This window comes from Myotis daubentonii, chromosome 1 (assembly GCF_963259705.1).
Source record: "Myotis daubentonii chromosome 1, mMyoDau2.1, whole genome shotgun sequence".
In the NCBI taxonomy this organism is placed as follows: domain Eukaryota; kingdom Metazoa; phylum Chordata; class Mammalia; order Chiroptera; family Vespertilionidae; genus Myotis; species Myotis daubentonii.
In genome coordinates this window covers 179390183-179497631 of record NC_081840.1, presented here as the reverse complement: position 1 = coordinate 179497631, position 107449 = coordinate 179390183, and the positions used below count along the sequence as shown (strand labels likewise).

General features: G+C 42.3%; 1 protein-coding gene and 1 pseudogene across 4 annotated transcripts; both read right to left on the bottom strand.

Annotated features, from left to right (window-relative positions):
* Positions 1-13156: 13156 nt before the first annotated feature.
* TMEM150C (transmembrane protein 150C) lies at positions 13157-103439 on the bottom strand. Of its 4 annotated transcripts, XM_059667251.1 has the most exons (9): positions 62870-62969; positions 35467-35556; positions 32351-32404; positions 32192-32224; positions 31696-31763; positions 23024-23151; positions 19702-19879; positions 15160-15389; positions 13157-14879 (listed from the first exon to the last, which is right to left on the bottom strand). In XM_059667251.1, exons 1-8 carry the CDS (start codon positions 62950-62952, stop codon positions 15181-15183), a joined length of 843 nt encoding a protein of 280 aa, XP_059523234.1. In that variant the 5' UTR covers positions 62953-62969; the 3' UTR covers positions 13157-14879; positions 15160-15180. The 4 variants fall into 4 exon arrangements, with proteins under 4 accessions (XP_059523234.1, XP_059523243.1, XP_059523248.1 ...); XM_059667260.1 differs by lacking the exon at positions 62870-62969 and adding an exon at positions 103165-103439 and having other exon boundaries at positions 13157-15389; XM_059667265.1 differs by lacking the exon at positions 62870-62969 and adding an exon at positions 102939-103073 and having other exon boundaries at positions 13157-15389.
* Positions 62953-63272, bottom strand: LOC132217169 (cytochrome c oxidase subunit NDUFA4-like; annotated as a pseudogene).
* Positions 103440-107449: the final 4010 nt, after the last annotated feature.

The following is a 107449-nucleotide window of genomic DNA, read 5'->3' as shown; positions in this document are numbered from 1 at the left end:
TATCAAGTGTGAGGCCACCAGATACAGGGATGGAGCTAACGTAGCTTAAAGAGAAAAATAAGTCTAGTTCATTTATCCTTAAAGGCAATAGCATGGTATTTTAGGAGTCAGAGTAATTTGGAAAATTGGGCAGTAATACGGAGTAAAATTCACCCACTAATATTCCTCTTCTCCTTCCTCCCCTAAGTCAAATTTTCTTAAAAACTGATTTTTGGCTGGTTTGACTCAGTGGTTAGAGGGTCAGCCTGCAGACTAAAGGGCCATGGGTTTGATTCCTGGTCAAGGGCACATACCTTGGTTGCAGGTTCAATCCCTGGCCCCAGTCAGGGTGTGTGCGGGAGGCAAGCAATCAATGGGTCTCTCTCACACTGATGTTTTTCTCTCTTGCTCCTCTCTTTCCTTCCCTCTACTCTCTAAAAGCATCAATAGAAAAAGTATCCTCAGGTGAGAACGTAAAAAAAAAAAAAGATTTTTGGAAAGCCAGTTTTTCTAGCTGAAGTGTAAAAAGGACTTGTTTTCAGGTGTTTAAACTTCCCACCAGAGCACAAAGTTGAATTAATATATGCCAAAACAATTTATTATCCCACCACTCATGCCCTGATGTCAGATGCTATTATCTTGCCCTAGCGGGTTTGGCTCAGTGGATAGCATCAGCCTGCGGACTGAAAGGTCCCAGGTTCGATTCCGGTCAAGGGCATGTACCTTGGTTGTGGGCACATCCCCAGTAGGAGGTGTGCAGGAAGCAGCTGATCAATGTTTCTCATTGATGCTTCTAACTTTCTATCCCTCTCCCTTCCTCTCTGTAAAAAAATCAATTTTATATATATATATTTTTAAAAAGCCTTTAAAAAATGCTATTATCTTAAACCTAATTTAAGAGTAATTTGTAGTTTTTGCTAACACATTGGAGTAACTCTATCTAATAGAAGTAGAATTCACCTTCCTTACAGATTTAATCCAAATTGTTCATTCAGATTTTTTTTAATTAAATCTTTATTGTTCAGATTATTACATTTGTTCCTCTTTCCCCCCCATAACTCCCCTCCTCCCAGTTCCCGCCCCACCCTCCGCCCTCACTCCCCACCCACTGTCCTCATCCATAGGTGCACGATTTCTGTCCAGTCTCTTCCCGCATCTCCCACACCTCTTTCCCCCCAAGAATAGTCAGTCCATTCCCTTTCTATGTCCCTGATTCTATTATGATCACCAGATTATTTATTCACTTGATTCTTAGATTCACTTGTTGATAGATGCATGTTTGTTGTTCATAATTTGTATCTTTACCTTTTTCTTCTTCTTCCTCTTCTTAAAGGATGCCTTTCAGCATTTCATATAATACTGGTTTGGTGGTGATGAACTCCTTTAGCTTTTCCTTATCTGTGAAGCTCTTTATCTGACCTTCAGTTCTGAATGATAGCTTTGCTGGATAAAGTAATCTTGGTTGTAGGTTCCTGCTATTCATCACTTTGAATATTTCTTGCCATTCCCTTCTGGCCTGCAAAGTTTCTGTTGAGAAATCAGCTGACAGTCGTATGGGTACGCCCTTGTAGGTAACTGAGTTTTTTTCTCTTGCTGCTTTTAAGATTCTCTCTTTGTCTTTTGCTCTTGGCATTTTAATTATGATGTGTCTTGGTGTGGTCCTCTTTGGATTCCTTTTGTTTGGGGTTCTCTGCGCTTCCTGGACCTGTAGGTCTATTTCTTTCACCAGGTGGGGGAAGTTTTCTGTCATTATTTCTTCAAATAGGTTTTCAATATCTTGCTCTCTCTCTTCTTCTGGCACCCCTATAATTCTGATGTTGGTACGCTTGAAGCTGTCCCAGAGGCTCCTTACACTATCTTCATATTTTCGGATTCTTTTTTCATTTTGCTTTTCTGGTTGGGTGTTTTTTGCTTCTTCGCATTTCAAATCTTTGCCTTGATTCTTGCGCTCCTCTGGTCTGCTCTTGGGAGTCTGTATAGTATTCGTTATTTCAGTCCGTGTATGCTTAATTTCTAGTTGGTTCTTTATCATAACATCAAGGGTCTCATTAGTTTTCTTGAGGATCTCACTACATTTATCGGCGGCTTCTAGACAGTTCTTAAGAGACCTTAAAAGTGTGGTTCTGAACTCTATTTCTTCCATTGACAATTTTGTCCTGTTTCTTTGTCTCCGCATTTTTTATGCTTTCTTGGTGCACCCCCTAGTGGTCTTTGTGCGCAGCCTTGTTGTAGTTAAGCCTTGATTGATGTGGGCAATACCGGGGGTGATTTGACCTCCAGGCTAACTGGCTATGAGAGTCTGCTGTGTCTGCAGTGGGAGAGTTTGTGTGCTGGATCTCTAGGGTGGTGCTAATCTAGGGTTTGCCTGAGGCTATCTGGCAAATGGCTCTGCGCAGGGCTTGGGCGGGGCGGGTCCCCGGGGATCTACAGGGCTGGCCGGAGCAAGCAGTTATGGCTGCTCTCAGTTCCGTCCCTAGGGACTCTGCCTCACAGAGTCCCAGCAACCGCTGCAAACCTTCGGAGAGAAAGCTGCCTTCGAGTTCTGACCGAAGCCAGACAGTCCCGCTTCTCCCGTTTGAGTCTTGGTCTCTAGAGACTCGCCCGGATCTGGAGCTCAGAGTCTGAAACTCCCTCCTGATTGAAAACAACAACTGCGCCCTCCTTTGCCAGCCCGCTCGTGCGCACTCTGCACCTGAGTATTTCACTTCAGCACTGCGCCTCCTCTGAGTCTGGGTATGACATTCTCTTTCCTCCTAGTTGTAGAATTTCCACTCAGCCAGCCTTCCTGTGGTTCTGGATGATGTCCGTTCCGTCTTTAGTTGTTTTTCTGAAGTGGTTGTTCGAGGCAGCAATCTCCGGCGTTAACCTATGCCGCCATCTTGGTTTCTCTTCATTCAGATATTGACGAAGCATCTATAATGTGCCCTGGATCTGCTGGGAAAATAGGATAGAGTGGCTTTTTATAGAGGGTTGCTAAGAAGGCAACATGTAATCTAAACGACATGAAAATGTAAGAAACTAAAAGGAAGAGCATTCCATGAAGATGGAAAGGCATATAGTAAACATCTAGGTCCATGTTCGGCCTATTCCGTAATTGAGAGAAGGCCAGTGGCTGGATGCCATCAAAAAAGTGGGCAGAGCCGGATTGTTAGGGCTTGACCGCGATAAAGTTTGAGTTGTATTGTAAATGTGGTGGGAAGCCACTGGAGAATTTTAAACAGAAGCGGACAATGTGATTTACGTAAGGGAATTCTCCATTGGATGGAGAATGGGTTATAGGCAAATAAGAATAGATGCAGGAAAATCAGTTAGGTATAACAGGGTTTGAGTGCCAAGCCAGAAACCACTTTAGGTATCAAAGAAATTTAAAACAAGGAGTGAGGTGTTGACAAAATCAATGAGAAGGACTAGAGTAGTAGTAGTAAGGGAGGCCGCCATTGGACTGTGGAGTTGAAGGACACCCTATCTCCACTTTAATCTTCATTATTTCCTTCTATTTGCTTTGGGTTTAGTTTGTCCTTTTTGTAGTTCTTTAAGGTGGAAGGTTATTGCTTTGAGATATTTTATTTTAAATATGTTTTTATTGATTTTTAGGGAAAGAGAAAGGAAGAGAGAGAGAGAGAGAGGAGATGAAAACATCAATCGGCTGCCTCCTGCACAACCCCTACAAGGGATCAAGGTTGCAACCTGGGCATGTGCCCTGACCAGGAATCAAACCAGTGACCTCTTGGTGCATGGGTCAGGTCTCAGCCATGCAGCCACACTAGCTGGAAAACTTTGAACTCTTTTAATGTAGTCATTTATACTTCCAAATTTCCCTCTAAGCACTGCTTTTACTGCATCCCAGAGATTTTGGTATTTTGTGTTTTGTTTTCATTCATCTCAAAGTATTTTCTAATTTGCCCTGTGATTACTTTTTTGACCCATTGGTTGAGGAGTACTTTGTTCAGTTTCCACATATTTGTGAATTTCTAAATTTCCTTCTGTTACTGATTTCTAATTTTATTCTATTGTACTTGGAAAACATACTTTATATGATTTTCATCTTTTGAAATTTATTGAGATTTGTTTTGTGGCCTAACATATGGTCTATGCTATAGAATGTTCTTTGTGCACTGGAAAGAATATGTATTCTGAAGTTCTTGGGTAGAGCGTTCTATGCACATTTGCCAGGTCTAATTTATAGTGTTGTCTTCTATTTCCTTGTTGATATCTGTCTAGTTGTTTTATCCATTATTGAATGTGGAGTATTGAATATTCCATCTATTATTTGTTAAACTATTTCTCCCTTCAATTCTGGTTTGTTTGTTTTTTTTTGCTTTATTTATTTGTTTGTTTTGGTACTCTGTTTTAGGCATATATAGGGATAGGCAAATGTAGGTTTACAGTTGTGCAAAACAGTTTATTCTTGTATTATTTTTTGTTGTTTTCCTTTATTTAAATCATTTTTATTTTTCAATTACATTTGACATACAATATTATGTTAGTTTCAGGTGTACACCTACTCCAGTGATTAGACATTATATAATAAATCTAGTACTCATCTGACACCATACATTGTTATTAGAATATTATTAACTATATTCCCTATGCTGTATTTTACATCCCTATCACTATTCTTCCCAATAAATCTAGTACTCATCTGACACCATACGTTGTTATTAGAAATATTATTAACTATATTCCCTATGCTGTATTTTACATCCCCATGACTATTTAACAACCAATTTGTACTTCTTTTTTTCCCCCCTTAATATATTTTTATTGGTTTCAGCGAGGAAGGGAGCGAGAGATAGAAACATCAGTGATGAGAGAGAATCATCAATCGGCTGCCTCCTGCATGCCCCCCACTGGGGATTGAGCCTGCAACCCAGGTATGTGCCCTGACCAGGAATCAAACCGCGACCTAGTTCATAGGTCAACGCTCAACCACTGAGCCATGCCTGTCAGGCTCTTGCTGCTTTTAAGATTCTCTCTTTTTCTTTATTTTGGGACTTTATGAGGTGTCTTCGTGTGGGCCTCTTTGGGTTCACCTTGTTTGGGACTCTGATTCCTGACCTTGCATGTCTATTTCCTTCACCAGGTTAGGGAAGTTTTTTGTCATTTTTTTCAAATAGGTTTTCAATTTCCTGCTCTCTTCTCCTTCCGGCATCCCCATGATGCAAATGTTGTTATGCTTGATGTTGTCCCAGAGGCTCCTTACACTATTCTCTTTTTTTTTTTTTTTTTTCTGTTCTGATTGGGTGTTTTTGGGGTTGTTTGTTTGTTTGTTTTTACTTCCTTATATTCCAAATTGCTGATTTGATGCTGGGCTTCATCTACTCTACTGTTGATTCCCTGTAAATTATTCTTCATTTCAGTTACTGTATTCTTCATTTCTGACTGGTTCTTTTTTATGGTGTTGAAGTTCTCACTAAGTTCATTGAGCATCCTTATAACCAGTGTTTTGAACTCTGCATCAGGTAGACTGCTTGTCTCCTTTTTCTGGAATTTTGTTCTGTTCTTTCATTTGGGACATGTTTCTTAGTTTCTTCATTTTGGCAGTCTCTCTGTTTGTTTCTATGTATTAGGTAGAGCTGCTGCGACTCCCAGGCTTGGTAGAATAGCCTAATGTAGCAGGTGTCCTGTAGGGTCCAGTGGCATGGCCTCCCTGTTCATCCGAGCTGGGCACTCCAGGTGCAACCCCCTGTGTGGGCTGTGTACACTCTCCTGTGTAGTTTAGACTTGATTGCTGTTGGTACGTCAGTGAGAGGGATGTAGCCCCAGGCCGATGGGCTACAAGGACTGGCTGTCCTTCTGTCAATTGCTGTTGGCTACAGTTTGCAACTAGAAGATGGATAAGTTCTGGAGATCTCATGCACAGCATAGTGAATATAGTCAACACTATGTATTACATACTTTAAACCTGATTTCTATATTTCTTTCTTTCTTTTTTTTTTTTTTTTACAGAGAGGAAGGGTGAGGGATAGAGGGTCAGAAACATCAATGAGAGAGAAACATCGATCAGCTGCCTCCTGCACACCTCCTACTGGGGATGTGCCCGCAACCAAGGTACATGCCCCTGACCGGGATCGAACCTGGAATCTTTCAGTCCACAGGCCGACGCTCTATCCACTGAGCCAAACCGGCGAGGGATCTATATTTCTTTTTATCTTTTTTTGTTACTTAGTTCCCCTATTACTGCCTTCTGTTGTGTTAGACATTTCTTGTATATAATTTTAATTCTTTTATTGCTTATTTCACTATATATTTTTGTTATTTTCCTAGTGGTTTCTCTGGGGATTATAATTAACATCTTAATTTCTTATAGGCCAGTTCTAATTAATACTGCCTTTGTCTTAATAGGATGTAAAACTTTGCTCCCCTGCTTATGTTTTTGTCACAAATAACATCTTTATACATTGTGTTCCCATAAACATAGATTAATAGTTATTGTTTTATGCAATTGTTTTATGTCTTTTAATTCAGATGGAAGAAACAAAAGGAGCTGCAAACAAGTACATTTATACTTTCTTTTAATATTTCCCTATTGTATTAGTTTCCTAGAACTGTGGAGTACCACAAACTGGACGGCTCATAGCAATGGAAATGTATTCTTTCATAGTTCTGGATGCCAAAGGTCTGAAATCCAGGCATAAGCAGAGTTGGTTCCATTGGAGGCCATGAAGGAGAATCATTCCCAAGCCTCCTGGCTTCTGGTGACGGCTGCATCGTTAGTGTTACTTGGCTTGTAGAGGCATTACTCCAATTTCTGCCTCCATCTTCATGTGCATCTTCCCTGTATGTGTGTCTTCACATGGCTGTCTTCTTAGAAGCATACTGGTAGTATTGTAGTAGGGGCCTTATCTTCTCCTGCGAATGAATCACATCTGTGATGATTCCATTGCCAAATAAAGCCTTACTCTGAGGTGCTGAGTGGGAGCTTAGGACTGCTCCAACTAGAGGAGGACAACAGAGGTAATGGTTTGTGACTTTCCAGGCACGGTTATGAAAGGATACAGCATCTGTGTTCCTCTTTCAGGAGCTGAGGGTTAGAGAGCACAAACTAGCCCAGGTGGAGAGGAAGCAAGGCCCCAAACTGACCGCCAGCCTCAGTGTCCAGACCTATGAGTAAACTTGCCTTTAGATACTGCCAGCTCCCAGCCCTCAAATCCTGTACCTGAGACCTCTGACATCAAGGAGCAGAAATAAACTGTCTGAATTCCTGACCCATAGCATCTGCACATAGTAAATAGTCCTATGCCGCTACATTTTGTGGTAATTTGTTAGGCAGCCACAACAACTGGAACAGTCACCAAGTGAATCAAATGCTACCAAGCAGTGGCTCGACCTTCTAATCCCTTTCAGCACAGCTAGGCTTTCAAAAGGCCTGTGCCAGAGTGTGCAGTTAGGAGCAACAGATTGTCTCATTCTCTGTTCCTCCAAACAGTGACATCTGTCTTCCTAGACTTTGCAAGAGTCCCCATCTTCCCAATCATCGAGGCTTAAAGCCTCAGAGCATCTGATTTTCCCTCCCCTTTGCCCTCTACGGACACCCCTTGCCTCACAAATTTGTGCTTTTCTTCCCATTTCTAACAACCTGTGCTTGAAACTCAGGAGTTCATTATTAGCTACAAAATAAAAGGCAATGGAATAGAAAATGACTACCAATAATGGGCTTAGTGTTTCTAGATGTCATACTAGAAAAGGGTAGTACGTAAAGCTTTCCAAGGGCAAGTAATGATAATGTTTATGGATAAGATGTGGAAGGCCACTGTATTTTGAGAAAGCTGTCTGCCCCCTCTTAGGGCAATGCAAACAGCAAATCACTGGCTAGTCTCTGGAGTACTTCGAGTTCATGAATTGCCTTTGTTCTGTGTTTAGTCATAACCCTTGTCCTCCATTTCCTCTTAACTATCCTGGCTCCAAATCTAAATTTGGTTTACAAAAATCTACAGGTATTAGATGTTATCTTAATACTGACTGTTGAATAAATCTAGTTCCTCTTGCTACAGAAGTATTTATGCAACTGATTACATCTTTTTCTGTATCCTGACCCAAACAGCATTTACTGTAGGTAGAGTTTTTGATGAGTTAAATTTAAAAATCTGAGTTTTACCTACAGTGTCAGCTCAGCTTCTTAAAAACAAAATATATGCAGTTTTCCTCAGGATAAGGACCCAGTTATCCCCACTATTTTATTTTTGAAGCTACATTGGAGGAAATCAGGCACTGACACAGTTTGCACAAGGATTATTTCAGGTCCTAGGTAGACCTTGGGTACTTAACTTATACTAGTTGCTGCCAGTACTGTAAGAAATAACTCTTTTTATAATCTAGAACTTCCTCCTAAGACACAGAGGGCTGTTTGCTATGAGAGCAACATGACAATGGCATCATCTGAAATCTGACATTACCATCATTTCCGAAATGCCTTTTTTGAGCAGCTCATATTTAAGAGACCAGACCTTGAAAGAAAGAAGGAAAGAAAAGGGGGATAGCTACTTGCTATTTATTTATTTTTTAAATATTAAACATTTAACTGTGGGAACCCTAATCAGTCAGCGTATGCCAGATGTTCAAGGCCACTCTGAGTGTGGGACTCCTAATCAGGATGTTCCAGGCCAAGTTGCCATAGGCACGTGCAAGGATGCAGCAAGCTAAACACTGCACAAACATGCCGTTCTATAACCCAAAGGTTGAGGTCATTATTTGGCAAGAAGCCTCTTTTGTCTAAGTTACTATAAAGTATGTTACGGACCAGCTAGTGAGAAGCTGCTGTTATGTGAGGCTACTTGGTGAGGCTGGCCCCTGTATAGCTCCTATGTTGGGGGCTGCATTATAGGAAAGATGTATTACTGACCAGCTGGTGCATGGCTTCTTGGTCAGTCTGTTTTGTTAGAAATGGCTCCTGTGTTTGCTATTGTATTAGCAAGGGCTACTTTGTGTTTACTATTGTGTTAGCAAGGACTACTCTGTGGACTTCCTTATTAGCAATGGCTACTTGGACCACAGTAAAGACTCTCTTATGTACCCATGACTTCTCATATCTTCTCCATTTGAATACGCAGCGTTCAAGGAGGTCCAGTCCCTGGCAGAGGGACTCGGTCCCAAAAGTTGGCATAGTAGGCAGGATAAAGGACCTGTACTCCACAATTGGTGCAGCCAGTAGATGATAAAGGAGAAACTCACTCCCCAACAACTGCATGACATGCTAAACGAAAACCCCTGTTCTCAAGGAATGTGCGTTTTAGGGATGAAGAGAGAGAGATACGAAAGTAAAATGTGTTAGACTGTTACGGATGTTAGAATTTTAACTCATCACAGGACCATGTTTTTAAAACACTATAGAGCAAAATAAAGCTGGAAAGAGCCATAGTGGTAGGGTGGGCTTTGGGGGCGTTACATTTTAAGGTGAGGGAGGTCTCAGTGAGAAGGTAACATCTGAGTATGTGAAGAAGGTGAGCAATTAAAATACCTGGGGGAAGATGGTCCAGGCCAGAGGTTTCAGCAAGTGCTGAGGTCCTGAGGCTAGAGTATGCCTGTCAGGGGAACACAAGGAAGCGGGGGGACTGGAACAGAGAATGAACCGAGGAGAGGCATGTCTGGTTGGGCCTTGCAGGGCGTTTCAGTGATTGGGGTTTTTCATCTGAGTATAAGAGTAGCCTTTGGAGGGTTTTAAGCAGAGAGGTGATCTAATTTAGCTTTAAACAAGATCATTTTGACTGCTGTGTTGAGGGCAGCCTGAAGGGAGCCAAGAATGGAAGCAGATCAGTATTTGTGGGCTATTGTAAAAGTCCAGGAGAGAGAAGTGACTGGGATAAGATGGTAGCAGTAGACAAATTTTAGTATTATTTTTTTAAATCTTTTATTGATTTTTAGAGAGGGAAGAAGGGAGAAAGAGAAATATTGATGTGAGAGAGAGACATCAATTGGTTGCCTCCCATATGCGCCCCCGAACTGTAACCTAGGTATGTGCCCTGACCAGGAATCAAACCCGCCCCCTTTTTGGTGCACAGGATGACACTTCAGCCAACTGAGCAACCTACTTAAGGCAGGTGTAATTTAAGATAGAGCAAACTACATTTGCTAACAAATGTGGGATATGTGAGAAATTAAAAAAAAGGAGAGAAGGATTATTTCAAAGTTTTTGTCTGAGCAACTGAGATGAGTTGTCCTTAACTTAGATGGGAAGACTCAGGAAAAAATATTTTAAAGGTATAAGATCAGGATGTGTTAAATTTGAGGTGCCCTTCAAGTGGAGATGGTACAAAGGTAGTTGAATGTACAGGTCTGGCATTCAGGTGGAGAGGTCAGCATACGGCAGTATTTAAAGCTAGAAGTCTGATTGAGGCTCCCAAAAGAGTGAGTGTAGAGAGGAAGGAAGGACTCTGAGGATTGAGTCTCGGGCACTCCAATATTAGGATATCGGGGAGACAGCCCAGCCAAGGTGGTTGAGGAGGCAAATTAAGAGGGCACAGCGCTCTGGAAGACAAGTGAAGAAAATGTTTTAAGCAAGGTGATCGAATTGTGAAGTGCTTATGGATCTGGATAAGGTACTGAAAAAACTAACCACTGCATATAACATTACAAGGTCTTTGGAGAACTTGAGTAAAGTAGTTCCAGTTAAGTGGTAGGAGCAAGAGCATGCTTGGAGTGTGGTCAAGAGGGAATAGGAGAGAGTGATGAGAGGCAGAAAATAGGGACTTTTTCTTTTTTAAAGATGGAAGAAATAAAAGCATGCTCTATGCTGATAAAAGGATCTTTGCTTTTCCAGCGATGGACCTAGCCCAGTAGTCCCCAACCTTTTTTTGGCCATGCCCCACCTAAGGATCTCTAAAATCCTGATGCCCCCTGCCCGCTCCCCATGACATATAATTCTTATTATTCAAAAATTGAACTCCTATTCTCGTGGAGGAAGCCTAAAAGGCCATGAACTTGGTCCAAAGAACCTTCCAAAGATGAAGTTTCCAAAGAACATGGCGTCCATGAAAGAGAGAAAAGAATGAAAGGCAGATGAAGTACTGAGGAAGAAACCACTAAGAAATTGTTGAAAAAATAATGATATAAAGTGACATGAAAAAGTAGCAAGTTAAGTTTCAAAACACATAATAGAGAACTGAAATGCATGTCACAATATATATTTATTTACTGTATATGAGGCCCCTAGAGCCATACGAAATGCAAAAAATTCACTGTTAATAACTCATTCTCGAAATGTCCTCCTTAAATATCAAATTGCCCCCATGTGGGGCATGTGCCCCACATTGGGAACCACTCACCTAGCTAGCCTTTTCTCCCTAACTCCCTTTTTTGGACTTCACATTTGGATATTTGCTATTTCTTGGAACCTCAGCTTTGAGGAGTGTTAATGGGACATTTTAACTCACATGGTGCTGAGGATTGTGAAAATAAACATTTCATGTGGAATTCTCTTTCTCCCCAACTGTTGGTTCCCACTACTTCGGGGAATACAACACATTTTAGATGTGGCCAAGAGTCCTTAGACTGAGTGGAATTCCATTTCTCTAATTACTACTTGGATGGCTCTTCATACTTGTAATTTGGTGCCCTATCCCAACTCCTTAGATGGCTGCCTTCCTCAGTTTCTGCATGATGATGGGTTCTTTACCGATCTTCAAAGAATGACAATGACCAAGAAGCCTGAAAAACACACCATGAAGCCTATGGTGGGCACTAGGCTGTTGACAAATATTTCTCCTCTTCAGGGCAGATGGCAAGAGGGCCACTCTCAGATACGGCCATGTGATCTGCCCTGGCCAAGGAAATGTGAGCCAAGTGATGTGCCATTTCCCAAACCTTTAAGAGCCAGTGAGCAGCCTGCCACGTTTTCTAGGCTGTCAGCAGGGATGGAAGCATGTGTGAAATGAAGCCTCTATCAGCCAGGGCCTGAGCCATAGCCATGAGCAGAGCGCCTTGCGAAACCTGGGAAGACTTCTAGTATGAGAAATGAACTTTAATTTTAATAGCTTTATCTTGGGATGGCAAAACCCAACCTATCCTGACACAATGCCTAAGGACAGAAATAAAATAAACAGTGGTGTTCCAGCTCCATTACAACCAATAGATGACTCATTTCAGGATATAAAGGTTTTACTTTCCCATACCAGGAGCAAAGAAAATTCAATAAATAACACAGGTAATAAAACTTCACCTCGCTGTCAGTTCTCCATTAAATAAAAAAAACGATTGAACCTTTAAAATGTTAACATTAAAAAAATATATTTCTCTCTTAACCAGGAGGGGAACGTTTTTCCTTTAGGAGGTTTTCCTAGACTACCAAAAACATAGTCTAATGTACTTCAAACTTTGTTCTCTGGAGGCCATCTGTTAGATCCTCCAGGACTGCTCATTCCAAAGGCAGACTCTCTGGTCTTGGCTTCTTAGAAGAAAGCTTTGGCTCTTAACTCCCAGGAGGTAATTTTCATCTTTGTTTATATGTGTGGTATAATACAAAAATATATTTGGTCTTTGTCCTCAGTTCCTGGTGCAGAGCGGCTAAGACTCTTGGAATTTCCTGATAGGAGAGTGTTTTGTTATTCATAATGAGCCCTTGAGTTTATGCTAATGAGTGAGGCCACTTAGGGTGGGGCTCCGAGATAGCCTTAGAACGGAGCTGGTAAACTGAAAGCCCAAGTGATTAGACCTCCGGACCAACCTCCAGGAACACTGAGATCTATAAACTCTTGAACTGTGAGATTCGGAGAGCTTTTGGGTTGGTGAGCACATTGAAATGCTGTGAGGTTGGCATGCCCACAAATTCCTCCTTCCCTCTCCCAGGCCCAATGGAAGTTAAGTGTTTTCTTGAGTCTGTGAGCCATTCTAGCAAATTATCGAACTTAAGTGAAGGGAGTGGTGGGAACTACCCAACTTTATAACCAAGTTGGATGGAGTATGTGTAACCTGGGGCCCAATACTAGCAGCTGGCGTCTGAAGTGAGGGCAGTCTTGTGAATGCCCTTAAACCATGGGGGTCTAACAGTAACCTTGGGAGTTAGTGTCAGAAATAAAGTGAATTATAGGACATCCAGTTGGTGTCCAGAAAATTAGAGAATTGGTTGTGGCTGTAGGAAAACACCCTAAAAATATGTTACCAATATAACATGGAAGTTCATTTCCACATACTGTCTTATTGAGTTTACACGTGCTTCAATATTAGAGATGGTGTAAGAAACAAATCACAATTCCGCATAAAAATTTTATTTAGTGGTCAGATCCCAACAAATAATGTCAGTCATTGCTTGATTCTGCTAAAATGTGCTATATAAGATATGCTCATAAGAAAGTGTACAGTGCATCACCAAAAGCTGTTTAATTTGGATTGTATAGAGTAACAGAGAACTTCATAAATCTTTGTTCTCTGATAAAATTTTTAAAATATAAAAATGAAAACAAAAAAACTCAAAAGCAGTATTCCAAAATGATAAATGTCACCTTGAACTATTTACAGTAAGATGCCTTTATAATAGAATATTCTCTGCTTGATTATTTTCCTCACAAATTTTAAGTATTCTCACTCCTCCTACCATTCGCGTTTTCCTTGGAACAGTCACCTTCCATTCTCTCGCTTGTCTTTGAGTCTTTCTCTGATACTCCTTTTTCCTACTCTTAAATGACCAATAATTCTGTTCAACAGACATTTGTTGAGCACCTATGATGTGCCAGGCCCTGTGTAGGAGGTGGAGATAAACACAGAGATGAAAAGTCATTGACACCCCCGCTCCTCAAGAAGCTGAGTTTGGGTTGAATTAAAAATAAAAATGTTTTCACATTATATTCCACGAAATCCCAAGCCCCTATAAAGTAAATTTGGGGATTTCTTAAAACAAAGTGCACTCGGGGAGGGACTGTCAGCGTGGCCAACCTCCAACACATGTTGAACTTATAATTCTATTCTTTTCTATGAAGCACAGCCTCAAGAGCCCAGGCCTACAGTTTGAGTTCCCCACTCTTAGCAGGTGGGGCTGCACGTTAGGCATTAGGGGCTGCGGTGCCAATTTGTAGGGGGAGGGGGTAATCTTCTAATTGGCTTCTACAAGTTCCGAATCTGAAAAGCCCTTCACCACCACCCCCAATACAAAATTTGACCTATAGACACATAGGAAGAAACTCTCCCCTGACTTGGACTTGTGACAAGATGCTGGGAAACTCCTGTCTTTAATAAATGGCCAGCAGGAGCTCCTTCATGACCTCCACACGTTTCTTTGTGCTTTTCTGTGAACATAGTCTTAACCTCAAACATAAAAGCAGCACAGTAAGCCTGCAGGTCACCTTTTTGTCTTTTTCTTTTATCATGATTGAAACCAAAACAAGCTCATCTCTTGCTTCTGGCCTACATCTTTGTCCATGAAGCCTTGAGAGACCCTTGGTAGTTATTTTTAAAAAAAGAAGGCAAGCCATGAACTAGAAAACAAAAATGATAGATAGCATACTCTAGAAGCAACAGTGAAAGCACACCCTCGCTGTCCCATCCTGTTCCATGCTGAGCAGACCACACACGTTCACATTTGGAAGTATTTCTTGGTCACAGTCAAGTCCGAATCACGGCGGTGGGCTTCACTCTCACAGTTCATAGCGTGTTCCTCTTTCAGTGAATCCCCACAGCCAACCACTGGGTAGTGATGGAGTTTTTGTGGGGAAGTTCTATCCTCGAACACATGTGTTCCCACAGGTCACCCAGGGTCAACCTCTGTGCAGCTTCCATCCAATTAGACGACACACTGTACATTCAAGAGTATTAGTGCCAGGTTCAGAACTTCCTCAGCAGCTGGTTCCAAGCCCTTGGGATCTGAAGGCAACTTCGGGAGTTGGCATTATTCCCATAATACATTTGGCCTGCTCTACCCTATGGTAGGGTGATCGCAATGTGTGAAACGTGAAGAGAATGAAGAGCAGGGAGTACTGGGGGAGAGGGGAAAAAACTGGTGATCATACACAAACTTCTTGCTCTGTCGTGCATACATTTTCAGTGTAACAGCGTGTGTTTTGACATGTAAGGGCTTGTGCTTTTTTGTTACAGAAATAACTCGCCCTGGAAAAACTCATTTGGCAAATGTGGCCACGAACATGTGTGTGTGTGTGTGTGTGTGTGTGTGTGTGTGTGTAAAATTTGTCATGAGGTTACGTGTCAAGTCCAGTGGGTGTGCCCTCCTGGCCCCTCCCACTGTCACACCCAGCTCACCAGCAAGGAAAAACTGATAGGTTACACCTGGTCAGTTTGATATTCAGAAGCTTCAGACAGGCTTTCTGAGAAGCTTAGGAAATTCTCTTGGTACTCAGAACAAACAATCTCGTAACGGTAATGCCGGAACTCCACAGCGAAGGTGCCAAAGTAGGACAGGAAGCACATGACCAGGCCCCACTGGACCCTGGCTGCGTACATGTGGATGCCTTGGGCCATGAGGATGAAGTCTGGGGAGGAGCAGTTAAGGAAAGTACTTCTAACAGCCACGTGAAAACTGGGCTCTTTTCTGGGCAGGGACAGGTTACAGGAAAAGCTTGGCTCTGCCCCTCGCTAGCAAGAGCTAGCTTGACAGAGCTTGCTGAACACGAACATACAGGAACAGCACTTGATCACATTATCGAGCTCTTACTTTGTGCCAGACATGCTTCTAGGTGCTTTCATGGAAAATCTAACTTATAATCCTCCTAACAACCCTAATAACATCATTAGTTCATTGGTGTGCCTCAGGTGGTTGAGTGTACTTCTGTGCACCGGACGGTTGCCGGTTCAATTCCCTATCAGAGCACATGCCCAGGTGCATAGGGGAGGCAGACAATTGATGTTTCTCTCTCACATCGATGTTTCTTTCCCTCTCCCTTGCTCTCTAAGATCAATAAAAACATTAAAAAAAAATAGGGAAACTAAAAATAAATAATAGGGAAACTGAAGCCAAATGGGTAATTTGCCCAAGGTCACACAGGTTGTAACTGGTGGACCCAGGATTCAAACACAAGCACTTCGACTCCCAGGCCTTGCATTCAACCACTATACTCCACGGCTGCCTAATAAGCTGTGAGGTTAGCAAGAGTCACAATACCAAAGTAAGTAGTTGGCCAGAAAAATAAAGTTATCTTTTTAAAAATCACTGCAAATGACTGGATGCATAGTCATCATTCTATCTGCAGAAACAATTTTGAACCTCCATACAAGCTACATTTTTCTCTGCAGTGCTACTAATAATGTTTAAGTGGTCCCTCTTCCTTTTCTGTCTAGTTTTCACTATCGTATTTCAGACAATACTGTATAGGTTAGTTTCATTCATTCATGGTGTCATATTTAAAAATTGTACCTAAATGAAAATATTTAATTTAAAAAAACACATAAGATTCCTGCACCTGAATATACATGGAGTATGTGTGTTGAGAAAGACTTAGTGAAAGAACAAGAGATCAAGGACTAAATAACTGTATTTAGAAAAGGCAGAAATACCCCCTTAGAATTAGTTCTATTGTAAGAACTTAGACTTAAGATCTTGGGAAATTTTCACCCAAACTTTGCTCTCCAGATTAGACCTGGATCCATTCATCTGGGAACCAAGAAGTGGCTCCAAGTGTTCAGAAATAACATGGAGCAGAATCACTTGGTATAAGCTCACACACTCAGAATAATTTAAAGTCTGTACAGGGTTCAAAATATTGCCAAAGCAATAGTATTACTTAGGTTAATGGGGAAGGAATGAATCTTCAAATCTCATACTGGCAGAGTTCTGACCTTTTCACTCAAAATATTTTATTAGGTTGCTAACAAAGTTTTTTGGCTTGATTTTCAAATTCTTAAATGTTCTTTAATGCAACAGCAGAACTTCAAAAGAAAAACCAACCAAACAATAAATGACTTAATGGCAATTTGTGAAGGAAGAAGAAATAAAAGACTTCAAATACTCCACTACCTAAAGAACATCACTAAACACGAAATCTTTTTATATTTTAAAGCCACATTCTCTAAGGTGAGATCATGTATTGAACTGAGACTGACTTTAAATCAAGATCACCACATACTGTGTGATCTTGGGTAAACTGACCTCAGTGCTTCACTACTCTTACCTGTGAAGATTAAGGAAGTTGACACATCTAAAGCAAGCATGTCAAACTCGAGGCCCATGGGCCTCATGTGGCCCACAACGAATATTTTTGCGGCCCAACAATATAACGGTATGTAAGAAACGTTTTAATAAAAATTTCATAACTTAATTTTTACAATATCCTGTTATACATTATATATATATATAAAGAGGTAATATGCAAATTAGCCAGACACCATAACAGTCACGATTGGTCAGGAGGAGGCTGCGCATGCAGGTGAGGCCTAGAGCAGAGATGGAGACAGAGAGCGGCTGATCAGGCAGCCTCGGAGCAGACACAGGGGGCCTGGGGCTGCCCCAGCAGCCGCGGCAGCTGGAGCAGTCCCAGAACAGACACAGACGGGGGGGCTGCTCCAGCTGCAGCACACTGGCAGTCCCACCTCTGCGTGTGAGCTGCAGAGGAAACACCTTTTTTGACCACTCATTGGCTAAGCTCCTGGAACGCCACTCGCAGTGTTCTTGGTAACTTGGGTAATAGAATCCAAGAAGGTGATCTAGGGTTTTTCCACCTCACTCCTGGAGGAAAAACTAAGGTCTGCTGCTGGAGGGGCTAAGAAATGTCATATTCTGCCCTTGCCGGTTTGGCCCAATGGATAGAGCCTCAGCCTGCGGACCGCAGGGTCCAGGTTCGATTCTGATCAAGGGCATGTACCTAGGTTGCAGGCTCCTCCCTGGCAGGGGCCCAGGTCAGGGCTCAAGCAGGAGGCAATCAATCAAAGTATCCCTCTCACATTGATGTTTCTCTCTGTCTTTCCCTCTCTCTTCCATGCTCCCTAAAAATCAATGGAAAAATATCCTCAGGTGAGGATAAAAAAAAGAGAAAGAAATGTCATATCCTATGAAAGAGATATCTTGAAAATGCCTAAAGAGAGTTGTCATTTTTTTCGTGGTGAAGGAACTGGAGTCCATGTTAATGAAAACACCTTGGTGGCTGCAGTGGCTGGCAGTGGCAGCAGCAGTGGGGTGATGGGACTGGCGCCTTCCCCTGATCAGCCAGTCACCTCCCGCAGAGGAGTGAGCCTAAGCTGTCAGTAGGACATCCCCTGAGGGCTCCTGGACTGTGAGAGGGGCAGGCACGAATTTCATGCCCAGGCCTCTAGTTATTAATAACGAACTACAACGTTCACTAATGACTGATTACTATAATCGTGTTGCATTCATTTCCCTTACGCGCAGGTGCACCATTTCTCCCTACTAATACTAGCAGTGAATATTTTTGCAGCCAATCGCCACGTCATTAGTCTTGTACTGACTTGTTTGGTGTGCGCAACAGAAAATATTTTGCTTTCGGAGACGAAGAAAAATAGGTTTATTTGCATTATGCTTATTAATTTGTGCAGTTTATTCAGTGTCTGGTAAGTTAATGTTCAAGAAAAATATTAATTTTTATTAAAATGTTCTATTATTTTAGGTTGACGATTACTCATTTATTTCAGCCCTTTGTATTCAGCATGTCTCTATCAAAATAAACCTACGTTTCTATGAAAATTGAAGCTTTTGTTTTTTTGCAGCCTACATAATCTTAAACCTTGTTTAGTTGGCCCGTGTTAGCCTTTGAGTTTGACATGCTTGATCTAAAGTATTTAGGATAACCCTGGGCACATTATTAGTGCCCAGTAAATATTGGCTGCTGTGTGACTGAAGATGTGTAATTGTGTTACCCATACAGTCTACCATCTACCTTGTTCCCTTCTTTGGTTTCCTATGGGAGTGAACATTCATGATCACTCCACCCCATGGAATGAGTAAGCAATCTGATTGGTGGGATTGAAATTGGCTGGCCCATTGGGCCATGCCACCAGTAGGTGAAGTCACTGTGCTCCATCCTAGACTAGTCTCTCTCTCTCTCTCTCTCTCTCTCTCTCTCTCTCTCTCTCTCTCTCAACCCTCTTTTTTCTCTCTGATCTGTTTGAGGTTAAACTGAGTGAAGCACCCTTCTCTTCCTTTCCCTGGTTTCTCTACTTGTTACTGGGTGAATAAATTGAATGCCAGGGTGTGAGATGAAGGCCTGCGGCATTTTCATTTCCAAATTTACCAGGAATAAAGGCTGATTTCTCCCCATTTGGATCCTTGTGTCTGTTCACCATTGGTTTAATCTCTGAGGGAGGAAGGGAAATAAACAGCACGTCAAAACCTCAAAAATATGTTTTAGGACAACTATACCTGCAGTGGTAATCTAATTCTTGAATTTGTTTCCTAAAAAAGCTTATTTCCCTGAAAGACATAAATCTATTTCTCCCTTGAAATTCATGTTAGCATGAATAAATTAAATCGTAGGGCCATTAATAAAGTTAAATGAAATTTTTTCAAGATTGAGGGGGGAAAATCACAATTCTCTTTTGGTTGATCATTCTGTATTTCTCACAGAGGGAAACTTTTACGTCATTAGTAATTAGGAGAGTGCATGACACCATGTCCACAGAGTGACACAATCTTGAGAAGGCAGAGCTTATTTTTATTTTCAGTTCTCCTCTTGGGCGTGAGAGTTTTTATTTTTAAACCCGTTTTCTTTTCTGTTTTATCTACCGTAAGATTCTGAAATGATCTATCTATATCCTAACCAACCTGGAATGGCAATTTTCCCAGTTACCTGTATTTTAATCTCAGTGGCAAAGAGCCTTTTCGCATTCAAAGGATACAGAGGACCACACAGAGAGTGATCAATGCTGAGAGAATAACTCGTGGGATTCCAACTTTGCGTCCTTCATTCTTGATGTTGACTTTGAGTGTCAGTGCAGCCTGGATCCAGCACGTCAGTGTGCCAAATCCAAAGGTCAAGGAGGTGCCAACATTATGGATTTCTTCATCGTTTGTGAGCTAAGGGATGAACAGATAAGAACGCGCGGAGGCCCATTTAGACACAACATAAAAGCCAATGGAGTAAGCTAGGGGGGAACAGTGACAGCCCAACAATGAAACGATGAGTTTTAGAAAGATTCGCGTCCTTCATCTCCACTGTCTCCTTGGGTCAGTTCTCGGTTGGTGTGAACTCGGAGGGGAAGAAATAAACAGTACCTACAACCCCCAAAACTTGTGTTTGAAAAACATACAAGGCAGTGCTAATCTAGTCCTTGGATTTATTTTCCAGAAAAGCTTTTTAGAAAAGTGAAAGAAAAAGGCAGTAAAGTTATACCCCCAAAATACAGAAATGTCAAAGTTTCTACAAACATACACCCCAAACTTTGTTTTTTAGACTAAGAAATGAGCCCTGGGATCTGTCTGTGTGTTTACTGACTGAGGAGGACCAAATCTAAAGAGGTCATTATTGCACTGGCATAGACAACTAGTAACACGCAGACTGTCCATTACTCCTGCAAAACTGGCCTGTCCATATAGTGTGACTAAACAGTGAAGTGGTCACACTATATGGACAGGCCAGTTTTGCAGGAGTAATGGACAGTCTGCGTGTTACTAGGTTTGTTTTGTTTTCCTGTTATAATAAAACTGCCTCTGAGCTTTTGCCATATCTGTAGACCCATTAAAGGACAACAGTGTTTGAAGATTTGTGACCACAGCATTTATAGAGCTAACGGGTTAAAGGAGACCCATTTGAGTTATTTCCATTGGGTGTTAGAGATGTAAACTCCCTAAATCATCACCCACTGATTTAAAACAGTCATTTTTATGGGATGGGAAACAAACTTCAATCTATACTTTTTGTAATTTTTAAAAGTTTGAACCATGTAACTATATTATCTATTTTTTAAATTAGGTTAAAATAATAAATGAATAAGGAGGGATATCATTTGTCACTTAAGGCACCTTTAGTAAATACATATATTTTAAAACACATATTTAGGAAAATAAAAATCTATTTTGAAGAGGTAGTTTTTAAAACATGGTGAAAGCCCTGGCCAGTAGCTCAATTGGTTAGAGCAGTGGTCGGCAAACTGCAGCTTGCGAGCCACATGCGGCTCTTTGGCCCCTTGAGTGTGGCTCTTCCACAAAATACCGACTTCTGCGCATGGGTCACGAAGTTTCAATCACACTGTACGTGCCCGCCTGCACGTGGTATTTTGTGGAAGAGTCACACTCAAGGGGCCAAAGAGCCGCATGTGGCTCGTGAGCCGCAGTTTGCCGACCACTGGATTAGAGCATCATACTGATATGCCAAGGTTATGGGTTCAATTTCTGGTCAGGGCACATACAAGAGGCAACCAATGAATGCATAAATAAGTGGAACAACAAATCAATGTTTCTCTCTCCCCCTTCCATTCTCCCTCTCCTGCCCCATCCAAAATAAAACAGTTTTTTTTTAAGTTTGAAAAAAATGTTGAAAACATGGTAAAACATGGTGAAAATCTTTTTTTGATTTGCCAATGCCTTCAGATGTTTTATTATTTGATACTGCTGTGAATAATGGTCGTATCAAATCAATATTACTTTCCTTTTACAAATTTTTCTTTCTTTTTTTTTCTGTATGATTTCCTCCCCTCTTCTTTGGAAGAGGACACTTTTTTTTCTCATAGTTAAAAAGACATGTTTTCAAAACTTATGTCAAAAAATGATTCTTCAAGTCAATTTTTACTTCTAGGAAATTGGTTTTCTAAACTCTATTCATTTATTATTTTAACCTAATTTAAAAATAGATAATATAGTTACATGGTTCAAACTTTTAAAAATTATAAAATGTATAGACTGAAGTCTGTTTCCCATTCCATACACTAGCCACCTGGTTTTTCCACAGGCAACTAATCTGTTATTTGTTTCCTGTGTATTCTGTGTAGATATTCCAGAAAGTGTTTTTCATATGTAGCATCATCATTCATGGCTTTGACCAAAACAACCTAATCCCTGGGTTTCTCCTAGGACTTTAGTAAAGAGCAAAACGTTTACTCATTAACTTCCATCCAAGTCCTGGTTGAGAAAAATGAAAGTTATTGGGCCCTTTACAACATGCCAGCACCTGCAGCCCAGACAGGTGAGGGAAAGACCACCAAAATCTCAATAAAAATGCTCCGTGCCCTAACATTTTGGAGTTTGATAGGATAAACTCCCCAAAATATCCTGATAATTCACTGTCCTATGGATACGGCTTCTTGGGGTCCAGCTTGACATGGGATGAGACCTAGAATAGTTAGAGGAATTGGTGGGATTGCCTATCTGTCAAAAAATTCTGGTTTAATGAATTATCAGGACTGAGGGTCAGGATAAGAGACACTCTGAGAATCTACTGCCATATTTTCTTGGATGTCTATGCCATTTGGACTTCACTCAATAGAAGGGGGAGATATGTCCTGGATCAGGTGTTTGACAAGAGCTAAGTGTCCGGCAGCAGTACACAGCACAGGCGGGAGGATGCTGGGAGGGAGTGGAGGCAGGGAAATCAGACAACTACCATAACACCGCAGCGGTCTCCTTGTCTATTCTGCAAATGAAGCCATGCAGGTCAAGAGTTGGGTGATGGCATTGGCAAAGGAAATTATTCTTAAACGTGGTGACCTTAGGCGTCTACGTTTCTGGGAAGAAGAGTTAGTGTATCTTTATACAAGTCATAGGTGTTCTAGAGAAATTCTGGGTTTTCAACTTGAGTTTGCTCATCTGAAATGCGAGCTTTCATCCTAAAAGGAGCTCAGTGTTTAATAATAGGCAAGGATCCTGTTAGTTTTCTAGAAAGGTACATCAGGATACAATTTGTGATGAAAGACAGTATAAAGCATTTTGAAACCTTTTGTAGAAAATATACAGCGATGTTTGTAGTTACTTTTCCCAGCAGCTGTGCTGTGTTTCCAACGCATAGTGGGCACCTTCCAGTGTGTAATGCAGAGTTAGGCAGGCCAGGCTGAGAGACCACACAGGCTGACTGCTGGAGAAGCTGTGCATGTCAGGAACCACTATTAGCAATGTTTTGAAAGATTCATGCAGAATGATATGGGCCACATAGGGACTGTCCCTCAGCGGCTGTGATTATCATGTAGGAGAAGTGTGAGACAGAGGTGGAAAAAGGCCAAAATGAAGTACCTGAAAATTACCAAGTAAGGTCATTCCAAAGGAAGACAGACACAGGGCCACCAATCCACTAATATTCAGCCACGGGTTTAAAACCTTTGGTTTCAGTTGTATGAAGCGCAGAACAGCTACCACAAGAGCTAGGGAATAAAAGAAAGTGTTAAAATAGAAAAACCGAAATCAGATACTCAGACGATGAGGCAGAGTTCCAAAGCAAAGTTAAACTTTTCACCACAGTACGTTTTTAAATCTCCGAGATGACAGTTTTTAAAAGAAATGTTTCATGCGGTGCTTACCATTGTTTAGCTGCTTTATTGTACTGAACCTGGGGGAAGCAGAGAGGACCTGAAGCAGCAAGCAGCGCTATATGTTTGTCATTTGGGTGATGCAAGGATGATAGAACCATTCATAGTGTTCTCAGGGTTTTCAGAAATGAGGCCAGCACAGGACAGACTGGCTTAGGAGGCACTGCAGAAGCTTGACAGCCCCTGGCAGGGAAATTCAGACTGAATCATCCTTTAGCTTAGAACAGTGTCAGAGCAGACAGGGCAGAAACACACGGGATAGAAGACAGGTCTATACAAACCTGCTGGTTCCTGTCCCAGAAATCATTTCTGCGGATGGAAGGAAGGTAAGGCAAGTGCACAAATCCCTTTACTGCTGGTTTACTCCTGCTTCCCTCTGACTCCACCTGGAGGTGTTCATGGACGAAGGAGAGCAGCTACAGCAGTGGTTCTCAACCTTGGCTGCACATTAGAATCACCTGGGAATCTTTTTAAATTCCTGATTTCTGGGCCTCATCCTCTGGAAATTCTGTTTCTTTGTTACTAATTTTGTGGCCCCACCCCATAACAACGAAACAGAATTTCTGGAGGATGAGGCCCAGAAATCAGGATTTTAAAAAGATTCCCAGGTGATTCTAATGTGCAGCCAAGGTTGAGAACCACTGAGCTACAGCAACCAAGTGATGAACTATGAATTTTAATATAGCGGGTTTGGGGGTCTGGTATGTATTTAAAATCACACTGATTATATTAAGAACGCTCAATTATTCCAAATGAGGTTAATTACTTATTTTAAAACACCACTCTATCTTTTTGCAGTAAATTGTCATTTCAGACCCCGAAGAAAGAGTGAAGTAAATTACTTAGATTTCAAATCTGACTTCTAACAGTAACCTGGAGGATGGTCCATACTTAAGCCACGAATCTAAGAATCCCCTTTATACTGCTTGTGCAAGGATATTTCCATATTTATACAAAAAGCTGAGACAGATTAGTTTATGAACGATAAAAAGACACTTGCAATTAATGTAAATTATCTATACATATAAAAGCCTAAGAGACCGGATGACCAGCCAGTAGCTATGACATGCACTGACCATCGGGGGCAGACACTCAACACAGGAGCTGTCCCCTGGTGGTCAGTGTGCTCCCACAGCAGGAGCACTGCTCAGCTGACAGACAGGCGCCAGACGCTGGCTCATGGCTGGCGAGTGCAGCTGTGGTGCCGCAAGCCTCTTCCATGGACACTCTCCCTACACACCATGGGGCCAGGATGAGTGGGAGTGGCATGGTGCCCACCCTGGGCTCAGCTCCTCCCTTGCTGCCTGCTGCTTCCCACACTACTCTGTGCTGTGTGGGATCGATGCGGACAGTGGGCTAGCAGGTAAGGCCAGGCTACAGCGGTGCAGAGGTCCACTGATCTGTGCACTTGGCCTCTAGTATCTACATAAAAGGAAATGCACTTATCATTTCCTAAAACAATTTATTTTGACATTAAGGTTTAGCAGGGAAGACAATTAGAAATTCAAGAATTACCCTACTTATACAGCAATTAAGTAGGTAATTGCATGCTAAAGGTTTTACAGCAATCACAGGCCATTACTAGTAGCCATTAAGAAAGAAAACCCATCCATAAATTTGCATTTCCAAGTATGCTAAATTTCATAGTTTCAAGCTACAAAGTTAAGCTCAGTGAGTTGACATTCACTTTCAAGTACCTCTGATCAAAGAGTGGTCTACAACTTGGACAATATTTGGATTTGGGAAACAAAATAGAAATAAACCATAACTTATGCAATCTCAAATTTCTGTTCTGATTTACCTTTTAGTATATTCATGCTTTAGCTAATGCCCACTATTGATTATAATATTAATAAATTACACTTAATTTATTAAACAACCTCCTTGTTTGAGGAACCTAGTTAGGAGTTATATTATAAGTCCATTTTTTAAAAAAAATATATTTTTATATGTATGTCAGAGAGGAAGGGAGAGGGAGAGAGAAAGAAACATCAATGATAAAAAAGAATTATTGATCAGCTGCCTTCTGCACACCACCTACTGGGGATCGAGCCTGCAACCCAGGCATGTGCCCCGACTGAGACACACTGGCTGGGCAGAAGTCTATTAATAATGACAATAACTACCCTAGAGGATGAAAAAATTAGTGCAACTTATTGCTTTTTAGGATGGGAAATAGGAGGAGGAAATGGGGAGAGAAGAAATTCAACATAAGCACTCTGACACAAAGTGGCCATCAGATAAAGAAGATTCAATCCAGAAACCCAAACACAGGGCACCATGGGAGACACATGCTAAGTAATCACGTGTAGACCCTGGTCAGGGAATAAGGACAAAATACCTAGACAGCACATTTCGTTTCTTTTGAAGATGACTAGTGGGAAGTATCACTCTGGGAGCTCTCTGGTTGCCATGTAGTTTGGAAGAGGATCGTGCTGGAACTTCGGCCTACGCGCTAAACTGCTGCTGACGTCAACCCATCCGGTCTGTCCCACTATGTCCAGAAGAAGAGTTGAGGGCCATTCTCTGACTTTCCCGTTTCTCTCCAATAAAAATGGGACATGTATCTGTCTCTTGGTCTCAGCATTGCCAGCCTTCCCACAGGGATGATAAAAATCATCTTATCATGAACAGACGATGAAACTGAGCAGGAAACAGAAACCTACTTGAAGACAGGAACTCAACCCAACACTCTGAACTTCCAGAATTGCATTCTCAACCCACACTTTGCTCTTTTAACCTATCGATTCCACTATTAACCCTCTCAGATGAGGTATAACTTCCTTTTAGAGCAGACTCTAGGTGAATTTTAGGTGGAAATAATTAGGCTTAAAGGGAAACAGACTCAACCCATCTGTTACAAAGTTCATTTCCAACCAAGCAGTGGTTTAATTATACCTTCTTAAAAAAGGCTTCTGGGCAGGTGGGCAATTTCAAAGCCATCTTGATATATGCTCACCAATTTTTAGTTTCATTAAAAATTTTAGATTTTAACAGTTTTAGACAAAATTTTTAAAACCCACCCTCCTGTTGTTTTTGGTGTTTAGAATAATCCTTTGCCCTACAGGTGTCTCCCATTTAATTTCTCTAGTGCAGTGGTTCTCAACCCTTGGCTGCACATTAGAATCACCTGGGAATCTTTTTAAAATCCTGATTTCTGGGCCCCATCCTCTGGAAATTCTGTTTCTTTGTTACTAATGTTGTGGCTCCACCCCATAACATTAGGTGATTCTAGTGTGCAGCCAAGGTTGAGATCCACTGCCCTAGTGTAAAAGAACACAAATATTTTTTACATTGCTTATGTTCTTCACTAATTTTTTTTAAATTTGAGGCTGATTGGGTTCTTAAAATTTAATTCAAAAGAACAACTCTTCACTGCCGTGCTAAACTGGGACCTAGCCAAGTTCTTTTTGTTTGGCTTAGTTCTACTGTTTATGCATCAATGATTCCTCTTTGTGATCATGGTATCTCCCCTGCCAGGTAAGTATCAATGATTCCTCTTTATGACTGCAGTAGAATGTGGAAATCAAGATGCTTTGGCTGAAGGAGGGAGAGTGGCTGCTTTTAGGTGACTGAAGTCATTCAGTGATTAGCTTTATCCTGGAAACCTCTCCAGGGCAGAAAATAATATTCCCTTTAAGAAATTGGTCTTAGCCTTAGCTGGTTTGGCATAGTGGATAGAGCATTAGCCCATGGACTGAAGAGTCCTGGGTTCAATTCAGGTCAAGGGTACATACCTAGGTTGCAGGCTCAATCCCTGGCCCTGGTTGGGGTGCATGTGTGAGGCAACCAATTGATGTGTCTCTTTCACATCGATGCTTCTCTCGCTCTCTTTCTCTCTCTGTCTCCCTTCCCACTTCCACTCTCTCTAAAAGTCAAAGGAAAAATATCCTTGGGTGAGGATTAACAACAACAACAACAAAAACACGCCAAAGAAAAGAACTTTGCCTTAGATATCTCCCCCTTCCCCAGGAGAAATAAAGTGTTGACTGAGGACAAAGAGTGTAACTAATTCGGTAAAGAAAATAATTGAGCATTTGATCTTCGATTAGTCCATCAAAAAGATAAAAGATATTTGGTAACTAGTTTTAATTAATGCTACACCAGCTCATTTGTAGATTGTAAATTATAATCTACTAGAGGCCCAGTGCACAAAATTTGTGCACTGGGGGGGGGGGATTGGTCCCTCAGCCCAGGCTGCACCCTCTCGCAGTCCAGGAGCCATTGGGGGATGTCTGACTGACATCTTTAGCGCTGCTGCGGAGGCAGGAGAGGCTCCCGCCACCGCTGCTGTGCTCGCCAGCCGTGAGCCAGGCTTCTGGCTGAGCAGCACTCTCCCTGTGGGAATGCACTGACCACTAGAGGGCAGCTCCTGCATTGAGCATCTGCCCCCTGGTGGTCAGTGAGTGCCATAGCAACCGGTCATTCCGCCGTTCGGTTGATTTGCATTTTAGCCTTTTATTATATAGGATGCAGCTGACAAAAAGCAGTTACTTATAGGCAGTGCAGGTTGTTTCTTAAAGTCATGTATGTCATCTAAGGTAATAGTCTGAGGTTGAACAGGATGAGCCTGGGGAGATGGACGCGCCCATGGTTCCAAGCAAGAATCAACAGTAAACGAACTTTCACCCCCAGCGTTGATAAATAAATAATTGTTGGTTTACTCCCACTGAACACTAACCATAATCAGTCTTGTGTCTACCAGATGGCCCTAAAAATGATGAAAGACAATAAAGAATAAACACCGGATGCTGCAATACTTTAGGGCAGGAAAGCTAGTAAAAACTTCATTGCTCCTTGGTGGAGTGGGGAAGGACGGGTAGTGACGAGTGTCATCTGGAAGAGAGGAACTGGTTTTCATTACTTTGTTTTTGGAAATGCTTTTATAACTAGTTAATCATAGCTTTATAACGGGATACATTTGTGAGCTGTTCAAACTGGTATTTTTTAGATGATACACTAAGGACTACTGGGAAATAACTGATTTTTCCTTAAGGATATGAAGGAAACAGTATGTGCCTTCCAACGTGCTCATTTGTTTCTTTAAAGCCCAATGGAGGACAGACAGATGTGACAGCTTTTTCTATAAGGGCACCCTCCTCTGCATCGTGACTGGATGAGGTAGCATTTAAAGAGCTCGCAGCATTGTGCCTGGAATCTAAATGAAGGTCATTAATTATTGTTATTATCGTGCCTGTGGGGATACTCATATGAGTAGGTACCCACCTGCAGGCCTACATGGTGTGCTTGCAGAGGGGTTGGGAAAGGTCCCTAACACTGCGATGGAAGATGCACGCTCGGGGCTTTGTGCCCTATTAAATGCAAATATCTCCTTAGCAGTCCTGTATGCCATGGTACGACTAAGTTGATTAGATCTTTTCAGAAGAGTAGTGTCAAGAGTAGAAAAAAAGGGCAAGTATAAAGCTCCTGGCAACTCCGAGTGAAGGCACTGAAGACAAAACCCAAAGGACAAGGACGGGCCCAGGAGCTTCATTAAAGATCAGCAACTCAGTCTAACCTTCTCCTTAGAGCTGGCAGAGCAGTTCCTGTCCTCAGACCCTGCCTGCTCGGGGAATGGGACGTGCCTTGGGAAGCCTGCACAGGGAAAGGCTGGCTCCAGGGGCAATCTCACTAACCGTAGACAAGCCCCTCACAGGTTCAAGAGAGGCCTCTTGGGCCTCACAGGCACGTTCTCTGTGTTTCTCACTTTTTGAACCCTCTGAGCTAACATTCTGCCTGGGTTGCATGTTGGAGCAACCCTCTACCTTGATTTTCCAATAAGGCCTACAAGTTTTCCCTTTTCTTATAGCAAACATTAAAAAAGAACACGTTAAGCCCAGCCAGCATGGCTCAGTGGTTGAGCGTTGACCTATGAACCAGGAGGTCATGGTTCGATTCCCAGTCAGGGCACGGCCCCAGTGTGGGGCATGCAGGTGGCAGCCAATCAATGATTCTCTCTCATCATTGATGTTTCTATCTCTCTCTTTCCCTCTCTCTTTGTCTCTGAAATCAATTAAAATATATTTAGAAAAAAAAAAGAAAAGAACATGTTAAGATTGAATTGAGCTAAGAACCATATGATTTCACTCATATGTGGGATATAAAACTAAAACTCATGGACACAAACAGCAGTATGGTGGTTGCCAGAGGGAAAGGGGTAGGGGATGTTAGAGGTTCTAATATATGGTGATGGGAGAAGAATTGACTTTGAGTGGTGGGCACACAGTGCAATATACAGATCTTGTAACATAGAAACCTACACCTGAAACCTGTACGACCATATTAACCAATGTCACCCCAATAAATTTAATATAAATAAAAATTAAAAATAAAAAGCCAAACCAACAGAGGTGAGTAGAAATATTTTGAGTGGAGTGTGTGTGTGTGTGTGTGTGTGTGTTGGGGGGGGGGGGTTGTACTTAGATGAAATAACAGGTCACCTCTTAGGAAGACAGATGCCAAAAAGGCTGAATACTTCCTCAGTAATGACATAACCTTCATCTCTCACATAGAGTGAAAAATCTCACCTTCCAAAAGAACCCTTTCCAGAAAACCACTGCTGGAATATTCAGTTGTCACTGGCCTGTCCCCCACAGCATGCTAATGATGACAGTTGGTTGACCCTCTGAAAGACACTAGGAAGGCCTGGCTTTGAGGAGAAGGCTGGTTGGAAAAGAACAGGGAGCATGGCTGGTTCCCACGATCCCCAGAGGACCACCAGGTCATAGAAGCTCTCTGAGAACAAAGGAGACCAGATATTAAATGAGGGTCTTGTGCCCCAAAGAAAAAGTGAGGATTTGGGGCCAGACATGAGTATAACAGTTTTCTTTCTTTCTTCTTTATTTTTAAACTAGAGGCCTGGTACACAAAATTCATGCACTAGGGGTGGGTGTCCCTCATGCAGCCTGCAGCTTCTCCAATCTGGGACCCCTCGGGGAATGTCTGACTGTCGGTTTAGGCCCAATCCCACAATCTGGGACTGCTGGCTCCTAACCACTCACCTGCCTGCCAGCCTGATCGCCCCGAGCTGCCCTCCCCTGTTGGCCTGATCTCGCCTCCAACTGCCCTCCCCTGCTGGCCTGATCTCACCCCCAACTGCCCTCCCCGATGGCCCCTAACTGCCCTCCCTGCTGGCCGAATGGCCCCCAACTGCCCTTCCCTGCCAGCCTAATTGCCCCTAACTGCCTCTGCCTGCCTGATCACCTCTAACTGCCCTCCCCTGCCAGCCTGATCTCACCCCCAACTGCCCTCCCCTGCAGGCCTGATCTGCCCCCAACTGCCTTCCTCTGCTGGCCAATTTGGTTCTGATTGGTAGGTTTCTATGCCAGTCAGCGTCAAAAGCTCTGCCTCTTAGGCAGCTATTGGCTCCTCACACTTCACCCAGATTTGGTTCTGATTTTTCTATGCCAGACAGTGTCTCTGGGCCTATCAACAGGGACTGACCAGAAAAGTGGGGCTGATCAGCAGCCCTAGTGGAGGCCTGGAGAGAAATGGAGGCAGGGCTGCTGGAGAGAAAGAGAGAGGCAAGTGCTGATCAACAGTTGCCACAGAGGCTATGGATCAGACCCTGCTTCTCTCTTCAGGCCTCTCTCCAGGCCTGATTCACAGTCCTCTCAGCAGTCAGTGCTGGGTCACCGCGACTGCAGGACTAACTTCCGGCTGGTCGAGCCTCAGGTAGTGACAGACCCAGGGTTTTTATATATTAGGATATGTTTTTATTAATCTCAGAGAGAGAGAAAGGGAGAAGGAGAGATAGAAACATCGATTGGCTGCCTCCTGCACGCTCCCTACTGGGGATTTTGCCTAAAACCCAGGCCCTGATCATGAATCAAACTGTGGCCTCCTGGTTCAGGGTCAATGCTCAACCAGTGAGCCACACTAGCCAGGCTTTTTTTTTTTTTTTTAACTATGTATCCATGTGCCAGCTTGATATAGGATAGACACAGGGGAGAGCATCACCTCTAAATTTAAAAAACAGTATCTACACACATCAATATTTATCACAGAGCCTAGGCTTTTTTCATTTTTGCCAGTGAAGAAATAAATAAAGCATTTTTTTAAAGCAAACATATTGCACAATATTACATTCTCATGCAAGATTTTGTGATATGTGAAATATATTATTTCATGCAGCAAAAGAAATAAAGCCAAGAAATACACTGAAATGATAAAGATGATAAAGAGATGAGAAAACGAAAGATAAACAGGGTGAGCATAAAAGGATTTATGAGAAAAGATACCCTCAAACCAAAAAGCTTCCCCATGATATGATCCCAAATTATCAACTAAGCCTGCCATGCTTTTGATATGGGCCTGGGAGAACTGAAGATAAATAGAAATGTACCAAAGCACATAAAGCATCCTTTATTATCTTCTTACCTAGGAAAGCTGCCATGTTCATGACTTGACTAAACACACAGCTTGCAGGAGGTTGATCACCTGCAATACTTGAAAAATATGAAAATTTTTTTATTACTGTGTTAAAGTCTATAACCCTCTACAAAGGACTAAAATTCATATGCTGAAATCCTAATTCCCAATAAAATAGTATTAGGAGGTAGGACCATTGGGGGTAATTAGGTCATGAGGGTGGAGCCCTCACGAATGGGAGTAGTGCCCTTACAAAAGGGACCTCTCTTGTCCTCTTTCCATCCTGTGAGGATAGAGTGAGAAGATGCTAGTCTGTAACCCAGAAGAGGGCTCTCATCACGGCCTGACCATGCTGGCACTCTCTTCTTGGACTACTAGCCTCCATACTATGTGAAATAAATTTGTTACTTATAAGCCACCCATTCTATGCTACTTTGGTAAGTAGCCCAAATTAAGACACTCCTCCTGTAACTTTTCATAGATCAGAAGAGAATTATCAAATTACCTTATATATGGTGCATGCTTCACACCAGGTTTTCTGGAAAACAGAAAACATAGGTATTCAGGTTAAGTACAGTCATCTGTGCACAGTTTAACCTCACCAATTGCAAAGTTTTTGTTAGGTCTATTGGTGAACAATGAATTACCCAGAGATAAACCTTACCTCTCAGCTGAATTTAATGGGTAAATTTTGTCATCTTCCACAGCTATAAAGTATCTATGAAGGAAAAACAATAAAAGTTTATAAAACAAAGACTTTTTTTTTAAAAAAAAAAACAAGAATAATTTGTTTCCCAGTTTTATTAGACAAACCACGTTAGATCCTATTTATCTTTCCCTAACCACAAAAATGCTCTTTTACTCTAATGCTTTTTACCTTTAGATCATACAGTTCTTCAAAGCTCAAATGTCATTCTTAATAATATTTCTTTAATTTTCAAAACATCCCCAAAATTAATGGAAATAATTATAATCTGAAAACAAAGAAATGAGACCTTACAGCTTTGGGGAAACTAAAATTCGAATTCAAATTTTCTAATTTCCTAATTTCTCACTCCACCTTTCTTAATGAACTGCAAGGAACTAAAATAATTCTTTTTCTTTTTCTAAAAATATATTTTATTGATTTTTTACAGAGAGGAAGGGAGAGGGATAGCGAATTAGAAACATCAAAGAGAGAGAAACATCGATCAGCTGCCTCCTGCACACCTCCTACTGGGGATGTGCCCGCAACCAAGGTACATGCCTTGGCCGGAATCGAACCTGGGACCTTTCAGTCCACAGACCGACGCTCTATCCACTGAGCCAAACTGGTTAGGGCTAAAATAATTTTCTACAAGTGAACAGTAATTGAAATAAACAAGAGTGGGGATGTTTTGTGATAAGACAAGATTTCCAATGTAATGATACCCATTTTATAAACATACCAGACCCAATCACACAAAAAACCACCCTGACTATGAACTGGACTGTCATAAAATCTTTAGGATGTTAGTGTCAAATTAGCAAATCTTGCAAATAATGAATCCATATCACCAGTGTTTAGGATGTTCATTACTGGAAGGACATGGGAACACAAGAGTCTAGTATTCTTCACTACCTGCTTTACATAATTTATTACTCTTGTTACTTTGGATAACAGAAGAAAGGAAGAGAAATGGGGACTTTAGCAAGGCTGAATTTTTTTTTAATTAAACCTTTATTGTTCAGATTATTATATTTGTTCCTCTTTTTTCCCCCCACAACTCCCCTCCACCCAGTTCCCACCCCACCCTCTGCCCTTACCCCTCCTACTGTCCTCATCCATAGGTGTACGATTTTTGTCCAGTCTCTTCCTGCATCCCCCACACCCTTTCCTTCCAAGAATTGTCAGTCCACTCCCTTTCTATGCCCCTGATTCTATTATATTCACCAGTTTACTCTGTTCATCAGATTTTTTATTCACTTGATTTTTAGATTCACTTGTTGATAGATATGTATTTGCTGTTCATAATTTGTATCTTTACCTTTTTCTTCTTCTTCCTCTTCTTAAAGGATACCTTTCAGCATTTCATATAACACTGGTTTGGTGGTGATGAACTCCTTTAGCTTTTTCTTATCTGTGAAGCTCTTTATCTGACCTTCAATTCTGAATGATAGCTTTGCTGGATAAAGTAATCTTGGTTGTAGGTTCCTGCTATTCATCACTTTGAATATTTCTTGCCACTCCCTTCTGGCCTGCATAGTTTCTGTTGAGAAATCAGCTGACAGTCGTATGGGTACTCCCTTGTAGGTAACTGACTGTCTTTCTCTTGCTGCTTTTAAGATTCTCTCTTTGTCTTTTGCTCTTGGCATTTTGATTATGATGTGTCTAGGTGTGGTCCTCTTTGGATTCCTTTTGTTTGGGGTTCTCTGCACTTCCTCGACCTGTAAGTCTATTTCTTTCACCAGGTGGGGGAAGTTTTCTGTCGTTATTTCTTCAAATAGGTTTTCAATATCTTGCTCTCTCTCTTCTTCTGGCACCCCTATACTTTGGATGTTGGCATGCTTGAAGCTGTCCCAGAGGCTCTTTACACTATCTTCGTATTTCTGGGTTCTACTTTCATTTTGCTTTTCCGGTTGGGTGTTTTTTGCATCTTCGTATTTCAAATCTTTGACTTGATTCTTGCGATCCTCTGGTCTGCTGTTGGGAATCTGTATAGTATTCATTTCAGTCAGTGTATGCTTAATTTCTAGTTGGTCCTTTATCACAACATCGAGGGTCTCACTAGATTTCTTGAGGATCTCACTACATTTATCGGAGGTCTCACCAGTCTTTTCCAGGATCTTACTAAATTTATCAGCGGCTTCTAGACAGTTCTTGAAACACCTTAAAAGTGTGGTTTTGAACTCTATATCCAGCAGTTTGCTTTTTTCCATTTCTGTCATTTTTATCCTGTTTCTTTGTATCCACATTTTTTATGCTTTCTTGGTGCACCCCCTTGTGGTCTTTGTGCACAGTCTTGTTGTAGTTAAGCCTTGATTGTTGTAGGTAATACTGGTGGGGATTTGACCTCCAGGCCAATTGGCTGTGAGAATCAGCTGTGTCTGCAGTGGGAGAACTTCTGTCCTGATCTCTAGGTATGTGCTAATCTAGCCTCTGCCTGAGGCTACCCAGCAAATGCCTCTGAACAAGGCTTGGGCGGGGAGGGTCCCAGGGGATTGACAGGGCGAGCAGAGCAAGCAGTTATTCCTGCTCTCAGTCCTGCCTTCAGAGGCTCTGCTTCTCAGTGTCCCAGCAATTGCTGCAAGTACCTCGGAGAGAAAGCTGCCCACGAGTTCTGACTGATGCCAGACAGTCCTGCTTCTCCCATTTGAGTCTGGGTCCCCAGAGACTCGCCCGGAACTGGAGCTCAGAGCCTGAGACTCCCTCCCGATTGAAAAAGACAATCGTGCCCTCAGCCGCGAGCCTGCTCCGCATGCACCTCTGCATCTTAGTATTCCACACCACACCTCCTCTGAGTCTCGGTATGCTTTTCTCTTTCCTTCTAGTTGTAGAATTTCCACTCAGCCAGCCTTCCTGTGGTTCTGGGTGATGTCCGTTCCATATTTTAGTTGTATTTTTGAAGTGGTTGTGCGAGGCAGCAATCTCCGGTGTTTACCTATGCCGCCATCTTGGTTTCTCTCCGCAAGGTTGAATTTGTAAACATTTTTTTAAAGCCTTTATAAACACATTGCTCTAGATATGCCATATGCTATCAAAACCACATTGTTATCTACATTGCACTCCAATTCTTAAATAATAAATCAGAGGATACTCACACTATCCACAATCCAGCCGAAGTAAATAAAGTAAATACAAGAGGTAAAAACATCCATACGCTGAATTTCTTCCCATCCATTCCTGTTCCACTGAAAGAAAATGAACAGGTATTAATAACAAAGACAAAAACGTACCTGATTCAGGACAGGCAGGAAGTTTACTTTAGTTGAAAAAGAGTGCATCTTATGAAACCATGGTTCAACATTACGACCACATACATGGGAAATCCATGCAAGGTAACATGGATGATTGTTATCCTGCATTAGCTCAGATATTCCAGAGTCTTCATTGAGAACTGGTGGAAAGTTTCTAATTATGACACTTATCCTTATACAAGTATCAATGTATTTAAGAAACGACAAAAGAGTTTGGGTTAGGACTTGGAGGAGGAGGTTTTGTGTTAGAACTAGATTCCAAAGACAAAGTCAAACCTACTTTTAGTGCTATTAACATGTATGGATTTATGGATCTATGGGTCCAGCATGTACATATGTCTACAGCTTAGGTAACAAGAATGTTAGAAATAAATGGCTACAAAATAAATTAGCAACTCAGGAGGAAATGACAAATGCTTTGCAAATCTGAATTTTTCTCAAAATGTTACATTCTCAGAAGACACTCAAATGAATGATTTGGAAAATGTGTGTAACAATCTCAGAAGACACTCAAATGAATGATTTGGAAAATGTGTGTAACTTTAAATTCGTTCCTACCAACACAATGCAGGAGGGGAGGAAAGCCATATGCTAGGCATTTTGGATGGTATATTTTAAAGCAAAAATATATAAATAAAAAATCCCCCACCAAAATAAAGTGGAAAGCAGAGCTTCAGAAGTGCCTATGAAAAATGATTGGTGGAAAACAGAAAGAAACAACTATCACTTTACTTCTTTGCCCAAAACCATCCCAGAAAATCTATTTGAGACACTGGATGCTAACAATGCTTAAGGCAAAAAGTACCGGTTCCTGGAAAATAAAATACCCCCGTGATTTCCACAGGTGATCTGACAGGAGAAGGATATGGGATTACATAGAACCTCTAGGGAGAAACTGCTGCTCATTGTTTTGGATTTTATAATTAACTGGGAAAAGTCATTTACTGGGGTTTGAACCAGTACTTGTAGGTTAAGCCAAGTTCAGTAGCATATCTTTGCAGTAACAGAATGCTCCAATACGCCCAAAATTATCAGCCCCAGAACTCATGCGTATAAACCATTTTAAAAACAGACTGGTGAATAAACCATAATGCCAACTTATTTATGTACACCGAGAAACACAACTGCCAAATGGACAAATACATTGGCTCCTCTTTTAGGAACACCTATATGGGAAATCAGAATTTGGAATCAGGAGAATAGAGTGAAGAGAGTTGAGATAATTCTAAGACCATGGCATCAAGTTACGTGTGCTAATTTACTTTAAAGAAAGCAGCATGGTGTAATGGAAATGGTATGGCAATGCGCAGGACCGAAACCCAGTTCTGCCGTGCATCTGATCTCTAACAAGTTACTTCATTTCTTCTTCTTTTTTTTTATTGTTTAAAGTATTAAAAATAGTAGTACATATGTCTCCTTTTTTCCCCATTGACCTTGCCCCGGAAGTTATTTCATTTCTTAAGCCTCAGTTTAATTATGGAGATAACTGCTACTTAGCTTTTATTTATTGCATAGACTGTTACATAAAAAATAGTTGTATTAGGAGGGGAATAGAAGGGGGGAAATGGGAGATATCTGTAATCCTCAGTGTGTTGTGCTGAGGATTAATGTGAACTGGTAACTCTGCACACATGATACAAGTTCCATAAGTGGCAGCTCTGCCAACTCTAACTCTAAGATCAATGTTAGGACGAGGTCCTCTCCCTCCAAAGCACGGCTCCGGATAGCCAAACACTTTCTTCTTCTCTGGGCTCCTGCTTCGATAGGATGCAGACACCTTTCCTGATAAGTAAGTTTCTTTCTTCAGATGGCTCTCCCCCAAAATGAGTTAATACCTTAACTGTACACACATATTGAAGGCCTACCTTCCTCAGATTCTCCTCTGTGGTTACTTTTCACCATGCATTGCTTTCCTCATTTTGTTGTGGAAGCATCTATGGTGGCTAATGGCTACTCTCCTTAATTATTTTATTCTTGTTAGTTTAATTCTCATCTCCAAATTCTGGGAAAATCATACTATACCCCCTAATGATAGCTGAAATTGTCCTTTTTTTTTTTTTTTTTTAAACTCAAAGGGATGCCTTGAGAGGTAAAAAGAATAAGTCTATGGATAGTTATATTATTAGTTTCCACTACTTGGGGACTTCTTTGGGACTTTTACATTGGTTATGCACCTCCCTTTTTTTAATTTTGGAAATAATTGCAAATTCACATATGAGACATAGTAGAGAGAAATCCTGTATATCCTTCACTCTCTCCCCCCAATAGTAACATCTGTATAACCATAGTACAACTTCAATATCCAAGATATTGACATTGATACATGGTTTTATTTCATCAGTTTTACACGCACTCCTTGCTGTATTTAGTTTTAAACAAATTTTACCATGTGTGCACATGTGTATGATCACCAACACATACAGGTGTTCCTAAAAGGGGAGCCAAAGTCCTTGTGTGTTGCCATGTTATATAACCATACTACTTCCTTCCCCCAAACCCTCCTTCCCAATCTCTGACAACCACTAATCCTTTCTCCACGTCTATAATTTTGATCATTTCAAGAATGTTATACAGATGAAATTATAGAGCATGTAACCTTTGGGATTGACTTTTTTTTACTGAGCCTTCGTCTGAGAATTCCTTGGAGATTCATGTAAGATTTGTGCTCATCAATGGTCTGGTACCTTTCATTCTTTGGTAATTTTTCATGCTATGGATGTACCCAGTTTGTTTATGCACTGATCACAGCATACCTGGGTAGCTTTAACTTTCTATGGCAAATAAAGAAGTTATGTAAAGGAGATGTAAAGTACAGCATAGGGAATGTAATAATATTTAATAACTATGTATGGTGGCAGGTGAGAACTAGGAGTATCGGGAGGAACACTTAGTAAACATGTGATTGTCTAACCACTATGCTGTATACCTGAAACTAATACAAAATAATATTGAATGTAAACTGTAATTGAAAAATAAAAATTTTAAAATAAAATAAAGCACACAATTAAAAAAAAAACAGCTATGAAGCATGAACATAAGTTTTTATTTCTCTGCAATAAAAGCCCAAGACTGCAATTGTTGGGCAGTATGATAATTTCATGAATAGTCTTCAAAGAATCAGTTTCCTGAGTAGTTATACCATTTTATTTTACTAACAGCAAGGTAGGATTGAAGGTGTCTTCACATCCTTATCACTATTAGTGCTATCACTATTTGGTGTTAGCACTAAATAATTGGTGTTAATTGGTGATAATCCATGTTGTCACTATTTGTTATCTTAGCTATTCTGACAAGCATACACTGATATCTCACTGTGGTTTTAATTTGCATTTCCCTGCTGGCTAGCGATGTGGAGTATCTTTTTATGTACTTATTTGCCACCTGTATATCCTCTTCAGTGAAATGTCTATACCTGGCTTTTACCCATTTACAAATGGACTATTTTTTATGCTTGAGAATGAAAAACAGTTTGAAGTGCTTTGTAAATTTTAGACACAAGTCCTTTTTCAGATAGCAGTTTGCAAATATTCTTCCAAGTCTGTAGCTTATCTCTTCATCCACTCAACAGGGTCTTTATGTAAAAAAATTATTTATTTACTAGTAGCCCTGTGGATGAATCCATGAGCCAGTAGGTCACTGCTGCCCTCCTGTAGCTCTCTGCTCGCTGCCGCCCTCCTGCAGCTCCCCCCCCCCCCCCCCCGTCTCCCTCATAGCTTGTTGCCCTGCTCTTTCCTGTAGCTCTCTGCAGCCCACTTGTACCTTGTTGGCCCACCCCCTGCTGATCCGTGATCTGGTCGTCATGTGCTTGGTTGTTATGCCTAAGGGTGTAACGGCTAATTAGCATATTCCTCTCTTGTTATATAGGATTTATTGTTGTGCGTGAGTTAAAAAAAAAATAAAAAAAAATATATATATATATATATATATATATATATATATATATATATATATATGATAGATAGATAGATAGATAGATATAGATAGATAGATATAGTCCGAGATGCCATAACATCACAACCGCTCAGGAGGAGGCTGTGCATGCAGGTGGGCGGGAGGAGACTGCGTGGGAGGTGAGGCAAGCCACAGATGCCGCGGTGGCTTGAGCAGGTCCAGAGCGGAGACAGGGGGGCCTGCCAGTGTCGGCCACAGTGGCTTGAGCAGACCCGGAGTGGAGAGAGACAGGGGGGCCTGCCAGCCGCTGTGCACCAGCAGTCCCACCTTTGTGTGTGAGCTGCAGAGGAAACACCTTTTCTGACTGCTCATTGGCTAAGCTCCCCGTACACCACTTGCAGTGTTCTTGGTAACTTGGGTAATAAGAATCCAAGAAGGTGATCTAGGGTTTTTCCACCTCAATCCTGGAGGAAAAAACAAAGGTCTGCGGCTAGAGGGGCTAAGAAATGTCATATTCTGTCCTAGCCAGTTTGGCTCAGTGGATAGAGTGTCGGCCTATGGACTGCAGGGTCCAGGTTTGATTCTGATCAAAGACATGTACCTAGGTTGCAGGCTCCTCCCTGTCCGGGGCCCAGGTCAGTGCTCACACAGGAGGCAACCAATCGAAGTGTCCCTCTCACATTGATGTTTCTCTCTGTCTTTCCCTCTCTCTTCCATGCTCTCTAAAAATCAATGGAATGAGTAACCAAGATGGCGGCATAGGTAAACACCGGAAATTGCTGCCTCGCACAACCACTTCAAAAATACAACTAAAAGACAAAACGGACATTATCCAGAACCACAGGAAGGCTGGCTGAGTAGAAATTCTACAACTAGAAGGAAAGAGAAAAGCACACTGAGACTCAGAGGAGGTGTGGAAGTAAAGTGCAGAGATACGGAAGCGCACGTGGAAAGGGCTGGCAACTGAGGACGTGGCTGTCTTGTTCAATCGGGAGGGAGACACAAGCTCCTGACTGCTCTGAACTCCAGTTCCGGGTGAGTATCTGGGGACCCAGACTCATACGGGGAAAAACTGGACTGTCTGGCATTGGTCGGAACTTGAGGGCGGCTTTCTCAGAGGTGCTTGCAGCGATTACCGGGACACTGAGACGCGGGGCCTCTTAGGGCAGGACTGAGGAGCAGCCATAGCTGTTTGCTCCACCCTGTTGATTCCCTGAGACCCCGCCCCACCCAAGCTGTGCACAGAGGCTTTTGCATATGAAAGACTTGTCCCTTTGCAATCTGAAAATTATCTAACAAACTGCAGCTGGGTCAGAGAGACCCAGAACATCCAAAAGAAGGCCCAAGCCCCCACAGCAGCTTGCATTGCTTCACAGCTGGGTCTCATCTGGGAACCTCCAAACCTCAAACAAAGAAGAAAAATATGCAGATTTCTCCATAGCTCCTGCTGAGTAGCCTCAGGCAGAGGCTAAATTAGCACCTCCTTAGAGATCCAAGAGCCAGTGTACCCAGTGGTCAGAGTGGGACCATCCAGATTACAACTCCTCAGATCCATAAGGAACACACTCAGGGGCAGACTCAGTGAGCACCAAAGCCCCACTGAAGCAAGTCTTGCCCCAGAAAGGTGTCTCCAGCACAGAAGTTCTCCTACTGTAGACACAGCTGATTCTCACAGCCAATTGGCCTGGAGGTCAATTCCTCCCAGTGATACCAACAACAAGCAAGGCTTAATTACAATAAGACTGTGCACACAGCCCACAAAGGGGTGCATCAAGAGTGTCCACCTCAGGAAACTGGGGAGGCTGAGCCACTGTGCCCTATAGGACACCTAGCACAGAAAGCCACTCTATCAACACAGGGAAGCATAAAAAATGCAGAGACAAAGAAACAGAACACAAATGACAGAAACGGAGGAAAGCAAACTACTGGATATAGAGTTCAAAACCACACTTTTAAGGTTTTTCAAGAACTTTTTAGAAACCACCGATAAATTTAGTAAGACCCTCAAAAAGTCTGGTGAGACTGCCGATAAATGTAGTGAGACTCTCAAGAAATCTAGTGAGGCCCTCGAGGTTATGAAAAAGGACCAACTAGAAATTAAGCATACACTGACTGAAATAAAAAATATTATACAGAGCTCCAATAGCAAACTAGAGGATCACAAGAATCAAGTCAAAGATTTGAAATACGAAGAAGCAAAAAACACCCAACCGGGAAAACAAAAAGAAAAAAGAATCCAAAAATATGAAGATAGTGTAAGGAGCCTCTGGGACAGCTTCAAGTGTACCAACATCTGAAGTATAGGGGTGCCAGAAGAAGAGAGAGAGCAAGATATTGAAAACCTATTTGAAGAAATAATGACAGAAAACTTCCCCTACCTGGTGAAAGAAATAGACTTACAAGTCCAGGAAGCGCAGAGAACCACAAACAAAAGGAATCCAGAGAGGACCACACCAAGACACATCATCATTAAAATGCCAAGAGCAAAAGACAAAGAGAGAATCCTAAAAGCAGCAAGAGAAAGACAGTCAGTTACCTACAAGGGAGTACTCATATGACTGTCAGCTGATTTCTCAACAGAAACTATGCAGGCCAGAAGGGAGTGGCAAGAAATATTCAAAGTGATGAATACCAAGAACCTACAACCAAGATTACTTTATCCAGTAAAGCTATCATTCAGAATTGAAGGTCAAATAAAGAACTTCACAGATAAGAAAAAGCTAAAGGAGTTCATCACCACCAAACCAGTATTATATGAAATGCTGAAAGGTATCCTTTTAGAAGAGGAAGAAGAAGAAAAAGGTAAAGATACAAATTATGAATAACAAATCCACATTTATCAACAAGTGAATCTAAAAATCAAGTGAATAAATAATCTGATTAACAGAATAAACTGGTGAATATAATAGAATCAGGGGCATAGAAAGGGAAGTGGACTGACTATTCTTGTGGGGGAAAGGGGTGTGAGGGGTGCGGGAAGAGACTGGACAAAAATCGTACACCTATGGTGGTAAGGGCAGAGGGTGGGGTGGGAACCCGGTGGAGTGGGCTATGGGGGAAAAAAGAGGTACAACTGTAATAATCTGAACAATAAAGATTTAGTTTAAAAAAATCAATGGAAAAATATCTTCAGGTGAGTATAAAAAAAAGAAAGAAAGAAATGTCATTTCCTATGAAAGAGACATCTTGAAAATGCCTAAAGAAAGTTGTCATTTTTCCGTGGTGAAAGGACGAGTCCATGTTGATGAAAACACCTTGGTGGCTGCGGTGGCTGGCAGTGGCAGCAGCAGCAGGGTGATGGGGGTGGTGCCTTCCCCTGATCAGCCAGTTGCCTCCCACAGAGGGAGGCCAGACCTAAGTGAGCGGGCCTAAGCTGTCAGTAAGAAATCCCCTGAGGGCTCCTGGACTGTGAGAGGGGGCCAGCTGGGCTGAGGAACTCTCTCCAACTGCAAGAATTTTGTGCACTGGGCCTCTAGTACATAACATAAAAATCTTATCATTTTAAGTGTACAATAGAATGGTATTAAGTACATTCACATTGTTGTGCAACCATCACTACTATCCATCTCCAGAACTTTTCATCATCCCAAACTAAAACTGTACTCATCCTATATAATAAAAGCCCAGTGCCCAAAATGGCAGAATGACCAGAATGACCAGAGACCAGAACCACCGCAGCCCCGCCCCCCCAGCAGGGACCCCCACCCCGATCAGGGGCATGGCCAGCCTGAAAACTCATCACGGCATCTCACCCCGGCCTGCCCTGCTCCCCCAGCGGTGTCCACCAGGTCAGCCGACTCCCACCGGTGCACCAGGCCTCTATCCTATATAATAAAAGGGAAATATGCAAATTGACCCTAACAGTGGAACAACCAGATGACCGCTCAACCAGTCACTATGAGGTGCACTGACCACCTCTTGGTCCCTTTTCCTGGCCAGCAGGCTCTGATCGCCCAATGGCAAATGGGGAACTGGGGGAGGGTGGTGGGGGATACGGGTAGTGCCAGGCCAAGGCCCCTACTTCACCAGTCGCCTCACACACAGAGGGCAACACGTTGTGGGTTGGGGCCGGCAAGTGGGCGGGAATGGCCAACCTCTCGGGCCCATCCCCTGGCCATCAGGCTCCAATCACCCAATGGCAAATGGGGAACTGAGGGTGGGTGATGGTGGGGGGAGGGGCCAGGTGCGGGCAGACAAGGAAGATGGCCCTCATTGTAGGCCAGGCCTAGGGACCGTACCTGCGCACAAATTTCTTGCGCCGGGCCTCTAGTTTATATATATAAAACCGATGCGACTGTCCGAACAGTAGCTATAACGTGCACTGACCACCAGGGGGCAGATGCGCAACACAGGAGAGAAAACCACAGGCATGGAAACATGGAACAGACTGATGAATCTCAGAGGGAAGGGGGGAGGGCAGGAAGAGATTAAGCAAAGACCTTATATGCATACTAGAGGCTTGGCTCATGGATTTGAGCACTGGTGGGGTCCCTCGGCCTGGTCTGCATCCTCTCGCAATCCGGGACCCCTCGGAGGATGTCGGAGAGCTGGTTTGGCCCGATCCCCGCAGACCCTACCGGTGCACGAGTCCATGCACCTGGCCTCTAGTTAAATAATAACTCTTCATTCCCTCCACTCCCAGCCTCTGGCAACAACCATTCTACTTTTTATCTCTATAAATTTGACTATTCTAGGTACTTTATATAAGTGAAGGTATTTGTCTTTTTGTGTCTGGCTTATTTCACTTAGCATAATGTTCTCACAGTTCATCCATCATGTATCATGTATCATAATTTCATTCCATTTTAAAGGCTGAATAACATGTCATTTTATATATATATATATATATATATATATATATATATATATATCAACACTAATAAAAGAGAAAAATGGTAATTGGCGTACGACGATACCCTTTTCATTGGCTAATCAGGGCTATATGCAAATTAACTGCCAACTATGATTGGCAGTTAACTGCCAACAAGATGGCGGTTAATTTGCATATGTAGGCACAATGCAGGGAGGCGAAAGGGAAAGCAGGAATAAGCCCCCTGCCACTGACAGTGATCAGAAACCCAGGGGGGTGCTAAGAGCTGGGGGGCAGGGCAGTCGGCCCTGGGGCCACCTTTGCCCTGCCCCCCAGCCATGATCAGAGAATCAGGCGCCTTTGCCACCCTGGCCAGTGATCGCAGGAAGTAGGGATGGAGCCAGCGATGGGAGCTGGGCACGGTCGAAGCTGGCAGTCCCGGGAGCTAGGGGTCCCTTGCCTGGGCCTAAAGCGAAGCCCACGATCGCGGGGCCGCTGCAGCTGCGGGTCCCCGCTGCCCGAGCTGGACGCCTAGGCCAGAGGCGTTAGGCCTGGGCAGGGGCGGAGCCTGCAACCGCGGGGAGCTGGGGGTCCCCTACCCAGGCCTGACACCTCTGGCGGAGGCGTCAGGCCTGGGCAAGGGGCTGATCAGGCGATTGGAGGGTGATGGGGGTCTACGCCTCTGGCCGAGGCATCAGGCCTGGGCTGGGGGCAGAACCAGCAATCGGAGGGGTCTGGGGGTCCCCTGCCCAGGCCTGATGCCTGGGCCAGAGGCATCAGGCCTGGGCTGGGGGCAGAACCAGTGATGGGGGGAAATGAGGGTCCCCTGCCCAGGCCTGACGCCTCTGTCAGAGGCGTCAGGCCTGGGCAAGGGTCCGATCCTGCAATTGGAGGGTGATGGGGGTCAACGCCTGAAGGCACCCAGTATGTGAGAGGGGGCAGGCTGGGCTGAGGGACACTCCCGCCCCCCACACCCAGTGCACGAATTTCGTGCACCGGGCCCCTAGTATATATATAATGCTTTTTTATCCCTTCATCCGTGGGTAGATGAGAATTGGGAAGTTTCACCTTTGGGCTGCTGTGAATAATGCTATGAATATAGATGTATAAATATCTGTTCAAGTGTCTGCTTTCAGTTATTTGGGGTATATACCTAGGAGAGGAACTGGTGGTCAGATGGTAATGCTATTTTTAATTTTTTGAAGAAACATCATGGCAGCCTTACCATCTTACATGCCCACCAGCAAGGGTTTCAATTTCTCTACATCCTCACAAACCCTTGCGGGTTTTAGTTTTTTACCCTAATAGGTACAAAGTGGTATCTTATAGTGGGTTTGTTTTGTATGTCCCTAATGATTAGTGATGTTGAGTATCTTTTCACGTACTTATTGGCCATTTAAAAAAACTTCTTTATTGTTTAAAGTATTACATACGTCTCCTTTTGCCCCCATTGATCTCTCCCTAGCTGCTCCCACCCCTCAGCACATGACCTCACCACCCTACTATCTGTGTACATTGGTTATGCTTATATGCATGCATACAAGTCCTTTGATTGACCTCTTATCCCACTTCACCCTCTCCCCTGCCTTCCCTCTGAGGTTGGATGGTCTCTTCGATGCTTCTATGTCTCTGGATCTATTTTTGTTTCAGCAGTTTATGTTGTTCATTATATTCCACAAATGAGTGAGATCATGTGATATATATCTTTCTCCAACTGGATTATTTAGCTTAGCATAATGTTTTCCAGGTCCATCGATGCTGTTGCAAATGGTAAGAGTTCTTTCTTTTTTACAGCAGCGTAGTATTCCATTGTGTAGATGTACCACAGTTTTTTAATTGATTCATCTGCTGATGGGCACATAGGCTGTTTACAAATCTTAGCTATTGTAAATTGTGCTGCTATGAACATAGGGTGCATATATCCTTTCTGATTGGTGTTTCTAATTTGTTTGGTTATATTCCTAGAAGTGGGATTACTGGATCAAATGGGAGTTCCATTTTTAATTTTTTGAGGAAACTCTATACTATTTTCCACAGTGGCTACACCAGTCTGCATTCCCACCAGAAGTGCACAAGGGTTCCTTTTTCTCCACATCGTCACCAAATCACTTGTGATTTGTTGATGATAGTCATTCTGACAGGTGTGAGATGGCATCTTACTATCATTTCGATTTGCATCTCTTGGATGATTAGTGACTTTGAGCATGTTTTCATATGTCTCTTGGCCTTCTGTATGTCCCTGAACAGGAGTGGTGAAAGTAGGAATTCCTATCTTATTCCTGTTCTTAGGGGAAATGTTTTAGTTTTTTCCCATTGGGTATGATGTTGGCTGTAGGTTGTCATATAAGGCTTTTATTATGTTGAGGTATGATCCCTCTATTCCCACTTTGCTGAGAGTTTTTGTCAAGAAAGGGTGTTGGATTTTGTCAAATGCTTTTTCTGGATAGATTGATATGATTACATGATTTGTGTCTCTCAATTTATTTATGTGATGTATCACGTTTATTGATTTTTGGATATTGTACCAGCTTTGCATCCCTGGAATAAATCCCATTATTCATGGTTTATGATCTTTCTGATGTATTGCTGGATCTGATTTGCTAGAATTTTGTTGAGGATTTTGGCATCTATGTTCATCAGGGATATTGGCCTGTAAATCTCTTTCTTTGAAGTGTCTTTATCTGGTTTTGAGATTAGGGTAATGCTGGCTTCATAGAAAGACCTTGGAAATGTGCCTTCCTCTTGAATTTTTTTGGAGTAGTCTGAGGAGGATAGGTTTTAGTTCTTTGAATGTTTGATAAAACTCCTCTGTGAAGCTATCTGGACCAGGACTTTTGTTTGCTGAAAGTTTTTTGATTATTGCTTCAATTTCATGAGTAGTTATCAGCCCATTCAGGTTTTTTTTATTCTTCCTGATCAAGTTTTGGAAGATTGTATTTTTCTAGGAGTATGTCCATTTTGTCTAGGTTGTCCAGTTTATTGGAGTAGAGTTGTTCATAGTATTTTTTCATAATCGTTTGTATTTCTGTGGGATCGGTTGTTATTTTACTTCTTTAATTTCTGATTTTATTTATTTGGGTCCTCTCTCTTTGCTTGTCGGTGAGCCTGGCTAGAGATTCACAAATCTTGTTTATCCTTTCAAAGAACTAGCTCTTGGTTTTATTGATCTTTTGTATTGTTTTTTTGTCTCTATGTCATTTATTTCTGCTCTGATCTTTATTATTTCCTTCCTTTTGCTTACTCTGGGCTTTTCTTGCTGCTCTCTTTCTAATTCTTTAAGTTGTAGGGTTAGATAATTTATTACCAGTTTTTCTTCTTTTATGAGGTAGGCCTGTAAAGCTATGAACTTTTCTCTCAGGACTGCTTTCACTGTATCCCATAGATTTTGGATTGTTGTGTTTTCATTATCATTTGTTTCCAGGATGCTTTTTATTTCTTCTTTGATGTCATTGGCAACCCAATCATTGTTTAATAGCATGCTATTCAGCCTCCAAGTGTTTGATTGTTTTTCATTGTTTTTATTGTAGTTCGTTTCTAATTTTATGCCATTGTGATCTGAGAGGATGCTTGTTATGATTTCTATTTTCTTGAATTTGAAGAGAGTTTTTCTGTTTCCCAATATATGGTCTATCTTTGAAAATGGCCAATGTGCACTTGAGAAGAATGTATATTCTGTAGCTTTAGGGTGAAATGTTCTGAAGGTGTCAATTAGTTCCATCTGATCTAGTGAGTCATTTAACATTGCTGTGTCTTTGCTGATTTTTTGTTTAGAGGATTTATCCAGTGGTGTCAATGGGGTATTAAAGTTTCCTACTATGATTTTATTGCTGTTGATCTCTCCTTTGATATCTTCCAGAAGTTTTTTTTATGTATTTGGGTGCTCCTGTATTGGGTGTATATATGTTAACCAGAGTAATATCCTCTTGTTGAATTGCTCCCTTTAGTATTATGAAGTGGCCCTCCTTATCTCTTGTTATGGCTTTCACTTTGAGGTCTATTTTGTCCGATATAAGTATTGCTACCCCAGCTTTTTTTATTTTTCATTTTCATTTACTTGAAAATTTTTTTTCCATCCCTTCACTATCAGTCTGTGTGAGTCCTTTGTTATGAGGTGGGTCTCTTGTAGACAGCAAATATATGGTTCATGTTTCCTTATCCATTCAGTTACCCTATGTCTTTTGATTGGAGCATTTAATCCATTTACATTTAAGGTTATTATTGATAGGTACTTGTTTGTTGCCATTTTTATTCTTTATGCCCGTGTTCCTTCTTCCCTATTTCTTCTTTGTACAGCAGCCCCTTGAGCATTTCTTGCATTGCTCTTGGTGATAAACTCTCTTAGCCTTTTTTTTTTCTGTGAAGCTCCTGATTCCACCTTCAATTTTGAATGATAACCTTGCTGGGTACAGTATTTTTGGTTTAAGTCCCTTGCTTTGCATCACTTTGTATATTTCATTCCATTCCCTTCTGGCCTGATGTGTTTGTGTTGAGTAATCAGTTGATAGTCTAATGGGAGATCCCTTGTAGGTAACTTTCTGTCCCTCTCCAGCAGCCTTTAAGATCTTACTTTCTTGTTGATGTTTGCCAATTTAATTACAATGTGTCTTGTGTTGCTCCTTTTGGGTTCATCTTATTTGGGACTCTGTGTGCTTCCTGGACTTGAGTGACTTTTTTCTTCCCGAGATCAGGGAAGTTTTCTCTCATTATTTCTTTAAATAGATTTTCTATTCCTTGCTGGCTTCCTCTCTTTCTGGCATCCCTATTATGTGGATGTTGTTTCATTTTGTGTTGTCCCAAAGCTCCCTTAGCCTCTCCTCCTGCTCCTGCTTTTTAAGTTTTTTTTCCCCAGTAGCTGCTCTGCTTGGGTGTTTTTTCTATCCTGTCTTCTAACTCACCAATGCTTCTTCTAGTCTACTGTTGAACCCTTCCAGTGTGTTCTTTATTGCAGCTATGTCATTTTTCATTTCTGCTTTATTCTTACACATGTTGAATTTGTCTTCCATCCTTTTCAGCATCCTTATAACCATTGCTCTGAATTCTTTATCTGACAAATTACTTGCCTCCATTTTGTTTATTTCTTTTCTGGTGATTCCTCCTTTTCTTTTGTCTGGGGATTGTTTCTTTGTCTCCCCATTTTTGCTATTCTTTTTTTCTCTGTATTAGATCAAATTGCTATGCCACCCAGCTTTTTTTAGTTTGTCTTATATAGTAGATCTTTTGTGGGACCCAGTCGTTCAGTCTCTCAGGTATTCTGGGCTGGGTATTTTAGGGATGCCCCCTACTTAGGATATTTGGGTTCTCTTGGTATGGTTGGGTCTTGAGTGTTATTATCTCATTTGCGGATGGAATCTCCTCTCATGGTGTCTGGTTATGTGGCTCACTCTCTGCCATGTTGACTGAACAGCACAACATACAACTTGATGAGACACGACACAAAGGGAACAAAACACGAATGTACTCATGACACCAGTAACCCCAATAAAAGTGACCACCAGAGAAGAGAGAATTAAGAGAAAAGAGAGCAAAAATGATATTGAGAATAAAAAAGGTAAGAAGGAAAAAATAGGGGAGAAAACACCACAAAACAAACAAATAAACCAAAAAAATGCCAACAATAAACACCCAGAAAAAGGGGGAGACAGAATCTATAGAGGCAGAGGTTATATACAGAAAGTAAGGTTAAGGAATTGGATGAATAGAGGAAGGACCACAGTTCAGTATGGAGAAGGTAGAGAGAGAACGAGTGGATAAGAATAAAATAAATAAATAAATAAAATAAAACAAAAAAAATTTTAATTAATTTATCCATTTATTTTTGGAAAGGGAGAATAGAGGAGAGAGCAGATAGGCTTGAGTTTAATGAGTGGAACTAATTAAACAATTAAGAGAAGAAGAAAGCATGAGGGGAGAGGAAAAACAAAAGCATAAAAAATTGACTAGTGAAGAAAGAAAAAAGAGAAGCATTCATGGACTTCGAGTAGGGGAGAGGAAATTAGATATATGAGTAAGTCAACAGAGACTACAATAATAATAACACATCAATAAAGCAGATAAAGAAGATCAATTTTTAACAAGGGATAAAGAGAAAGGAAAGAGAAGAACTAAAGTGGGGACAGGAGAAGAGAAAACAGGATGAAAAAGAGAGAAGTGAGGAAGAAAAAGGTGGAAAAAAGACAAAATAAAATAACAATAAAAAATAAAAATAGAATAAAGAAAAAAATGAAAAAACAAACAAAAATATAGAAAAAAATTGTTTTTAAAATAAAAGTTAAAAAATTAAAAACTGAAGTGTTGTTCACTTCAGCTGAGTTTTAATGTTCCACGGGGGCTGGGTTAAGACCACACTCTTCTGTTCTGTCTGCCTCTTCTCAGTTTCCTGTTAGGTAGTTTGCACTGTGTTGAAGCTCCAAGCGATCCACCACTCCTCTGTGTCTATCTCCACAGCCTTGGCTGCAAGCAGGCGGGACCAATCTGCCCTCTTTGCCTGTCTGCCTGCTGTCAATCTTAATCACTCAAGCGTCTGTTTCTGACAGGATGTTAGATGGGAGTAGTGCTGTCTCGCTTTCCAGGACTGAACCACCCCTCTTCAACCCAGTCCCTGAGGGCTCTTTGGGGCTATTCAGAGTCTTTGTTTCCTTTGTAAAGCTCAAGGTGTGGGCTGGGTGTGGCTGTATTAGTTGTTGGGAGGGGCTGGCTCTTCAGGAGAAAAATGGCTGCTTAGGTTTGGAGGATCACAAATGCCTCAGTGCCAGATTCCTGGTCACTTCTTCCTGACCCACTCTCCTCCACAGCCTCTCCCCTGACTCCACAAATCTGCACCTCTATCTGCACCACAGCCTCAGGTGAGTGTTTGTAATTGAAAGGTCCTGTGAACTGGGCGTAGGGAATAAAAGCAAAGACAAACCAGAGGCAAAACCACCACACAACTGCGAGTTTCTCCCCCACCTCTACTCCGGCTCCACACTGCTCAGGCAGCTCTTCAGGCCACCTTTCTGGGTGCAGCCTCTTATGACTGTGGACTTAGGTCTAGATTCCCCAGCTGCCAGCAGCCCTGTGGACTTCCTTTCCACAGTTGGATGTTACGCCTGTTCCCAAGGGACGCAGCCTTGGTGCAGTGCAGCTTCCTCTTGGTCCAGTGGTCTCGCATCTCTCTCTCCAGCCCAGATCCCTGATCCTACCATTTTCCAGGTGTTCTCTGCCCTTCCCGGCTGCAAACTATCTCACCAACTGTGTCTAATTTGCCAATTCTGAGCGGATGTTCTCTGATTTAGTTGCTCCTTCTATCTGCTCCAGACAAGGCGCAGGACATGTCTGCCTATATAGCCACCATTTTTCCAGACTTATATCTTCTTTGGAGGTATGTCTACTCATGTCTTCTGCACATTTGAAAATTGGGTTGTTTTCTGTTGTAGGAGTAGGAGTTCTTTATATATTCTGAATATAAATCCCTTATCATATTCGTGATCTACAAAATTTTCTCCCATTAGGCGAGTTGCCTTTTTATTCTGCTGAGAGTGTCCTTTGATGCACAAAAATTTTAAATGTGGATGAAGGCCAATTTATCTATTTTTTTTTTGTTGCCCATATTTTTGTGTTCTATCCAGAAATATCACTGCCAAATCCAATGTCATGATACTTATAGTTTTCACTTCTCCCATTTAGGTCTTTGATCCATTTTGAGTTCATTTTTATATATGGTACAAAGTAGATTTGCTGGCACATGAATATGCAGAACCATTTGTTTAAAAGACTATCTTTTCCCCCACTGAATGATCTTGGCACTTAACAGGCTCTTTTGCAGAGCAAAAGGTTTTTAATTTTGATAAGATGCAACCTACCATTTTTTCCTTTTATAAATTGTGTTTTTTGATGTCAGGCCTAAAAAGTCTTTGCCTAGACTTTGATCTTGAAGATTTTTTCCTATAGTCTTTCTAAAAGTGTTACAGCATTACATTTTACATTTGAATTTATGACCTGGTTATGTCTTTTTAAACTATAGGTCTCTATTGTCTTTTTGAATTGGGTTAGACCCTAGACAATTTATAACTCATTTTCACAAGGATCAGGAAATATGTGACACTAAGTCAATCTTCTGAAGTAGTAAAGAAATATTCTTATAATGAAGAAAATATGCTTTAGCCATAATATATCCTAGCACGCCAGGTTCTTTTGGCATCTGACCATTATGAGCCTAAGAACCGAACAGTGTGTGTGTGTGTGTGTGTGTGTGTGTGTGTGTGTGTGTGTGTGTGTAGATGGGGAAAAGAGCTCCCTTACCTACTTCACCTCCCACCCACCTAAGAGTTAGTATGAAGACTAGAAGATCCAAGTAAAAATTTCTTTCAGGACCAGTTTCTGGTTTGTTAACCTACCAACGCCCCATCTGACATAACTTGGTCTTTTTAACTTCTTTCTCCTTCCCTAGTAGGACTGTGTTAACCAAATAAGGGGATTCTGTTACATATACTTTTCTTGTCTAAAACATTCTATGTATCCTTCTTTTGCCCACACTCATCTAATAATGTGACCCAAGAACCCGCAGTAGAGAAATGACACTGATGTGCTTTCTGCTCTCTGTGCTGGAAGAGGATTCCTGGAGGGGTCAGGAGATGACCATTTGATTAAGTTTGGTTTCATAAGACTCTGACTTGTCTGGCTTGATGAGTTGAGATATTTGATTGGAGTACCTCGGCAAAGAATAAATTAATAGATCTATTTATTTAACTCTCTTCACTGCCTCAGTATTACCTGAGAATTAAAACTGAGAAATGGTTCTTTCTCCTCTATCCTTCCAGGCACCATTAAAATAAACTTGTCCATTGCTTCCAGTCACATTAGAAAGTGTCACCCAAACTTTACCTACATTTCCTAGCAAGGACAAGTTCCGCTCTTTCCCTGAGCAACATCAGCATGGTACCTACCAGCTAACAGTACCTTTTTCCTTCCCTTTTTAAGGAAAGATGGGCAGAAGGAAAAAAACACTCTACTTTTAGGATAGTTTTTTTTTTTTAATTTATTTCTTTTTAAAATATATTTTATTGATTTTTTACAGAGAGGAAGAGAGAGGGATAGAGAGTTAGAAACATCGATGAGAGAGAAACATCGATCAGCTGCCTCTTGCACACCTCCCTACTGGGGATGTGCCCGCAAGCAAGGTACATGCCCTTGGCCGGAATTGAACCTGGGACCTTTCAGTCCACAGGCCGATGCTCTATCCACCGAGCTAAACTGGTCAGGGCTTTTAGGATAGTTTTATCTTTGCATTCTGAGTTATACTTTTTTTTTTAAAAAAAAATATATTTTATTGATTTTCCACAGAGAAGAAGGGAGAGGGATAGAGAGTTAGAAACATTGATGAGAGAGATCGATCAGCTGCCTCCTGCACACCCCCTACTGGGATGTGCCCGCAACCAAGGTACATGCCCTTGACTGGAATCGAACCTGGGATCCTTGAGTCCACAGGCCGACACTCTATCCACTGAGCCAAACCAGTTCGGTATACTTCTTTTTTATTCTGTGTAATACTTACTCCATTGATGTTAATCTCCCATTAATATCTCACAGTAAAATACTTAGGATAATTGTTCCCATGTCCCAAATGGTAAACTACATCTGGAACAATGTCACCTAATGAGTTCCTGGCAAAAGGAGGGAAAGAGCCAGAATTGCATAAACCTTCTTGAAAGGATTCTGGCATGTAGCTGCAGTTTGGAAGACTCTTCTCCAAATGGCATCATTTATCCAAATGATTTGCAAAGCTGTTACCCAGATGGTCAAATCCTCCCAGAGAGCCAATACTGCTAACCCTTTGTATATTCCTATCGTGTGTTCTTTTCTCCCAATAGATATCAAAGTTCGAGTGATTTCACTCTCTGACACCCAGTCTGTGGCAGGAGTGTGACTGCACAGTGTGAACTCCCCAACACAGAGGCAGAGGCTAGAAATCCCCGTCTGCTCCCACTCCCTTTGTGACCTGCGTCCTCCAGGCTCTCATCCTTCTTCGGAGACAAAATGAACTGCATCAAAGGCTTGTGGTGGGTCCCACTGCTGACGGTTTGTTCCCCTGGAAGTCTCCTAGCTGCAAAAGCCCAAGAGAATACCTGGCCATTTAAAACTTACAATCGCATGGAAGCAAACAAAGTATTACTATAACCCACATTAGTTCAACACCTAAGACTCCAATTACTGTAATTGATTTGAAAAGGGGGTCATGATAAAGTTGAGGTCATATAATTATTCCTAATTTTATCATCAACTTACAAACAGATGGTTCTTACAGTATCCTATCTAATAATAGACAAACATGGTAATTAACCATACCTCCACTACGCTTCCCATGGGCTACAGCAAGATATGCAAATTAACTGCCAACAAAGATGGCGGCCAGCAGCCATGCAGCTGAAGCGAACAGGAGGCTTGCTTGCTCCAGTGATGGAAGAAGCCAAGGTTCCCCGCCTGCTGTGGCCTGGCTCTGAGCTCAAAAGCAACAATGTTGCAATTATAGAAGCTAAACAAACCCCAGATACCTGCTTTCATCCAGCCATGGCCTCAGAGCTGGAGCTGGCTCTCACCTCCAGTGACAGCTATAGAAGGTAAATAAATCCCAGAATAAAAAAAAAAAAAGGCTGGGAGCTTCAGTCGCCCACCAGCCTGAAAATGGCCCTCAGCCCCTCACCCAGACTGGCCAGGCACCCCAGTGGGGACCCCCACCCTGAAGGGGGTGTGACCAGCTGCAAACAGCCATCAGCCCCTCACCCAGGCTGGCCAGGCACCCAAGTGGGACCCCCACCCTGATCCGGGACACCCTTCAGAGCAAACCAGCCAGCCCCCTCCCATGCACCAGGCCTCTATCCTATATAGTAAAAGGGTAATATGCAAACTGACCCTAACAGCAGAAAGACTGGGAATGACTGGTCACTATGACACACACTGACCACCAGGGGGCAGACGCTCAATGCAGGAGCTGCCCTCTGGTGGTCAGTCACTCTCACAGGGGGGAGCTCTGCTCAGCCACAAGCCAGGCTGATGGCTGCCACTACAGCAGTGGTGGTGGGAGCCTCTCCTGCCTCCTCAGCAGCGCTAAGGATGTCTGACTGCAGCTTAGGTCTGCTCCCCACTGGCAAGTGGACATCCCCCGAGGGCTGCCGGGCTGCCAGAGGGATGTCTGATTGCCATCTTAGGCCCAATCCCCCGGGGAGCAGGCCTAAGTCAGCAAGTGGTCACCCCCGAGGGGTCCCAGACTGCAAAAGGGCACAGGCCGGGCTGAGGGACCCCCTACCCCCGAGTGCACAAATTTTTGTGCACCGGGCCTCTAGTAAGCTAATAAATCTACTGAAGTCAAAGGATACAAGCATACTGTTACCAATGATAATCCTTAAAGACAAACTTTCTAATCTGCCAGGCAATGATAAAACTCCAATTTACAAATGGAAAAGTAAAGCTTATTGATCATCTTCATTTACAGCTTTCAAAACTTTATTAGTGAGAAACCACTTACAATAATAACTGAAATGTCACAAAAGTTAAGAACATTTTCTGGGGCTGGAAAGAATTTGCTTGTTCGGAATTAGGAGTTTGTAACCCCCAGGGTGATGGTGAGAGACAGCAACTGTTCATTGACTCTGGAGCCAGAATACCAGGGCTTGGATGCCAGCTCTGCCACTTACTAGCTATGTGACCTTGGTTAAGTCTTCTCTGTGCCTCAGTTTCTTTATCAGTAAAATGGAAATAATAACAGTACCTATCTCATAGGATTTTTATGATGGTTAACAATACATTGAAAGTGCTGATGGTACCTAGCATTTTGCGGCTTTTCAATAAATGTTAACTATATTCCACTGCAAGTGATGTTTGGGGTCTTCATTTTGTAATTTGTCAGAAAATGAGCTCTCTACCACAGCAATTTTTTATTCTGTTGGCAGAGCCAGCTGGAATAGAGCAGGAGAGATTAATGAGTCACACACTAGTGGTTAGGATTGTCCCAGTGTCTGTAAACAAACAGCATCCTTGATTTTTTTTTAACTTTCTGGGAATCATAAGTTATTTTCCATGTGTGTCATGGGCAAATAAATGTGAAGGGCTTATATTATTTTGTAATTCATTTACAATTATAAGTAGTAATGCAAGGACTATGTGTTTTGTTTTGTTTTGTTCCTAAAATATTTACAGGCTCTCAGCTATAAAACAAGAGATCTGCAACACAACCAGCTCATTATGCTGACAATTAAATTTTTGCTTTCACTGAACCCTAAGTTTGGGAAACACGATAGTTTGAGTGACCTGGTGTCACCCTAAGACTATATGACTTTCTCTAACCAGACAGGTAGGAATAATATTATTTAATCTATGAGGTCAATTTTGCTTCAAAATAATTTTCATGAACACTGGCAAGAAACAATAAATTAATAAAGGATTTCTGTAAAATATTACCATTTCCAAAAGAATATGATGGTTTCTAAGTAGAACCAATAGTGACTGGTTTTCCCCCAATGCTTTCTTGATTTATAAAATCAATCACCTTCATTCAATTGACAGATGATTTGTAGGGATACTTTCAAACTGCCCAAAGGATTATTTTTCTCAGAAACAGATGGAATACACTGTCCTCACACCATTCATGGAGTAATCCCAGAAGAAGTCCCTTCTACCAGTACTTGAATTTTATAATATCTTCTTAGAGTTTCTATGCCAAGATCCTCCTCAGAATCCATTTATATCTTCAATAATATTAAAAAATATTCCCATACGTGGCAAATATAATTGCCAATCCAACAGCCTTTTTTCTCTTCTTAGCTAACAGAATCTAGTTTTATTCAGGACAGCTATGTTTTTAGCCCAAGGGTATATGTCATAGCTGGTCTAAGCCAATCATAAGTATCTCATTTTCCTTTGTTGAGTATCTTTCCAGACTCCTTTGCACTTGCCTATGAGATGCAAGGGGATATCTATTGAGTAGCAAGGGAAGGGTTTACATCCCTGATTATGAAAAACCTCTTTTCTTCCCACTCTCCTCCTTTTCTACTTGGGATGCTGTTGTGAAAATATTGTACCTAGTATTATGGCAGCTATCATATCACCATAAGACAGCAAACATGCGGACCCACAGCCAACACACTGAGAATGGCAGAGTAGGAGGGAAGAGCTGCCTCCTTGATAACACCATTGAGAAACAATACCAAACTCCCGATGTTGTGAGCCCCAAACTTCTTGTAATGTGAGTCAATTAAGTCGTTATTGCTTTACTACTGTAGGTGAGTATAGCACCAAAATCCGTTCTCTCTTCTTCCATTACAGCTGAGCAAATAGCTACTCAACTACACTATGATTAGCAGTCTCCCTTTCAAATAAATGTGGCTCTGTGAATAAGTTCTCTCCAATCAAATGTGAGTGAAGGCCCATATGATAATAGTATTATATATTATATCGGAAAAGGTCTCTATTTTCTAGAGATGCATACTGAAGTATTTAGGGGTCAATTGCCTCAATGTCTAAAATTCACTTTTAAAAACTTCATTAATGGGGTGATGAAAAAGTTAGCAATAGAGTGGCAATGATTACCCAACATGATAAATATAATTAATGCTAGTGAATTGTACACTTAAAATGGTTAAAATAGCAAATTTTATTATATATATTTCACCACAAATAAAAAAAGTAAACACATAATCAACAAAGAAGTTCTACATCACACCATTAGGATATCTATTATCAAAGACAATAAAATCTAGAAATTAACAAGTGCTGGTGAGGATGTAGAGAAATTAGAACCCTTGTGCTCTGTGGCTGGGAATGTACAATGGTACAGTTGCTATGGAAAAAAAGTATGGTGTTTCCTCAAAAAATTAAACAAAGAGTTACCACATAATTCAGTAATTCTATTTCTGGATATACACCCGTAACGATTGACAACAGAGACTCATAGAGATATTTGCACATCCATGTTCATAGCAGCATTTTTCAAAATAGCCAAAAGCTGGAAGCAACCCAAGTGTCCATGGACAGAAGAATGGATAAACCAAATGTGGTATCTACATACAATTTAAAACAATAATAGCCCTGATCAGTGTGGCTCGGTTGAGCATTGTCCCAATCACCAAGATGTTGTTGGTCTGATTTCTTGTCAGGGCACATGCCCAGGTTGTGGGCTTGATCCCCAGAGGGGGTCATGTAGGAGGCAACTGATTGATGTTTCTCTCTACCTCTCTCTCTCCCTTCCTCTTTCTCTAAAATAAATAAATAAAAATAATAAACACAAAGAAAATGTCTTACAAAAATCTGGTTTGTGCCAAGAAAGTACCTTGATTCTTTCAAAGAGATGAAAAAACAAAATAGTCACCTGATTTTTCTGACTTGGAAGACCACATTCCTATTGAACCTATCCTATATAATAAAAGGCTAATATGCAAATCGACTGAATGGTGGAACGACCAGTTGCTATGATGTGCACTGACCACCAGGGGGCAGATACTCAATGCAGGAGCTGCCCCCTGGTGGTCAGTGCGCTGCCTCAGGGGGAGCGCAGTAGCGGTGACGGTAGCCTCTCCCGCCTTTGCAGCAGTGCTAAGGATGTCTGACTGCCAGCTTAGGACATCCCCTGAGGGCTCCTGGAATGAGAGAGGGTGCAGGCTGGGCTGAGGAATTCCCCCTGAGTGCACAAATTTTCGTGCACCAGGCCTCTAGTCTTATATAATAAAAGGCTAATATGCAAATTGACTGAATGGCAGAACGACCAGACTCTATGATGCACACTGACCACTAGAGGGCAGATGCTCAATGCTGGAGCTGCCTCCTAGTGGTCAGTGTGCTCCCACAGGGGGAGCACCACTCAGCCAGAACCTGGGCTCACAGCTGGTGAGTGCAGTGGTGGTGGTTGGAGCCTCTCCCACCTCCACAGCAGTGCTAAGGACCCCTCAGGGGATGTCTGACTGCCAGCTTAGGCCCGCTCCCTGGCAGTCGGACATCCTCCAAGGGGTCCTGGACTGCGAGAGGGTGCAGGCCAGGCTGAGGGACCCCCCCCCTCCCACCACCACCACCAGTGCATGAATGTTGTGCACTAGGCCTCTGGTAACTTCATAAAAAGAATTGAAAAGGACCTGTATATTAGTATGAATTGGCTGTTCTTTGTTGTTTTTACCAAGGAGTTATAAGAAAGAGACTAGCCCAGGTCAGAATAGACTACTTTGCAAAGAGAGATGTAAAAGTAGAAGAGTTTAGAAATTTTGGGCTCTTAGCTTCTCCACCTCAAACAGCATGGGATTAGAGATGAGAAAAAGCATGTTGCCTTTCTTCCAAAGTCTGTGGTTTCAGAGGCCTCAATACAGCTGCCATTACATTGAGAGAGAAGCATGGAGGGCATGGAAGCAAAGAAACAGAGCAGGCTCGAGATCCATGTCTTGGAAAGAATTTTGGGAGAGATTGCTGGCATGTGACCTGTTTGCATGTTGAAAGATGAGAAGCCAGCTGAGTTTCTGAGGAAATTATATTAGCAAAGCCAATAAAACTTGTGACTGCTGTACTCTCAGACTTCCAGTCTGCACGAATAGGCAGTGGGCTGTAAAACCTGGATAGCTACCAAGGGAGGGCCCCCACTTCAGATTTAGCTAAAGAGGAAACTGAACAGAACAACCATTCCCCAAGGGCAAGTTCAAGGGGCAGACAGAAGCATTGACACGGGGCCCCCCTAAAGGGCAGAACCAGGGTCTAATCAGGGAACCTCCTCCTCTGCCAGGGCAGGTGGCCTTCCCGCTCCCCTAGGACCCCAGCATCGCTGTGGGCCAGGAGCTGCTGTGTGCATGTCTTTCTCCTCTTTTTTGAATGGGAGTTTTAAATGTGGTTTTCTACTTCCTGCTCCACCATTGAATATGGAGTGTGTGTATGAGTATAGAAATAGAGATAATTTCCTTTTTAGTTCAGCGATTGCCAGACCATTAGGCCACATCCAAATCGGATGGAGAGGACTGTGCATTACCCAGAGACCATGGCTTTCAGGTGGTGCATTTACTGGATGGGCTTGTCTGTCTCCCTTGGGATGAAGTGTGTTTCATGTGTTAGAAAGAGGGTGTTCACTGACTCCTGGTAGCCAGAAGGACTGACTGTGCAAGACTGTTACCAGTCTATGAAAATCCATTCTCCTCTTCTCCCACTGTGTTAGAAGGATAACAGTTAGCTTGGCTGGCATAGCTCAATGGTTGAGCATCTACCTATGAACCAGGAGGTTGCTGGTTTGATTCTTGGTCAGGGCCCATGCTTGGTTGGGGTTCAATCCCCAGTAGGGGGCATGCAGAGGCGGCCGATCAATGATTCTCTCTCATCATTGATGTTTCTATCTCTCTCTCCCTCTCCCTTCATCTCTGAAATCAATTTAAAAAAATATTTAAAAAGAGAAAGAAGTATAATAGTTAGACATTTGGCTGCCCAGCCTCCTCTGCACTGTGAAGTAGCCATAAGTTCCTGCCAATGGAATGTGAGCAGAAGAGACGTGTGCCACTTCCTGGCCTGGTACACACACCTCTCAAACACAAATTTCCTATGGGCGGCAACGCCAGTGACCAGAAGAAAGAATCTGTGCTGAGCTCGGGCTGGCTGTCATGAACCCCTCCTCCTCCACTGATATGGGTCCCCCACGTGGACTGCTACATGAGGGAAAAAATAAACTGCATCTTTAAGCCACATAGTTGCTTAAACGTTTACTCTAGAGATTCAGATGCTCTGTTAGCTACAGCCCAAACATCTGATCTGATACCTCACATTAGTCCCTATAAAAATGACAAAGTTGCTCTGCTCCCGAGCTACTTGAGAGGTAAAAGGATTTTTAAAAATTTTCCATTACAGTTGACATTTAATATTATTTTATGATAGTTTCAGGTGTACAGCAGAGTGTTTAGACATTTATATAATTTATGAAGTGATTCCCCCTCCCTCCCCATAAGTCTAGAAACATCTGGCACCATACACAGTTACTGCAATATTATTGACTACATTCCCTATACTGTCCTTTACTATTTTGTAAATACCAACTTGTACTTCTTAATCCCTTCACCTTTTTCACCCAGTCGCCAACCCCTCTCCCATCTGGCAATCATCAGTCTGTTCTCTGAGTTTATAGGTGATAATAATTTACAGAATCAGATGATACCAAAAAGTGCCAAGTGATGAGGAGGTTTCTCCAAGCGCGTGGAAGTACTAACCAAGAAATGGTTTCCTCACTTAGCAGTGACCAATCTTTGACATATAATTTCTACATATAATATTTACAAAGGTTTTATAACTATACAAACATAGCTTTTCCCTAAAGAGCTAGCTATATTTTACAGATCTGAAATAAAATGAATACTCACAGCTATCCCTTCCCCCCTCCTCCCAAAAAACCCCCAAAAAACAAAAAACACAACTCACAGCATCCTGGGAGGTATATAAAAGCTGGGTAGTGGACTGATTTTATTTTATAGATGACAATGATGTGATTACTCCCAACATGCCTGATTCAGCAGTTCTAAAGAATCTTTTCTAGACCCTTTGCTGTATGCAATTATTTCATGTGATTTCCTATCCCCAAGGCAAAAAACAAATACATAAAAAAACCTGTAAAGCAGTCAGACCAGGAGCTCACCGAAAATGAAACCCTTGTGCCTGGAAGTCCCTTGTCCTCAGCTTTGAAATCACAGCACAGCGACCTTTTTTGGCCCACAGTCCCAGCATTAAGTGCCAAAACAAACAATGACTCATCATGACGCTTGCTGGCTGTCTCTCGCTAGACTCTGACACCAACACCTCAAGCCTGGTTCCATGAAGAGAAACAACCAAACCTGAAACCAAGTAGAGCAAACAAGAAATCCCCCATGGACTGGTAAATCCACTAAGTTCAAGAGATGGGGATCTGAGAAGGAAATTCAGGCAGAGTCCGATGTGGCTATGAAATGCTGGGCTAATGCACATCAAACACCAAACACTGAACTTGGATCTCCTCACCCAACAAGCTGGCAGCTGCTGAGTGGATGTGTTTCACCAGAGGTGATGGCCCAAATAGTAACTTTTTCACTCTCGTTATTGTGGGTTCATGAGCACATGCCCTGGATCCAGAGTCTCTGGTTTCAAATCCAGGCTGTGCCACTTAGTTGCTGGACGATGCTGTGCAAATTGCTCAACCTCTCCAAGCCTCCGTTTTCTCATCTATAACTCGGAGATCATCACAGTACCTACTTCATAGGGCTTCCATGATGATTAAGTGAATTAACACAAAAGGCTCTTCGACAAGCATATGGCACGTGCTATTATCATTCATTGTCTTTACAGTTTCAGACACACACTACTCAGTGTAAATCCCAGCACAATACACCAACATGATTTTGTACATTGAGAGGGGAAATATTTCCTGATTAAGTGGAAAATTAAGCTGACGGCTTCTGGAAGACCTTCATTCTAAGCAGCTTTATTTTACTTCTTTCTAAAAATATTTTTATTGTTATTTAGAGGGAGAGGAAGGGAGAGGGAGAGAAATATTGATGCAAAAACGAAGCATCCAAAGGCTGCCTCCCGCACACTCCTTACCGGGAATCAAACCAGCAATCTTCTGACGCCCACCTGAGCCACACCAGCCAGGGCTGACGCAGCTTTTCAGGAAAACATTTCATTTAAAAATCTGGACCTTCTCTCTTCAGTTTGCTGTAATCTACATTCACTGGGTGGAAGTTGGATTGATCATTGGGAACTAGTTTGTTCCAGGGTTCTGGGTTAGTTTTTCCATCCCAGCAAACATCTGGATTGAATAATGCCAGGCGTAAGATATGCAGCGCTGCCCCAGAACCTTCGGCTCCAAAAATACAAAGAGGGGGGTGGAGCTTGGATGCTTCCCGGCCTGAGCCAGGATCTGGCAGATGATGGCTGTGACTGAGGGCTGGGGCCTGGAGGCAGAGAGAAACAAAACGGTAAGGCCCGGAAGCAGGTAGTCTGTTCAACGAGCATAAATGGCCGTCTTCATATCGCTGATGCCCATCCCATCTGCGGTCCCGAAAAAGACTGCAGATTTATCCTAGCTTAACGGTGCCTGCTTAGGAATTCAGTGAGGAACCCGGGTATGACCTTGTCCAAAGACATTATGCTGATGACTTCTTTGGAAGGACAAACACAATACAGGAAATATACCAGACCAGAGGTTGCTTTGCGGGGTCCAGACTGGTGCTGAAGAAGGTCGTATGTCACTGTATCCTCCCCATGCCCAGAAGAACTAAACAACACCTGACCCCGAACTGCCCCCAACACTCAGAACCATTACATCGCCCAAGTGAAAGCCCCGAAACCGGGCACTCCAGGCACTCGTAAATGTAGTTAACTGCCTTCCACACAGCTGGTGAAAGGTGACCTAAGGCAGTTCCCCATCTCCTACAGTTCCCTACAAAACACCACCTGGAACAGACCTACTATGTGTCCATCTTCTCTATCTTCCTCCATCCCTACTCCCCACAGATGATGTCACTAGGTGTTCATGTGAAGCACTCAGAAGGCTACAGGATACAACTAAGGATGTGCCTGCAGAATTGGGAACAAAATTAGGGAAATCAGTGAAGGTGGCTCTAGTTAAGCAGTAACAGCATGTAATGCATCTGAACGACTTCCAGGTCTGCTGCTAAGAGGGTGGGCACGTGTCGCATGTCTCAGCAGGGACTGGTGTGAAACCGGACTTGTAAACAGCCCAGTGTGCTGGCCCACATTGTGCCCACAGGTGGCTCCAAAGGCTCCAGGGTCTTTCCCAGACCAAGGATGCACTGGCTCTGTTCCTGGGTTCCCTCTTCCGGACACTGCCATCCCCATCCATGTTCTGAACACACTTCTCTCCCAGAGGAGTTCTCTGATTGGGACTTGTGACCCAGCCTGGTGTGCCCTGTTCTTATCTCACCAAAATCCACAACCGACCAAGGCCAAACAATGCGGAGAGATCGCAATGTTAGAGATCCTTAAAATGGCTGACGTGATGGGGTAAGCTCCAGTAAAACATCACAGAACACATTCTGGAAATCAGCTACGGGTCAGCAGTATCCTCAATTTTATTTCCTGATGAGTCCAATGACAGATTGACAAAGATAAAGAGATGCTTCTAGGTTTCTCTGAGGCACAAAAAAAGTTTGGCATCTTAATATGTGAAATCAAAATGTGTACTGTTCTGAGAGGTATCAGATAGACAATTGTGTGACCCTCAGCATTATACATAATGTTCAAAGAATGAAAGGAAAGAGTGGGTTGGGTCAAAATTACTTACTTTATCAAAACACAGCTAAACCATAACCATAATTCAAAATTAGGTTGCAGAAGATAAAGTTATCTCAGAAGTACCATTTTCTCCTTTGATTTTAAAAAAAACAAAACACACACACACAGAAAAACTAAAATCTATTTTTTTTCCTCCTCCAAAGACATTCATTTAGGTACACACAGTACATTTCTAAAAAAGAGAAGTGTGTCCAGGGAGCTCTGCATTTCACCCTTTTGCTGTGAATGAATAGCCCATTTCTTTTAAATTGCACACAAGTTACTTGCAGCTTTCTCTAGTGTTCCTGAAAACTACCCAAGTAATTGTCTTCATTATTATGTTTTTCCTTATTTATATACCCACTAAAAAAACCGTGCTTATATTCATCAACAAGTATGGACCAAGTGCCTTCCCTGGTCAGGTATTGTACTGGGTAGGGGGGAAGATACAGTTATAAAGAGACAAGGATTCTGCCCTCAGGTGCCTAGAGGAAGGGACAGACACAATGAAATAATTACCAATACCAATGTAATAACCTTCACAATACAAACAAGCTCTATCCAGGCCAAAGCAAGGTATGCATAACCCCACCCGAGGAAGCTGAGAAGAGATTTCTAGAGGAGGTGACATTTAACACAGTCTTGAAGGAATTCACCAGACAAAGGCAAAAGGGCATTCTGGGCAGAGGAACAGCTTGAACAAAACCATGGAAACCCGACTGGATGGTGAACCCGTTTACCAGTGAAGAGGATTTCAGTATGGCAGTGGTACTGGGGGAGCAGGAAGCCAGGCAACATCCCTGGAGACACTTGTATCCTGTACCAAAGAATAGGGACATACTAAAACAGATGAACTCAAGAAATATGTATGGGGGTGCGAGGTGAAAGCAGAAAGAATTCTTGATACATTTCATTTTTCCCCCCCTCCGTCCTCCTCCCGGCCCCCTCCCTCTTAATCAGATACATTTCATTCTTGAAAACATAGCTGAGGTGGTGCTCGCAGTACGCACCTATCCATGAATAGAAACCCTTGCATTTATTTGGACGAAGGGATTTTTGTATTTGGAGTAATGTCAGTTTGGTAATGGAGGAAAATGATTACATTGATAGGATACATGGATTTTGTTTTAAAAGAGGGGTATGTCAATGAAAGTACATTCTGGGGATCCAATCAATACTGAAATTGGGTAATAAAACCAGAAGGGACTGTATTATTTCCAAATTCTACGACAGTGATTTTTCTTCAGTTAAAGTGGCCACAAACCAGAAAACTCAAAGATGGCGAGAGAGAGAAAATGAGACTCAAGATTTACAGGAGATAGAGTCATGAAAACCCAATGATAATCAGGATAAAGAAAGAGATTAGAAGGGCTCTTCAATGAGAGGATAACTTTCTATTCTTGGTTTTTTATTGTTTAACAAACATAAAGAGATATTCATCCAGTTCTTTTTCTTGGGCAGTAAAATGCTTAACAGCTTCTGATTATGGTTACAAAATGGTACCAATGGCTGTGGGTGGACATCAATCTGTCTTTTCATGGCCCCATAAAAGAAGCCCCTAAACTCTGCTACAAGAAAGCCATGCGTTCACTTTAACCTCATCTCATTCCTTCCTGCTAGGACCTGAGTGGGTCAGGTAGCTGGGGCTCCAGCCATTGCACCCTGGGCTTTAAAACGATCTTGCTCAAGGTCTAGTAGAGTAGGTAGTGGAAAAAAAGCTGCAGAGCCCATTACTAGTCTTAGACAAATGAAAGAACTTTTACAGGAAAGTGCAGGAATGCATTTGGAGTTGGGGCTGAGAAGACAAGGGCAACTACAGTTTAATCCAAAGAAAGCATAAAAGTAAGTAGAGCAAAGTTCTTCTGTCAATCAAAGCTGCATCCTATATGATAAATTGGCCTGCTACTTATTTGGAGTGGGCAAAGGTATTATTGAGCCTTTGTAATCAATCTGTCTGGAAAGTATTTCCTAGGGAAATAACAATACCAGTAACAACAATAACGATGATGAGCTATTGGCAGCGGTTAATACACTATGTGCCTAATAGTCAGCCAAGTACTTCACATGAATTCTCTTAGTAAGTCCTTACAACAACTCTATGAGATAAAGACTTTTATTATTGCCAATTTATAAATGAGAATACAAAGGCTTACAGAAGTTTAATAATCTTGCTCAGAGTCACACAGCTCGTAAGTAGTTGAGTCCAAGCTCTTGCCCACTACATTATACTAAACTATTATTATCCTTTATTGCACTCACTACTTACCAAAAACCCCAATTAATTATAATGGATGGATGGTGTTCTAATTAATTAAATATAGATGGCTTTGTTCCTAATTCTTACAAATAATCTTTCTGAAATCAGTAAAGACAATATACTCGACATAATTATCCCTTTCACTGATGACGCGGGTCTTCTGTTGAGAATCATGATTTTGTCTCCCCTGGGATGTCCTAGTCTCCCACACAGAATTCTTTTAAAAAATATATTTTGTTGATTTTTTTTAAGAGAGAGAGGAAGGGAGAGGGATAGAGAGATATAAACATTGATGGGAGAGAAACATCATTGATTAGCTGCCTCCTGCACACCCCCGACAGAGGATCGAGCCTGCAACCCAGGCATGTGCCCTGACCGGGAACTGAACCGGTAGCCTCTTAGTTCCTGGCTCAATTTTCAGCCACTGAGCTACACTGGGTGGGCATCCCCACAGATTCCTATGCATCTTTCTGAAACAATTCCATTGCCAGCCAACCCAGGAAGGGTTTTCCTTTATGTTTTGTAGCTCCAACACATGGTTATCTATCTGCTGGCTCCCTCCTCAATGTGGGACAGTCACAGGGCCTGTAGCTGCTCCCTTCTCCAACATCCTCCTTCCACTGCCCTAACGGCTGAGTCATGATGGAGGCACCTGCTTCTCTGGTGGAGCATCTATCTCATCAGGGTTGGAGACAGAACTGACTCGGTTCTATTCTGTCCCCATGCATTCCAGTTCATGCTTGTGAGTTCTGTGTGCGTGTGGATCCAGTTTTCCTTTGGTCGCCCTTCACACCCTCTTTGCTCTATCACTCCCTTCCCAAATGTCTGTCCACTGGAGTTCAAGCTCCAGCATAAAAGTGAAACAACAGCTTTGCACAGACACTTTAATAGTCTACAACTATATAAGTTCAAATCCCTTAAATATATATATATATATATATATATATATATATATATATATATATATATATCCCATTTGTGGCTCCACTTCTCTCTTTGAACCCTGAGTGACAAATATGAATAGGTGAAAACTTGAATCCAATATGAAAACACTGCTTTGGGATGGTAAAATCTCATTCTGATGATTTATTCATACTTAGAAACCAGGTTTGAGGAAGAAAAACAAAGGGTAAGTAGGGAGTGAAAGGGGTCACCGGAGCAGAAAAATAAAAGTAATTTGTGATAATGTAACATACGTCCACTTCATGCCAGGCACTGGAAATATAAAGATCAATAATAAGCCTAGGCCTTCTAATCTATGGGGGAGGAAGGACTCCAAAAAGCAACTATAATAGAGTAAGTGCTATATAATTGGCATGAATAAAGTACTATGGGAAAACAGAGGAGGAAGTCATTAATTTTGTCTGAGGGGATTGGGGAGGACTCTGCAGATGAGGTAACATTGACCTGGGCCATAAAGGAGGAACAGGAAATCCACCAGTGCAGGCATTCTCAAACTTTAGCAGGCGTACATCACCCAGAGGGCTAATTAAAACACAGATTGCTGGGCCCTATCTCTGTGTTTCTGATTCAGTCGGCCTGAGAATTTGTATTTCTAACAAGTTCCCAGGTGATGTTGATGCTACTGGCCTGGGGACCACACTCTGAGAACCACAGCTCTAGTGAAGAAAAGAGAGGCTGGAGGTGGTCAATGTCCTAGACACAGCTGGGCCAAAGCGAGAGAGGCATAAAAAATCATTTACAGCCCTAACCGGTTTGGCTCAGTGGATAGAGTGTCGGCCTACGGACTGAAGGGTCCCGGGTTCGTTTCTGGTCAAGGGCGTGTGCCTTGGTTGCGGGCGCATCCCCAGTGGGTGGTGTGAAGGGGGCAGCTGATCAATGTTTCTCTCTCATTGATGTTTCTAGCTCTCTATCCTTCTCCCTTCCTCTCTGTAAGGAATCAATAAAATATATATTTTTTAAAAATCATTTACAACTTTTCTTTTTCCCTTCCCACAGCCCTCCCTCTTGTTCCACTTTCTCTCTTACTATTTCTACTTCCTTTGCCCTCTTTGCTCACCATCTTGAATGAATCAAGTTTTATGGTGTCTTGGATGGAGGTACCAAAGTGGTGATGTTCAGAAGGAAGGGGACAACCTAGGGCTGGAGTTCAGGAAAACAGTGAGGCTGGATATATTGATGTGGGGGTCTAGGCAAACTGGTGGTAGAGGGAGCCATGGACATGCAGAGGAGACCTCACTTAAGGAGACTGTGCAAAGGGAGGAGATGAGCAAGTAGGGGGGAAAGGGAAGAGAGCAGAACAGAAAAGAGCTCAGCAGGACAGAGGACGAGGAGCACCAGGAGTAGGAGGATAAAGGGAATGCTGCAAAAGAAAACGAGTGGGAATAATCAGCCAGACAGGAGAACAAGAGAGTCTCATTATGGAGACCAGGAAAGGGTTTGAGAAAAACAGAGTGGTCAACCATCTCAAAGGCTGCAGGAAGGTCAAGTTGGGGGCTGAAGAGAGGCTGAGGAATTTTCCAATTAGTAGATCAGTGGTGGCCTTTATCGAGCCATTTCAGTGGAGTTGTGGAGAGACCTCACTGCAGCGATGTAGAATGAAAAGGTGGTGAGGACGTAGATGAAGTGAATGTAGACCACTTTCAAGTAGGTTGGCTATGAAAGAAAGGAAATATATGCAGTCATAAGTGAAGAGAAATCTAGATAAAGATTCAAGAGAGAAGTTTTGTTTGTTTTTTCAAATGGAGATTCGAGCATACATTATAGTCAATGGGAAAGAGGTGAAAGGTTGAAAACACGGATAGAGGGAGGGAGTACACAGTGGTCCCAGATCCTGCAGGAGGCAGGGGAACTGGCTCCAAAGTGGAGTGAGGGTTATCCACCACAGGAGGGAAGAAGCAAAGTCAAGAGAGTGAGTCTCAGTCAGTTCATTCCTGATAATCTCCATTTCTTCTGTGAAAGGAAGCAAGGGCAAAGAGAGAGATATAGAGATAGAGATAGAGATAGAGATAGAGATAGAGATACAGATACAGATACAGATACAGATACAGACAGAGAGATGAGAGACAGAGAAAGGATGGAGCCAGGAGAATACTCATATTTAGGGGGCAAGGGAAGGAGGGAGGTTGAAAAAGTGGTCATGGAGGCTAATAGAGGAAAGAATATTGTCATGAAAGCCAAGAAAAGGGAAAGTTTCAAGATGAAAGAGATGGTCAACAACATAAAGTGCTCTGAGAACTCAACAAAGACCAGAAATGAGATGAGATCATTACATCTGGCAATTCAGAGGTCATTATCTATGCTGGTATGAACACTGGTTTTCATAAAGTCCTGGGTGAGAAGCAAGAGTTCAATTGGGTTGAGAAGGAATGGGAGGTACTATTTCAAGAGCTTTGGCTGTAAACAGACAGATGGAGCAATAATTGGAAGAGTGAGGGAAAAAAAAGACCTTTTTGGTTAGAAACAACAACAAAATTGAGCATAATGATTTGTACCAGCTGATGATAAGAAGCCAGTGGAGTATCTTTAAAAGAGTATGAATAAAGCAACAACATGTTTGTTTATCAAGTCAGCAAAAATATTTACTAAAAGTGACATAATTCAGTGCAAGTCATAATGCATATTGATATAATCTTTCTGGATTTGTCAAATATGTAGGAAGGTGTAGCCTAGGCTATAAATTGGTGGTCTTAAAATTTTTCATTATAATCAAAAAAGGAAGAAAGAAAAAAAAATCAGCATTCTCTTCATGAATTTAGGGGGGGGGGGAGGCAAATGTAAAGAAACGAAGAGGGAAGAAATAAGCAAGTTAAAAGTAACAATCAATGAATATAAAAAAGGGAAATTAACATAAAGAAATTGAAGAGCTGGTTTTCAAACTACTTCTACTACAGAAAATTTGACAATTCAAATATTTTAAAAATAAAAATACTGTTAGAAAATATCTATAATATGTATTTACACTAATTGGTGTATGTATATACATATGTGTGTGTACATATAGAGAGATACACACATAAAATAATATGCTGGTATATGACTATTTATATATACACACACATCTAACTAAAACAAAAAGTAGATACTTGTTGAGAGAAGTAAGAATTTGGCAGATGAGGAAAAACAGGAGATATAAATTTTAATAAATAAATTTTATAATTTTTGATATTTGAGTCATAGGAATTCAAAAATAATCCAAAAGAAAGTTCTAGAAAATAAGAGATGAAAAAAATCACATTATAAGCAATTGAATGTTAATACATTTGAAAAGCAATACACAGATTTAATGCAATCCCTATCAAAATCCTAATGTCATTTGGGTTTTTTATGGAACCACAAAAGACACTGAATAGCCAAAGCAATCCTGAGAAAAAAGAACAAAAGCAGAGGTATCACATTACCTGACTTCAAATTATACTACAGAGCTGCAATAATCAAAACAGTATGGTATTGGCAGAAAAACAGATACACAGACCAATGGAACATAACTGAGAGCCCAGAAATAAAATCACATGTATATGGGAAAATAATCTTGTTGTTGTTGTTAATCTTCACCTGAGGATATTTTCCCCATAGCTTTTTATAGAGAGTGGAAGGGAGGGAGAGGAGAGTGAGGGAAAGAGAAACATCGATGTGAGAGAGACACATCCATTGGTTGCCTCCTGTACACCCCTTGATGATGCAGGGAATGGAACCAAGGGCAAATAATTTTTGACAAAGGAGCCAAAACACACAACGAAGAAAAGAAAGCCTCTTCAATAAATGATACTGAGAAAACTGGAAAGCCACATGCAAATGAATGAAACTAGATTACAGTTTGTCGCCACGTACAAAAATTAATTCAAAATGGATCAGACCTAAATATAAGATCTGACAAAATAAATCACATAGAAAAAAACATAGGCACTAAACTTATGGACTTTGGTCTTAGAGAACAGTTTCTGAATTTGATCCCAAAGGCAAGGGATGTAAAGGCAAAAATAAACGAGTGGGACTATAGCAAACTAAAAAGCTCTGCACAGCAAAAGAAACTGACAACAAAACAAAGGCAACCAACCAAATAGGAGATGATATTCACAAACAACAGCTCTGAGGAGGGGTTAATGCCCAAACTATATAATGAACTCATACAACTTAACACCAAACAAGCTATCCAATTAAAAAACGGGCAGGGGACCTGAACAGACACCTCTCCCAGGAAGATATACAAACGGCCAACGGATATATGAAGAGGTTCAATGCAACTAGCTATCAGGGAAATGCAAATCAAAACTACAACGAGGCCCTGCCGGTGTGATTCAGTGGTTGAGCATCAGCCCAGGAACCAGGAGGTCCCTGGTTTGATTTCCAGGTTGCGGGCTCAATCCTCCATAGGGGGGCGTGCAGGAGGCAGCTGATGCATGTTATGCGCCCACATCAATGTTTCTCCCTCTCCCTTCCTCTCTCTCTCTCAAAGTCAATTAATATCTTAAAAAACAAACAAAACACCAAAAAACCTTGATTTTGACACCTGTTAGTTTGGGCAGGTAAGCAACTTTTTAGAAGTAAACCTCTCACAATTGGTGAGGGATTGCTATCATAGGAAATAAAACTCATAATATATGAAAAGAATAATCCATAACTAAGTACATAAAAGTTATTTCAGAAAGGTGAGGATGAGTTTGAAATTTCATTAATATACATTTTTTTTATTTTAAAATAGGAAAATATTACCACTTCAATAGACACTGCAAAGCTACTGAGTAAGATTTGAAGTGGATAAGGATATGTCTCCTCCTGACCCCGAAATATGCCTCTTTGATATAAGAATTATTTTGTGGCGAAGGCCCTGGAGTTCTGAAATCCCTTATCTGCCTAAAAGAAGAGCTTCCCCCCAAAAACTCAATTGCCCCTCCTCAGAGCAACTCTAATTAAACTCTTCTCAGAGAAGAAGAGTCGGCACCCACTAGGCAGACATTGCCACACACTAGCATACCTCCTCTCTATTTTCCAAGGGCCCATCCATCTTTCCAAAAAGTCATTTGCTTTTCCATTAGTGCCCTTCTCCCCTTCCTAGGAAGTTAGGTATACAGACTCCAAATTCTTTCTTTTTAAAATTGAGGTATAATTGACATACAACATTGTATAAGACCCCAAATTCAAACCACCTCTTTGAGTTACTCATCTCTGAATGCTCGCATGTGTAAGTAGGATGCACATGTTAATAAACTTGTTTTCTCTAGTTCATCTGTCTCTTGTCCGTCCAGCTTACAGGGCCCCAGTGGAGAACATAGGAGGGGAGAAGGGAAAAGAATTTTCCCCCATATAGGTCCCATATCCATTCCTTATTTATTTATTTTTTTTAACAAGCAGCTTTAAGAGTAGGAATAGGAAACTATTTTCTTAACATAATTTTTAAAGGGTCTATGTAAACTCAATAGCCTCACCATTCCTAACCAATGAAAGCGTAATAAAGGCATTCCCTTTAAAAACAGGAACAAATGAAAGGTGGATCCTATGAGTGTTTATTTAGCAGTGTCCTGGAAGGCTTGCACAATGCAGCGACACATACACTAGATATAAACATGTAAGAGGTATAATGTAAAGGAGGAGGCAAAAATCAAGTGTTCCCATGGCTGGGCTGGTTTATCAGTCTCCCGCCTACCTCACCCTTGGGAAAAGTTTAACTGAAAAACTATTAGATTTAACAAGGGAACTCGGCAAAGTGGCTGGATACAAAAACAAACATCTAAAAATCAATAGCTTTCCTGTGTACTAGCAATAACAATTACGATATAATAGAAATAAAACGCATTCACAATGTGCAAGATGTACCATCTGGAGGGAAAACTTTGCTAGGAGATAAACAGAAGACCTAAATAAATGGAGAGACAGTAATAAGTTGTCAGTTCCGTGCAAATTACTCACAGCGTGAATCTCTAAATGGGGTCTAGGGATTACTGCCTTAAAATCCCTTGGATGCTTATTAAAATGCAGATTCCTGGTTGAGCCCTGACTTAACAGCATCACAAGAGGGGGAAGGATAGGTTTTCAAGAAAATTGTCTTCTTACTGAGCTCCCCAAGTGATTGTAATAAATACACACTAAAGGTTGGCAACCACAGCTTTATGTAGGTTTCATAAAACTTTTTTTTTTTTCCACTGAATTCTTTTTTTTTTTTTAATCTTTATTGTTCAGATTATTACATTTGTTCCTCTTCCCCCCCCCCCATAACTCCCCTCCTCTCAGTTCCCGCCCCACCCTCCGCCCTCACTCCCCACCCACTGTCCTCATCCATAGGTGCACGATTTTTGTCCAGTCTCTTCCCGAATCTACCACACCCCTTTCCCCCCCAAGAATAGTCAGTCCATTCCCTTTCTATGTTCCTGATTCTATTATAATCACCAGTTCATTCTGTTCATCAGATTATTTATTCACTTGATTCTTAGATTCACTTGTTGATAGATGCATATTTGTTGTTCATAATTTGTATCTTTACCTTTTTCTTCCTCTTCCTCTTCTTAAAGGATACCTTTCAGCATTTCATATAATCCTGGTTTGGTGGTGATGAACTCCTTTAGCTTTTCCTTATCTGTGAAGCTCTTTATCTGACCTTCAATTCTGAATGATAGCTTTGCTGGATAAAGTAATCGTGGTTGTAGGTTCTTGGTATTCATCACTTTGAATATTTCTTGCCATTCCCTTCTGGCCTGCAAAGTTTCTGTTGAGAAATCAGCTGACAGTCGTATGGGTATTCCCTTGTAGGTAACTGGGTTTCTTTCTCTTGCTGCTTTTAAGATTCTCTCTTTGTCTTTTGCTCTTGGCATTTTAATTATGATGTGTCTTGGTGTGGTCCTCTTTGGATTCCTTTTGTTTGGGGTTCTCCGCGCTTCTTGGACCTGTAAGTCCATTTCTTTCACCAGGTGGGGGAAGTTTTCTGTCATTATTTCTTCAAATAGGTTTTCAATATCTTGGTCTCTCTCATCTTCTGGCACCCCTATAATTCTGATGTTGGTACGCTTGAAGCTGTCCCAGAGGCTCCTTACACTATTCTCGCATTTTTGGATTCTTTTTTCATTTTGCTTTTCCCATTGGGTGTTTTTTGCTTCCTCGCATTTCAAATCATTGACTTGATTCTTGCGCTCCTCTGGTCTGCTGTCGGGAGTCTGTATAATATTCGTTATTTCAGTCCGTGTATGCTTAATTTCTAGTTGGTTCCCCAATATAACATCGAGGGTCTCATTAGATTTCTTGAGGATCTCACAGCATTTATCGGCGGTCTCACCAGTCTTTTCGAGGGCCTTACTAAGTTTATCGGCAGCTTCTAGACAGTTCTTAAGAGACCTTAAAAGTGTGGTTCTGAACTCAATATCCTCCATTGACAGTTTTGTCCTGTTTCTTTGTCTCCGCATTTTTTATGCTTTCTTGGTACACCCCCTAGTGGTCTTTGTGTGCAGTCTTGTTGCCTTTAAGCCTTGATTGATGTCGGCAATACCGGGGGTGAGTTGACCTCCAGGCTAACTGGCTATGAGAGTCGCTGGGTCTGCAGTGGGAGGGCTTCTGTGCTGGATCTCTAAGGCGGTGCTAATCTAGCCTTTGCCTGAGGCTATCCGGCAAATGGTTCTGCGCAGGGCTTGGGCGGGGCAGGTCCCAGGGGATCTACAGGGCTGGCCGGAGCGAGCAGTTATGGCTGCTCTCAGTTCCTTCCCCAGGGGCTCTGCCTCTCAGAATCCCAGCAATGGCTGCAAACCTCGGAGAGAAAGCTGCCTTCGAGTTCCGACTGAAGCCAGACAGTCCCGCTTCTCCCGTTTGAGTCTTGCTCCCCAGAGACTTGCCCGGATCTGGAGCTCAGAGTCTGAAACTCCCTCCCGATTGAAAATAACAACTGCGCCCTCCGCCACCAGCCCGCTCCGCGCGCACTCCGCACCTGAGATTTCACTTCAGCACTGCGCCTCCTCTGAGTCTGGGTATGATATTCTCTTTCCTCCTAGTTGTAGAATTTCCACTCAGCCAGCCTTCCTGTGGTTTTGGATGATGTCCGTTCTGTCCTTTAGTTATATCTCTGAAGTGGTTGTTCGAGGCAGCGATCTCCTGCGTTAACCTACGCCGCCATCTTGGTTTTCGGTTTCATAAAACTTGAGTAAGATTCCAAGTTCATCTGGAATGAGAGCCAAGAAGGTGGCTGCCCTGACATATGTTAAAGAATATCATAAACTTAAAGTATATGCATAAGATACATCATAAACTTCAGTAATAAAAATAATGTGGTCCTTTGCAAAGACCAACAAACTAATCATCTGAACGGAATAGTCCCAAGACAAAAATCCCACATTAAGTTACAGAAGTAAAATTGGTTTTGTGTGTTCATTATTGCATCACCAGAAAACCACTGCCTCTTTCTTTACCCAACTTGGAGAGTTGGTTTGGAAAGACCTGATGTTACATGTAACCGAAGCAGTTTGGTTAGGGAGGCCACAGGCGCATGTGTTGGAAGGAATAATTCTGCTTCTTAAAAACAATTTGTTTTGGATGGTCTGTCTGGTAAGAACGTGGACTAATACCACAGAGAGATATGAAAGTGAGACACTGATCTCACTCCCAGGTCCTAGAAGAGGGAGGGATGGCACACCACTCAGGGATTCACAGGGGAGGATGCCCAGAGGGTGGGCTCAACCAAGAAGGTGGGAAGAGAGAGAGAACCCATAAGCAAATGACTTTATTGGGGGACAGAAGGAGGACAAGCAATAGGTGCAAGGGGATTTCAGGGTGCTCACAGCCTGTTTGGGGGGATATTGAAGCAGCAGGAAAATAGGAAGTTTTTAAAAGTTATAATGCAATCAACTCTGTGATGCTTCAACATCAGTAACTCTATTAATTCAGACCTTGCCACCTGGGTTGTGGAGATGTTAAAGGTGAGTGGGACAGCTTGATGTAGCCACTGGAAGGCAAACTTTGACAGAGATGACAGCTAGGAAGAGTCCTAGTAGGACTATGACAAAAATACGCACAACCAGGCCTTCTACTTTGTGAGCAATAGCCAAGAGAACAGGCCAGGCATCTCTGATTGTAAGGGAATCTGTTGGTTACATTATGAGAGATCTTTACCTCTTGGTTCATCCCTCATAGTCTGGCCTATTACTCATGGTTTGGCCTGTTCTAGTCCAGAGTTAATAATGTCATACAGCATGGACAAACCCCTCCCGCCCTGGCTTGTAAGCAGTCAAAAGTCAGTCTGTTATCTATTACGATTTGGGCTAGAGACTCATGGGCTTCTTGCATAATGGACAGTGTTTTGCGAAGCTTCTAAATGATCTCTAAGGGCCATCAAAAGGTGCTGGTTGGCAGTTATAACTTGATTTTGTTCAAAAAAGGACACTATGTTGGTGCCAATGCTGGCTGCTCCTTTGGTATGGCAAGTCCTATTACAATAGGTATAAATATTGTCTGTTTTGCCTGGCATCATTGGGTTGATGGAAACGGGGAAGTACCCAGCGCATAAAGAACGATGGGAATTCCCAGTATAACCATTGCACATTGAGTTACTGCTTCATTAGGGAAAACATGTTGGGGAGTCAAGCAAGGAGAACTAAACAAGGTACTGTGCCCAGGACCGCTATTTAGGGCATAATGAACCCGTGAGAATGTGGTTTGTGTTTAGGGCAGGGGAAAGAGTAGTTGTGGTGGTCCTAGTAATAGACACAAAGCAAGAGACGGTGGTGGAAGACTGGGGAGGAGGGTTTAGGAAAAGGCACCAGAGAGTAGGTGGTCCTCTCTCATAGGGGTTGACTGATAGAAGGCAGACCCTTCAGAGAAAAGCAATAATCTCCATTACTTTTAGTTACCTCTACCAGATTTCCCCATAGGCATGGAAGTGTAGGGTATACATTTTAGCAGGGAACAAGGAGTAAACGTGAATCATGGGCTGAGCAGATAGCAAACTCAGGAATAAAAGCAAAAATGTCCTGTGTACACTTTGTGCCACGGGACAGGTGGTCCATGGGTGTGCCTGGGGCAGAGATTTTAGTGTAAGAGGTGGTTATCTCTAATGGCAAGGTCTTGGGTTGAAGTGCTGTGTCATCTCCAGCCCTGAGACTGTGGGTCAGGGCAATGTTGTCTGGGATGTGGGATTGGAGCATCCTTTCCAAAGGGTACTTACTTGCTGTGAGCTTCCAGACTGTAAGCCAATAAAAGCACCCAGGAGTAATAAGAGCAATAGTCAACGGAATGGTGTGCAGTTTTTGTTTTAGGTTTTTGTGGAAGTTGAGGTTCAAATGGATCCCATATCAGATGAACAGCTTCCTGGCCTGTGGGACAACTTAAGTTTAATGAGTCCTAAGAGAGTACATACAGTACGTGCCCTTGACCTGGCCTCCAGCCCTATGGCATGGGGGATATGATTGAAAATTCATAAAAATAAACTAAGAGGAACCAAGATGGCGGCATAGATACACACTGGAACTTGCTGCCTCGCACAACCCCATCAAAACTACAACTAAAAGACAAAACAGGTATCATCCAGAACCATGGGAAGGCTGGCTGAGTGGAACTTCTACAACTAGAAGGAAAGAGAAAAGCACACTGAAATTGGTAGGAGGTGCAGAGGTGCGGAAGTGCGGAGGTATGGAGGTGCGCATGGAAACGGGCTGGCAACTGGGTACGCTGTTGTCTTTTTCAATCGGGAAGGAGATATAAGCTCCCAATTGCTCTGAACTCCAATTCCTGGTGAGTCTCTGGGGACCCAGACTCATACGGGGAGAAACTGGACTGTCTGGCATCGGGACAGGAACTCGAGGGCGGCTTTCTCTCAGAGGTGCTTGCAGAGATCATTGTTCCTGCACAGGGCCATGGGACACACAGACCCTGGGACCTCTCTGAGGCAGAGCAAACTGGCAGCCATTGCGGTTTGCTCTGCCCTGATGATTCCCTGAGACCCCGTCCCACCCAATTTACAACCCCACCCAAGCTGTGCACAGAGGTTTTTGCATATGAATGGCCTGGCCTTTTGCAATCTAAAAGCTAACAAACTGCAGCTGGGTCAAAGAACCCCAGAACTTCCAAAAGAAGGCCTAGACAGCAGCCTGCATTGCTTCACAGCTGGGCCGCATCTAGGCACCTCCAAACCCCAAACAAAGAGGAGGAATCTGCAGATCTCTCTGTAGCTCCTGCTGGTTGGCCTCAGGCAGTGGCTGACTTTGCACCTCCTTGGAGATCCAAGAGCCAGTGCACCCAGTGGTCAGAGTGAGACCATCCAGATTACAACTCTTAACATCCATAAGCGATACACTCAAGGGGCAGACTCAGTGAGCACCAAAGCCCCACTGAAGCAAGTCCTGCTCCATAAGAGTGTCTCCAGCACAGCAGTTCTCCCATTGTAGACACAGCTGGTCCTCACAGCCAATTGGCCTGGTGGTCAATTCCTTCCAGTGACACCAATAGCAATCAAGACTTAACTACAACAAGACTGTGCACACAGCCCACAAAGGCGTGCACCAAGAGTGTCCACCTCAGGTAAGGAGGAAATGTCAGTGCTGCGTTTGAATGTCACCAGGTCACAGTCAGGGGAGGGCAAAGGGGGCTTGTGGCAGGAACCAGCCTTATCACACCAACCTGGTTGGCTGGGCAAGGTGCTAATAGCCTGTTTGTGGGGATATTGCGGAAGCAGGGAAGCATGAAGATGTGCAATTTTACAATGCAGTACACCTCAAGGTACCATGAAAACCAGAACAAGGGGAGGCCGTGCAATTCCCAGTCAGGAGATGTATTCCAGACGTAAAAACATGTAACAAAACATCAAAAAGAGCCTCCAACTTGGGGGAGGGGCCAGGAAGGCCCAAAGACATGCAGGCACTGCCGAAACCGGTTTGGCTCAGTGGATAGAGCGTCGGCCTGCGGACTGAAAGGTCCCGGGTTCAATTCCGGTCAAGGGCATGTACCTGGGTTGCGGGCACATCCCCAGTAAGAGATGTGCAGGAGGCAGCTGATCGATGTTTCTCTCTCATCGATGTTTCTAACTATCTCTCTCCTTTCCTCTCTGTAAAAAATCAATAAAATATAATAAATAAAAGAAAAAGGAATGCAGGCACTGACCTGGGCTGTTTCTCACAGGCACAGTTCTAGGCAGTAGGTTCTAGAGGGGGGAGCAGCAGCGGCTTATATTTGACATCTATTATCTAATATGGGGAAGGCCTGCTAGTCTAAGATACATTTGAAAATAGGGTTTCTCCATAGCAGCATTAATGATATTCTGAGCTGGATCATTTTTGTTGTGGGGGCTGACCAATGCACTGTAAGATGTTCAGCATCACCCCTACCTCTAAATTAAAAGGTAAATGCCCGGGCCTCTAGAGTGCTGACTAAGCATTGAAGGGTCCTGGGCTCAGTACCCTGGCCCTGATCAGGGTGTGTGTGGGGTGGGGTGGGGGGGTTACCAGTTGATGTGTCTCTCTCACATTGAAGTTTCTCTTCTCTTTTTTCTCTCTCTCCTTCCCTCCTTCCCTTTGCCCCTCCCTCCCTTTCTGCTCTCTCTAAAAAAATTAATGGGGAAAATATCCTGGGGTGAGGATTAACAAAAATAAATAAATAAATAAATAAATAAATAAATAAATAAATACATGAAAAGGCAAGTGACAAATTGGGAAAATATTTACAAGCATTATGACAAAGAGCTACTATTCTTCATATAGAATGACAGCAGCAATAAGAAAATGACTAATGCGTCAAAAAGAAAAATGGGCCGAAACCGGTTTGGCTCAGTGGATAGAGTGTCAGCCTGCGGACTGAGAGGTCCTGGGTTCGATTCCGGTCAAGGGCATGTACCTGGGTTGCGGGCACATCACCGGTGGGGGATGTGCAAGAGGCAGCTGATCGATGTTTCTCTCTCATCAATGTTTCTAACTCTATCTCTCTCCCTTCCTCTCTGTGAAAAATCAATAAAATATATTTTAAAAAAAAGAAAAGAAAAATGGGCAAAAGGCATGAACAAAGTATTTTACAGAATAATTACAAACATCCATATTAAGTACATGAAATTATTAAATTCACCAACAATGAGTGAAATTAAATTTTAAAAATGATGTTTCCATTTTTGCCCTGTTTAAGAAGCAAACATTTATTTTGGTAATACGTAATGCAGGTGAAGATGTGGATAAATGAGCCAGGCCCTCTTACAAATGTTGGAAAACAACTTAGTATTAAGCATCAAGAGGCTTAAGAAGGTTCCTATCCTTTGATTTTGTATTTTAATCACAGAACATGTAGTGAGTTGAATTGTGTCCCCCTTCAAAAAAGATATGTTCAAGTCCTAACCCTCGTTACCTGTGAAGGTGACTTTATTTGGAAGTTGGCCTTTGCAGATGTAATTACTTAAGTATCTTGAGAAGATACCATCATGGATTTAAGGTGGGCCCTAAGACCAAAGATTGGTGCCCTCAGAAGAAAAGGAGGGGACACAGAAAGACACACATAGAGAAGAGGGCCATGTGAAGACGGCGGCAGAGAGTAGAATTATGCTGTCACAAGCCACGGAATGCCAGGAGCCACCAGAATCTAGAAGAGGCAAGGAAAGATCTGGATTTCTGACCTTCAGAACAGTGAGAGAATAAATTTCTGCTGTTCTGAGCCATTAAGTTTGTGGTAATTCATGGTATTAAGGTTGTTGTGGCCCTTGGAAACTAAGACACTATGGAAACAATCAGTGATATGAATAAAAAAATATAAAGATGTTCACCTTCGCATTAGCTGTGATGGCAAAAAAAAATTAGGGAAAACTTAAAAGCAATGAAAAATAGGAGGGTTAAATTATAATGCATACATAATGTATTGTGCAACCATTAAAATATGTTTTGAAGCTAATGCCATAGGAAAATGCTTACTGTATAGAAAATAGAAAATTTGGGACACAAACTATGTACAACGTGATCCCCAAATGCAACTATATATAACACACATACTTATTGCCCTGATGAATACCACGAGTAAAAAACTCCAAATAGAAAATAGCACATAAAGTCCACAGTATACTAAAAGAAAAATGACGTAGGAGTGTTTATCCCAGGAAATATATAGTTATTAGTTGGAATATAATGTAATACATTAATAAATAAAATTAAAAGAAACTCTAAGAGGATGTTGAAAAGACACTTGATAAAATTCAGTGCTCATCCCTTACAAAATATCTGGACAAACTGGGAATGAAAGGATCCTATAATGAGTGTCTCCCACAAACCATAAGTCAGTATCATTTTTTAGTGTGAAAAGACAAGTTTCCTATTAAACAAAACTAGGATGAATGAATAAATACTATTACCATGATTAGTACTGTTCTGGTAGTTTTTGCCAATTCAATAAGACAAAAAACAGAAATAAGGGGACTACCTATAAGAAATACAGAAAAAGAATTATTATCTGCAACAATAAGACCAGAGAATTGATTAAAATATCATTGAAATGAATGAATGTTCACATAAGGGGTTGGATTAAAAAACAAAAATTCAATTTTTAATTATGCAGAAAAATGGAAACATAAGAGATTTACAGTAGCAACAAAACCCATAAAATACCTAGGACTATCTGTAATATGAAATGTACTTGAAAAAAACCCACAAAGCTCTGAGAGACACAAAAACTTGAATCAATATTCAAGTTAATTAGCATTAGGGTTAATTAGAATGTTGTGAAGAAAGCCACTCTTGCCAGATTAATTTAGAGATATCAAAGAATTCAATTAAGAAAAACCTTAAGGGGATTAATTTGGGATTTGACAGTGTTTCTAACATTCATCTGGAATAACTGCTGAAACACATAACTACATATAAGAATGTGTCTAAGTCCCTCTTTACAATCTACTTAATAATTCTGAAGAAAGTTAGTTTTATTTGGAATTTCACAAAAGAAGTCATTCATTGTCTCTACCCGTTCTTTTAGCAGTTAATAAGAGATCAGCATTCATTACTTGGGAGGCTTCAAACTGATGGGTATTTATTTTCTTAATAAGTATATTTTCCCTTGTGCATTATTTTTTTTGTACTTTATTACTTTTTATCCTAATTTCCCCTAGGGACAAGCGAACTCCTGCAAAGCTCTGTGGTTATTTAAAAGTATCCATCAAAACTTCTTATTTACATACTAGAGGCCCAATGCATGAAATTCGTGCAAGAGTAGGCCTTCCTTCCCCCGGCTGCCAGTAACGGCTTCCCTCTGGCCACAGGCAGGCACCCAGGACCTGGGCTTCCCTCACAGCCCCAGCTTGGTCCAGAAGGACGTCTGGTCTAATTAGCATATTCCATTTCTATTATTATAGATTAAACTTTATTTTTATACTGGCATAAGGACAGATTGGTATAAAAAAGAGTGGTCAAGACTTGAATTCCAGCTCTGCCTCTTTCCCAATGTATTCCAATTCTTTTTTTGCAAAGTAGATTAGTGTATTTACCTGAAATATTTGTTGTGAATATACAGTCATGTGATTATTACCTAGCATGGAGTTTGACATATACTAGAAGCGTAGTACGGATTACTGTAAGTTATATATTTTCCAAGTTTGTCTTTCTTTTTCTTTATTTTCCCAGTTCACTTATGTAAACTCTTTACCCTATTTTAATTCAATCTTGTGTGATGGTTAGAGAGAGAAGGAAATGTTTTAATCATCTACAAGTCCACCCAGCTCCTAGTCCAATGCTTTCCACATTTTGGATGCCCCTGGTTGTGAAAGAAGAAAAATAAGGAAGAGAAGGAAGGAGAAAGGACAGGAAGACGATGTTGGTTCTCATCATACGGGTGACACGTTTGTGTTCCCGCAATAAAGTTGTATTTCAGTCTATGTTACATTTAATAAAATCTTAGTATTTTCGAAGGTGTGCTAAATTAGTAGAGGGAGGTAAAGTGACACGTACAAATCTGACTAAATCAGTAAGGAGCCAAAAATAAAGTAGAAACCAGTCTGTCTACAACATTTATTGAATTCCCACGATGTACTTAAATGATTCCAGGGTCTGGCTCTCAATTCTACAGTTTATCCACGGTTTAATGGTGAAGAAATGTTGATATACTGAAGCAGTCAGAGTCTTATTATTATAAAAGTCAAAAATAAAAACTTACGAGTCCCGTAATAGCAACAGCAGCCCTGACTTGCTCTACAGCATTGTTTTGTTTTACCGCATATGGTCTCCAGGGCTTTGTTTATGTGCAGTGGGGTGAAATGACAGCTGCCAAGAAGACAATGTTATTTGCTTTTTTAGTTACACATATAAAACCAATACAATTTTCCTGAATGCCTAACTAATAAAGCTTATAACAATATTAATATGACCAAGTTAACAATCTGAGAAGATAATAATTTAAAAAATGGTACCTAATAAAGCTCTAAATTAAATATAAGCACATGCAAAAATATCGGAAGAAGCCAATCAACGTTCACAAAGAGGTAGGGTTTACGAAAAAGGTGGGCCTTATAGCTGTGGGCGAATGCCAATAAATAGAATGGGCTAGAGAGGGCATTTCAGTGTGGTAACCATGAAAATGAAAGTAAGAAGACAAGACTGGTGAGTGGAAGAAAAGCATGGGTAGGTAAAATGGGTCCTGATTATGCACGGCCTTCAATGCCAACAGCAGTAGACTGGATTTGGTCCTATAAATAAGATACTATTTCAGGAGTGCTCCTGGGTCAGGGAGACCTTATAAAAGCAAAATGCTGGGGAGATGAGCAGACAGCACTGTGCACTCAAGTGGCCAAGAGGCAGGAGGCGGGGAAACCGGTGTGGAAACTACTGCAGTGTTTTCACATATGAAATCGTTATTATTTAACATAATCTTAAAAATCTGTAAAGCCTGGGAATTGACCCGAGTTATTTCTACAGAGCGAACAGTGGAGAAAGAGAGCAAGCTGCAGTTCCAGGCCAGGGCAGTCCAAGGTCAACTCTTCTTTGATCTTACACTTTGCATCAAGGTGATCATGGGTATCATTAAAAGGGTGCAGGTGAGCCCTAGCCAGTTTGGCTCAGTGGACAGAGTGTTGGTCTGTAGACCAAAGGGTTCTGGGGTCAATTCAGGTCAAGGGCACATACCTTGGTTGCAGGCTCCTCCCCGGCCCAGTTGCAGGAGGCAACCAGTTGATGTGTTTCTCTCACATCGATGTTTCTTTCTGTCTTTCCATCTCTCTCCTACTCTCCCTAAAAAAAAATCAATGGAAAAATATCCTTGGGTGAGGATTAATAAGCCCAGTCACCCTAACTGGGCTTTAGAAAATGTGGAACAGAGTGGAATTACCACTGATTAAGATAGGGAATGACACAAAAATGAAAGTATTTCGAAGTATGTCCAGTACATGGCAAGACCTCGTCAAATAAATATTACCTTTATGTGACTAGCTCTGTGAAAGACCTTTCACATGTTATATAAATTATATATATTTTTATATATAAAAATATAAAAATATTTTTATAATTTAAGGGGGGTTCCCTTAGCCTGGCCTGTGCCCTCTTGCAGTCTGAGACCTCTCAGGGGATGTGCACCTGCTGGCTTAGGCCCGCTCTCCAGGGGAGTGGGACTAAGCTGGCAGTCAGACATCCCTCTGGCAGCCCGGGAGCCCTCAGGGGATGTCCACTTGCCAGCGGGAGCAGGCCGAAGCTGCAGTCCGACATCCTTAGTGCTGCTGAGGAGGCGAGAGAGGCTCCTGCCACCACCGCTGTGCTGGCAGCCATCAGCCTGGCTTGTGGCTGAGCAGAGCTCCCCGTGTGGGAGTGCACTGACCACCAGGGGGCAGCTCCTGCATTGAGCGTCTGCACCCTGGTGGTCAGTGTGTGTCATAGTGACCAGTCATTCCCAGTTGTTCTGCTGTTAGGGTCAATTGGCATATTACCCTTTTATTACATAGGACACACACACACACACACACACACACACGCACACACACTGACACACTGAGTGGCCAGATTATTATGACCACCTGATGTTTGTAGGCAAATAAGCCGTACACTGCATCGTATGGGATATGGAAGCCGAAGGCCTGTTTGAACACCTTTGCTGTCTGCAGTTACCAAGATAAAACATCTCCAATTCGCACAGGAACACAGGATAGGACAGTCAAGCATTGGAAAAAAGTCATGTGGTCCGGTGAATCATGTTTCCAGTTGCATCATGCAGATGGCAGAGTGAGAATTTGGCGGAAACAGCATGAAAGCATGCACCCCACATGCATGAGTACAACCCTTCAAGCTGGTGGGGGCAGTGTTATGGTTTGGGGCATGTTTTCCTGGCATGATTTGGGCACTTAAATTTGTGTGGAACAACGTCTGAATAGCACAATATACCTAAGTATTGTTGCTGTTCAAGTTCATCCTATCATGTTGATGGCGTATCCAATGGAGATGGCTTCTTCCAACAAGACAATGTGCCATGCCATGGTGCTCGTATTGTGCAGGAGTGGTTTCAAGAACATGAGGGAGACTTTACCTCACTTAGGTGGCCCCCACAATCACCAGATCTCAATCCAGTTGAGCATTTGTGGGATGAAGTTAAAAGAGCCATCAGGCAGCTGGTTCCACAACCATCAAATCTCACAGAACTGGACAGTGCTATTCATCAGGCATGGTGTCAGATTCCTCGCATCACCTTTCAACATCTCGTGGAGTCAATGCCAAGAAGAATGGCTGCAGTATTGAAGGCAAAAGGTGGCCCATTGAAGTATTGATGGGGTGGTCATAATAATCTGGCCACTCAGTATACACACACACACACACACACACACACACACACACACACACACACATATATATATATACACTAGAGGCCCGGTGCACAGAAATTTGTGCACTCGGGGGGGAAGGTGGGGGTCCCTCGCCCGGCCTGTGCCCTCTCGCAGTCTGGGACCCCTCGAGAGATAACGACCTGCTGGCTTAGGCCTGCTCCCGGGTGGCAGAGGGCAGGCCCAATCCCTAGGTGCAGCCCCTGGTCGGGCTCAGAGCAGGGCCGACTGGGGAGTTGGGGCGCCACCCCCTGTCATGCACAGAGCAGGGAGATTGGGAGGTTGCGATGCCACCCTCAGTCACGCTCAGGGTAGGGCCAATTGGGGGGCTGGGGCACCGCCCCCTGTCACACTCAAGGCAGGGTCGATGGGGAGGTTGCGGCGCCACCCCCTGTCACACACAGAGCAGGGCCCATCAGGGGGGTTAGGGCTCCATACCCTGTCATGCACAGAGCAGGGCCCATCAGGGGGTTGGGGAGCTCCCCCCATCACGCACAGAGCAGGGCCCACATTTAAAGGCCGTTAAATCGCGGTAAACTTGTTTACCCATATCTTCAGAAAAAAATCACTTCTACTGTTGTGGTAAACAACCTGATTCCCTATTTATAATGGTCTGGCCCTCTAGCAACTTCAGCACAAAATTATAGCTAATTTACCTACAAACAGGTGATCATAATAATCTGGCCACTCAGTGTGTGTGTGTGTCTATATATATATATATATATATATATATATATATATATATATATATATATCACTTACTGTGTGCCAGGCAGATCTAAAACTCACAACCCTTGAAGGAAGGGACAGTCATCCACTTTCACAGATGCACAAAGGTTAGTAGCCTGCACAATGTCATGTTGCTGGGAATGTTGGAGCCAGGTTAGGACCCAGGGCACTGACTCCAGAGCCTATACTCTGAGCATTGCATCTATGGCTGCTCTTCAAAACAACCTATGAAGTAGTAAGATGAATCTGATTTGTTCGACAAATATGTACAGAGTTCTGTACCTGCCAGGCCCCATCCCATGTATGGAGTTTTCAGCGATGGATGAGCTACAACCCCTACTCTGAAGAAGTTTACAGTCCAGTGAGCAAGACAGGCAAATAAACCCACATTTTATGGATGAACAATAGAAACTCTAAGCGTCCATATATTAAATAACTTCTCCACGCACACAGCGGGTATAGAGAGCAATTAGGCCAGGACTTAAATGTTGATGTTTTATCTTCAGGTCTAATGTTTATTCCAAGTGATCTTGTTACTTCCTTTTTGGCCTACTGGGAAAAACCAAAAGAAAACAAAACAGTATCATAACTAGGACTATCTAGTCGAGCCAAACTTCTACGATAAGATTCTGATCTTGGTAAGAAGGAACATTCAATTAAGCCATTGTGACTCTGAGGTAAATGGCACAAGCTGTCTATGCCAACATACCACATGTTGGTCCTACAGTTCCATCATTTCAAACATTGAATGTCTTAGCATCAATAATTGTTTCTAAACATTGCAGATGCTTTGGGTGAGTCACTCCCATTGGGCCACTTTTCTCAAGGAAAACCAGGATCAGTCCTTGTGGCTCAGAGGCTGCAGATGGCCTTGCCCCATTCAGCTCCACAGTAATTCAAACTGTTTTTCATTTTTCCACCTGCCCTTTCCATGCTGCCTAAAGGAGGCCTAGAATCCTCCTTTCATATGTCAGAGAACTGTCCCATACTACCTAACTGTGCCAGCCTGTGAGATCTGTTTTACCAAATGGTATGGCACCTTACAGCTTTTCAGTGTGAACTACCACTATTCACAATATGTCATTAAGCCCCTCTCCGTCCAAGGTGTAGCTGGCAACATCAAGGGCAAGAAGGATTCATTAGCTGTGTTTACCCACCAGCTGCTTCAACACAGCACTCAAAGCCATGTCAGTAGTAGATCTTTTTACTTCTTTTTTATTTCTCATAAAGTCCTGACCGGATCAATCAGACATGTAGTGTAGGCAGCCAGTCTCTATCATTTGATGTGAAGGGTGATAATAAAGGCCTCCAGTGCCTCTAAATAAATCCTGTCCCAACCTGACGCGGTAGCTGAGTTTAAGAAAGAGGTTTGAGCATACAGTGCTACTAGGGGTCTTAAGCAGATGAACAGGTATTTACCGAACATGCATTATAAGGCCAACAACACAGGAGACCAGGCATGGCCCACATGACCAAAGTTCACCGGTATCATTAAGGCAGAAATGCCATGTTTTCAATAATTTCAATATCCAATTTCTTTTCAGTAAAAGGTAAAGTATTTTAAAATCTTTACATGGTTCCTACAACCAGCAGCAGAGTATAGTGGAAAAGAAAGGCGTGGGGCAAGTCTTCCCCCTGCTTTTCCAGCTTCATTTCTGGGCATCCAGTGACCCAGCCCCTCTGAGTGACCAGTGGCCCCCACGCTGCCCAGATTATTATGCTAGGCTCTGTTCTAAGAACTGCGAATACAAAGATGAATGCGCAGCCCCTATCCCCAAGTAGCTCATAGATCATGAGGACACAAGTGCAGCAGCAGAGATTAGTACAGGGAATTGGGAGCTCCAAAGCAAGGAAACTGAGCCAGCACGGAGGGCGGGGGAGGGCACCCAAGAAGGAAACGATCTGGCTGAGTCTTCAGGGATGAGTAGGCTTCCCATGCAGCTGTGAACGCAGCCTGGGCAGGGCCTCCATGGCATCAGTCACTGTGTGCGAGAACCAGAGTTTTGTGGTGCTCAGAGCACAGTGGGGACGGCACGGAGTGGGGAAGGTTGAGCAAGAGAGGAGGGCAGGTGCCTGATCACGGGGGTGACTAGACTGGCTGAGGAGGAGCCATTAAAGGTTTGTCTTCTTCAGCTTCTACAACAGGGAAATGTGCTCATTGTAAATACTTCAAAAGGTACAGATCAGAAAAAAGAAGATGAAAAATATTCAAAATTCCACAATTTAGAGATAACCACGGTTAACATTTTGATGTATAATCTTTTATATATGTGCGTTTATATATTATATCTATGTTTACATATACTAACAAATATCATTTTCTTCAAAAATGAAATCATTCATAGTGTGACATATGCATACAATGAAATATTATTAAGCCTTACAAAAGAAAGGACATTTTGACACATGCTACCATATGCATAAACCTTCAGGACATTGTGTTAAGTGAGATAAACCAATCAGAAATAGACAAACAATGTATGATTCCACTTACTAGTATACAAGGTGTCTAGAGTAGTTAAATTCATAAAGAAAGTAGAATGGCGGTTGGGGAGGAGTGGGAAATGGAGAGCTGCTGTTTAAAGGTTACAGAGTTTCAGTTTTGCATGATGCTAAGAGTTTTGGAGATTGGATGCACATGTTAACATACTTAACACCATTGAGCTGTATACTTAAAAATGGTTAAGATGGTAAATTTTATGTTATATGTATTTCACCACAGGTAAAAATATAAGTAAGTTAATAAAATCTGGAAAAGAAAATCACTTAATGAAGCGGTTTTAACACTCTTTTCACTTATTTTTGCGGTCATCTTTCCATGTGAGAATATATACCTCCATCAGTATTTCAGAGGACTGCATAGTGTTCTATTGTAGAGATCTACTTTAATTTACTTAACCTAGGACAGTGGTCGGCAAACTCATTAGTCAACAGAGCCAAATATCAACAGTACAACGATTGAAATTTCTTTTGAGAGCCAAATTTTTTAAACTTAAACTATATAGGTAGGTACATTGTTATTAACTTAATTAGGGTACTCCTAAGCTGGCCTTTGCTAAAAACGTCTTCAATCTGATTGAGGTACGTTTGCTGAGGTCGACCCCTTCCAACTCTCCCATCCACACTCGTCTTGTATATTTGTTTCGTCTATCTTTTGTCACCCGCACGAGATTTTGCAGAAGCGACTAGCACTAACCACTGCACAATGAGACTGCTGACTGACTGGCTCACTCAACTCGATGAATCGCTCGCGCCTCCCCAGTGCTGAGTATCCCACGGCCCGCCTGCGCTGGGGCCTGCGCTGCGTCTCCCATTGCCCGACTGACGGACACCCCCCACTTCTTCTAACGTCACTTCTTCAAAATACACCCGCCCAGGCCGAAAACCGACTTCTGCGCACGGGCCACGAAGTTTCAATCGCACTGCATGTGCGCGCCTGCATGCGGTATTTTGTGGAAGAGCCACACTCAAGGGGCCAAAGAGCCACATGTGGCTTGTGGCTCGCAAGTCGCGATTTGCCGACCACTGACCTAGGAGATTTATTTTTTAGGATGGAAGAAAATTATGAATGCTTGGCTGATGAGAAGGAGCCAGTAATAAACAAAAAGAGATATAAGACCACAGAAAAAAGAGGAATATTAAAATAGCAACAGTTCTGAAGGAGGCACAAGAAGATGGCATTCAGGGTTTAAGTAATGGGCCGGTCTTAAACACAGGGAAATATGGATACCACATCCTCTCAGGGAAGGAGATGAAGATGGATCTGAATATATTTGCACGTGCAAGGGAGACTTTGGTTAGTTGAAGAAAGTCGAAAGATAGGACATCCCAGGAAGTGGGATGAATGAGTGAATGAGTTGCAAGTATACACAGGTCATTGAGTAAAAACGTCCAATGGATTTTGAGACCAGATTCATGGTCAGTTCACCTAGGATGGTGCGATCACCAAGGGTTACGACAAGAGTTGGAGAGGAAAGGGCGGTATGAGAAGACATGGAGCCAGGTCTTCAGTTCTCAAGAAACGGACAAAGTGACTTGGAACTGGATGAAGAGTAGTGATGAGAAAGGGTGACAGGCAGTTTACCACATTTAGCCTCAAAATTGGGGATGACAAGGCTTTCATGCAGTGACCCACAGAGAAGCTTGAGAGAGCAATCAGCCAAAAGGCTGAGAACTTTAACCATGGATCCCTAGGGCGAAGAGAAAAAGAATGTGGGGAAGTCAACAGAGGACTAGAAGTGAAAGAGGTAAGAGGGACTGAAAAGACAAGATATGATACATGGGAGTAGCAAGGTGCATGTGAGGGGTTATGCTGGCACAAGTTACGGACCTGTAGGAGGTCGGAGGATGTGGGGTTATGGACATAGTTGGATGGTCAGGCTTGAATAAAAGAAAGAAAAGGACTGCAGGTCCCAGGGCTAGTCTCAGAAAAGTGCTAAGAATCACTATTAAGTTTGCAGCAGACAACAAGGAGACTTCTCTAGTTCTCAGAGCACATTCTCTAGTGCCTCCACATTCTTTACCATGATTTATTTTTTCTCTACAGCACATTAGCCATATGCTATACTAGTTCCTTGTTTATCTCTGAGCTAGAATATAGGTCAGAGTATAAACCTCCCTGAGGGCAGAAACACCATCTGTCTTGTTCATTGCTCTATCAACCAGATCTAGATCAGTGATGGCGAACCTTTTGAGCTCGGCGTGTCAGCATTTCGAAAAAACCCTAACTTAACTCTGGTGCCGTGTCACATATAGAAATTTTTTGATATTTGCAACCATAGAAAAACAAAGACTTATATTTTTGATATTTATTTTATATATTTAAATGCCATTTAACAAAGATAAATCAACCATAAAAATGAGTTCGCGTATCACCTCTGACACACGTGTCTTACGTTCGCCATCACTGATCTAGATCATGTCTGCTCATAGTAAATCACATTTGTTGAATGAATAAATGAGTGAATGAATAAATGCTAAAGGTCAGTTAGGATAAGGGTATCCTTACATAATATAATTTCTACACACAAACCAACAATGATATAATGGGAAAGACAAGGTAAATATGCCACAAGCAAGCAAACCAGGAGATATACGAAACCGAAGTGAGCCTAGGTTTAACTTCAGATTACTGTTAAGTCAGCTTGGATAAACAATATGTCAAGAACTAGCGTAAAATATTCATAGACTAAAAGTAGAATACAAAGAGTCTCTCTGTGATGACTGTGGTCATGCCAAGGTTCTAAGAAATAAACTATGTGACTTCCAAAGGCTTTTGCTAGCCTTAGATGCCTTAGATCAGGGGTGGGCAAACTTTTTGACTCGAGGGCCACAATGGTTCTTAAACTGGACAGGAGGGCCGGAACAAAAGCATGGATGGAGTGTTTGTGTGAACTAATATAAATTCAAAGTAAACATCATTACATAAAAGGGTACGGTCTTTTTTTTTCAATAGTTTTATTCATTTCAAACGGGCCATATCCGGCCCGCGGGCCGTAGTTTGCCCACGGCTGCCTTAGATGCTCAATTGGGAAGCAATTATCCAGAACAATCCTCTTTAATTTTCCATGTGATAAAATGAGTTAAAACATGTGTTATAAATAAGGAAAAAGCAAAAATTAAAAAACAGTTGAAAAATAAGAGTAAAAAAAAAGAAGTTACTCTGGCCAGGGACCATGCTAGGGATTTCACAAATATTGTCCAATAGCTAATAAAGAATGCCATTTCTGAGCTGCCAATGTCTGGCTCTGTAAGTGAACATTCACTTGGTTCAATGGCCTGATCTTAAAAGAGCACAATGTGCCACTATTTGATCACAATGGTATCTTTTTGCCAAATCAGTTCATGGAAAATGTTTGCCTTTATTTTTATATCATACACATTCAATCAAAATTTTGGTACATCAAATCATTATGATGTATTCAATCAAAGGGCAGCCCACTCCTTTTCATATAAATCAATTTTTATGCCACATGCAAGCTCAAATTAAAATGGAAAAACATTAATCAAAATGTCAGAAAAGATAATCAGCTTTGTCAAGAAAAATTCCAATAGCTGCTAAAATTACAGGGAGATAAATATGAACATTGTGCTTTCATTGACAACACTGGGGGAAAAATTCAAACTGACACACTTTTTAAGCCTAGACTGTGTGGGAAAATCACACTGCAAGGAAGACAACTGTCACCTCTAAGTTAGTATTCCTGCTACTGCATGTAGGTGTATTTTAGTTACTAGGGCTTCTATGCAAATACTCTTTAAGGTTTTTTTTAATCTTTATTGTTGAAAGTATTACATATGTCCCCTTTTTTCTCCCATTGATCCCTTATAGCCTGCCCCTGCCTCCACCACCCTATTGTGTGTCCATGGGTTATGCATATATGCATTCAGTTCTTGGGTTGATCTCTTCTCACCCACTCACCCACCCCCACCTTCCCGCTGAGATTCCAGAGTCTGTTCCATGCTTCTGTCTCTGGATCTAGTTTGTTCATCAGTTTATTTTGTTTATTAGATGCCTCATATGAATATGATCATGTGATACTTGTCTTTCTCTTTCTGGCTTATTTTGCTTAGCATAATACTTTCCAGGTCCCTCCATGCTGTCTCAAAGGGTAAGAGATTCCTTTTTTTTTTTTTTTTACTGCTGCATAGTATTCCATGGGGTAACTGTACCACAGCTTTCTTATCCTCTCATGTACTTAGGCTGTTTCCAGATCTTAGCTATTGTAAATTGTGTTGCTATGAACATAGGGGTGAATGAACAGTAGATTTTAGACATTCTAGGAGATATATTTCCATTAGAAATTCCAGGACAATTACTTTACAGAATTCTAATTCTATTTATACACTCCAAATTCAGTAAAAAATTATATTTCTATTTTGACTGCTTTACAGTGGTATCAACATTTCTTAATTAATACCTCTTCATTCATGGATCAATTGAAGGAAAAATAATTTTTTTTTTCATGTACATAAAATTTAATTTTTTATTATTTTTTTTTAATTTTTTTATTTTTTTTATTGCTTAAAGTATTACAAAGGGTATTACATATGTAACTATTTTATCCCCCCGCCCTAGACAGTCCCCTAGCCTCCCCTATCACCCAGTGTCTTATGTCCATTGGTTATGCTTATATGCATGCATACAAGTCCTTTAGTTGATCTCTTACCCCCCTACCTCCTGCCCCCCAACCCTCCCCGGCCTTCCCGCTGCAGTTTGACAATCTGTTTGAGGCAGCTCTGCTTCTGTATCTATTATTGTTCAAAAGTTTATAATGGTCTCTATTGTCCATGAATGAGTGAGATCATGTGGTATAAGGAAAAATAATTTGAAAGACTATTTCATTAAGCAGCCTAATTAGAAAAAAAATAACATCATTTTTGCCATGTACAGTCAGTTTATGCTTTAAAACTTCCACTTATTTCCATTTAAAGATATTTCTCTGGCAGTTAAGTCACATTATAAGTGTGAAAAATCTAGGAAGAAGTCTGCTTTGTTAATAAATGAAATGTCTAATGAATAGTAAAGCTATGCTATTTTTGGACACATTTATGTTTACATTCAATTGAAAACCATAAATCATTATAATAATTAACACCATTTAAACTACAGGCTAATTTCCTCTACTGCCATAGTTAATCACAATTACTTCTTAAGCTTTGTCTACACTTGCCTAAAAGTATTACACGACTTTCAACATTTTTTCAAAGACACTCTGTATTCCACAGATAGCTTGTATCACTGTCCCTGGAGATGGACGATTCTGCAACCTTGAAAAAAAGTCTGAATATCTTAAGGATTTTTAGCATGTCAGACACAGCCTGTACTTCTTAAAGAAGAAGAGTAACCATGATGAGAAGCTTTCGCCTCTTCTATTTTATCTCGCAGTCTATGGACAAGCAATTGCTTATATTTAGTTTGACCTTTAAGGAAAACTGAAGTCTACTTCCAAAATAAAATTAGTTTTACTATCTAAATTGCACTGGGGGGAGGAGGGGGAAAGGATTTCCAGCCTTTTTTTATATGAATTTTTAAAATTTATTTTTACTTATTATTAAAGTTATTGGGGTGACACTGGTTCATAGGGTCATATAGGTTTCAGGTGTACATTTTTATGATACATGATCTGTACATTGCATTGTGTGCCCACCACCCAAAATCAAATCATCTTCCGTAACAATACATTTGGCCTCCTTTACCCTTTACTACCTCTCCACCCCCTTCTCTCTGGTAACCACCACACTGTTGTCTGTCTGTGTCTGTGAGTTTCAGCTTCATATCCCACATATGAGTGAAATCATACGGTTCTTAGCTTTTTCTGACTGACTTACTGCTCTTAGCCTAATATTCTCAAGCTTCATTTATGTTGTCGCAAATGGCAGTATTTCACCTTTTCTTATAGCTGAGTAGTATGATGTGCTACATCTTCTTTATTCAATCCTTCATCGAAGGACACGTTAGTTGTCTCCATGTCTTGGCGACTGTGAATAGTGCTGCAATGAACATAGGGGTGCATATACCTTTGCAAATAAATGTTTTCGAGTTTTTCAGGTAGATGCCTAGAAGAGGTATTAAATTCTTAAAACAACATTGCTTTCCATTTATTATATTAAAAATTAAATAAAAAGATATAAATTTCCCATCATTAAATAAGTCCTAGGGATGCAAGGTATGGTGATAGTTAATAATACTGTATTGTATATTTTAAAGTTGCTAAGAAAGATCTTAAAAGTTCTCATCACAAGAAAAAAAAAACTGTAACTTGTGGTAAGGGATGTTAACTAGACTTATTGTGGTGACCATTTTACAATATATTTAAATATCAAATCATTATGATATATACCTAAGACTAAAATAAAACTAATAAATACTATATTGTCCTATATAAAATGAAGCACTTCCAGGCAAGCAGTGGTTTTGGAAAACAAAAACAAAAAACAACACCACAAATAACTCAGAATGTAGTAAAAAGTGGGGGGATTTATGGATGGGATAGGTATATCTATCTAGACCATATGTCACTGTTTGCTACAAACCAGTATGCAGACGTTAGGAAGTGGTTAGGAGGGAAAGACTGAGCTCTGGAGATGTAATCTGCTGGAACATCCGAGTCTCTGTGGGCAGCAGGCTGCCTGTCCAAGGGTGTTAGCTTTCAGAGGCCACAGGCTGGCAGCAGTGAGGTCTCTTCCAGCCTGAATGTGCAATGACTCCCCTCTCACTCATCAAGCTTCGTCTTATACAGAACACAAGCGTGACCGGCTCCTATCTGCACTTGTGCAATGCTGTACAACGCTGCGGTCTCATAGGTCTGCAGATGTCCATCTATGTATCGACATCGCATTGCAATACAGGAGGTGACGTGGTTGAACTCTGGACTGTCATCAGACTGCCCAGGGTTCAGATGCTGCCTCTATCACTTCCTGGGATATAGGAACTGTGGGATTATGGTAGCTCCTACATCAAGGGACTGTGAGAAATGAGATAATACATGTAAAGCATTCAGCACGGAGCCTTTGGTAAGTACTCAATAATGGTACATGTTGTTATCCTCTATTACATATATCTTAGATCAGTACTTCCCTAAGTGGGCCCCAAGCTTAGTTTCAGAGATAGTGTTCTATATCATGACCTATATATATACACACATATTTTATATGATAATACAAATAATGACCATGCTTAGATAGTGTTTACTATATAAGGACACTTCAGTTGTTTTCATGTCTTAGCCACTGCAATGATGCCATAATAAACACAGGAGTGCACATAGCTTTGTGAAAAACTGTTTTCAAATTTTTCAGGTAGACACCCAGAAGAGGGGTAACTCTATTCTTAATTTTTTGAGGAGCCTCCATACTGTTTGCCACAATGGCTGTACCAGTTTACATTCCCACCAGCAGTGAATGAGGGTCCTTTTTTATCCACAACCTCTCCAGCACTTGTTATTACTTGTCTTTTGATAGTAGCCATTCTAACAGGTATGAGGTGGCATCTCATTGTAGTTTCGATTTGCATTTCCCTAATAGCTAGTGAAGCCAAACACCTTTTCATATATCTGTTGCCATTTGTGGAACATATTATACAGTAAAATACTACTCAGACATATGAAAAGATGAAATACTGCCACTTGCAATAACATGGATGGACCTTGAGATGATCATGCTAAGTGAAATAAGTCAGACTAATCTGTTGAAAAGTCAAGAACTATATGATTTCACTCATATGTGGGATATAAAACTGAAAGCAATAAATGAACAAACAAGAAAAAAACAAAGAAAAAACTCATAGACACAGACAACAGTATGGTGGTTACCAGAGGGAAGGAGGTGTGGGGATATCGTAAAGGGTAAAGAAGGCCAAATATGTGGTGATGGAAGATGATCTGACTTTGGGTGGTGGACACACAATGCAATATACAGGTCATGTATCACAGAGTTACACGTTTGAAACCCATGTAATTTTATTAATTAATGCCACCCAAATAAAGTTAATTTTAAAAAGGCTGATCCTGGCCTGTTGAATTGGTTTCATGACCCAAGACCTGTAGTTTGAAAACTATTATAAGCATTGTATAAAAGTTTTTTTTAAAACCTTAAGCAATACAAAAATTAAATAAGTCTATATATCTCATCTTACCATGCTGTTGTGCAATGTAAATCTACACACACACACAAGGACTACTATATGGACCATTTCCTAAATTTATTCAAGCATCTCTATCCCCTTGTGGAATGGACACTAATTTGGAAAAAGGCATCCTAGGGTGTTAACACCTTCAGGGCAGAGACAATTTAGGGGTAAATCTAATTTATATCCTAGTTAATATGCACAAACACATTTGAAAAATTTCGAAGTAACTGACTGAGGAAGAGTCCCTCCATTTGAAGGGGGACCACCAGGACCCTGAGCTCTGGCCTGAGGAGAGGTGTCCTAGGTAGAGGGATGGTCAATCACTTACAATAAATATGAGAGGCCGTGCCTTGTGAAAAAGTCTAATTAAAAGTGTGTCACTCTCAAATGATGGCTTTAATCCCAACAGATTAGTCTAAAAATTGAAACGTGGTAGATGTTAAATAAAATCCCATTTTAGCCCTAACTGGTTTGGCTCGGTGGATAGAGGGTCAGCCTGCGGACTGAAAGGTCCCAGGTTCGATTCCGGTCAAGGGCATGTACTTTGGTTGTGGGCACATCCCCAGTAGGAGGTGTGCAGAAGGCAGCCTATTGATGTTTCTAACTCTCTATCTCTCTCCCTTCCTCTCTGTGAAAAATCAATAATATATATATATTTTTTAAAAATCCCATTTTAATGGTTTTACCAAAAATAATGGTAGGTAATTTTTTAAGTGGATTTGTTCAGCGCCAGGGGCTGGGCTGAAAAAGAAGAGCTGGGTTTGAAGCCCAAGGGAAAGAAACTAGACAAGAGGGCGCAGGAGAGACAGAGCCTCAGCCACTCCTTGAGGCAGGTGAACTCACTTGTCAGACTTGTCATAGTGCTTCTGTAACTGCAGGGGGTGGAGGGTGCAAGTCACCTTCAATTTCTAGCCCTTCCCAAGTCTCCCTCCCCTTGAAAAATTTAAAAAGTGCAGAAACCAACTCGCAGAATAAACAATTCTATAATGTGCAAGAGAGCAAATTCAAAAAGTTCAAGAACCCAGACATGTGAGGCCAAGCAACTAAACAATTCTGGGTGATGCTTATTTTTGTGGCTAGCAGACATCGAATTTAAAAGGGAAGTTTTATTTTTAGAGTTGAACGTCAGCATTAAACATGTTCTTTAGAGTAAATACAAGTGTTTTTTTGTTTTTATTTTTGTTTTTTTGGTAACAACAGGATTATAGAGTCAAGTCTGCCTCATTCTTGGTTCTATTGATGTCAATTTCCACTTGCTTCTAGCTAAAGGAATATTACCATCACGCGTTATTTCTACAGGAGATGGGTGGAGAGAATTTAGAGCTTCACTGTCCAATATGGTAGCCAATAGCCCCAGTAGCTATTTAAGTTAATTAAAATTAAATAAAAAGGAAAATTCAGTTCTTCAATTGCACTAGACATTTTTCAAATTCTTAGTAGTAAGTCACGTGTGGCTCTTGGCTACCACGCTGGGCAGATTATAGAATATTTTCGTCACTGCAGAAAGTTTAATTGGACAGCACTGACCAAGAGAAAAGCCATTTACAGATGCTAAAAGGAAAATTGTTCACTTCTCATTTGGTAAAAAGACTTCCAAGTCCTACCCAGCAGAACTAACTTGACTTTGAATAATGTGGAATTGAATTTATTTTTTTAAAGATTTTAAAATTGATTTTTAGAGAGACAGGGGGAGGAAGAGAGAGAAACATCGAAGTGAGAGCACACCCCCTACTGGGGATCAAGCCTGCAACCTGGGCATAAGCCCTGATCAGGAATCAAATCAGCAACCGCTCAGTGCATGGGATGATGTCCAACCAACTGAACCACATCGGCCAGGGCTGTGGAGTTGAATTTAAAGGCGACTGCCAAAGATTCGATTATGATCTCAAAATATCATTCCAACCGGCCTATTTAAAATCTCTTTGCGCTGACCTTCCGCTGCCACAAGTTGTTTTTCAAAATCCAAACATGCGAGGAAATGATTATTGGATGATCACAATAGCTTGTTAAAGTTCCGCTAACTTAGTTTGAAAGTGCTTAGAGCAATTTATAAAAACAAAACAAAAAACAAACCCCAAACATAAAAATACATGCTACCATCAGCTCCAGGAATAAAAGTTTATAGTTAAAATAAGAAGGGACCCACTTCTGTTACCCTGAGAACGAGGAAACTCTCACACATCTGGTGTGTCCTTATCCTTTTCATGAACTGAGACTCAGATTCAACACCACCTGGTCTTCGTATCACATTTTGAGAACTTTATCACATTAGCGCTGCACAGAACGTAATCCCCACCATAGTATGGATTCTGAGCACTATAGACCAGTGGTTCTCAACCTTCTGGCCCTTTATACAGTTCCTCATGTTGTGACCCAACCATAAAATTATTTTTGTTGCTACTTCATAACTGTAATGTTGCTACTGTTATGAATCGTAATGTAAATATCTGATATGCAGGATGGTCTTAGGCGACCCCTGTGAAAGGGTTGTTCGACTGCCAAAGGGGTTGCGACCTTCAGGTTGAGAACCACTGCTATAGATCCTTCTCCTGAAGGGGAAGACTGAGAGGGAATACATTATCTTGTCTGTGTCTGTCTTGCTGAATTGGTTACTCAACTGATCCCAACTGGCCGGATTATAGCGTAGAGAAACCAGTGGCTGAGATGGCCGGGCCAGCTAGTTTTCCCTCTGTTGTGATTCCAGGTGCCCTGCTGACCTGGCCACTGTCCTGCAGGGGTGTGCCCAGGTCACAGAGAAACAAGGCAGGAGGACAGGTAAGAGCGATCTCAGAGAGGCCAGGTCAGCACAACACAAAACCCCTGCAAAGTCGCCGGAGGCATGAGTGTGATGGCTCTCCAACAGTGATTTTCTACCCTTTCCATCTCGTGGCACACGTAAACTAATAACTAAAATTCTTCAGCACACCAGAAAATCTATTTTTTGCCGATCTGACAAAAAGAGGTATAAGTTTGAGTCATTCACACCAGATGGTTATTGTTGTGTTGGCTGCTGTCGTTTTTTTAAATTTGACAATCTAAGGGAAAAAAGGTCAGTGCCCCTGACTAGTCAGGTATCCCATGATGCACACTGGTTGAAAATTGCTGTTTTATAACAAAGCCTAAACATGAGGAATTATTATGTTTATATAATATATAATATATTATGTGTGTATATATATATATGCCACAGAGCAAATCTCCTCTGCAAAGCAACCTGTGAAAGGCATTTGATGTGAAATGCAAAAATTAAGCAATTGTTATAAAGACACTTTAATGTTGATTTAAATAATCCAAACAGATTGCCTTTGATGGCAGATTATAAGAAACATGCATTTTCCAAATACTTTGTTTGCTCAATGTCAAAACATCTGCCATCTAGTCATTATTAGCAAAACTTCTTCATCCTTTTATTTACCATGTCCAGTTTTTGAGCTTTCAACTTGGGGAGCTTGCAAGACATTTATTAAATGTGTATAAATAAAGGACACATCATTAAAATTCCTATGCTATGCCATGAAGATTAAATTTACATTTCTAGTTCATTAAGAAGTGACAGCTGTCGTCAATCCTGGAAACATGGTATCTCTAGGACAAATAGAAGAAAAAGTTTGGGATTTAATGCATGAGAGCTGAGACTCTAAGATTCTTTGATCTGCAAATATTACATATAGGAGCCTAACAATTTTCTTTGAAAATGTTAATTAGGTCAATTTATCAACTGTTACCATGGAAGGTATACATCCACATTCGCCTATCGTTTTGATGAGCTGCAGCCTAGAATGGAGTTACAGCCCTGCAATATATAAAAAAAAAATCTGCCTTTGATTCAAGCAGAGAAATGAAGCAGAAACTCACATTACCGCTTAGGCTTTGTTATTCTAATAGATCCAATAACTTTATTTGGAAGCATTGATAATAATTTATTATCAACTGAATAATAAGCAGCCATCTAAAGAGAGAACTCTTTAAGCATTAACATGGAAAATTCCCCAAGATATACGTACTAGAAGTGAAAAGTGAGGTGCAAGACGGATCCAAGAACTTTAAAAAGCAAAACACGTCATTTATTATGTTTGGTTCCCTAACAGGACCGCACATGTAGGAAGTCAGAATGGGTTCCTTCAAGAAGAGGGGCTCCCATTCAACTGGGCTGTTCTCATCTTCGTAGTCACAACCCTGGCTTAGCCGTGAGAGAAGGTCTGGCAGGAATAAACCTGACCCCCCCCGCAAACCAGTAAAATGTCTGAGATATAACCAAGTGCATTATAGGTAGGGTGGACGGAGGACAGGGATGAATTGAGAGAAAAGGAATATGAATTAAAAATGGGAAAACTCCCTCGTCCTCTGAGTCCGTTTGATTTATTTAAAAGAGGAGAAAACCACCAAACAAGGGCTCTCACCATCACCCAACCTAATCGCTTTATTTCTAATTGTAGCGGATGCCCCAAACAGCCTCGGTAACCCCGAGAGACGGAAAACCCCTTTTCTTCCCCCAGCGCGCGCCCCGGAGAAGCCAGCCCGGCCGAGCGCGGAGCGTGGAGAACGGAGGGCGGCGCGCGCGGCAGGCAAGTTGCTGCTCCTTCCCGGCCGCCCGCCGCTCAGCCCGGCTGGGCTAACGGTAAAGTGAGCCGAACGGCCAGGAGGCTGGAGGCCGAACTTGGGGTCCCTTCCCGTCAAAGTCCCCCGACAACAAAGACCTGGGTACCCGCCGGGCGGGAGCGGGGACACCTGTCAAAGGACGGGACCTGCGCCGCAGCCGGCGGGGGGCGCGGGGCTGGGCAGCGGCACTGCGGCGGCGGGACCGGGCGCCGGCTCGGCGCTGCGTCCGCGGGGGACCGGGAGCCGCCCGCACCTGCGCCGCGCTCGGGGCGTGCGCTCGCGGGGGTCGGGCCGGCGGCCCAGCGCCCGGGGCGCTCCGAGGCGAGTGATGGAGCCGGGCCGGGCCCCGCCGCCGGAGCCCCGCTGCAGCTCCCGCCGCCCCCGGTCTCCGCCTCCGGGCTGGGAGCGGAGCCGGGCCCAACGCCCCCTGGCTGCTCGGCGGCCCGGGCGGGGGACGGGGCGCCGCGAGCGAAGCGCCTACCTGCTCCGGGGCGGCGGGGCGGCGGGCGCCTCGCGGGGCCGTGACCTGCGGCGGCGGCGGCGGCGGCGGCTGCAGTCCTGGCGAGGAGGGCGCTTCTCTAAGGAAGGGGTGGGATCTGCCGTCCGCCGAGCCGCGGCCCGCCCCCGACTTATGGTGGGGCCCCTGCCAGCGAGAGCGGGCCCCCGGTCCCCCGCTTCCACCACCCCTCGGGGTCCCTGATCGTTACCCGGGGCTGGAGCCGAGTGTGCAGCGCGGAACCGCTTCTTCCCAAAGCCTTTGTGGACGCGCTCGCCGGGCGCTCCGCACCCGACAAAAGGAAGGACGGAATCTGAGGGATCCTCCGCCTGCTGGTTATTTATTCCTGACCTGTCGTAACCTTCTGGCTGGCTCCCTTCTGTCCGCGCACCTAGGGTTTTTGCACATCGCAGCTAAAAATCATTTGAATGCCCACTGGCTGGATGTAGTTCTCCACCGCTCAGCGCTCTCCCGCGGTTTTGTTTCATCGTAAAGAACAAACACCGGGCCAACTTCTGACCCTGAGGATGAATGGCGTACTCCAAGGCCGCCCTCCCAGCGCCAGCTTGCTCTCTCCCTCCCAGAATCTCCCAGAGTCTGTCACAAAACTGTATTCATCAGCATTGTAATAACTTCCCCCACCCCAGACCCCGATCTACCAGTGGCATCATGTCAGTGACCTCTAGCAGCAGCTGGATCGGTGCCATTTTTATCAGGCGCTCACCATGTAACTTAGTTTTAGGGGGCGCCCACACACAGTAGGTCCTTTATCATCCTGCCTTAGTCAGACTGATCTCCATTCTTTCTGGGGCCTCTGTACCACACCTGTCTCATTTATCTGTTTCCTCTCAAAGCACACGGTTCGAATTCCCCAATTTAACATTCGTGAACTCTCCCTTCCCCCACACTCTTGTAATTATTGTTTACATGTGTATATATTCATTTGTTATTGTTTTCTGCTGGTACCAGACTGTGTGCTTCTCCTGGCCTCTCCTGTTTTCCTCACCTTAACAAATGGGACTGCTACCCCTTTGGTGAAAATAGCAAAAACAAAAAACTTAATTCTAATTTAGAATCCCCTGAAAGTATGTGCTAAATTTTGTGGGGGTTAGCCTATGTGTGTTTTTCTGAGAGAGAACTATAGTTTCCATCAGACTCTCAAAGTGATCTGTGACTTTCTCAAAGAATTGCTGGAGGCTTATCTATGCCCGAACCCCAGCTCTGATGTGACACCCCTCACAGCCCCACCACTCTGCCCTGACTGAAGGAGCCCTCCAGCCAGACCTCCCAATCCATTCTTCTAAAACTTCTGGGTCGATCCAAACAATTTGTGGTCCCTCTCAATGGTCTGCACATCAGAATCACCGGACGGATCCCTGACCGGTTTGGCTCAGTGGATAGAGCATCGGCCTACGGACTGAAAGGTCCCAGGTTCGATTCCGGTCAAGGGCATGTACGGTGGTTGCGGGCACATCCCCAGTGGGAGGTGTGCAGAAGGCAGCTGATGGATGTTTCTCTCTCATCGATGTTTCTAAATCTCTGTCCCTCTCCCTTCCTCTCTGTAAAAAATCAGAATCACCGGACAGGGTGGTGCTTTAAGACAATGCAAAGGCCCGGGTCTTCCTCAGACCACCTAAGTCCCAACCCGGAGTGGAGGGGAATAGTATTTTTAAGAAGAGCCACAGGTGGTTCTGACATGCCCATGACTAAGACACTGCCTTTCTTGGGAATAGCATCCCTGATTGGTAATATGCCCTTATTTTTCCTTTTCTCTATGGAAGGACTCAGAATCCTTGTACTATGTTTAATTTATTGGAACATTTTCATTTTCACTTAGAGCCAGACTCACTTTTGTTTGAGAAACCAACTTGGATTTGTGAGTATAGCAAGCCCAGAACCATTTGTCAGCAGCACTATGTCACTGCCACCTTCATCTCCAAAACATCTATCTAAATAAACCCAGTGAAATAAATTACATTCCTGACTGTGATATTGACAGCTGAAATATTATGTAAAATGCTGGCATGAAGGAAAATTGGTTGCTATACTCAGATTCTGTTAATGTCATGGGAGTTTTGGTGAAGCTTCAAGAGAGCTGAGGACAAACAAAACATAAATTTAACTGTGCTTTTATCTTTTATTGGCCTTGGCATCCCACCCATTAAAACTTGTCTACCATATATGCAATATGACCTTAGATATTTTAAATCATGTATGGGTGTAGTATTGAAATACTATTCCAGTGCTGGATGTCTATTTTTAAAAATGTGTGTGAAGGTTCATCCTGTATTCTTTTTAAAAATGCTTTTATTTATATTTATAGAGAGAGAGGAAGGAAGAGAGATAGAAAGATAGAAACATTGATAAGAGAGGAACATCATCGATCCGCTGCCTCCTGCATGCTCCCTACTGGGGATCAACCCCAAAACCCTGGCATGTGCCCTGACTGGGAATTGAACAGGCGACCTCTTGGTTCCTGGGTTACTGCTCAACCGCTGAGCCATACCAGCTGGGTCATCCTGTATTCTTGAGTGATATGTTGACAGTGTTCCAAAATGCTTCAGGCTTTGAGGAAAGGGCTAACTACAGAACAAACAGGGCTTAAGGCCTGAAGATAGATGCCAGCAACAAACTTCCTGGGGTAGGATGGAGATCAATATGCAGGGACATAATCATGCCACGGGACCCCAATGAGGCACCATGATTTTGACACCATGTTGCTCTATCAACTGTGCTGACCCAACTCTGGTGAATAGCACAGGCGTCCATCCATCTGAGTTGGGGTGATAGTTTCTTTTTTTAAAAAAAAAAATATATATATATTTTACTGATTTTTTTTTTTTTTTTTTAGAGAGAGAGGACGAGAGAGGGATAGAGAGTTAGAAACATTGATGAGAGAGACACATCGATCAGCTGCTTCCTGCACACCTCCCACTGGGGATGTGCCCGCAACCAAGGTACATGCCCTTGACTGGAATCGAACCTGGGACCTTTCAGTCCGCAGGCCGATCCTCTATCCACTGAGCCAAACCCGTTAGGGCTAGGGTGATAGTTTCTTTGGTATAAGTGAACTTATCTTATGGAAACAACTACAGACCATTAGAATTACAAGGAAATTCTATATTCTCAGCCAATTTGCTCTTGATGATGATTCAAATCACTTTTCCTTATTCAGTTGGAAAAACACACTTGAGAAGCACAACTCATAAATAATACTGCCAGGATTCTGGGAGTTCCTGCCCCTGGTCAAATTGTAATGAATCTAGTTATAATAAAAAATCTCTGTATGACAAAGTTATAGCCAACCCGCCCTAGCCAGTTTGGCTCAGTGGATAGAGCGTTGGCCTGCAGACAAGGGTCCCGGGTTCGATTCCAGTCAAGGGAATGTACCTTGGTTGTGGGCAACATCCCCAGCAGGAGGTGTGCAGGAGGCAGCTGATCGATGTTTCTCTCTCTCGTTAGAAGCATCGATGAGAGAGAAGCATTGATCAGCTGCCTTCTGCACACCTCCTACTGGGGCTGTGCCTGCAACCACCGTACATGCCCTTGACCGGAATCGAACCTGGGACCCTTCAGTCCCCAGGCCGACGCTCTATCCAGTGAGCCAAACCAGCTAGGGCAACAAAATATATTTTTAAAAAAGTTATAGCCAACCCTTCTCCCTAACCGATAATTCAAGTCTCCTCTGATAAACAACAAAGCCATACAAAGTTGGTTGAAGTGGCATTTGATCTTTACCAACATCTACCTATTAAAGAAAACCTTGTTGAGGTAATTGGAAAGAGAATGAGAATACATTTGGTAACAGGATGTTCAGTGGGAACTATTGTTTTATTTCCATTTTATCAGAGGCTCCACGTAATGGTTGCCTACCATTCCTACATTCCAAACAAGGAGCAGGACTTGCAAAGGAGTGTTCCCTTAACCTCGCCCTTACCGTGACGGTGTAAGAGAGTTGAAGTGGAGGCTGAGGAGACTGCTGTGGATTAGAGAGGAGCTTCTGTAGAGGAGTTGCAGGTGTTCTAAGAGCCCCCCCCCCCCCCCGCATCCTGCCCCCACCCATGGCGACGCAGAGGGCGAAGGGGGCTTTACTCTCACCTGGTGAAGAGGCACTTCGGGCAGACCTCTCAGAGAGCTCAGGATGTGCCCCTTGCAGTTGGGGGAACACCATGGACTGGTGCCTGCCTCATGCCTGAGAAATCTAAAGGGCCAGAGTTGGCAAAAGCGGCCTGAACACAGGGCAGGAACGAGGGTGAGGAAGTAGTTTACTCCCACGGAAGACAAGCCCAAGAGAGTGAGACAGTGTGGGCTTGACTTTGATCCTACCCAACATGACTGCTTGGAAAGTCAAGCAGAAAGCAGCCAGAGGTTTGCCTCCAGGTGCCCAGGGCCCCTGGGGTGGGGGAGGGGAGGGACAGAATCTAAGGCAACTAGTCAGAGGCAAAAAAACGAACTTGCCTGTGCCAAGGAAATGGGTGGTGAGAGATTTCCAGCGA

Bases quoted from the DNA above. Each gene is read 5' to 3' on its own strand.
- TMEM150C (XM_059667242.1), bottom strand. From the start codon at position 62,952: ATGAAATGTTTTCCTGAAAAGCTGCGTCAGCCCTGGCTGGTGTGGCTC. The intron at 19,880-23,023 runs GTACTTCATTTT...TTCATCCCTTAG, and splicing joins CCTTACTTGGTAATTTTCAG to CTCACAAACGATGAAGAAAT. The intron at 15,390-19,701 runs GTATCCTTTGAA...GCTCCTCCCCAG, and splicing joins CACTCTCTGTGTGGTCCTCT to ACTTCATCCTCATGGCCCAA.